General features: G+C 38.0%; 5 protein-coding genes across 11 annotated transcripts in view; 3 read left to right on the plus strand and 2 right to left on the minus strand.

Moving 5' to 3' along the window:
• The first annotated feature begins 2,759 nt into the window (after positions 1 to 2,759).
• LOC121480035 (malate dehydrogenase, mitochondrial-like) lies at positions 2,760 to 4,116 on the plus strand. The gene has a single exon (XM_041736293.1). The coding sequence runs from the start codon at positions 2,904 to 2,906 to the stop codon at positions 3,918 to 3,920; it is 1,017 nt and encodes a 338-aa protein (XP_041592227.1). The 5' UTR covers positions 2,760 to 2,903; the 3' UTR covers positions 3,921 to 4,116.
• A 17,172-nt stretch (positions 4,117 to 21,288) lies between these two features.
• On the minus strand, positions 21,289 to 67,559 carry RECQL (RecQ like helicase). Of its 6 annotated transcripts, none has more exons than XM_041736287.1 (16): positions 67,472 to 67,559; positions 66,351 to 66,438; positions 60,987 to 61,034; positions 54,312 to 54,509; positions 52,860 to 53,039; positions 50,390 to 50,496; positions 43,526 to 43,724; positions 35,080 to 35,246; positions 34,148 to 34,229; positions 33,040 to 33,188; positions 32,830 to 32,947; positions 31,969 to 32,107; positions 30,107 to 30,198; positions 23,385 to 23,604; positions 22,953 to 23,082; positions 21,289 to 22,147 (listed from the first exon to the last, which is right to left on the minus strand). In XM_041736287.1, the coding sequence occupies exons 3-16, from the start codon at positions 61,000 to 61,002 to the stop codon at positions 22,004 to 22,006; spliced, it is 1,941 nt and encodes a 646-aa protein (XP_041592221.1). In that variant the 5' UTR covers positions 61,003 to 61,034; positions 66,351 to 66,438; positions 67,472 to 67,559; the 3' UTR covers positions 21,289 to 22,003. The 6 variants fall into 6 exon arrangements, with proteins under 6 accessions (XP_041592221.1, XP_041592222.1, XP_041592223.1 ...); XM_041736288.1 differs by having other exon boundaries at positions 67,468 to 67,534; XM_041736289.1 differs by lacking the exon at positions 67,472 to 67,559 and adding an exon at positions 67,033 to 67,080.
• A 151-nt stretch (positions 67,560 to 67,710) lies between these two features.
• Positions 67,711 to 81,246, plus strand: GOLT1B (golgi transport 1B). The gene is made up of 5 exons (XM_041736822.1): positions 67,711 to 67,857; positions 73,670 to 73,761; positions 75,319 to 75,497; positions 76,400 to 76,481; positions 78,810 to 81,246. The coding sequence occupies exons 1-5, from the start codon at positions 67,833 to 67,835 to the stop codon at positions 78,846 to 78,848; spliced, it is 417 nt and encodes a 138-aa protein (XP_041592756.1). The 5' UTR covers positions 67,711 to 67,832; the 3' UTR covers positions 78,849 to 81,246.
• A 5,073-nt stretch (positions 81,247 to 86,319) lies between these two features.
• SPX (spexin hormone) lies at positions 86,320 to 94,250 on the plus strand. Its single transcript, XM_041736458.1, has 6 exons — positions 86,320 to 86,325; positions 86,918 to 86,998; positions 87,193 to 87,250; positions 88,669 to 88,728; positions 89,635 to 89,718; positions 94,192 to 94,250. Exons 1-6 carry the CDS (start codon positions 86,320 to 86,322, stop codon positions 94,248 to 94,250), a joined length of 348 nt encoding a protein of 115 aa, XP_041592392.1.
• A 4,672-nt stretch (positions 94,251 to 98,922) lies between these two features.
• GYS2 (glycogen synthase 2) overlaps positions 98,923 to 144,179 on the minus strand; it is a 50,519-nt gene continuing 5,262 nt past the window's right edge. Inside the window, exons 1-16 of one of the 2 annotated variants that reach the window (XM_041736496.1) lie at positions 143,454 to 143,519; positions 139,977 to 140,158; positions 135,590 to 135,781; positions 132,894 to 133,076; positions 126,652 to 126,796; positions 124,108 to 124,225; positions 123,805 to 123,925; positions 121,377 to 121,483; positions 120,383 to 120,442; positions 119,380 to 119,458; positions 118,475 to 118,588; positions 107,731 to 107,857; positions 104,194 to 104,289; positions 103,216 to 103,379; positions 101,716 to 101,796; positions 98,923 to 99,334 (exon numbers count right to left, since the gene is read on the minus strand). In XM_041736496.1, coding sequence (XP_041592430.1) covers positions 99,113 to 99,334; positions 101,716 to 101,796; positions 103,216 to 103,379; positions 104,194 to 104,289; positions 107,731 to 107,857; positions 118,475 to 118,588; positions 119,380 to 119,458; positions 120,383 to 120,442; positions 121,377 to 121,483; positions 123,805 to 123,925; positions 124,108 to 124,225; positions 126,652 to 126,796; positions 132,894 to 133,076; positions 135,590 to 135,781; positions 139,977 to 140,060 — 1,893 coding nt within the window. In that variant the 5' untranslated portion in view covers positions 140,061 to 140,158; positions 143,454 to 143,519 and the 3' untranslated portion in view covers positions 98,923 to 99,112. Of the gene's footprint in view, positions 99,335 to 101,715; positions 101,797 to 103,215; positions 103,380 to 104,193; positions 104,290 to 107,730; positions 107,858 to 118,474; positions 118,589 to 119,379; positions 119,459 to 120,382; positions 120,443 to 121,376; positions 121,484 to 123,804; positions 123,926 to 124,107; positions 124,226 to 126,651; positions 126,797 to 132,893; positions 133,077 to 135,589; positions 135,782 to 139,976; positions 140,159 to 143,453; positions 143,520 to 144,179 lie in introns of those variants that run through there. The other variant, XM_041736495.1, reaches the window with a different exon arrangement.

Here is a 144,179-nt window from a genome sequence, read left to right on the forward strand (position 1 = left end):
AATTAAGTTGTACATACCTTTTTAAAAATATATATATATTGGTCATTAACCTGTTGCTGGATGTATGATTTGCAGATACCATCTTCCATTCAGTAGGTTGTCTTTTGTTTTGTTGATGGTTTCCTTGTCTCTGCAAAAGCTTTTTAGTTTGATGTAATTTCATTTGTTTTACCTTTAAGCTTTTTGTTTTACCTTGCCTGAGGAAAATGGTTCAAAAAATTTTACTAAGACTGGTGTCGAAAGCTGACTTCTTATGTTTTCTTCTTGGAGTTTTATGGTTCCGTGTGTTATATTCAAGTCTTTAATCCATTTTGAATTAATTTTTGTATATGGTATAAGAGAGTTGTCCAGTTTCACTTTTTTTTTTTTAAGCACGTAAGCTGTCCAATTTTCCCAACATTATTGAGGAAGAGACTTTCTTTTCCCCATTGTATGTAACTGACCATCTAAGTGTTGGCTTATATCTGGGCTCTGTCTTCCATTCCATTGCTGTGTGTGTCCATTTTTTAAAAAAAATTTTTAATAATAAATTTATTTTTTATTGGTGTTCAATTTGCCAACATACAGAATAACACCCAGTGCTCATCCCGTCAAGTGCTCCCCTCAGTGCCCGCCACCCAGTCACCCCCACCCCCCACCCGCCTCCCCTTCCACCACCCCTAGTTCGTTTCCCAGAGTTAGGAGTCTCTCTCATGTTCTCTCTCCCTTTCTGATATATCCTACCCATTTCTTCTCCCTTCCCTTCTATTCCTTTTCACTATTATTTATATTCCCCAAATGAATGAGAACATATAATATTTGTCCTTCTCCAATTGACTTATTTCACTCAGCATATTATGCTGAGTGTGTCCATTTTTTATGCCAGTACCACACCGCTTCGATTACTGCAGCTTTGTGTATGGTTTGAAATCAGGGGCATAATACCTCCAGTGTTGCTGTTCTTTCTCAAGATTGCTTTGGCTATTCAGGATCTTTTTGTTGCTTCGTACAAATTTTAGGATTCTTTGTTCCAGCTTTGTGAAAGACGCCTTTAGTATATTGATGGGGATTGCATTGACTCTGTAGTTTGCCTTTGGGTAGTGTGGACATTTAAACAATATAAAGTCTTCCAATCCATGAGCATGATAGATCTTTCCATTTACCTATATTTTCTTCAGTTTCTTTCACCAGTTAACCTCTTTGGTTAAATTTATTCCCAAGTATTTTATTCTTTTTGGTGCAATTGCAAATGAATTATTTCTTAATTTCTCTTCCCAATAGCTCGTTATTAGTGTGTAGAAACTCAACCGTATGTAAATTTTGTAGTCTGCATTTCTGCTGCATTAATTTGTTCATTCTAATAGGGTTTTTTGTTGTTGTTGTTGTTGTTGTTGTTGTTGAACATGCTCTGTTTTTAATGGTATTGTAGGGAGAAATAGAACGTGGTGGTTTTGAAGAATCAGAGTGTGATTTAAGAAGATTCTTTCAAGAAGCTTAAAGTGAGAGAGAGGTTGTAGCCAGAGGAAAATGATGAAAAAAAAAAATGGCAAGTAAGCCTCTAAATTTTGTTGAAGCTAATACTAAAATGGTTCTGTTTTCCCAGCGTGTATAGGGGTTGGGCATTTAGAAGGGGCATAATAGTGATGACAAAGCACTTAGGAAAAGTCAGGCTAAGATTCTGAATACTTACTAGTAAGGATTTGCTGTAATTTCATCCCACTGAAGGGAAATGAAAACATTATTTTAAAAGAAATAGAAGTTGGTTTAACTGGTAATTAGGAAAATATTTTATTCTCATTCTCTGCATGACAACTTTAAATTGGTGTATAAGGTAGCTCAAGTAAGTAAGGAATACTTCCTAATATAATTTTTCTTGTTCAGGAGGTCTTTGTGTTTAGTATTAACATATGATTTGTTTTATCAATATCAGAGTTAAACATAACCCACCACTACCCCCATAAATAGGAACAAGACCCAGAATAATGGAGACCTTCACATGAAAAAAAGTGAACTTATACTTTCCTAGCTGGGTTAATAACATTAATAAAAGTGCATTATTCCTGTCTCACCCCTCCTGTGGCATATATACTAACACCTAAAATTATTTGTCCTATTTTTTTCTCCCAGCCTTTTTTTTTTTTTTTTTTAAAGTAAGTTGGCAGACTCTGGAAAACTCTGTGGAGGTTCCTCAAAGAGTTAAAAACAGATCTGCCCTACGACCCAGCAATTGCACTGCTGGGGATTTACCCCAAAGATACAAATGCAGTGAAACGCCGGGACACCTGCACCCCGATGTTTCTAGCAGCAATGTCCACAATAGCCAAACTGTGGAAGGAGCCTCAGTGTCCATCGAAAGATGAATGGATAAAGAAGATGTGGTCTCTGTATACAATGGAATATTCCTCAGCCATTAGAAATGACAAATACCCACCATTTGCTTCGACATGGATGGAACTGGAGGGTATTATGCTGAGTGAAGTAAGTCAGTCGGAGAAGGACAATCATCATATGGTTTCACTCATACAGGGAATATAAAAAATAGTGAAAGGAAAAAAAGGGGAAAGGAGAGAAAATGAGCGGGAAATATCAGAGAGGGTGACAGAACATGAGAGACTCCTAACTCTGGGAAACGAACAAGGGGTGATGGAAAGGGAGGTGGGCAGGGGGTGGGGGTGACAGGGTGATGAGCACTGAGGGGGGTACTTGACGGGATGAGCACTAGGTGTTATACTATATGTTAGCAAAGTGAACTCCAATAAAAAAATATACCAATAAATAAATAAGTAAGTAAGTTGGCTGTTCACTTTCTATTAGGAGATACTCTCCTAGTAACAGCTTCTGCTATTAAAGTGGTTACAGGGTGTCACCTGCCAGCCGCCGGCTCCTGCGCCTGCTCTTCGGCTCCCTGCCCGCTCCAACCAACCATGCTCTCCGCCCTCGCCCGCCCTGCCGGCGCCGCTCTCCGCCGCAGCTTCAGCACCTCGGCCCAGAACAATGCTAAAGTAGCTGTGCTTGGGGCTTCCGGAGGAATTGGGCATCCCCTTGCGCTGCTTCTCAAGAACAGCCCCTTAGTGAGCCGCCTGACCCTCTACGATATTGCTCATACACCCGGAGTGGCCGCAGATCTGAGCCACATTGAGACCAGAGCAACCGTGAAAGGCTACCTCGGACCTGAGCAGCTGCCGGATTGCCTCAAAGGCTGCGATGTGGTGGTTATTCCAGCCGGAGTCCCAAGAAAACCAGGCATGACACGGGATGACCTGTTCAACACCAATGCCTCAATTGTGGCCACCCTGACTGCTGCCTGTGCCCAGCATTGCCCTGAGGCCATGATCTGCATCATTTCAAATCCGGTCAACTCCACCATCCCAATTGCAACGGAGGTTTTCAAGAAACACGGAGCTTATGACCCCAATAAAATCTTCGGGGTGATGACCCTGGACATTGTCAGGGCCAACACTTTCATTGCAGAACTAAAGGGTTTGGATCCCGCGCGAGTCAATGTTCCTGTCATTGGCGGTCATGCTGGAAAGACCATCATCCCCCTGATCTCTCAGTGCACTCCCAAGGTGGACCTTCCCCAGGACCAGCTGACAGCCATCACTGGGCGGATTCAGGAGGCCGGCACGGAGGTGGTGAAGACCAAAGCTGGAGCAGGCTCTGCCACCCTGTCCATGGCAAACGCTGGAGCTCGGTTTGTCTTCTCCCTTGTGGATGCAATGAATGGGAAGGAAGGAGTTGTTGAATGTTCCTTTGTTAAATCCCAGGAAGCAGACTGTGCCTATTTCTCCACACCATTACTGCTGGGGAAAAAGGGCATCGAGAAGAATCTAGGCATTGGCAAGATCTCCCCTTTTGAAGAGAAGATGATAGCAGAAGCCATCCCCGAGCTGAAGGCCTCCATCAAAAAGGGAGAGGAGTTTGTGAAGAACATGAAATGAAAGGGCAGTCAGCTAGCAATCCGTTTCCCTAATTTATGAAGGCATCATGTCCCTGCAAAGCCATCTCCTGCCCTCATGTTTCCGTTGCGTTAACCACCAGTGTCATGTTAACGTCACCGCCCCTTCCAATCGCAAGTCTGTCAATGTGTGCATCAATAAAAGCAGGCTTCCGTTTTTAAAAAAAATAAAAAAATAAAAATAAATAAAGTGGTTACAAATTTCAAGCAGGTGAGAACCTTTGTATAACTTTCTTAGTATTAATTTTTTTAAATTTCAGTAACTTGACTAGCATTTAGTGTAATTATTGTTTTTAAGTGTTTAAAATGACAAATATTCTTTTTTCCCTTTATTTTAGTTTAAATTCAATTAGCCAACATATAGTACATCATTAATTTCAGATATAGTTTTCAATAATTCATCAGTTGCATGTAACAAATATTCTTTTGATAGTCATTTTAAAATCAAAGCTCAAAGTTTACAATTATATTAAATATCAAAAGTACCTAAATGATGTTGAATTTATTCTTTTTTTTCTTTCCATCTTTTCCTCCCACTCAGAATTACCTTTTAGAAAATTTTAAATAAAGTTCTTTTGGGGAAAAATGCTACACAAATCTAACTATGGATACAAATATATATGTATATCATTATTGTAAATAGATATATGTGTGTTTGCAAATCAGAAAAGTGTTCCTCAGTCACACTTGCAGATAATTTTCAGATGTGTAATAAGCATCTAAGAACATTTTGTAATTCTGTAAATTTATATTACACACATTATAACATTACATTAGAGGTCTAAGATCATTTGGGTCATAGTATCATAGAAGAGTGATCTCTAAACAGACTTTTGTTTTTAAGTAGTCTTCATACCCGAAGCCCAAAGCGGAGCTCAAACTCGGGACCATGAAATCAAGGCCTGAGCCAAGATCAAGAGTCGGATGTTCAACCAACTGAGCTACTCAGGTGCCTCAATCTCTAAACAGTTTTGATCTGGCCCGTCATCTGTTAAAAAGTTTTGACTGAAATCCTAATATATGTATATTTATATATTTATAAACTAGACACATATACTATCATGCTATAATTATGGTTTTTTTTTTATTTATTTATGATAGTCACAGAGAGAGAGAGAGAGAGAGAGAGGCAGACATAAGCAGAGGGAGAAGCAGGCTCCATGCACCGGGAGCCCGACGTGGGACTCGATCCTGGGTCTCCAGGATCGCGCCCTGGGCCAAAGGCAGGCGCTAAACCGCTGCGCCACCCAGGGATCCCTATAATTATGAATGTTATAATGCCTATGCAAAAAAATTAAATAAGTAAATCTTTTCTTCCCATATTTCAGTGAAGAAAAGTGTCCACAGTTTTTAATACGAGTTCTCACTATATTTTCCACTTAAACACTGATGGACTTCCTTGCTCTCTTATCTTTAACCATTACCCTGCAAAGCTGCAACCACAGATCCAACTACTGCTTTCTTCAGTCCTATACCCTGTCTGTCGTGGAAGGTCCACACCTTGCAGATAGCATTTGACGTCAGCTGCCCCTTAAATACTACTTGGAAATCCTACTACACGGCCCTGGTAGTTCTCAAACCTTTTAGTCTCAAGACTCTTTTATACTCCTACAGATAACTGAGGACCCCAAAGAACTATTGTCCATGTGAGTTAAAGCCAGTGATATCTGCTATATTACATAAAAAAACTAAGAAAAATTTAAAATATTTAATTCAACTAGAATAATAAATCCAAAACATGTTAAAGAGATATAATATCCTTTTAATTAAAAAACAATTTTTCCAAAACAAGAGAAATTAAGAATGGCATATTTTACATTTTTGAAAATTTCTTTCAAAACTAAAACTGTACTAGGAGTCATTATATTCTTCACTGCCTCACACTCAGTTAAAGAAATTAAAGCCAGTAAAAAATGTTAATTTTATTAAATCCTGACTCATAATTGTACATCTTCTTAATATACTGTATGATGGAATGGGATGTAGGCATAAGCACTTGTTTTGCACACAGGAGTAGTGTTGTCTCAAGGAAAGGGAGTTGTGCATTTGTCAAGTTGCAAGTCCTCTTTTATAGACACCAACTTTACTTGAAAGAACAACTGACAAACTAAAGTAACTCATATTTGGAAAATAAAGTGAGCCTGTCACTTCAAGGAAAACAAATGACAGCATTTGTTGCCAATATGACAAAATTAGAGCTTTCTTTTTTTTTTTTTAAAGATTTTATTTATTTATTCATGAGAAACACAGAGAGAGGCAGAGACACAGGCAGAAGGAGAAGCAGCCTCCATGTGGCAAGGTGGATGTGGGACTCGATCCCAGAACCCCAGGATCACTTCTGAGCCAAAGGCAGATGCTCAGCCACTGAGCCACCCAGGCATCCCAAAATTAGAGCTTTCAAGTCAGAATTAGAATTTTGGAAAACCCATATTCTTTACTGTGAGTCTCACAGTAAGACTTCTCTGATGAGATTGTTGGTGACAATAGTGTGATTTTTTGATATTGTAGTGATTTGAAATGTGTTTACATTGGGAAGAACTCCATAACTTAGGAAACCACTATTGCCCGGTGACAAATGTGATGTTACAAGATCCATTCAAGGTGCAGGATGACCAGTGGATTTCACAGTAACAGTATGAAAAATTCTTTGATATGGTTTTCAAATTCTACATTGCAACTAATCTTTAAGAAACCACACTTGTTGAATTTTAGTGTAACAACAAAGAATATACAGTTCTCTGGAAAGGCTGCATTTCTTTGTGAGGCTGAACCATCTTCGTATACTTCAACTACATTAACATATTGCAGTAGTTTGAATGCAGAGGCAGATCTTCTGTTAAGGCCAGACATTAAAGAAATTTTCAAAAATGTAAAACATGCCATTCTTCTTAATTTCTCTTGTTTTGGAAAAATTGTTTTTTAGTTAAAAGGATATTATATCTCTTTAACATGTTTTGGATTTATTATTCTAGTTGAATTAAATATTTTAAATTTTTCTTAGTTTTTTTATGTAATATAGCAGATATCACTGGCTTTAACTCACATGGACAATAGTTCTTTGGGGTCCTCAGTTATCTGTAGGAGTATAAAAGAGTCTTGAGACTAAAAGGTTTGAGAACTACTAGGGCCATGTAGTAGGATTTCCAAGTAGTATTTAGGGGGCAGCTGACGTCAAATGCTATCTGCAAGGTGTGGTCCTTCCACGACAGACAGGATATAGGACTGAAGAAAGCAGTAGTTGGATCTGTGGTTGCAGCTTTGCAGGGTAATGGTTAAAGATAAGAGAGCAAGGAAGTAGGAGTTTGGGCAAAACATGAATTGATCTACAATGGAGCCATGGCTGCACTGGAAGAAAAGTGAGTCCAAGAGGATGCTACTGGGTGTGGACATTAAGAAGGAGTCTGAAGACCAGATCACAATAAAGTTAGCTAATGAGTGGACAGAGAAAACTGTAAGGATAAGGAAATCGACAAGCTGTGTGGTGAAAGTATGCAGAAGTAAGTAGAGTCAGCCCTCATTTTGCAGGCTAGGAGACTAAGGTGCAGTGACCTGGCTGCCCTGCCTGAGTGCTAGGACTAATACTTGAGGTCAGGTGTTAAAATGCAGAGTTAGCCCTCTTTATGCTGTATGTGGTGTGACTGGCCGACTTTCTTTTATGAACGTGAAGTAAGTAGTGTATAAAAAAAGAAGTGACAGTATTTTTATTATTTAAATTTTTTAAAAGGAAACATTTTTTAAAAACATACATTTTTACCTTTCTGATCTAATGCAGGTTTCTAAAGTATTAGAGGAGTTTGATGTTGAAGAGCAACCGAAAACCATGTTAGAAAATCACTTTCCCAACATTAAGGTTATAAAATCCGAAGTAAAGCAACTGAAGAGTAAAGAACACATAAGAGGATTTTATTTCTTAATGACTGTCCACTGTTCAATCTTTTTTTTTTTCCACTGTTCAATCTTGATGAGTTTTCGCCTGCTTTCTTTTGACCCCATCTGTACCCCCACCATGGCCAAGGGCCCTAGCATATAAAGTTTAGTAACATTGATTTGTATTATTACTGGAAAAACTTACACTTCTTGTGAGTTTATTGGGATTATATAATTAGTTTGATTTAGCATTTTAGGTTTTACATTTCACATAAGCATTAACTTTTGTATGGTGTCTACTTTCTTCTGGGCACCACATTAAGTGCTGGCTTACGACAGGAACATTACAGTGAATCTGCCCTGGGAGCTCCCAGTGTCATGGGGAATACACACATGCACACGTATGATGCTAGGGACATGCAAAGCACAGTCACTGAACTCTTACCAAAGGGCTGAAATGCGGGATTTGGGAGGCCTTCACAGAGGGAGTAATGTTTGAACAGGTTTAAAAGGTGAGTGAAGTAAGAGTTCTTAATTAGGGGCATTGTAGGAAAGAAAAGGAGGTTGCTTATTCAAAGGCTGAAAGCAAAGGAAAGGGGCATATGGAAGAGTGATGCTGTCAGAGAGACTCTGTTGGGGACAAGGAAAGGAGATGGGCAGACAAGGCCAAACAAATAGGCTGCAAAGAGCTGTTTACATCATGCCAGGAAATTCACTTATCATCAATGGAGGCAGAGTGATGATATACTGTCCTAGGAAGGCAGATCTGATAGCAGTATTAAGGATAAGGTGGGGTGAGTGGCTGGTGGCCAGCAACCAGATCAGAAGGTGGCTGAAGTGATCCAGGATGGTAGAAGGCCTGAAGTAAGACAGGGACAGTGTAATGGGAAAGAACAGCCCAGATATGAATGACATTTCCGCTATAAACTCAGCAGGACCCAGTAACCCACTGGATGTGGGAATACAGACAGCAGGCTCAGGAAAGGGTGTTGCCAGGTGATCAGCAGTATCCTCAGATGAGCCTCAGGCAAGATGGGCAGTAGAGTTGCAGTTGTTTCTCTAAAGCAGCTCTAATTCGTGAGTTCTCCCTTAGGGAGAAAACACACATATAACACATTCAAACAAGTAATTTGATGGAAAAAAAAAATAAAAAGTACTGAATTTTATGAGAAAAAATAAAAAATCTGAGTCCCAAAACCAGAATGAATCCTAATGTTTACAGTAGTATATATCCCATATAACATCTGTATCAGTTAATTTGCAAAGAGAGGTACGCTCAAATGTATACTAATAAATTGTGAGGGAATTTTTATTGGGGCATTTGAATAAATCAGAGTGCCTCCCATTACTATTTAAAGTGTCCTAAACGAGATCATGTTTGTATTCTCTTATCTATCCTTTATATTCTTTGATGAATTAGATATTATGGGTTTAATCTTCATGTCTACTTCCAAAAATTTAACAGTAGCCAATGAAAAGAGTTCTTGTGTTTGTTTTTACAGTAGCTAAGTGCAAATTACTTTTTAAATTTGGTCAACATCTCAGAACATGAGAGACTCCTAACTCTAGGAAACGAACAAGGGGTAGTGGAAGGGGAGGTGGGCGGGGGGATGGGGTGACTGGGTGACGGGCACTGAGGGGGGCACTTGACAGGATGAGCACTGGGTATTATACTATATGTTGGCAAATTGAACTCCAATAAAAATATACAAAAATAAATAAATTTGGTCAGTATCTATAACTGCTGTTTGTCGGATAAAATTCTAACCATATTATCGATAGGAAGACTTGTATAAATTTTTTATATGCATTATGCTGTGTGGAATTATTAGCTTTATGTATTTGCTACGCATTTGGAGAGTTAAATGGGTAACAAATGTCTCAGTAGTTATCAAGTGCTACAGTTAAAATTTGCCATGTTTTACAAATCAAACACAGGGGACAATGTTAACTTCTAAACCACTATAGCAAAGTCTGGCATCTCTCATACTCATATGTACTTATTACATATATGTGCTTTCTAAAGGCTGCTACTTAGATGTAGGTTTTCATTCAATATTGAGGAACAAAAACAATGGATCTCAGATATGCAGTTTTAGACTCAATGATGTCATTAAATATTGATATGAATAACTTAGCCAATAGATGCTTGGATTTAAGGTTAACACGTTTTTCACTTATATGAAAATATCTCCAAAGAGTATGTTTGCCAGTAAAGTGATTGTTATTTGTACTTAAGAATATAAATACTGTTTTTAGCACTTCTAATGTTTTTATATAATGTTCCCTTTTCTACCACACTCTACTCCCTGTTACCCATACCAGCTATTAAAGTATAATATTAGAATTACTAGATCTTCCTATAGTAACTTCTACTGAGATCAGAAAAACTCATTAAGGCCTGCCCCACATATAAAATATGATCAGAATGCTCCATTTTAAAATTTCTGAATGTTTAGTATATAGCCTGAGGTCAACATACCTTCCTAAATATCATGAAATTCCCTAAGTTTTATGCAAAATTCTGATATGAATGTACCTTTTTTCTCAGGGAAGAAAGACTTCTTGTAACCAGATTCCCAGAATGGTTCATGGACCTAAAATGATGGTTGATCACTGGACTGGAGACTGCATTCTCATGTTTACTTTGATTTGCAATCGCTGTAGCAAAGTATTGAGTGCCACCAAGAGGCAACCTTAATGTATTTTTTGCTTTTGTCTTAATGAATTTTTTATTTAAAATGAAATTGTACCTACTCATGGATAAATGTTTCTCCCCTCCCCTTCCTTGCTCTGTGTTTTTACAGTGCGTTTTAACAGGAGATGGCAGTCAGCATGTGTATAAGAAACTGTCTGTGTGCTGGAGCTAAACCAAAGTTGATATGTGAAGGAAATCCTTAGGTATTAGGAATCCGTGATACAGACAGTGCTCAGGTAACATTCTGGGGTTGGGTCATAGGAAAAGAACACGAATATTTCTTAGATTTTTCTATATTTGAATCAAAGTATCCACTATACATTAATTATTAAATTATAGAAGAGTTTGTTTTATGATCCATAAACCAGATCATAGTTATGTTATTGCCAGTTTCAGTTTAGCTTTGGTTGATAATTTTTGGTTTCTTTTTTAGTTCATGCTGCTGTTCTGTGTTTTTCCATTGTGCAATGTATCCCAGATAAAATGACTAAGCTGAAGGTTATAACTTAAATTATACATATGTTTATTATTGTACTTTGGGAATATATGATTTGCAACCTAAATAATGTAGCAATCTTTTTGCAAAAACATAAAGCATATCCCAAACTTGAACTTACCCCTTAGCAAGATTTGAGGTACAGAATCATGACAGAATCCCAGAACGGAAAAATTCATTTGGTTTATTGTTCTGCTCAGGAATAAACAGTAATAAACTATCCCAAAAAGGTGAGTCTGTGGAACCTTATACAACTTCTTCTGGTAAGGGATTTCAGGGCTTCGGGCTTCACTGACCCTTCTTTCCAAGAAGCTCTTCCTGGTTTCATAATATTCTGTCTTACAGCTCAAGCTCATTGTTGTGGTTCTGTCCCATAGGATGATCATTTTACATTTATTAATAAAAATATTTTATATTCTTAAAAACTGATAATGTTTTCTTTTAGTATATTCTTAATTAAATAAGAATTTAGAGAAAAGTAGAAAAAATCATAAATTTTAATTTATAATTGTAAACATTTCAGGATCCTTTTATCAAAGATTGAGTTCATAACTGTGTTCCAGCTAGACCCTCTAAATACAAGAGCTCGCTGACTGCTTATGATAATCCTGTGACAGTATTACTCCCACTTTACAAATACGAAACTCTGATAAATTAATTTTTTACCTATACTAAAATAGTTACTAAGTTTATCAGAAGTTCAATTTAAACTCATGTCATTTATCTCCATGTCCGGTGCTTTTAATAGATTTTAAATTATATACTGTTGTCAGTGAAAGACAAACTAAAATTATCTTCAGGGTCTTTTTCTTATAGAAGTTTTAAAAAGTCAATTTCAGTAGTTATTTATCAATTATTATAAGTTTTTGGATGAATGTAATAGCAATGGTAACTTGACATAGTAGGAAGAGGAATTTAGCTATTCATATGTCATCCTGAAAGCATTCAAAAGTGCCATAAAAATAACCAGGGCATCCCTAAGCTCGTTGTGATCTTTTTTAGGGGGCAGAAGAGGAAGGTGGTAGAGACATCAATTAGTTGTCTTATAATAAGAACATAACATTATTTTCTGATAAATGTTAGACACTATTGTGCCCTCTCCTAATAGTTTTATTTGTATTATCTTAATGCTTACAGACACTTAATGAGATCAAGTCACTTCTTGTTTCCATTTAAAGTTGCAGAACCCGAGACAACTTGCCCAATTTGCTAACTCCTAGAGCAGGGACTCTTCCTGCAAGTTTTGAGTGTTGAGTGACTCCAGGGAAAGTGCCAACTGACGAAAAGGAATAACTCTGTATGCAGGATACAAACCAGTGTCCTGTTAGTAAATTGATCTGATCAAGTAGTTGGGAATGTGATGGTCTAGACATCTTGCTCTTGCTGAAATTTGGAACTACTCTAAATGTAATGATCTAAGAGGCAAGGAAAATCAAGAGAAGCATCGCTCTGAAAGCAGCTTGGATGAAACAGCACTTGTAATATTGGGAGGGTGTGTCCTGCAGAGTGGGAAAATGAGATTTATTTTGTTCCTTCGTAAATTGGGTAAAATTCTTATATTTTAAGAATATTATCAGTGAGGCCTCTTGCTTCACATTTTTCCCACTATTTACGAAATTGTCTCCTCTTCTCTTTAACACAGGAATTTCAGAAACAGCTTACTAAAGCTAAAAGAATAATGATCATAGGGAATGGTGGCATTGCACTTGAACTGGTTAAGTATATATTTTTAAATACTATTTAAACACTGCTCTATGATTTATGTGATTGGCAAACTAGAAAACATGTTGGTATTCTGAAATTCAAAGATAAATGTAATTGTTTTTCATATATTTTCAAGGAAAATATCGACTTTGTATTTTTAGTTTTCATGGAATTCATAGTTGCAGAAATGTCATTGTAAAACATGAGTCAGGAAATATTTTGTCTCAAGGGTCATACACAGGTGACTAGATAGATGTAATCCATAGATGTGTTTGATAAGCAAGTACTATATTGAAAAACAATTTCAATATGCACACTTTTAGAGATTTCTAGTCACAGTCCCCACTACTTTTTATTTTTTATACCCATCCTGCTTCACTCATTTATATGGTTACCCATCTGGCCCATGACTCCCTGTTTCAAGATACGTGGTACTCCAGCTCTTGGTTTTTTAGAAGTTGAAACTTTGATGCAGGAGCAGCTGAGTTCTTAACTTCAGAGCTCATTGCTGAAAAACCAGAGGCTAGAATTGTACATAAAACAACCAGATACACAATTGAAGGTATAGGATCTGGTTCATTAATTCACAAATGAAATTGTTTAGTTTTATATAGAAAAAGGCTATAAAAAAAAACCACTGAGGGATCCCTGGGTGGTGCAGCGGTTTGGCACCTGCCTTTGGCCCAGGGCGCGATCCTGGAGACCGGGGATCGAATCCGACATCGGGCTCCCAGTGCATGGAGCCTGCTTCTCCCTCTGCCTGTGTCTCTGCCTCTCTCTCTCTCTCTCTCTCTGTGACTATCATAAATAAATAAATAAAATTTAAAAAAAATAAAACAAAAACCACTGAGCAAAATATTATAGCTGGGGGAGATGAAATATAGATAATATTTACTTGCATATCTTATATGACTTAGATTTTCTAGGGTTTTTATTTTTTTGCATGAAAAATATGTATAATTAAAACTGGAAATTTAGTGAATTTGCACCTTTGCAAACATGCTACAGTTGGACAGCATTTAAGTTAATTTTACAGAAAATGCAAGTGAGTTAAAAAAGAAATACAAACCTCATTTATTTTTTTAAACCAATTTTTAAAAAGTTTTTATTTATTTGTTTGAGACAGAGAGAGAGCATGAGCCAGGGGAGAGGCAAAGGGAGAAGGAGAAACAGACTCCTCGTTGCCCTGTGCTGTGCCAGGAGCCTAAAACAGGGCTCCATTCCAGGACCAGATTATGACCTGAACCAAAAGCAGACACTTAACCATCTTAGCAACCCAGGTACCCCTCAGTTTTTTATTTTATTTTATTTATTTATTTTTTATTTATTTATGAGAGAGAGAGAGAGAGAGAGAGAATGGCAGAGACGCAGGCAGAGGGAGAAGCAGGCTCCACTCAGGAGCCCGACACGGAACTCGATCCCGGGACTCCAGGATTGCACCCTGGGCCGAAGGCAGGCGCCAAACCGCTGAGCCACCCAGGGATCCCCTCAGTTTTTTATTTTAAAAGAGCTTTCTGTTTGTTTTTAACGTTTACCCTATAAAATTTTAAAAGTATTGTGTAAGTTTTGAGGGTGCTAAAAATTGACAAAATGTTAAAAGATTTGGTGGCTAATTTTTTTATTGAATTACAATTGACATACATTATATTAGTTTCAGGTATACAATAGTGATTGAATATTTTTATACAATATGATGCGGTCATCTCAGTAGGCTTGATTACCACTCTGTCACTGTGCAAACCTATTACAGTATTATTTTTAAAGATTTTATTTATTTATTCATGAGAGACAGAGAGAGGCAGAGACATAGGCAGAGGGAGAAGCAGGCTCCATGCAGGGAGCCCGATGCGGGACTTGATGCCAGGACTCTAAGATCACACCCCTAGCCAAAGGCAGAAGCCCAACCACTGAGCCCCTGTGCAAACTTATTACAGTATTGACTGTATTCCCTGTGATGCACTTTACAGCCCTGTGACTTACTTATAACTGGAAGTTCGTAAATCTTACTCATGTTCACTTGTTTTGCTTGCAGGCCAGTGGCTCCCCTATGGCAACCACCAGTTCTCTATATCGGAGCCTGTTTCTGCTGTTTTACTTACCTATTTTGTTGTTTTTAAGTATTTTTTCTAGTTTAACCTACATGTGTTTAAAACAATTTTACTGTAGTTAACATACAGTGTTATATTAGTTTCAGGTATACAATATAGTGATTCAACAATTCAGTAATTACTCAGTGCTCATCAAGATAAATATATCCTTAACCCCCTTTATTTCACCCTTCTCCCTACCCACCTCCCCTCTGGCAATCAATAGTTCTCTGAATTTAAGAGTCTAGTTTTTTGTCTCCTTGTTTTGTTCCTTAAATTCCACATGAGTAAAATCATACAGTACTTGTCTTCTCTATCTGACTTAAATTTCACATAGCATAAAAGCCTCTAGGTCATCCATGTGTGGCAATGGCAAGCTCCTACTCTTTTTTATGGCTGAGTAATATTCCTGTGTGTGTGTACACACACATATATATATATACAGCACACACACACACTACACACCACATCCTCTTTACTAATCTATGAACGGACACTTGGATTGCTTCTGTATCTTGCCTGTTATAAATAATGCTACAGTTAACATAGGGGTGAATATATCTTTTTGAATTAGTGTTTTTGTTTTCTTTGGATAAGTACTCAGTAGTGGAGTTATTGAATCATATGGTAATTCTAATTTTTTGAGGAACTACCATACTGTTTTTCACAGTGTCTGTACCAATTTGCATTCCCACCAGCAGTGCATGAGGGATCTTATTTCTCCATACTCTTGCCAACACTTGTCATTTCTTATCCTTTTTGTTCTAGCCTTTCTGACAGGTGTAAGGTAATACCTCATTGTGGTTTTGACTTCTCTGATGATTAGTGATGTTGAGAATCTTTTCATGTGTCTGTTACCATCTGTATGTCTGGGAAAATACCGGTCAGGTCCTCTCCCCATTTTTAATTTTGGTTGTTTTGTTTTGTTGTTAGTGAGTTGTATGAGTACTTTATATATTTTAGATATCAACCTTTTATCAGATCTTACCTTTCATATTAACCATGTATATAACATCCAAAAAACACATTGTTTACACTCAACTTTTGATTAAAAGATCCATTTTATATCTGTATCACAAAATATTAAAATAATTAATAAAGTGATCAAAACATATAACTCAGCATGCTGCATATACATGTATGAGAATCATAATACTGCCTAAAAGCTTGAGAACACAAGCTACTTCTTGCCTTGCAGTTTTTAGATTATTTGAATTTTGAGTGAGTTTATCTCTTTAGAAGGAAAAAAGCACAGAACAAAGCTGATGCTGGTAATATGAGCAGTACCTTGGGACCAGATTTGCATAAAGGCTTGAATCTTAAAGGTACAAAGAGGTATGTGTTCATGTACTAATTAGACATGTTTAAGATGTGGGACACCTGGGTGGCTCAGCAGTTGAGCATCTGCCTTCGGCTCAGGGTGTGATCCCGGGGTCCCAGGATTGAGTCCCACATGGGCTTCTTGTGTGGAGCCTGCTTCTTCCTCTGCCTCTCTCTCTCTCTACCTCTCATGAATAAATAAATAAAATCTTAAAAAAAAACACACATGTTTAAGATGCAGTTTTTAAATTCTTAAACCATTCATTGAAGACTGATTATAAGTAAGTCAAATAATTGTTAGGTTACTCTACTTAAAATCCAAAGCGCTAGGATAGACAGGACCAATGGCACTTGGCCCAGTTCCTTACTAAAGATAAGTGAGTACTTAGTTCATCTAAAACTGACTCTTGCCCTTTTTAATTCCTCAGGCAGAGAGATTTCCAGACCTACAGTGAATATAGCTGTCTTATCTTTTAATCTTTTCTCAAAGGTCACTTCATATGCATTATAATATTTGGTTATTGAATGAATTCTAAATAAAATACATATTTAACACCCTAATTGGATAAGCAGATGACTTGCTTTTACTCATTTATTAGATATTTGTTTTTAAATAGTTGTTAAAGGGCTGTGATATTTAAATACTTTAAGGAGCATACATGGAGTCCTTATTACTATGTATGATTTATTTTCAGGCTTGGATGGTTTGGAGGGGAGCTGGCTTCATGGCAGATCTAATTTTTGTGATAGGAATTATACAAAATCATTTCTTCCTGCACTTTCAGATCCAAAGATTAATAATATTTTTAATCTGAGAACTTAAGCAGTTTGGTTCAGTAAACATTCTCTTTTACATACTTGGCACTTTACTAAGGTTCTGGAATGTAACAGTAAGTGGGCATGGACCTGCCCTCAAGAGGTTTTTATAGTCTCCAGCAGTTTAATTTTTTAAAAACTATATTTGTAATTATCAGTGAGGCTTATATTCATATTATTATTTATATTTTTAAATCATGCCCTTGATGTTACCTGCTAATACAACTAGTTGTTCTCTTAAGCTTTGAATGGATTTCTGCTCTCTCCCTTCATGCATAGAAATTGAGAGGCTTATTTTGGAGCATCCAATGTGTTTTCATTTATATTGTAAGAATTATTTTTTCTTTATGTTTCTATAAGTGTATTGTAATTTTGGGGAGATTATGGTAACTAGTATTTCTTTTAATTTTCTCATAAGATTCGCATTGAAACTATGTGTGAAGTAAAGAAAATCTACCTTAAGGAAGAATTTAGAATTTCTAAGAAAAAGTCCTTACTTTTTCCCCAAAGACCATTATAATCAGTCACAACTGATAAAGGCAAGTAATAAAATAAGAAAAAATACAATACCACCAATTTAAAAGGAAAACTTAATCTTACTGTATTAAAAAAGTAAATTTCCATATGAAATTTAAACATAAAAAGTAAAAATGAAACCATTACTTAATATAAGTCATTTCATTTTCATTGCTTATTAGTCTTCAGTCTTGATCATTTGTATTCAGCTTTACATTTTACATGGGGCTCATGGTGCTATGACCACCACAGTTCTGTTTCTGTGAGTCAATCACAATATCGTGCAGATCAAAACAAATACAAACTAAAAAAATCCTTTATGCTCTCAGAGGTGAAGTGACTTCCCCCAAATCCAACAGATTAAAAAGCCTATAAATTTGGGATTTAGAAACAGATCTAATCCTTATTCCACACTTCTTTTGAGAACTACCACCATTTGAAGAAATACACTCAGCCAAACCAGCAAATGAGATAATCCACTGTTTCTGGATTCATTGAATTTTCCACGGGAAAAAGTAGTGTTAGAGTTTGAATATGAATAGTAGGAAAACATTGAAAAGTGAGTACTCTGTTTGGACTAAACTCTCAGTGGAGTATAATTGTTTAATATCGTTGAAGACATAATTTATAAAGTGATTATCAGTTTAAATTCACTTTGTTAGAAGTTCTTTGAATTTGAAGGAAAATGTTTAGAATGCCGTAATTGTGTAAGTATACCCAAAATAAGGAGTGTTGATTGCATAATTAAGCAAATGTGCCTTATAAAAATTAAGAGGTCCACTTTAAATTCCTCTCCTGCCTTTTTCTTTCTAGGCATTATATTCACATAATGCTAATGATAGCTGGTGGGGATTTCATTTAAAAAATAAAGTTGGGTTGGTTTGTTTCTTTTAATGAGGTATGGCCTGTATATGTGGAATTGACTATTGAAAAGATATATGGCTGTGATTTCATTGTCAGTGCTACAGGATTTATACCAAATATAGAGCCTTTTTCTCTGTGGCAACAATGTAAGGTGAAATTTTTTGTCCTGCTATGAATATTTTTCAGTAGTATGAGATTCCTGATTCTCAAGCCTAAATGTTCATTATTTTAGTGTAAAACTATCTTAAGGAAGCTGAAAACAATTTAGTTTACATTCATGTTTTGATCTGCAGTATTTCATATTGCCTACAGTCCGTAAGCAGTTAACATCCCAGCAGTAAGAATCCTCCTTAATGGGACATAATGCACAACTCATTTGTCTAAAGGTTGATGAATTCTTACAAATGATTCTTTTAAAGAAACTATCTGGTATTTTCTGCCTTTTAGCACTTGAAACTCACAAAACTGAGAAATACTGTTGTTATGAGTGGGGTGTCATATGGTTTACTGAGTGTTCTTGATGAAAGTCTAAGAATTTTTTTAGTTGGTCTGTCCTAGATATTCCCTAGAGATGCAGCAGAGATGTCTTTGCGGCTGTTTTCTACTTTCTCACTACATATCAGCATATCAAGGTGTAAAAATTTGACTTGTTCTTTTACTTTAGAACAAAAATGTCATCTCTCATTTTTCTTCCCACATATGCTTATCAGGAACATTGTTTAGTTTGATCTAGGAGAAGATGGTGGCCTGAAAGCGGATGCTCACATGCACACGTCTGTTTCTGATGTCCATGCTGTGGGTGACATCTGCACTGCATCCTGGCCGCCCAGCCCAGTCTGGCAGTAGGTGAGCCAGCATCCATGATCACGCCTTTTTATCAGATTCTGTCTGACAGTGACGGAGTTGCTAGCAGCAAGTGCAATTTCCTGGTTTTTCCCACTTTTGCTACTTTAAGTAGGAAGCTATCATTGAGTTTTTTGTGACATTTTAAAAACAGAATTTTTCCCCTTTGGTAAGTTATTCTATAGTGATTGAACTGACTTGGATGTCTTGTGATTTAAAAAGAATTATGGGCTATTACTTTGTTTTTTGTCTTCAAATACTTTGATCACTGTCCAGTGGAACTTTATGTGACGACAGAAACGTTCTGTGCTTTTGCTGTGTCCAGTCAGGTAGCCACTAGCCGCAGGTCTCTGCTGAGCACTTAAAATGTGCTGAGTGTGACTGAGGAACTGAATTTTATTTACATTTAAGTTTCAATAGCTCCATGTGTTTAGTGGCTACCAGACCGAACAGTGCAGCTTTAGATGAAAAACTGACTGTATAGATGAATGATGACCCTATGCAATTCTGAGGACCCAGTTCTGTTCCTGTGGGAATTATGACTGAAAAAACTTCCCAGAGTGAACACCGTTCCTCAGCTGAACAGCTCTGTCTGACTGGGTGGCCACTTCCTCCTGCCCTCAGTGCTGCCGGCCTCCCCATGGCAGAGCAGAAGTCCTTAAGGACAATACTCAGGCCATGACCGTAGGTGAGGTGGTCTTAGGAAGAGTAGAGACACAGGTAAATACCACAGATAAAACAGCCAGCCAACACTCGGTGAGAGACCAGCTCCATAGGTGGGGGTTTTAGTTCCTCAGATTAACTATGGAGTGTGAAGTAGCAGAAGAGCTAGATGTATTTTAAGAGGCAGCTTCAGTTCTCTGTATGTTTTTACATACAGCAGAGATAACAATCATAGGAAGAGTGCTTTCAGCCTGTTTCTAAACTACCAGCTTGTTTTCAGTTTTCTCTGCAATCATTCTCTGTCATTTCTGTGGCAATCTGTCATCAACTCTCAATTAGGAACTAGAGTTTGTAGGATTTTTAACATTTTAAACTTTGTAGGAAAATTTTATCTTTAATAGGTGTCATAATCTGCTATAAGCAATATCCAAAAAAAAAAAAACAGGTGTCTTTTGTTTGAGTGAATCTAATAGACCTTGAAACAATAAATAAGTACAATAATTAGTTTTATGTGATCCAAGACCCAAACTGGAAGGACTGAGGCTGGTATACATTAAGTAACAGTCCAGCAGTGTGATATTGCAGGCTGCCTCCACTAGCCATTCTCAAGCATTGTGCTCAGTTTGCTCTGCTCCCTTACCACACACACACTCCCTTTCACTTCATCAAACCTATCTTGTTTACACAGGAGACTGAATTAAAAGAAAAAAAAAATTATCAGGGCACCTGGGTGGCTCAGTAGGTTAAGCATCACACACTTGATATTTTTGCACATAAAAGGACATTAGTTACGTACAGGGATATAAGGAAAACTAATTGTTTAGTGTAGGTTAGCTTATTTAATTCTCTCAATAGCCATGCAATAGGTGATATACCTTTATGTTTTCAAGTGAAGGATTCAAGGTTCAGTTAATTAAATAAAAATATGTACAAGAGTTAGTATTTACTCTGGACCCCCAAGGCAAGTGTTCTGTTCTATTCCCAGATCTTTGTAGAAATACAGTAAAAATACAGTAGAGGAGAGAAATTACTAATGTTGTAAGGAAAGAATTTAAAATGAATTCCCAGCATTGGTTGCTGAAATCATTCATTGCAGTGTCATTCAAATGTTTTATTTGTGACCCTGTCCAGTGACACTTAGCTGTAAAATTTTATGAATATATTTTTGTGCTGGCCATTCTAGAATAACACAGTGTTAACTGCTTATCATGTTTCCTTTTTGGTACTCACTAGAAGAACTTTATCATCTCTGTATATAGGTTGTATTGCAGGGAAAATATAACACACAGGGCTTAGGTTCAGAACCTGGACTAATGCTGAGATGTACTGAAGGACAAAAATATGTCAAAGTCATCATGCAGAATGGGCAAATTTAATTGGTGAAACTGATTTAGAAGAAACATTTGAAAACTTAATTTTAGAGTCTTTCATCATATGGAGAAGATCTGCTAGATCCAAATACTGATTTAGACGATTATATAGTTCTTGAAATGCCTTTTTTAATCAAAATGAAGTTTCAAATAACAGAAGAAAGTCACAATAAGGCAAATGCACTGATTTAATGAAGAATACAGAAGTGATAATGATTTCAGAAGAGTGTATTAAAATATTTTTTTAAATGCAAAGATCAAATAATTTACAAATACGTTTTTCCAACACAAAACTGACCACGTATGTAAATGTTACTCCTGATTTAGCTTTGGAGCAGATTTAGCTAGGTTGTTATCTCCTTAACAACAACTTGGGTCTGATATGCCAGGATCATTCTTTGACTATGAGATGTCAACGAGGGTTAATAGCTTGTTTGCTAATATCCTTTGTATTGATACCTTAATTCCTTTTACATTTGGATTCTACAGCTGTTATGAGCTGAAATCATTTCCTTTCTGTGATAAGCCTCTGTAAAATATTCCGTAAAATAACACTGCTATCAAAAGAAAATATCCCTTGACATACCTAATTTTAAAGAGCTTGAGGTGGTTACATTAACTCTTTCTTAAATATTTTACATTAAATTTTTCCCCATTTCATACTGTAAATTTATAGAGTTCATGATCTTAAATTTTCAAGTCTTCAGTACTTCAGAGCTAAGTCCCATATGTATAAAATATCAATAAAATTATCTTAATCTTTTAACTACAAAATAATGGTGTATACATAAACTTTTCTTGGAAAATTTAGAAGCATTCATCTCATGCATCATCAATTTTTCTTTTCTTAGTCCCTGTATTCTTAGGTTGCTGAACCATATTTGCAGACTTCTGGAAGTTACCTGAATTTTTTTCTTCCCTCTTTTTATCAGCTCCTTCAGAACGACAAGTTTGAGATGATTCAATCTACAAATAAAAACAAACACTCTGGTCAAAACTCAGCTGTTCCATTTTCTCTTCTGATTAATAATCCCATTGTTCCTTCTGTATCAGCCCATTAGTTAAATGTCCAGCGGTCTGTTTTTTTTTTATATTCAGGTATCTCCTCAGATATGAGCCCTGTCCCAGAGGGGACAGAGATACAGAGACATTGTGTCCCAGAGACACAATGGTACATGGACAGCATGCTTTCACAGCCTTGGGAGTATTTAGTGTGTGGGAGTCATTGTTTTTTGTTTGTTTGTTTGTTTGTTTTTTTAAAGATTCCATTCATTCATTCATGAGAGACACAGAGAGGCAGAGACACAGGCAGAGGGAGAAGCAGGCTCCACGCAGGGAGCCCCACGTGGGACCCGATCCCGGGTCTCCAGGATCACACCCCGGGCTGAAGGCGGCACCAAACTGCTGAGCCACCAGGGCTGTCCAAGAGTCATTGTTCTTGACCTCTGCTGCACAGGCTGACATCTCAACCAGTGTTGATCACAGTCAATGTTGTGAGAGCAGAGTGCATCACAAATTAGACAATACTAACACTGATTTTTCACATTCTAAAAGGTTGAAACTCTAGTCTGTGTTAAAAGGTACACTAGTTTAAATTATTAGTTAATATCTCTACAGAAAGCAAAAGTATGCTTTTTCTCTTCCATGCCCAGATTTTAAGAAGAAAACTGCTTATCTCTTATGTTCCACTGGACCTAGCACATTACTAATTCCAGCATCCTATAAGCTTTAATGAGTTTTTTTCAGTGTATAAAAATTAATAGTCAGTTACCCTGAAACAGCTCTGCGTGGGCTTCTTCATTTGCATGGTAATAACATGTGCCTCATTGTTTAGAAGATTAGCTTTAGGTCCTATTTTCAAATATGAAATGGTAGCATAAGCTGTGAAACTGTAGTCTTCTCTGTGGAAAATAAAGGCCAATAATCAGAAAGGTTTTCAGAAACTATTTTAAAAAAACAAAATTCATTAAAAAAAAAACCATAAATGCAGTAATTTTAATACACTGATATGAAATGAAACTTGCACAAAACAACAGTATCTAGAGATTGCATTTTTTTGACATACACTGATCAGTTAGAGTTTATCAGACAAACTGTATATGGCATTTAAGAGTTTTACATGGAACTGGAAAACCACTTGTTCCATTGCAGTTATGAGAAACAGTCATCAAGACAACACCAAAAGAAATAGATTTATAGATACTTAAGATACTGCTGTAGAAGAAGGTGTGCAATAATTTTCTCTAGATCTTCACGAGGAAGTTTGGGAGGAGCAACACCTGCCACTCTCAATTTTGCTGCACCCTTTCCCATCCAAGAATCAATCAGTTTCAGTGGAGTGAGCTTTTCATTCAGGTCCTCTGCCTGCTTCAGGATCTTGACTAGATCTCTGCAGTGTGCTGTGACATTCTTTCTTTCACATGCTATAATGAGACAGGCAACTGGGATTTAGAAATTGCAACAAGGACGGGCTAATAGTAGTAGTTTAAAATGAGTCCTCAACTTCAGCCCCCTAAACTGTGTTGGTTCTGCATTAGAACTAGGCTATTCCTCAAGTCTATCACCAAAATAAGTTAAGAGTCTTTATAAGACATTATTAAATTTACAGTAAAGAAAATAAGCTGGTTACCAGAAGGCCTTTGGGTATGCTCTAGGAACCAGTGTCTGCCACATGTCTGAGAGGGACTTATAAGAGAATCGGTCTATTCATATTTCCCTGATTTGTGCTCATTGAGCAATATTCTGAAAACTGGCTTCCTTGGTACTGTGATTTATGTCTTGGTCTGATACTCCTAATTATTGATTCCAGCACCCTGATTTATATATCAGACTCTTGCTACTGTGGTCAGTATAACAGAGTATAATAAACTTATATATAAAAGTTTCTCTAGCTGGAAAGTTAAAAGTATAGTGACCTTCACCCACCAAGACATCAGAACTCTGTGAGAGAGAACTGGTTAGTCCAGTTCCTCAGACACAACACAGGATGAAAAAAGTTAAAATACACCAAAATACTGCTAAGTTAGTATCTGAGTGGTCAGCTACTATCTAGATCAAAAATGATTGACTAGTCTCCTTTGCATTAAATTTCTCTTCCCAGTGACTAGCCTTTTTTTTATAATAGCATTACTATTCAGAAGAATTTAAACTTTCCTTCACTTCTTAAAAATTTAACATGCCTATAATATAGCAACATAGGATATACACATCCACATAGCACTTTTTCTTTTATTTACCTTTGTTTTAAATCCTTGCGTTGTTAACTTTTAAATCTAGAAAATGCTATACACATCTTGCTTAATCCACTTTGGGATCTAATATTACCCCCATGTAGTCCTAGTGTATCTATTAGCCTATAAAGATTTAAAAACAATGAACTAGGGAGTGTTCCAGTCCAAGATGGTGACACAGGAAGATCCTGACCTCCCCTCCGTGGGCACACCAAATCTACACCTATTTACAGGTGGTCCCTCCTGAAGAGGAACTGAGGGCTGGCTGAACAGCTTCTGTACAACAAGATAGACACACAGAAAACAGCAGGAGAGACTGAGCCATGGTAACAAAGGGTGCCCCTACCCCCGATGCTGCAAACTGCAGAGGGGAGGATAGTAATGAGGTACCCAGAGCAGATTCGTCTACCCTGGGCCATAGAAAATCAAAGCCATGGTTAAAAGAACAACCAGAATATAAAGGGAATAGCTCTTGAACCCTAACTGGCAGGGGAGCTGAGGCAACTAGCTCTGGGTCTGAGGGTCCGGTGAGTGCCACAGTTTATGTTCCCCCACCACCTTGACAGCATAGAGGGGAGCGGGTCCAGGCACCCTAACCAGCCTACCAACACAGTGAGCCCCGTAGGCCCCCAAACCACACCAGCCCCCACTGTCCCACCAAGGCAGCCCCACCGTGGGGCACATGAGGACAGCCCCAGGTCAGTGCTCACTGCAGCTTCAGCTCTCTCACCACACTGAGGCAGGCACAAAGCCTCTCAGAACACTCCAAACCTGCACTGCTTTAGCTTCAGATGGCTTTCTAGGGCACCCCCAGCTGATGCCTTTTCTCAGCTCCATCTGCGCTACCAGGAAACCCTGGCTTATACCCACTCCAGCTGTCCTTTCAGGGCACCATCTGTGCAGAGAGCCCCGGGGCAATCCTAGCCCACACCCATATCAGGTGTAACTGTCTTTCCTGATTGCACCCTGCACAAAGCACCCAGGGACCTTCCCAGCCAGCAAGCCACCTCAGCTATGGCTGCCCCCACCAGGGCACCTTCCATGCATTCCAGAACTCCTCAGCTTACATAAATTTGGTTTTAGCCATCCTTCCAGGGTGCCCTCTGCAAAGAGCCTCAGAAATCCTCAGTCCACAACTACTTAAACTCCAGTCATCCCACCAAGACGACCCCATTGCAGGGTCCCCTGTAACTCCCAGCCTATGCCAGTCGCAGCTCCAGATAGCCAACAAAAGTCACCAGGCATATATTGTCTACATACACAGGGGACAACTACACACCAAGACCATTCCTTCAAGTTTGGGATAAATAGCAGTTCTTCCTAATTCATAGAAACAAAGTCAAGCAAAATGGGGAGACTAGGGAATATGTTCCAAATAAAAAAAAAAAAAACAAGACAAAAACCTCAGAAAAAGAACTTCATATGGCTGATGAAGAGTTTAATGATCTTAAAAATGCTTGCTGGACTGAATGAAAAAACTCTGAGAACTTCAACAAAGAACTGGGAAGTACAAAGAACCAGAGTTAAAGAATACAACAACTGAAATGAAAAATACATTAGAGGGAATCAACAATGAATGGATGGAGAAGAACACATCAGTGATCCAGAAGTTGGGATGATGTGCAGTACTCCAGCTGAACAGCAAAATAATTTTAGAAAATTAGGATAAATTGAAGGGTCTGTTAGATAACATCAAGTGAGCATACATATTATAGGGGTCCCAGAAAGACAAGAGAGAAAGGGGCAGAAAAGTTGAAGAAATAGCTGAAAACTTCCCTAACCTAGGAAAGGAAATAGACTTTCAGGTTCATGAAGCACACAGAGACCCTTAACAAGATGAACTCAAGAAGGTCCACACAACACAAAATTAAAATTTAAAAGGCTAAAGAGATAATTGTAAAAACAAGAGAGAAACAAAAAGTTACATACAAGAAAAAACTATGTAAGGCCATCAGCTGATTTTTCAGCAGACACTTAGCAGGCCAGAAGTGAGTGGCATGGCACATTCATGGTGCTGAAAGGAAAAAAACCTACAATCAAGAATACCACAAGATTATCATTTAGAATTGAGGAATGAGACAGAGTTCTCAAACAAAAGGTAAAGGAGTTCATCACCACTAAGCTGGCCTTATAAGAAATGCTAAAGGGACTTGTTTAAGTGGAAAAGAAAAAAGCCATAATTAGATATAAGGAAATTATCAATAAAAAGAGGTAAAATATGGCAATATACACATAAACCATGGGGGGAAGGGTAGTGAAAAAGAAGTTCTTTTAGAATGTGTTCAAACTTAAATGACCATCACCTAATATATACACTGCTTTATACTCAGAATGTTATATATGAACCTCATGGTAACCACAAACCCAAAACCTATAAGTCAAATAAAGGGAAAAAGTACAGTATATAGAATATAGTCAATGGTACTGTAAGAGTGTTGCATGGTGACAAATGGTACTGACACTTGTGATGGGTACAGCATAACTTACAATTGCTAAATCAATATGTTGTACATCTGACACCAATATAACGTTGTGATGAGTCAAATAAAGGCAAAGCTAAGAAATTTTTTAAAATAGGGGCTCTTGGTTGGTTTGTCAATGGAGATTCATCTACCCTGGGCCACAGAAAATAAAAGCCATGCAACTCTTGATCTCAGGATTGTGAGATCTTTGCCCACATTGGGCAAAGAGATCACTTAAAAAATTTTTTTTTTAATAAAAAGCCAAACTTTAAAAATGTGGGGGAAAAAAGTAACAACAGAAAAGCAAACATAACACCACATAAAGTCATCAATCACAAAGCAGGAGAGCAAGAAAGGAAAAGAGAACTACAAAAACAACCAGAAAACCATCAACAAAATGGCAATAAGAACACAGCTATAGGGCAGCCCAGGTGGCTTAGCAGTTTAGCACTGCCTTCAGCCCAGGGTGTGATCCTGGAGACCCGGGATCGAGTCCCACATCAGGCTCCCTGCTTGGAGCCTGCTTCTCCCTCTGCCTGTGTCTCTGCCTCTCTCTCTCTCTCTCTCTCTCTCTCTGTGTGTCTCTCATGAATAAATAAATAAAATCTTAAAAAAAAAAAAAAAAAAAGAAAACAGAGCTATAAATACTTTCTCCTCAAATTATATCAAAAAAAGAAGGAAAGCTTCCAAATACATTCCATACAGCCAGAATTATCCTGATACCAAACCGAAGACAACACACAAAGAAAGCTACAGGCCAGTATCACTTATCCACATAGATGCAAAATTCAACAAAATATTAGCAAACCACATTTAACAACACATTAAAAGGATCATTCACCAGGATGAACTGGTATTTATTCCCGGCATATATAGATGGTTCAATATTTGCAAAGCAATTAATGTGATACTCACAAGAGGATAAAAACCATGTATTATCTGAATAGATGCAAAACAAGCATTTGTTGAAATTCAACATCTGTACATGATAAAAACTCCATAAAGTAGGTTTAGAGGGAACATACTTCAACATAATAAAGCCCATACATGAAGAATCTAGAGCTAACATACTCCATGATGAGAAACCAAGAGCTTTTTCTCTAAGGTCCACGAGCAAGACAAGCCTGTCCACCTCTATTCAATATGGTACTGGAAGTCCTAACCACAAGAAAAATATACCCATCTTGTAAGGAAAAAGTTAAAATATCACTATTTGTAGGGGACATGATACTATGCATAGAAAACCTTAAACACTCCACTATAAAAAACTAGTAGAATAAATGAATTCAGTAAAGTTGCAAGATATAAAATTAATACACAGAAATTAGTTACATTTCTATACACTAATAATGAGTAGCAGAAAGATAAATTAAAAACACAATTTCCTGTACACTTGCACTAAACATAATAAAATATCCAGGAAGAAACTTATCTGAGAAGACAAAAGAAGCTGTACTCTGAAAACTATAAAACACTGTTGAAAGAAATCAAAGATTACACAAGCAAATGGAAAGACCGTCAATGCTCATGAGCTGGAAAAATACTGTAAAATGCCTACTGCATGAAGCAGTCTACAGATTCAGTGTAATGTCTATCAAAATACCAACACTTTTTCCTCACAGAACTAGAATAATCCTAAAACTTGTATGGGACCACAAAAGACCTCAAATAGCCAAAGAAATCTTGAGAAAGAACAAACGTAGATTTAAAATCACAGATTTCAAAATATACTATACTATAAAACCTGCCATAATATACTATACTATAAACCTGCCATATAAACCATAATTGATTATGGTTTTTGATATAATTTGAGGAGAAAATCTTTTCTCTATAGTATATTTGATTTTACTGAATTTACTGAAGTACAATATGGTACTTCTACAAAAATAGATACGGATCAATGGAAAAGAATAGCCCAGAAATAAGCCCACATTTATATATATGGTCAATTAATCTATGACAAAGGATGAAAGAATACAGAGAAAAAGACACTCTCTTCAATAAATGGTGTTGGGAAACCCAGACCACTTTCATCCCATATAACAAAATAAACTCAAAATGGATTAAAGACCTAAATGTAAGACCTATAAGCATAAAATGCCAGAAGAGAACATAGGCAGCAATTTTTTTGACATTGGTCATAGCAACATTTTTCTGAATATGTCTCATGCAAGGGAAACAAAAGCAAAAATAAATTACTGGGACCACAGTAAACTAAAAAGCTTTTGCACAATGAAGAAAAGACAATTTACCAAATGGGAGAAGATATTTGCAAATGTCATATCTGATAAAGGGTTAGTATCCAAGATATATGAAGAACTTCTACAACTCAACAGCAAAAAACCAGTCCTATTAAAAATGACCAGAAGACCTGAATAGACATTTTCCTAAATAAGACCTACAAATAGTCAAGAGACACATGAAAAGATGCTCACCATCACTAATCATTAGGGAAATGCAAATCAAAACCACAGTGAGAAATCACTTTGCATCTGTCAAAATGGCTAGAATCAAAAACACAAGAAACAACAAGTGTCGGTAAGGATGTGGAGAAAATGGAACACCTGTGCACTGTTGGTAGCAATACAAACCAATGTAGCCACTGTAGAAAATACTAGGGAGGTTCCTCAAAAAATTAAAAACAGAACTACCACATGATCCAGTAATTCCACTACCGAGTACCCCCAAAAACAAAAACACTAATTTGAAAAGATATATGTACCACTACGTTTATAGCCAAGACATGGCAGCATCACAAGTGTCCACTATATGCCATTGATATACACAATGCAGTATTACTCAGCCATCAAAAAGAATGAGATTTTGTCATTTGCAACAATATGAATGGACACAGAAGGCATTATTCCAAGTGAAATAAGTCAAAGACAAATACCATAGGATTTCACTTCCATGTAGAAACTAAAAAAATAAAGCAGGAACTGACCCATAAATACAGGAAACTGATGTTTGCCAGAGGGGAGGGAGGTGAAGGGATGCACAAAAAGGGGGAACGAGAGTGGGAAATAGAGGCTTAGAGTCATGGGATGAAAGGCACAGCACAGGGAATACATGGTCAATGGCACTGTAACATCATTTGCATAGTGACAGGTGGTAGCTACACTTGTAGTGGGGACAGCAGAGTGTACAGACTTAGAGAATCACTATATTGTACACCTAAAACTAATACAACATTATGTGTCAACTCTACTTCAGTTAGACAGTGAACTCACAAATGTCTTTACAACAATTATCACACATTCTGTTGCATGCTTCTGCATTCCACACTTCATCAAAATGTTGAGCTATCAATACACGGCGACACCTGTAAATACATTTAAAGATACAAATTATTAAATGACCTAATAAGTGTTAAGAGTCCCCATTTCAAAACACAGTTACAGATTATATTAGTTTCCTACTGCTGTCATAACATTACCACAAGCTTAGTGGCTTAAAACAACAGGAATTTATTATCTTACATTTCTATAGGTTAGAAGTCTGACATGGGTCTCCCTGGCTTAGAAACAAGGTGTCAGCAGGGATGGATTTCTTCTGGAGGCTCTAAGGGAGAATCTGTTTCCTTGCCTTTTCCAATTTCTAGAGCCTGCCTGAATTCCTTGGTTCATACCCCCTTTGCTCCCTCTTCAAAGCCAACGAGTATTATTCTGACCTTTCCTGCTTCCTTCCACACATAAGGACCCTTGTGATTATACTGGGCCCACCCAAACAACCCAGGGTTCTATCCCTAGTCTCTGGGGGACTATCCTTCACCTACCACATATAATTTTTTCCTTATGTACTTGAAAAAAACACTCCTTTAGAAGCCAAAACTCCTTTTGAGATGCAATATTGTGCAAATATTAAGAGAATCTTCCTGATACCAAAGCAGTTTCTTGCATTTTACCAGTTTCTTGTATTTGACTCTAAACCCCAAAATATGCTGCTTGGGAGTCTACTGAATATCTAAGAAAATTGTCATTTTCTTATTTCTTTACCTAGATTGTTGTACCACCTATAGGGAAGAAATTACATTTTCTGTCACTGTCCAATAACTGTTTATCAGTTCAGAATTTTTTAGTCCTTTTCAGGATGGGCAGTAAGAGTATAAGGATGACTAATATTAAAAAGCCATCAGGGAACTATATGGTCTAACTAAAACCACCCTAAATACAGATTTTAATTTATTTTTTAAGGAGAAACTTAACCCTGCTCTCAACTATTTCATCAACCCATCAGCTGGTGAAATGGTACATGTTACTGAGCTCAGCTCTCAAAATGCTTACCATTTTATACTGTTTCAAAATGAGTAAAGCTTATAGCTATATGCTGGTTCCAGAAGAAAAGGCTTGGACTCACTGTCAATTTATATCAAAACTTTCAATATGATAGAGGGGATTAAGAGATATAATCATATATAATCTTCCAGTTATAAAATAATGATGACCAAGGGATGTATTATACAGCAGATGGAATACAGTCCATCATATTGTAACAACTCTGTAGGGTGACAGAGGGTCACTAGACTTATTGTGACCATTTTGTAATGTATATGAATACTGACTCACTATGTTGTACATGTGAAACTAATACGGATATTGTATGTCAATTATTCTTCAAATAAAATCAGTATTTCCATATGCTTGTTTTACTTAAAAAAAAAAAAAAAAGAAAGAAAAAAAAAACTCCAGGGCAGCCCGGGTGGCTCAGTGGTTTAGCGCCGCCTTCAGCCCAGGGCCTGATCCTGGAGACCCGGGATCGAGTCCCACGTCGGGCTCCCTGCATGGAGCCTGCTTCTCCCTCTGCCTGTGTCTCTGCCTCTCTTTCTCTCTCTGTCTCTCATGAATAAATAAATAAAATCTTAAAAAAAAAAAACAAAAACTCCATTAAAAAAGTTTTGGATTATCAGGGAGAGAGAGAGAGAGAATCTCTTCTTGAATTAAGGCAGATCCTGAAGGTTCAGGTACTGACATTTGCTTTTACAAGTTTATACTTGATACTCTGCCAGTAGATTTACTTACTGAGCAAGTGCTCAAAGTAATTTCATATCATGCTTATGTTTAAATGACAAGTTATAAAACAGTATGTGGCTTACTTGCTTATGTTTTGACAATATGACACCATCTCATAAAGCTTCTGTTGTCCCACGTTTTCCATCACCACCATTGAACTTATTCTGAATATATCTCCAAAGCCATAATACAAAATACAGTCCGCTTTCATGTCATCTCGACCTGTAGTGTGAGAAATCTTGAGATTGCAAAATTACTTGAAAATTTGAAAATATGCAAAAAAATGTAAAATCAGCTCACAATGCTTCATTGTTTACATATATCAAATCTAAAAATTTCAGAGATTTGAAAGTTAATTTGTATCAGCTGCCCTCAAATTCTAAGAAAAAAATGACTGAACAGATTTATGATCAGCTTTTAAGTTAAAAAATACGTGCTATATAATCCAGTTACTGAAGTTATAAATTTGAAACCACTAATTAAAAATCCAGAAGGCAAAGATGGACATCAAATTATCTTAGCAGGGCAGCCCTGGTGGCGCAGCGGTTTAGCGCCTCCTGCAGCCCAGGGCGTGATCCTGGGGACCCTGGATCGATTCCCAAGTCAGGCTCCCTGCGTGAAGCCTGCTTCTCCCTCTGCCTGTGTCTCTGCCCCTCTGTCTCTATGAATAAATAAAAAATCTTTAAAAAAAAAATTATCTTAGCAAACATAGGAACAATTTCCAACACTCCCATACAAGTAAGATAGGCACTTAAGAACATAAGTATAAATAAGTATAAAACTGCAAAAAAAATAAAAATTTTAAAACCTGCAAAAATTATTTCATTGTCTAATATACTAGCTAATAAAGAAGATTAAAAATACAGAATTATTAAACAGCATATATAGTATGTTTTCTGGAAAAGCTTTGTTAAAAGTTACTTCTGGATAGTAGTTGTACATACCTGCACGTCCACTCTCTTGGTAATAATTTTCAATAGATTTACTCATTGAATGATGGATAATAAACCTCACATCTGGTTTGTCAATTCCCATACCAAATGCAACCGTGGCCACTACTACCTAAAATTTGTTTTAACATTTTTTGTTAGTTAAATCAAGTTAAAAATATTTTTAAATGTTAATTAGGCTTCTACTGAAGATATATACTTAACCTGAATTTCATTGGCTGACCATCTTCGATGAACCCTGGTCTTATCTTCTGGTTCCATATTGGCATGGTATGCACCTGCCTGAATTCCCAGTTTCTGTAAACTAACTGTAACTTGCTCGGAGTCTTTCTGAGAAAAGCAATATATGATTCCTGTAGTAAAATATGTTCAGTTGTTAGATATATATAATTTTTAACATACATTCAAGATGCTGATTAATATAATGCACAGGAAAAAAAATTTAGAAAAAAATTCCAAGGTCCAGAACACATATGCCTTTCCGGTATAATTCAAGATTTGATCAGCAGCTTGCTCTAAAGGACAAATAAGCCCTGGGCCACCGATTTTGGTTCCCATTACACCTCTCTTTCCTCTCAAATATGATGTAAAAGGTTTCATGTGCAAGTGACTTTGGGGACCATCGCACTGAACAAAGTTGTTCTTTGTTTGTGTTTGCACTGAACAAAGTTAAACAAGTTTCTCTACTTGCAGGGCTGGCCAGAACTTCTCATGTGCCAACTGATATACCCTGTGAAGCTCAAGAAGGGAAAAACAGCTGCAGCCTTTCTCAAATTTGACCCTGGAGCTCCTTTCACCCAGGGCACCATTAATATCTTCTGAAAATCTGTAGAACAGCTTTGAAATGCTTTTACACAAACTCTGTGCTTCAGTAACTCCTGTCTATGCATAAATTCTGGAGCATGGATACAAATACTCTCCACCTACAGTTAACTCATTCAATATATACTATTTATTCCTTACTGTATCCTTTTCTATAAAGGACTATGTATTACATCTCTTCAGAAAATCACTGCTTAACCTTCTATCCTATACACAGTGGATACTTACTAAATATGTGCTGTTGATACTTAGCATTATGTGTTAGGTCCACTATTTAAAGCAATTAGGTGCTGGAGTCTTATAATCTGTCCCATGAGCAAATGACACATCCAATTTCTAAGATCACCAAGCAAACTAATTCTTTCCTAACATTTTCAAGTATCTTCTAACATGCATTAATATTTCTGGCAGCTCATCATTCACTAGATCAATGTAATATTAATTACTTTTTTAAAGTTCTGTCTTCAAAGTTGGTTTGTTTTTGCATTACCTGATTGCCCTTTGTATCTCCCATTAATGAGCTTTACAATATCCTCGATAACATCTTCAGTGTTGGAGGGCTTCTGCCGAATCTAAGAAAAAGCTAACTTAGTACAAAGTAAATTAATGAGCCTCATCCACGTGGCCATTTGCTTAACAACTTTCAGGGTGCTGTGCTTTTATGGGCACAATGCTTATCTCTTACTCATATTCACCTCCCCTGACCTTGCCACCACCCAGACTCTTCTTGATCCTTGGTTTTGAATTTACTAGGAATGAGGAGGCACAGAAGCAGCAAATAACCTGTAAAGATGGAGACCTTTTTTATTTTCTGGTGTTTATTTTTTTTTTATGTAGGCTCCATGCCCAGTATGGAAGCCCAATGTAGGGCTTGATCTCATAACCTGAAGTTAAGACCTAAGCTGAGATCAAGAGTTGCATGCTTAACTAACTGAGCCACCCAGGCATCCCTGTTTCTGATGCTACTTTCATAAAAACATAAACCATGGCATAAATAACTTCAGTGAAAACTCCAAAAAATATTAAGTCTATTCTTTTAAAAGTTTCGAAAGAAAAAAAAAAAAAGCTGTTAACCTATATAATCTAAATTAGCAAATCTTTAATGGCTTATTAATATTATTTTATGATTAACTTCAGTGGAGATGTCATTAGGGTCCTTGGTATCAATCTATGCTTCCCCTCCATCCCTGTACAAGAATGTGCATCAATTTCACAAGTCAATGTCTTTTATTTAATCCAGCAGAGGATTATGCAGCAACAGAGACACATGGAGAAAGCATTACTCAAGGATCTGCTTATAATCACCTCCTGATTTTAAAAACTTTTAAATAGAGTTAACTGTTACGTAAATAAACATAATGTAGAGGAAACCTCTGCTGTAATCCTTCATGAAAGTAATAAATTGACATAAAAGTTACATACCTCATAATAAAGATTTGGCCGATTAAAAGAAGCCGTGAAAGTAAAACACTTTTCCACACACAGTATTTTCTGGGCATCCTTCAGTACATGGCTTGTTGCGGTTGCAGTCAGCCCCATTAGGGCTGTGTTAGGGAACTGCCGCTTCAAGATACCAAGTGCCTTGTAATCTGGAAAAGAAAAAACATCAAGTTGGCCCACTTTCTATCCTTAAGGAGAAAATGACATCTTACCATTACAGTTAAACAATGGTTGCTGGATTTCATTTCTCCAGCTTGCAACTGCTAATCTGTAGTTGGTGCCTGGCCTTTCTGAGTAGGCAGGAGTTAGGCTACTTTTAACTGGTTCTTCAGAAGCACTGCTCTTGCCCGCAGGTGAACTGAACTCCCTGTTGGAGAGAGGAAACACCAAAACATTTCCAGTAAGCTGTGCACTGGTCTGCAACCTCTGACTGGGGGATTCAAGAGTGGAAGTGGCCATAGCATGTGAACCTTACAACTAACAAGAGAGAAGAGAGGCCATCAGCCAAACCCCTTCTACTATCACTATCCTCCAAGTGTGGCAAATTCAGACCAGAAAACTTTTGCTGAGGCACTGGTCTTTATACAACTTATTTCCGGGAAACCATTCTGGGCTCATACTTGTCATAAACATTTCAATCACTAGATGAGTTGTCCTGACGTACCTGAAGTTCTTGAACAACGTGGAAAGGGACTGTGGTCAAAACTGCTAAATGCAAAGCTAGAGAACTACCAGGAAAACAGAGAAGGTGGCGTTGAGGAAGTCGTGAAGGTTTCGAGGAGGTAACATCTAAGTTGGGTCTTGAAGGACAAGCAGAAGCCCACTAGGCAGGGTAGAAGAGAACACCAGGCACCGACACAGCACATACATATGCTGCAAATACACTGGCATGAAATCACCTGGCAGTCAGATAACAGCAGGCAGTTCTGTCCGGCTAACTCAAAGGGGGTCCAGCTGGTGCACCTACTGTCAACTTCAGTAAGTGGGTAAACCATGTTTCCTGTATGGCTCCAAGTGCACATGGCCCAAAAGAAGACCATGTGCAAGGTGTGGCAGGTAGAAGTGAAGTAGCCGCCATTACTCTCTGGGGATCTTTCCGGGCAGATAGGATGAGGGACACATGCGCAGGTGCCCAGGCAGTTCTAGCTTGTCCTAGTTTTTTTCCACTTTCCCTTCAGCTCTTCCTCCCAGCTGTAGGCCGTGCCCACCAACAGGCCCCACCAGATGCTTAGCAGTAGACCTACGGTGCTCACAGCTACTAGGAGGAGAGAGCTTACCAGAGCCCTCTCAAGAGCTTCCCCTGTGTGGCTCCCTCTGGCACCAGACAGGCTCCTTAGACACCACTACAAGCTCCAGTTGGTCATCCCACACCAGTGCTTCAGGAAATCAGGGACTTTCTCTGATTGTCCATCCTTCACTTCCCCAGCTCCTCATACCACTGTACTGGGTTTGCTTCCTAACAGAAATCCCTGATGACCTGGTGTTCACAGTAGCTCTGCTTCCCCACCTGCACCTCGAATGATAGCACCACAGAAATACAGCAGAGCAAAGAAAGGCAGGCTTAAGTAAGACTGGGAACAACCGTCAGTTGGTTGAAGGAGCTAAGCCTCTGTCCTATAGGAAATGAGTCACCATGTTATTTTTATAGCACACAAGGGATATAGATAGACTCGTCTTTTGGTGGCAGCACAAGGTATGGGCTCGAAGAGGGAAAAAGACTAAAGAAAGGGAAAACAGTTCAAAGATGGCAGGAGCCAACTAGAAACCCAGTAAGAACAGGAAACAAGGCATGACAATGAGGACAGAACAGAAAGAAAACACTGAGGAGAAACCCAAGAACTAGAGCCCTGTAAGTCCTGGTGACTACTGGGATTTGGCCCCGGGGGAGGGAGAGTGGGGAGTATCGAGGGGAGGGGAGAGAGGGATCCAAGATTCATCCATTCCTGCCAAGCATTTCTCCAGGCACTGAAGACTATGTGGTGAACAAAACAAGGATGTTATGCAAATGGAAGTACAATTCAAGCAAAGAAACCAGACAAAACAAAGAGTAAATCAATAAGTACGTTATTATCAGAGGGTGAGAAGGGCTCATAGTGGTAAGCCTAGTGTAGTAGGAATGTAAAGAGGGAGGAAGAAGAATAGGAAATCAGGTAGAGACAAACAGAAGAGAGATCATATGTACCGTCTTATGGACCCCAGTTAAGAATATGGAATTTATTCTAAGTACAAAGAGGATCTGGTGGGTAGTTTAGGAAGGGAAGTCCCAGGGTTTGATTTGTATGTAGAAAGGATCACTTTGGTTGCTGTGTGAGGAATAAACTGTAGAAGAGTAAGTCTGGAATCAGGCTAGTTGGGGAGCCACTGTAGTGGGCCAATGGAAAGGAGCCTAGCTGGATCTAAGAGACAGCAATACAGACAAAGTAGACAAACTTGAGATTCAGTTTAGCAGTAGAGCTGACAGGACTTGGCGATGGCCTGGATCTGCAGAGGTAAGATAAACCAAGGATGATGTGCCATTATTACATTACAGTTATTAGCTGAGAGAACTCCATCCTTCTCTATCCCGCTCTGTGGTGCTGGAGCGGGGAATCCGTACACTCCATTTCTGTTTTGTGAGCTGGCCCTATAAGGACAGAGTACGAGGCTAGGGGAGGAAGACGGGTCTCAATCCTTCCTTTCTGCTTCCTGTGGACTTGCTTGTATTCTCAAGAAGTCACCCCAGAAGGCTTCTTCATCCCTATACAAGCACTGTGTCTTCATAGGAGCAGATGAATACAGATGGCAGTTTTTCCAAACTTTGGAGAACCCACTTCGTCACAGGTCCACCCACCTCGGCCTTCACTAGGAGACATCAGAAGCATGGGGCTGTGCCTCCTCAGAGGATGGAGTTTCAGCTCCACAAAAACTTTCTTCTCAAGCTTATTACTTCCAAACTTTTCTTCCTGTTCAGGAACAAGACAAGGATGCCCACTCTCACTACTGTTGTTTAACATACTAGTAGAAGTCCTAGCCAGGTTAATTAGGCAAGAAAAAGAAATAAAAGGCATCCAACTTGAAACAAAATAAGTAAAACTGTCACTATTTACAGATGACATGAAATTATACACAGAAAAATCTTGATTCCACCAAAAACCGATTAGAACTAAAATTCACAAAAGTTACAGAACACAAAATCTACATACAAAAATCAGCTGTGTTTCTATATACTAATACCAAAAGAAATTACAAAAACGATTCTGTTCACAATTACATCAAGAAGAATAAAATGCCAAGGGATAAATTTAACCAAGGAAGTAAAATATGCACTTGACAACTCTAAGACCCTGATAAAAGAAACTGAAGATAACACAGATTAATGGAAAGATATTCTGTGTCTATGAAATGGAAGACTTAGCACTATTAAAATGTCCATATACCCAGAGCAATCTACAGATTCAAAGCAATCCCTATCAGGAGTCCAAAGGCATTTCCACAGAACTAGAAACAACTATACTAAAATTTGTACGGAACAACAAAAGGCCCCCAATAGCCAAAGCAATCCTGAGAAATAAGAAAAAAGATGGAGGCATCAAACTTCATTTCAAACCATATCACAAAGCTAGAGTAATCAAAACGGTATAGTGTTAGTATAAAAATGGAAACATGGATCAGTAAAACAAAATATAGAATCCAGGGATCCCTGGGTGGCGCAGCGGTTTGGCGCCTGCCTTTGGCCCAGGGCACGATCCTGGAGATCCGGGATCGAATCCCACGTCAGGCTCCCAGTGCATGGAGCCTGCTTCTCCCTCTGCCTGTGTCTCTGCCTCTCCCTCTCACTGTGTTCCTATCATAAATAAATAAAAAATTTAAAAAAAAATATAGAGAATCCAGAAACAAATCCACACATATATCGTCAATTAATTTATGACAAAGGCATCAAGAATATACAATGGAGGGATCCCTGGGTGGCGCAGCGGTTTGGCGCCTGCCTTTGGCCCAGGGCGCAATCCTGGAGACCCGGGATCAAATCCCACATCGGGCTCCCGGTGCCTGGAGCCTGCTTCTCCCTCTGCCTGTGTCTCTGCCTCTCTCTCTCTCTCTCTCTCTCTCTCTCTATCATAGATAAATAAAAATTAAAAAAAAAAAAAAAAAGAATATACAATGGAGAATCGGCAGTCTCTTCAATAAATGGTGTTGGGAAAACTAGATAGACACATGCAAAAGAATGAAACTAGAACCTTATACCATATACAAATCAACTCAAAATGGATTAAAGTCTTGAACATAATAATGCCTGGAACCATAACACTACCTGAAGAAAACATAGGGGATAAGCTCCCAACACTGATCTTTACAACAATTTACCGGATTTGACATCAAAAGAAAAGGCAACAAAAGCAAAACTGTGTAAGTGGTACTGCATAAAACTATAAAACGCTTCTATACGGCAAAGGAAACAAACCATCAATATAATGAAAAGGCAACCTATGGACTAAGAGAAAATATTTGCAACTATCTGATACAAGGTTAACATAAAAACTATACAAAGAACTCATCCAACTCAATAGTAAAAACAAAACAAAACAAAACAAATAGCCAACAGGTACCTGAAAAGGTTTCCCACATCACTTATCATGAGTAAAACGCAAATCAAAACCACAGTGAAACATCACCTCACACATTGTTAGGATAGCCATCCTCAAAAATACAAGAAATAACAAGTGTGGGAGAAAAAAGAACCCAGGTGAACTACTGGTAGCAATGTAAATTTGTGTAGCCACGGCGAAATGGTATGGAAGTGCCGGACAGCCAAGAATAAGCCCTGGCTTCCGGGAGAGGATGGGGGCAGGCCCTCTCCCTGGAGCTCAGTGGGGATCAGGTACAAAGGAACAAATAAATAAATAAATAGAATCCAACATGCTCCCAGAGGCCTAAGGGCTTAAGGGCTAAGGGCCTAAGGGCTATGACCTAGGGGCACCTAGGTCGCTTAGTTGGTTAAGCATCCAACTCTTATTTCTGCTCAGATCATGATCTCAGAGTCATGAGATGGAGCCCCATATGGGCTCTGAGCTCATCGGGGAGTCTGCATCTCTCCTTCTCTCTGTGCCCCTCCCTCCACTCTGGCTAGAGCATGTTCTCTCTAAAATAAATTAAAAATCTTTAAAAAAGAGAAAAAACAAACAAACAATATAGAGGTTCCTCAAAAATTAAAAAATAAAACTACCATATGACCCAACAATTCCACTCCTGGGTATTTATCCAAAGAAACAAAACCACTATCTTGAAAAGATAGCTATGCCTGGGGGTGCCTGGATGGCTTATTGGTTAGGTATCTGGCCTTTGGCTCAGGTTATGATCCCAGGATCCTGAGATCAAGCCTCACATTGAGCCCCCCATCTCTGATTCTGCTTTTCCTTCTCCCTTTCCCTCTCCCTTTCCCTCTGTGTACTCTCTCTCTCAAATAAACAATTAAATCTTAAAAAAAAAAAAAAAAAAAAAAAAGGTACGACCATAGTGAATACCTATTCAGTGCTTAACATTTAAAAAAAGAAAAAGGTATCTACTCCTCTATGTTCACTGGAGCATTCTGCATAACAGCCAAGGCATGGAAACAACCTAAGCATGCACTGATGCATGGTTAAAGAAAATATGGTACGTATATATACATACACCCACAATGGAATATTATTTGGCCTTAAAAAAATAAGGAAATTCTGCTATTGGCAACAACATGGATGAAACTTGAGAGCATAATGCTAAGTGATATAAGTCAGATAGAGAAAGATAACCACTATATGATCTCACTTATATGTGGAATCTTTAAAAAGAAAAAACAACCCAAAATACTGAAAACACACTGGTGGTTGCCAGAGGTGAGGCACAGAGGTGGGCAAAATGGGTGAAAGGAGTCAAAAGGTACAAACTTCTAGTTACACTATTTTATATAACTAAGAGTAATACAAGGTTGTATGTCAATTACAGCCCTATTAAACATTTTTTTAAATGGGTACAGATTTCCAATAAACTAAATCTGTAGTTGAAGAGCAAGAGAACTAGATATAGAACCACTGATGACGACTAGCAGCTAATTTACAGAGGCAATGCAAGTTATGCTAACACACAAGCGACAGTTCTCATCCTAAGTGATCAACTACTAAGGCTAGAAATATAGGGCAAGGGTGAGAAACTGGATATTTTCAGTAGCTACCAGGCAACAACTCTTTGGAATAGTCTATTTTTTTTTATTTATTTTTTTTTATTTTATGATAGTCACAGAGAGAGAGAGAGAGAGAGAGAGAGGCAGAGACATAGGCAGAGGGAGAAGCAGGCTCCATGCACTGGGAGCCTGATGTGGGATTCGATCCTGGGTCTCCAGGATCGCGCCCTGGGCCAAAGGCAGGCGCCAAACCGCTGCGCCACCCAGGGATCCCTGGAATAGTCTAAATAACATGGTGGGGTCTCTAGTAAAAAAGACAGTATATATCCTGCCTAAATAACATGGTGGGGTCTCTAGTAAAAAAGACAGTATATATCCTGCCTAAGACATGTAAATCAAAATTTTAAAAAATACCTAATGCCCCCAAATAATTCTGAAAGTAGAAAACTGTGTCTTCAGGCCATGAGTCCACCATGCCTGAAGTAGTGTAAGAAAAGACGAAAACAGATTAGAACCATGGGGAACACTTAGGGTGGCAGCAAAGGAAGGAGAACAAGGCAGAGAGAATGGAAAGGAAACACATGAAAAGCCTCCATCACAGAAACCCAGGGAGGAACAAGTGGCCAAGAGAGAGATAAATGCAGGAAATGCTCCTCCTGCTCCAGAAAGTGGGAAAAGGAATGCAGATGAACCCCCTGGATTAAGCCCATGGGGAGATAGATAGGAGACCAAGGTCACCTCTGAGCAGAGTGGTGAAGGCAGAAGGGACTCAGTGAATTCAGAAAGGAAGGAAGGTGAGAAACAGATGGTAAGTTTAGAGGATGAGGTGAAAGGAAGAACAGAAACAGGACAACACCATAAAGGGGTGAGAAAGGTCTATTCTCAAAAGGCCTATTTCAGTTTCTCTCTTTGTTTTAGGGAATCGTAAAATTCAGGAGGTGAGCCTGTGTGCTTCAGTTGGTTGAGGGTCTGACTCTTGATTTTGGCTCAAGACATGATCTCAAGGTTTTGAGACAGAGCCCAGTGATGTGATCCGGGCTCAGGGTAGTTTGCTTCTCCCTCTCCTTCCACTCCTCCCCCTACTCGCTCACTCAATCTCTCTCTCAAATTAAATAAATAAATAAAAACTTAAAAAAAAAAAGATGCAGGAGTGAAGACTTTGACAGAGTGAGATCTTAAGCAGGCAGGAAAGGATGAAGTGGGAGGAGTCATGGTAACACTTATAATAAATGGTCTCTTTTGTCTTACGAAGAAAAAACAAGTCACTAATGTTTGGAAGGGGAAAGAGGGCAACATCCAGACCTGCTGGCACCTATTTTCTGGGAACTGAGAGGCATCTGCAAGTAGGAGTTAGGACCTAATGAGAAGTGAGAAGTTAAAGGCATGAAAAGCTTGCTGGGAGGAATGCTAACAGGAGACAAATCAGGAACAAGTCGAAGGACAGCAGTCTGATGGCAGCTGACCTGAGGTGTAAATTAATGCAGCTGTAAAAATTCTTCCCACCAGTGTTTAATACTGAAACAGCAGGAATGGGGGAATAGAGGCCTGGAAGAGTCCAGAAGCACAGTCTGGCACAGGGCCTGAGGCAGGTAAAATGCCAGACAATCCAGGAGAAACAGAAGTGGCAAGAGCAGAGTCTGAAAGGAGGCTAGAGTGACTGTCAGGTAATGTCTCAAACCCTGCTCAAATGCAATGAGGGATTAGAGGGGACCCCAGGGGACCATCTGCATGTGAAAGCAGGTTCAGAAAGAAATGAGGTTGAAAATCATGAACAGGATTGCTTAAAGCTTAAGGTTGTTTTGCACAGAACAAGTCTGAGTGATCTGCTTCCAGCTATGACTGCAGGATTAGGTTGGAGGATTACAGAACTAGGTTCCTAAAATACCTGCCCCAGTCCCCCACACTGTAACCCCAAGGTGGTAGTTGGGTATTGACCAGGAAGTGGAGGCTGGAGACTGAATGATGACTAAAGAAGACAACTCTGAAGCAGATACAAATTCCTCACTGAATGTAAGGGAGAACCTGGTGTCAGGAAATCTTTACGGCTAAATGTGGAAGCTAATCATGTTGCTGAGAAACATGCATTTCAAGGGATAATGGCAATAAGACTAAGCACTCCTGTGAGAGAAGTAAAGAGATTAAAGACTCAGCCTCTCCATTTTCCTTATAAGGCAAGAGAAAATGAGCAACAGCTAGCTGATGAAATAATTTTAACAGAAGCAGGGATTTCCATCATGTGAGTAAGAAAACAGTCTCTAGCATCAAGGAGTATTCTAGATACATCACACATACCGGGTCTGAAATCATGTCCCCAGTGGCTACAACAGTGAACTTCATCCACAGCAATCCGGGTAAATCTCCTTGCTTCATAGGCTTTCTCTAGTCTTGACATGAACATTTTGCTCTTTGCGATTTTCTCTGGAGTCACATAAATTAGCTTTAGCTTGGAGTTCTTATTTATCATTTCAGCATGAACCCATTTCACATGCTCCTATTGAAAGCAAAAACAGACACAATGATGGAACTAAGCTGGCAGACTGGATACTAAGTGGTAAATGAAGAGGCACTTACTCAAAGCAACAGCCTTGGACTGTTTTAGCAGATGCTGAGTTCATTAAAACTGAGCCCATGTCCCAGTACTAAACTTCAGGGCAGTTGTAAATAGCATTTTATTTGTTTACTTGTATTCAAATGTTGATAAAAGAATAATCTCATTTGACAAAAAACAAAAAATAAAAGTGAAAACACCTGGGGCACCTGGGTGGCTCAGTCAGTTGGGTGTCTGACTCTTGATTTGGAGTCAGGTCGCAATCTCAGGATCATGGGATCGAGTCCTATGTCAGCTCTGCACTCAGTGCCAAGTCTGCTTATCCCTCTGTCTGCTCCCTCCCCACACCCAGTCAATCCCTGTTTCTCTCTCAAATAAATAAAATCTTTAAAACGAAATATCCCTGACTCTCCAGAACCTTCCAGTTCTGTAAATGGAAAAAGCAAGATTAAAGAAAAAAAATTGTACTCACATCCTATGAACTACTAGTAAAAGCAAATGAAAACTGGACTTGACCTTGACTTATCCTCTTTTCTTTCCAGTTTTTCAAACAGCAGTGATATGGCATGAATCTTTAATTATCTGCAACTTCTAGCTACTGTCATTACTATTACTTTCTTTTTCAGGGTTACGGAAATATAATAGAAAAAAGCAATGTTCTCCATGTTCATTCTGTTGAAGGAAAAAACAATTTGGACATGAGAGTTTAAATAAAACAGAAATAGATGGAGGAAACTAAAGGAACCTAGCTACCTGGAGATATGGCTGACACCAGGTCTGGGAGGAAATATGCAAGATGAGCAAGGAGTAACTTCTCATAAAGCAAGCTAGGAGTCAAAAACTATGCGGTGAAGAAAAAAGATTAAGAGGTGCTTACTGCCCAAAGACAGGACTATTTTGGCAAAATAAAGAATAACAGATTAAGATCTATCAAATATGTTAAATGTCCATAAGTTTATGATACTTAAAAAAAAAGACCTTATTGATCACCTTTAGAGAATGGTAAAGGGAAAGAATTTTTAATATGGTGGTAGACAATACGTAAATGAACAAGCATGGTTGTGTCCCAATAAAACTTTATGGACACTGAAATCTAAATTTCATATAATTTTCACACTTCACAAAGCATTCTTTTTCTGATTTTTTTAAACCATTCAAATATATAAAAACTGAGGAGCACCTGGGTGGCTCAGTCAATTGAGTGTCCAACTCTTGGTTTCAGCCCAGGTCATGATCTCAGGATTGTGGAATCAAGCCCTGCATCAGGCTCCCCACTCAGCAAGGAGTTTGCTTCCCATTCCCTCCCCTCCTCCACCTCACATGCGTGTTCTAAAATAAATAAATCTTTAAAAAAAAAAAATATATATATATATGTATACACACACACACACACACACACACGGACACACAAATACACACACACACACACATATATACACACACAAACCAAGCAACGAAGACTAGAAAGGAACAGAGACCACCACCAGAAACACCAACTTGACAGATAACACAATGACACTAAGTTCATATCTTTTAATAATTACTCTGAGTGTAAATAGACTAAATGCTCCAATCAAGACACAGGGTACCAGAATGGATAAAAAAGTAAGACCCACTGAAATGCTGCCTACACGAGACTCATTTTAGAACTAAAGGCACCTGACTATTTAAAGTGAGGGGCAGGAGGGACCCGGGTGGATCAGCGGTCAAGCGCCTGCCTTTGGCTCAGGGCATGATCCTGGAGTCCCGGGATCGAGTCCCACAACAGGCTTCCTGCAATAGAGCCTGCTTCTCCCTCTGCCTGTGTTGTGTCTCTGTCTCTCTCTCTCTGTGTCTCTCACGAATAAATAAAATCTTTAAAAAAAATAAAATACGGGATCCCTGGGTGGCGCAGCGGTTTGGCGCCTGCCTTTGGCCCAGGGCGCGATCCTGGAGACCCGGGATCGAATCCCACGTCGGGCTCCCGGTGCATGGAGCCTGCTTCTCCCTCCGCCTGTGTCTCTGCCTCTCTCTCTCTCCCTCTATGACTATCATAAATAAATAAAAAAATTAAAAAAAAAATAAATAAATAAAAAAAAAATAAAAAAATAAAATACAATAAAAATAAAGTGAGGGGCTGGAGAACCATCTAACATACTAACGGACATCAAAAGAAAGCCGGAGTAGCCATACATATATCAGACAAAGTAGATTTTAAACCAAAAATTGTAACAAGAGATGAAGAAGGACACTAATATCATAATTAAGGATTCTATTCATCAAGAAGATCTAATAATTGTAGATATTTATGGCCCCAACTTGGGAGCACCCAAATGTATGAATCAGTTAATAATAAACATAAAGAAATCCATTGATAATAATATTAGAGGACATTAACACCCCACTTATAGATGATCTAAGCAGAAAATCAACAAGGACACAATGGCTCTGAATGACACACTGGACCAGATGGCTTTAACAGATATATTCAGAACTCTTCATTCTAAAGCAGCAAAATACATTCTTCTTTAGTGCACATGAACATTCTCCAGAATAGACCACATACTGGCTCACAAATCAGCCCTCAACAATTACAAAAAGACTGAGATCATACCATGCAGATTTTCAGATCATAGCATTATGAAACTTGAAGTTAACCACAAGAAAAAATTTGCAAAGACCACAAATACACAGAGATTAAAGAACATCCTACTAAAGAATAAATGGTTTAACCAGGAAATTAAAGAAGAAATCAAAAAGTACGTGGCGGCAGGGACACCTGGGTGGCTTAGTGGTTGAGTGTCTGTCTTTGGCTCAGGTCATGATCCCAGGGTCCTGGCATGGATGGAACTCCACATCAGGCTTCCTGCAGGAAGCCTGCTTCTCCCTCTGCCTAGGTCTCTGCCTCCCTCATGAATAAGTAAATAAAATCTTAAAAAAAAAAAAAAAAAAAAACACATGGAGGCAAATGAAAGTGAAAACTTGATGAATACTAGAACAGTTTAATGAAACTAAGAGCTAGTTCTTTGAAACAATAAATAAAATTGATAAACCTCTAGCCAGACTTGTAAAAACAAAAGAGAAAGGACCCAAAAAATAAAATCATGAATGAAAGAGAAGAGATCACAACCAACATCACAGAAATACAAATAATTTTAAGAGAATTTATGAAAAATTATAGGCCAACAAACTAGGCAATCTGGAAGAAACGGACAAATTCCTAGAAACATACAAACTATGAAAACTGAAACAGGAAGAAATAGAAAATTTGAACAGACCCATAACCAACAAAGAAATTAAATCAGTAATCAAATATCTCCCAATAAACAAAAGTCCAAGGACAGATGGCTTCTCAAGGGAATTCTACCAGACATTTAAAGAAAAGTTAGTAACTATTCTTCTCAAATTATTCCAAAAAATAGAAATGGAAGGAAAACTTCCAGACTCATTCTACAAGGCCAGCATGACCTTGATTCCAAAACCAAAGACCACCCCCCCCAACTAAAAAGAAGAATTACAAATATCCCTGATGAATATGGATGCAAAAATTCTCAACAAGAAATTAGAAAATCAAATCCAACAGTGGATTAAAAGAATTATTCATCATGATCAAGTGGGATTTATTCCTGGGCTGCAGGAGTGTTAATACTTGCAAATCAATGTGATACTCCATTAATAAAAGAAAGGATAAGAACCATATGATCCTCTCAAGATGCAGAAAAAACATCTGCCAAAATATAGCATCCATTCTTAATAAAAAACCTGAACAAAGTAGGCATAGATGGAACATACCTCACTATTATAAAGGCCATATATGAAAGACATACAACTAATATCATACTCAATAAGGAAAACCTGAGAGCTTATCCCTCTATGGTCAGGATCAAGATAGGGATGTCCACTCTCAGTATTATTCTTTAAGTACAGTAAGGGAAGTCCTAGCTTCAGTAATCAGACAACAAAGAAGAAATAAAGGCATCCAAATTGGAAAGGAAGAAGTCAAATTTTCACTATGTACAAGCGACAGGATACTCTTTGTAGGAAACCCAAGACTCCACCAAAAAATTGCTAGACTATATGAATTCAGCAAAGTTGCAGGATACAAAAGCAATGTACAAAAATCTGTTCCATTTCCATACACCAACAATGAAACAGCAGAAAAAGAAATCAAGGAATCAATCTCATTTACAATTGCACCAAAACCCATAAGATATCTAAGAATAAACCTAACCAAAGAGGTAAAGAATCTGTACTCTGAAAACTATGTAAGACTTACGAAAAAAATTGAAGAGGACACAAAGAAATGGGAAAAACTTTCCATGCTCTTGACTGTTCTTGGAGGAACATTGTTAAAATGTCTATACTATTCAAAGCAATCTACACATTTAATGCAATCCATACCAAAATACCACCAGCATTTTTCCCAGAGCTAGAACAAATAATCTTAAAATTTGTATGGAACCACAAAAAAAACCTGAATAACCAAGTCAACCCTGAAAAAGAAAACCAAAGCTAGAGGCATCACAATTCCAGATTTCAAGCTATATTACAGAGCTGTAGTTAAGACAGTATGGTACTGGCACAAAAAAAGACATATAGATAAATGAAATAAAACAAAAAAAACAGAAATGGACCCACAGCTCAATGGTCAACTAATCTTCAACAAAGCAGAAAAGAATACCCAATGGAGAAAAGAGTCTCTTCAACAAATGAAATTAAGAAAACTGTACAGTAAAGAATGAAACTGGACCACTTCTTTACACCATACACAAATTCAAAACGGATGAAGGACCTAAATGTGAGACAGGGAACCATCAAAATCCTAGAGGAGAACACAGGCAGCAATCAACTAAAGCAACTTTTTACTTCTTACTAGGCATGTCACCACAGGCAAGGGAAACAAAAGGAAAAATGAACTATTGGGACTTCCTCAAGATAAAAAGCTTCTGCACAGCAAAGGAAACAATCAACAAAACTAAAAGGCAGCCTACAGAATGGGATATGATATTTGCAAGTGATATATCTGATAAAGGGTTAGTATCTAAAATTTATAAAGAACCTACCAAGCTCAACACCCAAAAATCCAGTTAGGAAGTAGTCAGTTGACATAAACAGACATTTTTCCAAAGAAGACATCCAGATGGCTAACAGACACATGGAAAGATACTCAACGTCACTCACCATCAGGGAAATACAAATCAAAATCACAATGAGATATCACCCCCATCTGTCAGAATGGCTAAAATTAACAACACAAGCAACAATTATGTATTGGCAAGGATGTGGAGAAAGGGGAGCCTTCTTACACTGTTGGTGAGAATGCAAGCTGGTGCAGCTACTTTGGAAAAATGGTTTGAAGATTCCTCAAAAAGTTAAAAATAGAACTAGCCAACATTTGAGCAATTGTACTACTAGGTATTTACCCAAAGGATATAAAAATATAGATTCAAAGGAGTACATACACACTGTTTATAGCAGCACTATCAACAATAGCCAAACTATGGAAAGAGCCCAAATGTCTATCAACTGATGAATGGATAAAGAAGATGTGTGTGTGTGTGTGTGTGTGTGTGTACATAGATAATGGAATATTACTCAGCCATCAAAAAGAATGAAATCTTGCCATTTGCAAGGATGTAGATGAAGCCACAGGGTATTATACTAAGTGAAATAAGTCAGAGAAAGACAAATACCGTATGATTTCACTCATATATGGAATTTAAGAAACAAAACAGGTAACTGGGTGGCTCAGTCAGTTGAACATCTGACTCTTGGTTTCTAGTCAGGTCATGATCTCAGGGTTGTGGGATTGAGTCCCGCATCAAGCTCTGCACTCAGCAGGGAATCTGTTTGAGCCTTCTCTCTCTCCCTCTCTTTCCCCCCTGCCTCTCCTGCTGCTTGTGCACACTCACTCTCTCTCTAAAACAAACAAATCTTTAAAAAATAAAAAGTAACAAAATAGATGAACATATGGAGGGGGAGAAAATGGGAAACAAACCATAAGAGACTCTTTTTTTTTTTTTTTTTTTTTTTCTTAATTTTTATTTATTTATGATAGTCACAGAGAGAGAGAGAGGCAGAGACACAGGCGGAGGGAGAAGCAGGCTCCATACACCGGGAGCCTGAGCAGGCTCCATGCACCGGGAGCCCGATATGGGATTCGATCCCGGGTCTCCAGGATCGCGCCCTGGGCCAAAGGCAGGCGCCAAACCGCTGCGCCACCCAGGGATCCCACCATAAGAGACTCTTAATCAAAGAGAACAAACTGAAGGCTGATGGAGAGAGGTAGGTGGGGCATGGGCTAGGTGAGGGCTATAAGAAGGCATTTGTTATGGTGAGGACTGGGTGTTATATATATAAGTGACGAACCACTGAATTCTACTCCTAAAACCAGTATTGCACTCTATGTTAACTAACTACAATTTAAATAGACACATACACACTATTTTTAGTTCACAGACCTTATAAAAATAGGCAGTGGGCTAGAACTGGCCCATCAACCATAGTTTGCAACTCCAGATATGGTTATCAGTTTATAATTTTATAACCAATTCAATTGTAACCAAGGCTCCTACTGGAGTGAAGAGTTTAAATTAAAAAAAAAAAAAAAAAAAGCCACAGAAGCATACCTTAGAACTAGAAGCATTTAACATGGTAGCTGAAATTCCTAATTGTTTTAAAACCATTAACTGGTCTTCCATAAGAGAGATCAATGGGCAAATCACAAGAGTAAAACCTAAAAGAGAAAGTATCTACTTTAAATTTTATACACCTCCAGAATAAGTTTTGACCACTCACCTGAGGGCATCACAACATCGATATACTACCAATTTTTCATCCTCATTAATAAAAGAGATATTCTAAATAAATGCTCATTAGCCAAATAAGCAAATATTAGACAGAAATCTCTTTCCTTATTCAATACTATAAAAGTAAAAATAGATACCATTCTGAATTTTTACTTATTTTAACAATCAGTATTAATCATCTTAGCAAAATAATATAAATCAAGACAAATACTGCCCAGTTATATCAGGAGAAAGTTATTCCAAAGTTTTCCAAAGAAAATATAGCAACCTGTATAATTACATATGATAGTTACATGAGTATTGCTCCACTTACTGAGCCAGATTAATATATGCTGAGCAGAAATCAGTTAATAGTACACTGAACGAAATGCTGACAATACAGCCCGTTTCTCTTATTACTAAAATCGTGCACAGTTCTAAGAGTTATTCTACATTATTAGAATCACTGACTTTGTCTCTGGAGTTTGTCCCTTAAAATAACCTGAGACAGAGCAGACCAATTAAAAAACACACTCAGGTTCAGCATTTATCAGGGTTTTATCATCTCAAATAGTCTCTCTGCTATATTTTCACATTCTCCTCAGTGGTACCTTCTCACTACATTTAAACATGGGCAAGTCTCTCTTATCTTTGAAACACCCTGGACAGCTAACTGAGGGCCCCTCTCCCTTTTCCTTCATACAATTCTTTCTAAAGAATGTTCCATTCATTAGTTCCATTTCATCAACTCATCTTCCCTCTCTATCCATTCCCATAGAAGTTCATTCTCCAAACGTACCCTATTTCGGTGAACAACTTCACCATGTGTCCCAGCCTAGAATTTGGACATCATTCTAGACTATCCCTTCTCCTACCACCCTACCTCCCCACACTCCCACCCTGTGTCCAATGAATACCAACTCCTACTGAATCTACCTCCTAATTGTTTCTAGAATTCCTCTTCTTCTAAAGCACAATTCTGACCAGTCTCTTACCTGTATAAAACCCTTCAATGGTTTCCCACTCATCTAAGGAAGTTTTTATACTATCTTTCAAGATTCTTTCCACAAGTCCTCCCCTCCGACTGCCTGCCACACTGAAATTCTTCCAGGTTACTGAAGACTCCCTATCATGCATGTTCTTACTTTTGGGCTCTCAGAAATACTGCTCCCCTGCATGAATACTCTTCCTTACTCCCCTGTCCTATCTTTGCCTTCTTACCCTTCAGCTATTAGCTCAAATGCCACTTCCACAGGACAGCTTTCTCTGACAGCCCCAGGCCAGACCTTTGCACTGACTTAATTCCCTATTAAAATCTTTATCACAGGGCAGCCTGGGTGGCTCAGCAGTTTGGCGCTGCCTTCGGCCAAGGGTGTGATCCTGGAGACCAGCGATCGAGTCCCACTTTGGGCTCCCTGCATGGACCCTGCTTCTCCCTCTGCCTATGTCCCTGCCCCTCTCTTTCTCTCTTTCTGTCTCTGTGTGTCTCTCACAAATAAATAAATAAATAAAATCTTAAAAAAAAAATCTTTATCACAAAACCTTTATTGCAAATGCTTGCAATTACTTATATTCTCTAGACTGGGGTCAATATAACAAAGGACTAGCTGCTTGTTTTGGGTAAATCAAGTTTTAATGGAACACAGGCACATCCATTAGCTTGCATGTTGTCTATGGCCACATTTGCCCTACAGTGACAGTTCAGCAGCTGCCCAGAGAGAGACCTTACAGATCATACCTATCCCATTTACTGACTGCTCTGTTAAGGGAAAGTCTACTGAGCCCTGCTCCATACCCTTATTAGTCCCCAAACAACAGCATCAGTATCACCTGGGACCCTATTAGCTGTGCAAGACCTTGGGTCTCACACAAACTCAGAATCTGCATGTTAATTACATCACCAGCGATTCTTACACACACTACAGTTTGAGAAAGCACTGCTTTACACCAGGAGCTCTGTGAAAACTAGGACCTTGCCCGTTCTGCTTACTACTCTTAGTTACAGTGCCTAACACCACCACTGATGCTCGATAAAGATCTGGGACTAGAATCCAGGTCTGTGAATTTCTTATCTAGTACTTTATCTCCTACATGTTTTTCAACTTATGTTTTAAGAACCAGATAAAAGAACTAATTCCGTTCAGTCTTTAACATTCCTTCTTTAAGTAAATCCTTTAAAATTTCTATTAACATAAAGATAAAATAAAAATGCATTTGATTTTTACATAGGTATGCTTAAAGATGATTTTTTTAAAGAATTAAAAGAGATATATCATTTCTTCAATTTAAAGGAATCTTTACTAATACCTACCATCCGAACATAATGCTGGTAACTGATAGCATAAGCTCTTTCCACCTCCTGTAGGCATAACAAGAAATACATCCTTCCCAGACATTGTTACATTAATAGTTTCAAGCTGAAGCAGTCTGAACCTCTGCAGTTTAAACATATTTTGCAGAACATCTTTAACTTTACCAGACCAGGGAAAATCTAGACAGAAGAAAAAAAAGTTAAATATATTAGAACTATTTAGGATTATAAACAAGATACAAATATGAATAGCTGCTTTAATATTAGAGAAAAACAGATAAGAATTTATATAAGACTTGTAATACTATTAACAATTTAACTTTTATACTAACAATTTTATGATTAGTTTTACTCACAAAGCTAAGCAAAAACAAACTGGTATGTGATAAGAAACAGTACATCAGGGCAGCCCTGGTGGCTCAGCGGTTTAGCGCCGCCTTCAGCCCAGGGTGGGATCCTGGAGACCCGGGATTGAGTCCCATGTCAGGCTCCCTGCATGGAGTCTGCTTCTCCCTCTGCCTGTGTCTCTGCTTCTCTCTCTATGTCTCTCATGAATAAATAAATAAAATCTTTAAAAAAAAAAATAAGAAAAGAAAAGAAACAGTACATCAGAAAAAATGAAAACATTTTCCATTAACCTACACTGAAAAAGGTGCTTGATTGGTATGCAAAAAAGTCTGAATGTTGATCAAGGAATTCATAATATCATAAAAATCTTAAATACCAAGTTAATGGTTATGTAGAATTTTTTTATATAAATATCTTGTTAAAAACAAATATGTGGGAAGCAAGGCTCATTAAAGCACTGCCATTTGAGAGTCATAGTATTCCATTATAACATGATAGCCAGTGATGTACATGATGGTTGGCAAGATCTTGACTCAAGAAAGTTGTGTTCACTAGGGCAGGAAAATGAAGTAGACTTTGGCAAGAATTTTGAATATATTCTTTTTTTCTTAATGGTTTAATTTTTTTCTAGTTAAAATTCAAAAAATTTAGTTTCTGAATTTAAAAATCTTTCTCTAAGCACTGATTGATGCTAGAACCAAATCTGGAAAAATAATGAAGTCTGAATAGTAAAAAGCTTCATTCAAAATGAACATGGAGGGCAGCCTGGGTGGCTCAGCGGTTTAGCGCCACCTTCAGCCCAGAGCATGATCCTGGAGACCCAGGATCAAGTCTCACATGGGGTTCCCTGCATGGAGCCTGCTTCTCCCTCTGCCTGTGTCTCTGCCGCCTCTCTGTCTCTGTGTGTATCTCATGAATAAAAAAATAAATAAAGTCTTCAAAAACAAATTAACATGGATAAAGAATGGTTTGCCTATTGGTTTCCCATGCTACTCAAAGAGCAGCCAGTTTCCCCTCTGGAAAGCACTGATCCAGGAACAATGACTGAACTCCTACGTAAAGAAATAAACAGAAATAAAACTAGCAAAGAAAAACAGAGTAAACCTTCTTTATTCCAAGCAGCAGGTGAAGAATCCGATTCACTGCTTTCCCCAGCGTCAGAAGCTTCTAAGTGCTGCTTTATTCGGTTTGTTAGGATGTTCTTTTTCTGAATAAGCTCTTGTTGCCTTTCCAGAAGTTCCTGAATTTGAATGTCTACTGCATGTAGCTCATTGGTTATAGAATCCAGTTCTTCAGTTAGAGCTACAAGGAAGGAAAAAAAAAAAAGATACAATAACTAAACAATTAGTTTTAAGTTTCCCTATTGACTTTTGGATATTCTTCACTATCCAAATTATAGACAAATTTACAGTAGGAGACCAAGGTAGTTAAGAGCATGTGTGTTGGGAGTCACACAGACCTGAGTTAAATCTTAAGTCACTGTCTCAACTCAAGCTAAGTCCTTAACTGAGCCTCAATTTCCCCACCTGTAAAGGGGATAATACCCAGCTTTCTTAGTATTGTTTTAAAGAATTAAGCCAAATAATACATGGGAAGTTCTTAACATAGTACCCGACATATAGTTATGCATCTAATAAATGATCATTATTACCTTTATTGTGTTGTAGGAGTTGGACCAACAATCTCCTAAGTGATTTAAGCAACCAGACTTTAAAACAAAAGGGAAGTATTTTAAAGTAATTCCCTAACTACTTAGATATTATTTCACAAAAACACTCATATTTGGGTTCATATGTTGGCACGAGGAGGAGCTGATGACTATAACAAGCTGATGTAACAATAAAAAGAGAACTTGAACTGACATTATAATCCAATCAAAACTAATTTATAAAGCAGTCTTAATGTAGGAGTCTAAGCAATCCTTTATTAAGGCCAAAATGAGATTCCCTTTGATACCACAACAATAAAAACCAAAACGTTTTAAAGATGTCCTTGGTGTTTGCTAAAACATCAGCTTGCATTAATCTAGCCTTAATGCCTGAAATTTTCATAAGATGAAATCTCACGGTTATGATTTAAAATAGGATGCTATGGTGGCTTTGTATTATACCAACTACCAAAATTTTCTTCCCTCATGATTCTGGGTTACAATTGCCCACAAATGAACTCTGGTTTCAGACTTGGAGGTGGACATGAAACAGCAGCCAGCTTTACATTCAGATGGTTGGCATAAGATCAGGTGCTGTTGGGCTCATTCACCTTCTTGACATGGGCAGATGCCAGTTCCTCCATCTCCTGCTGAATCTCTCAGGGGTAGCAGGTTAGCCTACAGTTTCTTCTAACTTCCCCCAAATCGTTGGCCACGTTCTTATACAATTTTCTATGGCAAGTGCACCAGCTCTTCTGAAGGGCACCAGCATCCTGGATGTCAGAGCCTTGTAGGCAATGACTCGCAAACACAAGGCCAAATGAGACACAGACAGGTCTCAGCTCATCTTTACCCTCCCACACTCCATCTCCATCTTCCTGTCCCTGCTGCTGGCACTGCTGACTTCAGGACCAGTAATGGACTGCTTAACCAGGTACCGTGATCATATAGGAACTAATCCCTAAAAAAAGTCCCTTAAATCACTCATGATTCAGCTTCTCTGAGTGAACCCTAACCAACACCAAATGCTATTCCAGAAGAAAAGAAACTTAAAGGTAGGTTGGCTAAATTGCTTCTATGTCACCTAGAATAGTCTCTGATTTAAAGATTTACAGATATTAATGACCCTTGTCTGCTGTGGTAAAAGGGACAGTGGTATTCCATGGCATGCAGTAGACAAAGTTATTTAAAATATAACCTAGACACCAGTAAGTAAGTATCTGGAGAGGGAGAGTCTCTGGGTGACCGAGCATCTGCTGTCACAGAATATTTTTGTGAGAATAATGGGGTTGATTGGCTGCTTCTAAATATGCTGAAGAACCTGACAGAAATGCAGGATCTGCATAAAGAAGGAACTTCCAGTCTCTAATGATTATCCTAAAAGAATCCCTTATATCCTATAGCTACAGGGTCAAGACTACTGAATACCAACATTCTGCAGGTGGCTGAATTCCAATGCAAATTGAATTTCCAGCCTTGCACAGACTCTTACATCAAAGTTAGCGCATGGATAAGGAAGAGGTGAGACTCTGCAATTGGGAAGGGAACATCTAGGCAGATTCCAACAAAGCAGGCTGGGGGCCTGAAACCAGCCTCCTGTCTGATTGCCTGTGATGGTCTTTCCTGAGGCAGCTGCTTTGCAAGGGTTTGCTATTCCCAATAAGAATCTGCCCTGTCACCTCTCGGTATTTCAAGACCTAAGAAGTCCTAAAGAATGAGATACAAATGTAATGCACAAAAAGACATGAAACACACCAAGAGTTGTACTTTCCAACATATATAAACATTCTTCATCTTATCAAGCTTCACTTTACTGCATTTTGCAGATATTAAGCTTTTTAAGAAACTGTAAGTTTGTGGCAACCTGTGTTGAGCTAGTCTACAAGCACCATTTTTCTACCAGTTTGCTCACTCCATGTCTCTATGTCACATTTTGGTAATTCTTGCAATATTTGAAACTTTTTCATTATTATTACATTTGTTATGGTAATGTGGGATCAGTGCTTTTTGATACTACTATTGTAATTGCTTTGGGGAACCACAAACTACACCCATATAGGACAGTAAACTTAATAAAAGGGGTACATGTTGTGATTGTTCCACCGATCAGCCATTCCCGTCTCTCTCTCTCTCTATGGTCCTATTCCCTTAGACACATCTATATTGAAATTAAGCCAGTTAAGTTACTCCACAATGGCCTCTAACTGTTCAAGTGAAGAGTTGCCTGTCTCTCACTTTAAATAAAAAAACTAGAAGTGATTAAGCTTAGTGAGGAAGGCACGTCAAAAGCCAAGAGAGGCTGAAAGTCAGCTAGATGAGTTGTGAATGCAAAGAAAAAGTTCTGGAAGGAAATTAAAAGTGCTACTTTAGTGAACACATGAACACATGTAAAGTAGAAAGCAAAACAGCCTTAATGCTGACATGGAGAGAGATTTAATAGTCTGGATAGAAGATCAAATAAAAAAAAAAAAGAAGATCAAATCAACCACAATATTCCCCTAATTAAACCAAAGCCTAATCCAGAGCAAGGCCCTAACTCTCTTCAATTCTATGAAGGCTCAGAAAGGTGAGAGAGAAATGGGCAAAAGAAAGTATGAAGCTAGCAGAGGTCGGTTCATGAGGTTTAATTTCCATACACAAAAGTATAAAGTAAAGGAACACCTGGGTGGTCCAGTCTGTTAAGCGGCTACCTTGAGCTCAGCAGGGAACCTGCTTCTCCCTAGCCTTCTTTCCCTCCCCAACCCCACCCCTGCTTGTGCAATCTCTCTCAAATAAATTAAAAAAAAAAAAAAAGTATAAGATAAAGCAGCAAGTGTTGATGTGTAAGATGCACCGAGTTATCCAGACAATTTAGCCAAAATAGTTAATGAAGGAGGCTTATAATAACAGATTTTTTCACTGTAGACAAAATAGCATTCTATTAGAAGAAGATGCCAGGTTGGACTTTCATAGTTAAAGACAAGTCAATGCCTGGTTTCAAGCTTAAAAAAACAGGCTGACTCTTGGTAGGATCTAAAGCAGCTGGTGACTTTAAGTTGAGGCCAATTCTCATTTATAATTCCAAAAACTGCAGAGGCAAAAATTATGCTAAATCTACTCTGCCTGTGTTCTATAAACCTGGATGATAGCACATATGTTTATAACATGGGTTACTGAGTACTTCAAGCGCACTGTTGAGCCCTAATGTTCAGAAAAAAACAAATGAGGAAGTAAAGCTTCCAAATATATTCTACAAGGCTGGTATTATCCTCATATCAATGATATGAAATCCCAAATTTCAAGATATGTAACTGTAGTAATCAAAACAGTATGCTATTGTCACAAAAAAAGACACACAGAATAATAGAACAGACAAGACACACTAGAAATAAACCCACACTTACATGGTTGATTAATCTATGACAATGCAGGTAGGAAAATACAATGCAGAAAAGACAGTCTCTTCCATAAATGGTGTTCAAAACACTGCATGGCTACATGCAAATGAATGAAACTGGACTACTTTCATACACAATACACAAAAACAAACTCAAATGGATTAAAGACCTAAATGTAAGACCTGATACCATAAAACTCCCAGAGGAAAACAGAGACAGTAATCTCTTTAGACACTGCCCTTAGCAACATATCTAAGGATATGTCTTCTCTGGCAAGGAAAATAAATGCAAATCTAAAATACTGGGACTATATCAAAAGAAAATGCTTTTGCACAGCAAAGGAAACCATCAATAAAACAAAATAGCAACCTAGTAAATAACAGAAGTTATGTGCAAAACATAAGGAATATCTGATACAGAATTAATACCCAAAATAAAGAACTTACAAAACTCAACACCAAAATAAACCAAATAGTCCAATAAAAAAACAGAATACCTGACCAGATATCTTCCCAAAGAAGATGGAGATAGCAAAAAGACACATGAAAAGATGTTCAGCATGACTAATCATCAGGGAAATGCAAATCAAAACCACAATGGGATATCACCTCACACCAATCCAAATGACTAGTATCAAAAACAAAGAAATAACAAGTGTTGACAAGGATGTGGAGAAAAAAATCCTTCATGCTGTGGTGGGAATGTAATTTGGTACAGTTACTGTGAAAAATAGTATGGAGTTTTCTCAAAAAATTAATTAAAATTAAAAATAGAAATGCCATATCATCTAGTGCTGAGTATTTACCCAAAGAAAATGAAAATACGAATTCAAAAAGATATATTTTGTTGCAGCGTTATTTAAAATAGTCAAGATATAGAAGCAATCCAAGTGTTCAATGCCTGACAAATGGATGAAGAGTGGTGTGTGTATACACATACACACACACACACACACACACACACAATGGAATATTACTCAGCCATAAAAAAATGAGATTTTGCTAATTGAAACAAGATGGATGGACCTAAGAGGTAGGAGGCTAAATAAAATAAGTCAGAGAATGACAAATGCCATATGACTTCACTTACACATGGAATGTTAAAAACAAACAAGACACTTGGGTGCTCAGTTGGTTAAGTGTCTGCCTTTGGCTCAGGTCTTGATCTTGGGGTCTTGGGATTAAGCCCCATGTCAGGTTCCCTGCTCAGCAGGAAGTCACTTCTCCTTCTCCCTCTACCCCTCCTTTGTGTGCATCTGTGTGTGTGCGTGTGTGCTTTCTCTCTCATTCTCAAATAAAACCTTTAAACAAATAAAAACCTTTTGTTTTTTTTAAAGATTTTATTTATTAATTCATGAGAGACACAGAGAGGCAAGGACAAAGGCAGAGGGAGAAGCAGGCTCCCTATGAGGATCCAAGAACTCCAGGATCACTCCCTGAGTTGAAGGCATATGCTCAACCACTGAGCCACCCAGGCATACCAAACAAAAACCTCTTAAATACATAGAATAAACTAGCAGTTGCCAGAAGAAGGAAGGCAGAAAGAATGGTAAAATAAGTTAAGGGGATTAAGAGGTACAAACTTCTAGTTATAAAATAAATCAGTCACAGAGTTGAAAAGTACAACACTCGAATATAGTCAATATTATAATTACATTGCAGAGTGACAATGACTACACTTAAACCATGGTAAGCATTGATTAATGGATAGAATTGGGGAATATGTTGCACTCCAGAAAGTAATATGACATATACTAATTGTACTTCATTAAAAAAATAATAAAAGCTCTTTGAAAACTAAAATATTTGTTGAAAAATCATTCATTGAGATATTATCTACAGTATTAATTTGAGCAGTGGGATTCGAAGTGATATATATTTTCTACTTTATGATTTCTTAGGTTCCTATAATTCCCTCAAAAAGCATGTCATCCCTTGGAACCCTTAGCATTGTTGGTGGGAATGTAAAATGGAACAGTCAGTATGGAAAATAGTATGGCAGTTCCTGAAAAATTAAAGACAGAAAAACCATGTGATTTCACCAATTCTACTTCTAGGTATATACCCAAAAGAACTGAAAACAGACTCAAACACATTTGTACTCCAATGTTCATAGAAGCATTATTCACAATTGCCACAGATGAAACAACCCAGATGTCCACTGACAAATTGATAAACAAAAGGAGATATATACAACGTAATATTATTTAGCTTTAAAAAGAAAAACGTTACAAAATCCTAGCTCAAAGACATTACACTAAGGGAAATAAGCCAGACACAAAAGGACAAATATTTTATGAGTCCACTGACATGAGGTACCCTGAGTATTCAAATTCATTCAGACAGAATATGAATAGTTACCAACCAGCAACTGGTAGGAAGGAAGGAAGGGGGCGTTAATGTACAATCGGCACAGAATTTTGGTCTGGAATGATGAAAAAGTTCTGGAGACGGATATTGGTGATGGTTACACAATAATGTAAATTGTGGGCATTGAACTGTATAAAGAGTACATTTTGACAGGTATGTTTTACTACAATAAGAAAAAACCCACCACACATCATTTCAATAATCAGAACTTTTAAAACAAATCTTTTTATAATTTATGTTTCTTTATTTTTACTAAGACTTTCCTGTTAGAGCAGTTAAAGGTTCACAGCAAAACTGAAAGTACAGAGAAAAACATTTTTTTTCAAAGAACATGCAATTAGAAATAAAACAGAATGTACTATAAAATGTAATCACTTTCACTAACCTGAAATGGATGCCATTTTAAAACTGAATTGGAGATCCAAACTTCTTTCTAAAAATGAAAGAAAAATCATAGCAATATTTCTTAAACCATACTATATTGATAATGTCTCACCAACAATAATATGTCACTACTGAGCATGAAAAATGTTAAAAAGTAAATTATATATTGTAGTGACTCATACTTTTTTGTGTGTAATGCACTAGTGTGGAGCCTAACACAGGACTTGAACTCATGACCCAGAAATCAAACCCTGAGCTGAAACTGAGTTGGACTGGGTACTCAACCAACTGAGCTACCTAGGCACCTCTTATAATAGAGGTGACTTTAAAATAAGGATTACATTAATTTTTATGGAGAATTCTCTAGATTACAGAGAAATGTACAAAAATCACATGGGATCACTCATATCAATAACACTTGAACATCACATACAAAGTGATTAGCAAAAAAGAGTAAAGCGTTGAGGCTAAACAGTGTTCGCACTAAATTACTGTAAAATCTTAGCAAAGTTAAACAACCTGTTCCTCTTAGCCTCTTTCCTTATCTGTAAAATTGGGTTATTAAACCTATCTTATCAATACAGATTCAAATATCCCAGATTAGGCTAAATCCATCCATATAAATACTCAGTCATTCAACATTTTATTGAATACTTGCTTAAAGAGTTACAATTTAGGTTCAAAAAAGGAGCTGGTATCCTAAGAAGGGATCAGATTTCAGGAGAGAACAGGAAAAGGTCAGAGGCGGGGGAAACACAAAACAATTAAAATTAAAGAACTTTAAATACCTCTGAATGACTAAAAATTCTTTTAAAAATATTTTATTTATTCATGAGAGACAGAGGCAGAGACACAGGCAGAGGGAGAAGCAGGCTCCATGCAGGGAGCCCGACGTGGGACTCCATCCCAGGTCTCCAAGATCACACCCTGGGCCAAAGGCAGGCACTCTACCGCTGAGCCACCCACCCTGAGCCACCCACCGGGGCTGCCCTGAATGGCTAAAATTTAAGAGTACATATGGGCAAGTGGGAGGAGAGGAGGCTTGAAGGCAGGAACTTCTCACTATGTAAGCTGCTTTATAAACAATATACCTCTGAATTTCCTTCCATGTTTTGGTTTGAATGCTCCTGGTTTACAAACTGTCTTTTTGGTGTGTGCACAGTAAACTTTTACTAATTACTACTTCAATATTTCTAAACTATTGACAGTTTATGGTGTAAAAATGGGATCCAAAGAAGCCACCACCCCACCATCCCCCTCAACTGAGGCCTCTATGGTGATAGAACTGAGTCCACTGCTTCCTCACAGACCCTAGAGTCTGAAGGTCTTTCTTATAGCTGAGCTCCAGTCTCTCCATTTTGAGCTGACTTTAATTTGCACAATACTTTGTTTGTTGAAGCTTCTTAGTAAATTACCCTATTCTGTTTCCCTTTGGTTTGGAAAAGCTTTTGAAAAACAGGGTTCCTCATAGTTAAGAACTCTTAGGGAATCTAAGGGCAAAGATGGGTTCCACTTGGTTTATGGACCAGGATTTTGTGCCTTTTTGGAAAATGGGTGAACTTCTGGAACTGCAGTCGCCACTGTAGGGCAACTCTAATTTAGAGAAGTGGATCCTGACAAGAGAGAATTTCAAACCTCTCAGTGACCATGGACTGCATTCTTTGATCGATAAACAGAAGCTTCTAAAAGACAAAATGACTGCAAAAATAGCTTTAAAAGATCCTTACATCATTCAAACAAACAAAAAGAACTTAGGAAAAAAAGAAACCTTTGTTATCAGAGTAGTAATCTCAACTTAGTCCCACAATTTGGATTCAACTGTTCTTTTATAAACTAGTGAGTTTTGCATTATAATGGCTATCAGCTCTTGACTAAATTTTTTTAAACAAAAGCTATAAGATCTGTTTTGCATCTGTCTGCATGTTTATGTACGTCTAAGCATGCATATTGTTGATGTGTGATATTTTTCTAATTCCAGATGGTAATGCCAAAACTAATGTGTAAGAAGCTCTATTTAATTGGTTTAAAGAAAAATAAGCACTTGTAAATTAAGTATTCTTGAAACCCTCAGAAACATAAGAACTAACCCAAATGTTTTTCGAGTTCACAAGACCTAACTTTTGAAAAGTAAAACCTAGTTTAAGTTTGTTGGCTTAATAAAAGCAAGTATGTGGGGATGCCTGGGTGGCTCAGCGGTTTAGCGCGTGCCTTTGGCCCAGGGTGCGATCCTGGAGTCCCAGGATCAAGTCCTGAGTCGGGCTCCTGGCATGGAGCCTGCTTCTCCCTCTCCCTGTGTCTCTGCCTCTCTCTCTCTCTCTCTCTCTCTCTCTCTATCATGAATGAATAAATAATCTTTAAAAAAAAATAAAATAAAATAAAAGCAAGTATGTCTTCACAATCCCTCAACAAGAAAAATAACCTGAGATGGTTAGCTGTTTAATGTTTAATTTAAGCATAATTTTTAAAAACAGATAATTTAAATACACGTAAATAACAGAAAAGTTTGTATCAAGTTAAACTAAATAATGAATACTTAAATCATTTCCAAATGAGATAATATACTGAATCATTAAATACTAAACAAGTTTATCCACTTTGGGCTTTTTTTTCTGTACAGTATTATAGTATCACTAATACTTTATTTAAGGAAACTAACTTTATTTAAGCTTATACTGAAATAAAACTATACATTACTACCAAAAATGGGGAAAAGAAGTAATCTGTCACTTACTAGAAGTAAAATATAACCACACCTGTAACTGTAATAAACATAGACCAATGATATTTCTGCCTGCTGGAGTTTGGAGCTTGGGGATTGATCATTTTGTTAAAATGAATTATTAGCAGGCATAAGAGAATTACTAAAGACCTACAACCTCAACTAATAATTTTTCCCTGAAGCTAATAAGGATTAAAAGAAAGTTAAAAAGGAAATAATCACTGCCATGTGATTCCTAGCAAAACTCTCTGAATAAATTCACACTATGGCAACTATCCTTTTATTTATGAGAAATCACTAAATTCTATTGGCACCTGCCAACATTTTTTACCCTACTCTGGCTTGCTCAAACCACCTTAAGAGTTCATTCAGGCTTTAGTAGCCTAGGATTCATCACAACAACCCTAACTTTTGACTCTTTAATTTTTAGAGACAAAAGATACTTGGATCTATCAATAACTATGTCCTTTGCCAATTAAAAACTATACTGTTAAAAAATGTATGTTTCTAAAAAGGTTTTATAATTGTGTATTTATAAATTTGCCAGTCCACAATTGCTTACTTCTTGGCTTTTACTATAAATATTAAAAGAGTTAAGAATTCTAATGAATATATGTAATTAAAGATACTAGAAATAATAAGGATGAAGAAACAGCGTATGAAAAGTAGTTAAAACAGAACATGTTTTTTGGACAAGGAAAGATATGAAGAAGACGGGCTTTTGTTGTTGTTTTGGTAAGGGAAGAAGGAAAGGAATTTTGCCCAAAAGTAAAATGATTATTCCAGAATGGGAAAGGAAAATGATGAAATAAAAACTAGATGGATATGAAAAGTTGTAGAAGGCTTATGGAAAAGGAATCAAGAAAGGAATTTTATGTGTGGTCTAGCTAAGACTGAAATGGAGTTAAGTTTTTGCAAAACTGTTCCTACAAAAGTGCTTCATCTCCAAAGAGATTAATGGAAAAGACTGGCAAGTACAGGTTTCTGCTAACTTTAAGGTCATCAGACTGAATGGGGCAAGAATTTCTGAAAGTTTAGTGGGAAACAGATTCATAAAAACCTACTTTTGTAATCAAAGGTTGAAACATTTTTTTTCTCCCTACCTGATCTCGCCAGAATTTAAAAACTCTTATTAAATAATCTTATTTTTCATGACAGTATATGTATTTACATAAGCTCGATCTGATCTCCTTGTGATAGGGCACGATTAGACAAGTCCTTAGCTTGGCTGCTTAGCCAAAAGAGCCTTGAAAAGTTCAATCTAAGATTTTTATTTTTTGATTCTTTATGAAAAGTTCTAGCAGAGTGGATTTAAAAGAGCCTGTATGGGATCCCTGGGTGGCGCAGCGATTTGGCGCCTGCCTTTGGCCCAGGGCACAATCCTGGAGACCCGGGATCGAATCCCACGTCGGGCTCCCAGTGCATGGAGCCTGCTTCTCCCTCTGCCTATGTCTCTGCCTCTCTCTCTCTCTCTGTGTGACTATCATAAATAAATAAAAATTAAAAAAAAAAAAAAACTTTAAAAAAATAAAAAAAATAAAAAAATAAAAGAGCCTGTATGATCACTATTTTTGCTGCACTTATATAAATAATCAGTCCAAATTTATTGAAACTGGACTCAATTTGCGAACAAATTAGTCTTGATAGAAACTTGATAGATAACTGTCGTTATCTTGATAGAAATGGGATGATTATAGAGAAAAACTATATGTCCACATCTTTGTGGACATCAGATCCTACTGCTGTTAATTTCTTTAAAGTTTTATTTTCTACTTATACACTGGACTGGATCCTGAATACTTCTAGAACTCTCCAAACTAACATTTACAATTTTGTCTTCTGATTTGGAATCACTATGAAAATAAAACTGCCCTTTTCCTAAAGTCATGCAAACTAAAGCTAGACAACTGGATATAAACTTCAGGGAAACCACCAAGAGCTCATGTAAGAACAATGTGCCTGTTGCTGTGTGGTCACCCAGCAAGATAACCAGAGACATCCAAACTGCAAACCAGGAAAAATCTATCAGATTGTTACTCTTGCCCTCACTCCATCTGAAGATAATTTGAATCCAACATCTAGAAATTTTCTCAACTGGCTTCTCTCCAAACTCAAGACACTGCATTTAGAATTTTCTTGAACTATTATCTTTTTTCTTTTGTTTTCATTGAAATATGTCTCACTAAATATCTGACAGCTCACAGCATAGAGAGGCCGAATTTAGGTGGAAGTTCACCTGTAGCACTGCCTCTTTATTTTTTTTTTTAAAGATTTTATTTATTCATGAGAGACACAGAGAGAGAGGCAGAGACACAGGCAGAGGGAGAAGCAGGCTCCCTGCAGGGAGCCTGACATGGGACTCCATCCCAGGTCCCCAGGATCACACACTGGGCTGAAGGCAGCGCTAAACTGCTGAGCCACTGAGGCTGCCCAGCACTGCCTCTTAAAATAAAACATCCTCACCTTCATCCAGTCCCAAGTCATCATGAAGATGTAACTGTTAATACATTGTCTTATGCCTATGTAAATACCTTTTAAAAAACTGAAACCCAGTTAATTTATTTGGTTGGTTAAATGTTGGCACAAGGGAATCTCCTCTGGGAATTTTTCAATCTTTGGCTATTGTCCTCCTTAAATCATATTTACCTCTCTAATATGCTGCACACTCTCAAGGGTTTTGAAGGTCTGTCAGCAGCCACTCACAGGCCAAACGGTATCCATCAGGATCAGACAACTGGATAGAATCAACAATAACCACATGAATGATGAAGATGATGAACAGCCTCAGCCTGATGACTCAACTAATGGCCAGCCTGAGCCTGATGACTCAACTAATGGCAACAGCAAAAATGTGATTCTTCAGCCAGAGTACATCAACAGTGGAAACTCAAAATACTATACTGGTTGATCAGAACAACCAAAAAGGGAAGAACTGTTAAAAAAAAAAAAAATTTTTTTTTTTAAAAAAGGAGACCAGCCTTGAAAATTCCGAGCAGACAAAACCGGTTTAGTCAAAGCTCAATAGAGCTTATTTGGTGAAACTAACTTGACCTAGATAATTTCCTGTCTATGCCTCCAGAAATCGTAAGCAAAACTTAAAACTGTTTCCCAAGGTTTATATGAGGTAACCCCACTAACCAAGTCCCTATCACTTAAGAAAAAGTTAATACTCTAATCACTCTGAAGAAGAAACAGTCACTGACTTCTTAACTGTATTAAGTCGCTTTGTAACAATATACGCCCGGAGCCTCATTCCCTTCGTGGGCTCCTGGTTTCACAGTCGTCTCTCCGGTGGGTGCACAGTAAACTGCTACTTTCAAGTTGCTACCTGAGTGGTTCCCTGGTTTTCCTTCTGCTCTTTCTGGACCTCCGACAGCACACCCCCGTCTGCCCACCACCTGCGTTCAGGAAACAACGGCAATCTAAGAACACCCCCACTATGCTGATGCGTCTCCCGAAGGTGGCTGCCAATACGCAGACTGGAAACCAAGCTCCCACGGGGAAGAGGATGGGGTAGGCAGCCCAACGTGCCCCCGGAGGCCCCCGCTCCACGGAGATGGGCGAGGATGCACGCCCGTTTCCCCCCTGCGGAAGTGATCCGCGATAGCCCGGCCTCACCCTCGGGACGGAAAAGGGAGGAAAAAATAGCCCTTTCAGAGCAGATTTACCCCAAAACCCCTCCCCAGAGGGTTAAAGGAACCCACGCCCCCACCGCAGCCGCCCGCTCTCCGACCTCAGAGCGCCGGCCCCTCAGGACCACTACCTACGGTCTCCAGCCGCTCGGCAATGAAAACTTCCCGCCACCAGGCTTTCCTCTGTCTCCAGCCGCGAGCATCCGCCCTTCCGGCGAGGTGCCCTCAACCAATTGCAAGTAACAGCCTTCTCTGATTGGTGAAGGGGCGTGGCCACCAGGTGCGTCACCGAACAAGACTAGCGGTGATTGGTCTGTGTCGGGGGCGGGCTTAGCCAATGGGAAGCAGCCTTGAAGCGCGGGTGGGGGGTGGCTGCGTGTTTCCGGAAGACGTGGCGGCTCTCCCCGGGGCTGTTTCCCGGCTTCTTTCCTCCCGACTTTGCTTCACGCCCTGGACGCCCCGCGGTGCTGTGGCCGCTGCCCTCCCTACTGCAGCCATGATCTCCTTAACAGACACCCAGAGTAAGCGCTCGCCCCCGGGGTCCCCGCCTGGAGCCTCGCACAGCCGTTGCTCGAGCCCGTCTCGGCCGCCCGCCCGCCCCTCGGTCCGGGTCAATGAATGAAGCTCGGCGTCGGGGGCGGCGGCCTGCTGGACTGAGCTGGGGACGCGGGACCGGGAGGGCTGCCTGGCGGGGGCGGGAGCTGGGTTTGCCGTGGCTGGCCTGGCCTGGGGGGAGGGGGAAGCCTTCGCTGAGTGTCGGTCCTGCCCCGGGGTCTCGCCGCTCTCGCTGCCGGGGAGGTGGGCGCTTTGTTCCCGCAGATGGCCGCGAGAGAAAGTTGGGTGCGCGGTGCGCGGGGCTCACTCTTGGGGACGTTTGTGCGCATCACAGACTCGGGGTCCTCCACAAGTCACTGGCCGCTTGTTTGGGAGATGGTATTTTAAATGTCATCTATTTTAGGTGTTGGGTTTGTGTGTGTGTGTGTGTTTTAATATGCTTACACTTAAATATTTTGAATATTTTGCCTTTTACCACCTCTGGAAACAACTTTCCAAAAATTCCTTGAAACGACTTCACTTTTCTACGCCTCACCTTTCCACGGTAGTAATAATCAGTGAAACGATTGCTTTCCTTCATGTTGTGTATTGTGCTCTGTGGCTTTTCGTTATTTTAGCATCTCTTTGTGCCTTAGATAGAGTTCCCTAGGCGTATCTTACGTCTAAGGTTAGCATTGCTGTTTCCTTTTATTTCATTATAACACTCCTACTTTTCTACCCTATTGTCAGCTTTTATCATTTTCTTATTTACATATCTGCCCAACCGTGTGGGTCCTATCTTTTAATGGTCATGATAGGTTTTTTTTCGTCTCACTTTACTTTATCTGCCATGGTCTTAATTTTTTATTCTGCTTAGCTTTGATTTTCAAGATTTTAAGAACTAAACAGTCTATTAAAGTGGAGTCTTAAGGTTTGGATTGAAGTCATGGATGACTTGAACTTGACAGAGCCTCTAAGGTCTCCTATATATATATATATATATATATATATATATATATACACTCCCTCCCCAATCAGGCTCTTCATTCTGTGGTTGGATAGGTCTGCACCTTGGAGCCACCTGCACTGAGCGAGGAACTGTACCCATTTTGTCTGTTGGCCTCACCTGTTTTGATCAGAAGATACGTAAAGTCCCTGGGTGGCGCAGCGGTTTGGCGCCTGCCTTTGACCCAGGGCGCGATCCTGGAGACCCGGGATCGAATCCCACGTCGGGCTCCCGGTGCATGGAGCCTGCTTCTCCCCCTGCCTATGTCTCTGCCTCTCTCTCTCTCTCTCTCTCTCTCTCTGTATGACTATCATAAATAAAATAAAATAAAATTAAAAGATACATAAAGTCTTTTTTTTTACTGTTATAATAGAAACTAGCAATTGTATAAAGACATTTCTTTTGATTTTACCAAGTGCTTTCATATAAATCATTACACTGAATTTTTATAAGAGTCTGATAAGGCAGGGAGAAGTATATCTCTTTTATAAATTAAAAGAGGCTCAAAAGAAATTCAACGTATGGTCGTAAGGAAAGTGACAGAAAAAGGCTTTATCCCAGGTCTGCTGGCTCAGAAACCTTTGTGTTCACTGTACCCTTCCAGCATTGAAGAAAACTAGATATAAACTTTATTTGAGATTTGTCTTAGCAAGGATAGATAACAACAGTAGATATTTATCCTATAAAGTTATGCATTGATTTTTTTTGAGGGATTGTGTAGTATATTGAGTCCATTGTCTTTGTGATAGTGTTCTGTTCCTCTTGACTGAAACCCAAACTTTAAATTGTCCAAGAAAATAAGAATTGTATACCCAAATTGCTAGAACTTATTTCTAATTCTGCTAATTAGAGAAAGCACTTAGTCTCTGCACAGCTTTTCTAACTGTAAAATATTATTTTTCTTTCTATCTGAGTCTGATTATTACATAGATTAAAAATACGAACTTTTTATTTATGCTTTGCAAAGAGATTCTCTTCTATTGAAGACTTCTTATAGAGAAAAGCACCTGATTTACATTCTTCCAAAATCCAGAACAAAGGGATTGGGTTGAAATATGGGCAAATTACAGAGCATTCTCCTTCATTAAATTGATGAAGAAGATGAAATTATATTCTTTATTATTTGCCAAATGTTTTAGGTAGGACAATGGATTGGAACACAAAACGATTAGTGAACCAAAGCTCTTTGGATTTCAAATGGTGTTTGTGTGTGTGTTTAACTGCAGAAATTGGCCATCATTCAAGTGATTTGCCAAGATTATTCTGGTATTCTGATTCTGGGAGAGGGTGACTGAGCACCGAACAGAATAAAAAGCAATTCATGATTGTTTTAAGGGGTTCTATAATAGCACTCTCCCCACCCCTCTCCATAAAAACACAAGATTTATTCAGAGGAACAGAGTAGGATAGTTCCCATGCTGCCTCTAGATCTTTACTTCATTATGTCACATTGCCTGAAATTCTCCCATGATCTTCAGTTGAGTTGTTCGATTTGGTTGATATTCAGTTGAGTTCCTTACTATGAAATTTTCTATTTTTTAAAAGGCATAGAAGGAAAGAGAAAGCTAATATTAAAATTTTCAAATAAGGGATCCCTGAGTGGCTCAGCGGTTTAGCGCCTGCCTTTGGCCCAGTGTGCGATCCCGGAGTTCCGGGATGGAGTCCCACATCGGGCTCCCGGCATGGAGCCTGCTTCTCCCTCCTCCTGTGTCTCTGCCTCTCTCGCTGTCTCTCTCTATGCCTATCATAAATCAATCAATCAATCTTCAAAAAAATTTCAAATAAGATATAAAAATGCTAACAGTGATTGCTGTTAGATTAAGCATCTTTCCTTATAAAATTTTCAGTGTTTTTTTATTTCAGACAAATTTATTAAATTGCTTTTATCTGATTATTAATTCTTTAAAGAAAAAAACCACATATGTAGGCAAGAGGAATGCAGTTTTGATAGTTGCACAGCAAAAGATAAATTTATTTTACTAAGTATGATTCTGGTGGTGAACAGGCAGCTCGGTGTAGGGTTTTATTAACCAGAGGGCTAATGAATGTGTAGGCACTGGGAAGATGGGAATTCAGGATGTGAGGAAGGGCACAGTGAGGCCAGTTAGAAACTTTTGGTCCGTTTAAGCCGGGAAATACTTGGCAACATCATGCCAGTACCAGTTCTGGCAAATATGTAATAGGCAAATATCTCCTCCTGGGCTACACTGGGTGAAATAGTACCAATATTTTGGTGCCCATGCTACAGTTGTAAGCTGTGGAGTCCAAAACTGAGTTTGAATTCTAGCCTGACTCCACACAACCACCACTTTCCTGCCCAACAGCCTACCTTACTACCCCCTGCTACACACACACACACACACACACACACACACACCACACACGTATACATTTGATTCTATAAGCAAGGATAAGTTATGAAACTCTGAGTCCATGAAACGTAGGGCTGGTACCATTTTCACCTCACAGTTTTGTTAAAGGAATTATAACATATTTGTATAAATATTGCAGTGGATGGGAAACCATATCCAGATATTGTCTCTTTTCACTGCGGTTGATTTTTAATACTTCTACTAATTCCTACTTAGTTGTTAGATGACAAACCAATCCTGTTAAACTTGAGTCACCCAAACATGCTTCCCCTAGAAGTTCCGTATGCTTTAGTGCCCTTGAGTTTTATTTAATTAAATATAGTTAACCTGAAAAAAAATTCTGTGGGAAACAGTGTGATGTAATAATAGTTAAGCACAGGGACTGAGTTAAATGCTTAACCAGAAGTGTGATTCTAGACAGTCATTTCTCTAAACCTCAAGTTGCTCCATCTCTAAAATGTTGTAGTCACACCTACCTTGCAATCGTGTCAGGAGGATTAAGTTACATAAGGCATGTAAAGTACCTCATAATGGGTAATTCATGGCAAATTAACAGTACATAGTAGGTATACTTCAATATAATTTCCTTTTGATGAACAAAGATCTCAAAATGTTGGAGGTGCCGGGGTGGCTCAGTTGGTTAAGCATCTGACTCTTGATTTCGGCTCAGGTCATGATCTCAGGGTCATGAGATCAGCCCTGAGTTGGGCTCCCCCCTCAGTGCAGAACCTGTTTGCAATTCTTTGCCTCTCCCTCTGCCCCTCTCCCACTCCTTCTAAAGTAAATAAATGAAATCTTGGGGAAAAAAAAAAAAAGATTTATATGTAATCATTAGGATGATTTATGAAAAGGTAGAAATTAGTCATATTCAAATAACTCAACTGCCAGTGACTAAATCCTAACTACTAAATTGTTAAAAGATGGAATTTTAATTGTTCCTTTGTCCATATTTTCCTCTAGGAAATTATATCTGACAGCTAAACAGTTATTTGATCAATTGTCTTAAGGGATTGAAGCATGAAAGCATTAGCCATTTTCATAGGTTTTTGTGTTTGTGGAATAAACTCATCAGTATATTTATAAACCAGTACCTGAATTCTTTTAGACTAACTTTGGGGAAAAAAAGGTAGTTGGAATAGAAAGCAGTAGTTAACTATAAATTGAGGAGGTGGGGGATGTAGAGAAAGGTATATGATAGAAGTTTTCAACTCATCAGAACATTTTCCAGGGCTTAAAAATTTTTTGAATAGCTATGACCTAGATTTTGGCTTTCTGGAGCCAATGCCAAAAAGTTAAGTAACAGACCAGAAATCATTAATAGTGTATTTAAAATAGGGTTTCCAAAAATATGATTTCTGCTGTTTCATTATTTCATGTGGATAGTCTGTGTCTAGGTAAAATAATGATTGGTAAGTATTTCCTGAGAGCAAAACTAAAATGACCAAGGGGGTGACTTTGTGGCTTATGCTTTTAGGATTAACAGAAAAGGACAACTGTAATCTTAGAAAGTTAAGAATCCTCAGGCTAAAAAGATAAGACCAAGAGAATGTAAAGGTAATAAAATTACTAGTGTTTTATATAAGGATGAACATAAACTTAAGTGCTTACACTTTTTTTTACCACCGTACACTCAGTATGTAGAAGAGATTCTGGCATCTAGGAGTTGATCAACAATTTTTTGTATTTGAATGAAAAGAGTAAAACCTCAGAATATTAATATTCAGTAGAACTGTTCTTTGAAACTTTTGGAGAGTGGATTTTAGGACTTAATACACTAAATGCATTAATGGGTTCATGGTTTAGATAATTTATAGAAGATAAATCCATACCATCAAGAAGTTAAAAGTAATGCCTAACCTCCTGAAAATTAACTTATGAGGAGACACTGATGTGATTCTCAAAATATTGCCATTGTGAGAAGCAGTATATCATGGAGTAGAGTATATTGTGCCGACCTACGATAGCATTACCACTGAGTTAAAGAAGGAATTAATTTTAAGAAGGGAAAGGAGTAACTGTAGATATTGTGCATATAAATAATAGTCATTGAATATGAAAGGACATAAATAGTAAAAGAAAACCCTTATACTTACGTCTGATGCCAGTGGAGTTCTTGGGAGGGAAAAAATATATAATCAAAGGTTTAGAATCCTGATTATCTTTCCTACGTATGTTTATGAGAAGTGCTGTCTTTCATACAAGGATTAGAAATGTCCATTTATATTTTAAATTTTGGAGTTGTTTGCTGATGTTAATTTGTTATAGAGCTTAATGAATGTCATAAAGTTAACCTGCAATGTGGAGGACCTATTTTCTTATATCCACCAAAAGAAAAACTGAAAATTTGTCTTACTTAGTTTACGGGGATCTTAATGTAACTTTTGTTTTTCTCTACTCTGAACTATATAACTTATATTGCAGAAATTGGAATGGGATTAACAGGATTTGGAGTGTTTTTCCTGTTCTTTGGAATGATTCTCTTTTTTGACAAAGCACTACTGGCCATTGGAAATGTGAGTTTTTCAATATATATTTTAAGTAAATCCATAAGGAAACTGTAATTAAAATGAATAATTGCCTGCTATTAAATTTGAGGGAAGTAATTCACTGTTACTCAGGTATTACCTTCTCTGTTTACATCAGAAATAAGGCTCTTGGGTGGCTCAGTCAGTTAAGCATCTTCCTTCTACTTAGGTCATGATACCAGGGTCCTGGGATCAAGCCCCACATTCATCCAGGCTCCCTGCCCAGCGGGGAGCCTGCTTCTCCCTCTGCCTGCTGATCCCCCTGCTTGTGCACTCTCTCTCTCTCTCTGTCAAATAAATAAAATTTTAAAAAAGAAAACTATTTAAGCAAAAGGTAAGCATTTAGAGATTTTTGAATGACTCTTCTGTTGAGTGTTGGTTATGTAATATCAACGGATTAAATCAAGGCTGCCTCTAGATAGGAGTTCAAAATAGGTGACTTGGTAGCCCCCAAATTTCTTAATATGTTTGACTTAAAACATATGACTTGAAACATTTGGTTCAGTAGTATAAAACAAACAGATCCTTAAAACCCATTTAAACCTTTTAATATATCTGTATATTAACAGCCGACTTGCCAAGAAAGGTGTGTGTGTTGTGTATTTGGAATGTGCTTTGTTGTCCATTGTGAAGATTGTACAAGAGTTCTAGAGATAAATCATAACCTTTTTAAGAAGACAACAAAGTTAATGAATAATATTAAATATCTTTGAAGTGTATATTACCATAGGGCTTTTAATTGGAAATTAGAATATATAAAGGATAACTAATCAAATTTGTATTTTAATTAATAATATAAGGAGTACTGCTATTTGAGCCTATGAACCTTAACCATTAGGCTCAGTTAGTACTTGGTTAAAATTTTCATTCAAGGTAGTTACAAAAAAAGGCAAGTATTAGGAATAAAACCTGGGGGAAAATAAGCTTTTAAGAGATCACCATTTCTTGCTCACTCTCTGGGAACATACAAAATATATGTATATTTGAGAATATACAACTTTATTTTTATTTCTGCTGCTACCACATATTCTGGGATTAGTAAGACTAGAATCCTTTTCCTGGCTTTACATAGTTTCTCCTATCAGCTTGGCCATGTCAGTATTTTTCCCATCCATAGGCACTCCTGTAGCCTGTGGTGAAGTGTGCAGAACCAGGAGTACCTCCAGGTGGCATATTTTATCACCAGCCTTCCTCTTTTTCCCAAACACTCATCTGCATAACTAAAGCCATCTCCATTTAGCTTGCCTGGGAGAACCATTGCATATGTACATGCCCATTGATAACATCTGATCTTTCTTTGGTTCTCTTTTTCTCCATTTAATCAAAAAAGAAGAGGACTGAGAAGAGTGGAATCCAACTTCAACTTTCACATGCTTAACCCACTCCTTGATTCTACCTCTTGGCGTGCATCCTCAGTTCCACAAGCCAGTTGCCCACACTAAGAGCCAGATGTGCTGCTTTTTATATTTAGCTTTGACCTTGCTTTTCAGAGTTATACAGTATGGTTAACTACTTTTTCTACCTCCCTTTTTCTTTCTCTTCTAGGTTTTATTTGTGGCTGGTTTGGCTTTTGTCATTGGTTTAGAAAGAACATTCAGATTCTTCTTCCAAAAACATAAAATGAAAGCTACAGGATTTTTCCTGGGTGGAGTATTTGTAGTCCTTATTGGTTGGCCTTTGATAGGCATGATCTTTGAAATTTATGGATTTTTTCTCTTGTTCAGGTAAGGCAATTATTTCCTTTTACTTTTTCTCCTTTAATAAACCAGTATGTCAAATAATTATTACAAAAACCCAGATATTTGCATTGGCATGGGTACAAAGACCATAATTTTCTCAAATGGATTTTTGTTTCCATTGAATCTTTTATTGAGTCTTACTAGATAATTCAGTCAGCTACAAAAATGTTTATTAAACCTAGATATTTGCCAATAGAATATATATTATCTTATAATTTCAACGCAATAAAATTCATTTTATTGGGGTTTCAAGGCACTGTCTTTCTGTTAAGGCACTTTGCTATTTTTATCAGCTAAACAATGATACATACATACTACATACATGCATACAGCATTTTAATACATCGCACCTGATACTGCATAATTACTGCCACTTGGTGACAATTCGTTTAGTACATATTTAATACTGAATACACTGTGGTAGATTTTGATCAGTTAACATTTACAAATGCTAGTTGCCAAGTGAATAAACAGTAGTCTATGTGAGAAAATACCTTTAAATAATGTTGGTTTAATTATTTATTCAAGAAATGTATATCCTTTGTCTTCTATCTGCCAAACACCATTTTCTTCACAGGAGAATGAATTAGTGTCAAATATACTTTAGAGAATCTCTCACTTCTGATATGAGAAAGAGACAAAAAGATACCACCAGGATATAGTAGTAATGCGTGATAAGTGTATAAGCAAAATACTATAGGAGTATAATTAAGAAAGAGATCAAATTCAGGGAGAGGTAAGAAACATTACCGCTAAAGGTAACATTTGAAATGTGAAGTCTCTAAGACATTTAAAATTTTAACTGGATCCTTTCTTTTTACTTGGTTAGCTGTTGATTTTGATAATAAAGAATCTTTAAGTTCTGAGAACCTTTTTCCTTCTTCCAGGGGCTTCTTTCCTGTGGTCATTGGCTTTATTAGAAGAGTGCCAGTCCTTGGATCCCTCTTGAATTTACCTGGAATTAGATCAGTAAGTTATCATGTATTAGAAATAAAATTTTTAAACCATCAATATCAAGAATAATATTCTTTGATGCTTTCTACTCCTAGAAATACAAGTAATTGATACCTAATTAATAATAAGTTTTTTATTATGATATAAATTGTCACGTCACCATAGATCATGGTTACCATGAATACCAGAGAAAATCATCATTGCTAACCATAAAAAAAACCTGAAATTGATTTCCCTACATCCATTTTTAATACTATCAGTTTTTTTATTTTAAATGTAATTCAGATTGGTATGCTATGCTACCCTTTTTTTTGAGAGTTCAAGGCACTTTTCAATTAACTTTTACATGATTTCTAATTTTAGAAGCTATTATGTAAAAAGGACATCATTATTTCTAATAAATATTTTCTTTCTTAGACTGTGTCACCAAATACCATGCATTAAGACAATTAAATCAAGCACTATTATACTGGAAGTCAGATGATAAAATTCTGTTCCCAGCTCTCTACAGTTTGAAAGATCTCATCAAATCTGTTCCTCCAAATTGGGCCATCAACTTTCTAAAGTTGTTTACAGATGTTTGTAGATGTTTCTAGAGTGTTTCTAGAGAGAGAATCCATAGCATTTACTGGATTATCAGCTAAAGGATGGCTTACCCACTGAAGAATGAATAGGTTTTGCTGTAAGACAAAATCTCATTTCCAACCTCAAGTCGATTTTAGAGTAAGAATTTTACAGCCTAGGGGCACTTGGGTGGCTCAAGCCAGTTAAACATCTGCTTTCAGCTTTTGCATTTCCCAAGTTCCTAGGATGGAGCCTCATGGTGCTCTCCCTGCTCAACGGGGAGCCTGCTTCTCCCTCTCCTTCTTCCCCTCTCTGCCCCACTCATTCTCTCTCTCTCTCTCAAATAAAATCTTAAAAAAAAAAAAAAAAAAATACAGCCTAGGTAACAACCTAGATGTTTGAAGTTACCTTTGGAGAGAGATTGTTGTGCTTTCTCTCCACTTATATTTACCTTAAAATCCTAATGAATCCATGGTACTTTCTTTTTTTCTTTTTTCTTTTTTTTTAAGATTTTTTTATTTATTCAAGAGAGACCGAGAAAGAAGAGAGAAGGAGGCAGAGGCAGGGAGAAGCAGGCTCCCCATGGAGCAGGGAATCTGATGTGGGGCTCAATCCCAGGACCCTGGGATCACGACCTGAGCCAAAGGCAGCCACTTAACCTACTGAGCCACCACCTAGGTATCCCTCCATGGTACTTTCAAAGCAACTTTTAGTTTCATGTGCCAATCACCTATTTATAAGAAGATAAAATGTTGGAATGTGGGCTGATAGGGGGTATGTCCTGATTTCATTTGCATTAATCTCCAAACTCATACTGTATAGTCAATTTTGTTTTTACTTAATGGCTTTTGAATTCACCGAAACTTCGTTATACAGTTATAGTCATTATTCACGTCCTTAATTTAAGGATTGTTCGGTATTTGCATATATAGACACTCTATGCTGTAAATTATGTTTCCTTTTATTATTACTTCATGGTTCAGTAAAAATGTGAATAGTGAAATGAAAGGAAGAGTTAAGTGATTGCTAGATATTGATAGTATTATGACCACTTGGGTTACATAACTTTTAATATCTCCACTAATTATTTTGTTTCAATATTCGCATCACCATCTGGAATGCTGAAGAAGGCCCAGTTGCTTTACATTTGGGGTGCAGTAGCCAAAGTAAATAACCACTTAAATTAATGTGTGTTAAAATTTATATTCAGGAGCTATAAATTTATGCTTGCCTCATTACATCTATTTTTAATGTCATTACCACTTGCAGTCTGAAGCCCAGATTACACATTTAAAGTATTTTTAGTCAATAGCTGTTGTTAATTATTGAACTTAATGGAGTTAAATCTGTTTGTTCAAAGACTACATAGGCCCAGAAGAGATCCTCAGTAATGGTCAGTTGAAATGCCTTATTGGGTTCATTAATGCATGAATGGCTGACATCTCAGCTTTTCATTTTTTAATTTTTTGTTAAGCTAGCAGTGTTAATTTCATTTTATCCAAATTTTTTATTCATTGTGTTGTATTTCTCGTGTTGTACCCTTAAAGTCATATGCATAACATGTCATGCAAAAACTACCTTAGAAAAGAAAATTTTTTAATACACATTTATGTGTCAGGAGATGGTGGTGAGTAGTATTGGATTAATAACCATTGTCAGTCATGCCTTAAATTTCCACAAATCTTATGAAGCTGGGTTTTTTAATCAACATTTAAAATGTTGATATGTTTTTATAATGCTGTGGGTTTTCTTTTAATTATCTGTTTTTTCTTCTTGCAGTTTGTAGATAAAGTTGGAGAAAGCAACAATATGGTATAACAACGAATGAATTGAAGACTCATTTAAAATATTGTATTATTTATAAAATCCTTTGAAGAATATTCAGCACAAAATTAAATTACATGAAATAGCTTGTAATGTTCTTTACAGAAGTTTAAAACGTATAGTCTACAAAGTACCAATAGCAGTTAACAAAGAGGCAATGAGAACAGGCTTCTAATCAAGTGATCTAAGAAGTCAGCAAGCAAACTAAAGGAGGTGAATCTATGTTACAATACTTATTGAAACTCTTGAAGGCAATTTTTATTGTTTATCCACAATGTGTGAAACAGCCATCCTTGGAGAACTCTGCTGCCTGTTTCTTTTCTTCTTATATTGGAGGTGCGGGAGCACTGTAGGCATTTGCTTTTTAGAAATATCCACTGGAATGGTAAAAGTATTTCCAGTTGCGCTGTGTCTCTGAAAGTGATGCATGAGTTAGATTGGATTATGTCATTTTAATGTATTAAAACCAAGGAAAACCCAGTTTTGATGTATGAATCACTTTTTTTTTTTTTGTAAATGTATGGTAAAAATAAAACATTTGTGGTTCTTCTGATTCTTAATATTTTAAAGCCAGATGAAAATCTGAACTAGATATTCACTGTCAGAATACGCAGAGGTCATTCTTTATAACTAAACACTCCGGAACTACTTCTACTTCCTGAGAGTCTGACTTAATTATCTGTATCCTTCGTTACATGTAAGCATCTAACAAAAACCATGAAGTAGTCTGTTACGTGCCTTGTTTCATTGGATAGTCTTTTCTTTAAGATACCAAACGATGCAAACCAAATGGATTTTTCTGTTGTGGTGTAGTTTTTCTTTCTTTTTTGTTTTATTGTTTTTATTTTAGTAGTGATTTTATCATTTTACTTTTCATAAATTAACTATTGATAATGTTTACTTTAAGATGTAACATGTTAAAAGGTTAAACTTATATTTGGTAAGAGCTTTTCATGTAAAGTGGAGTTTCCCTTTATTTTTAGCTTTTTCCTAACAAAAATCAATATGCATGTTGAATGCTTCATAAGATCACTCTTCATCTTGAATTCATGGAGAAAATACCTGAATTTCACATGCTAAAGTTAGTTTATTATAATTAAATGAGCTATAGTTTCTTAAAAATATGACACTAAAAAAATGTGTTGTTTTTTTTCTACCATGGATGCTTGACTGACAGTGGCCATTTTTTCATTAGTAGTTTTCCGACATGGCAGCTTTTCTGGTAGATGTAAGAACACATTTCAACAACCATAGTACTATTTGTTTTACCACTAATGATTGCACTATTTACTTTTTTAACAGTTGCAAAGCTTTTTAATGCACAAAATCATAACTGAAATTTGTGATTTTTATTTACAAACATGTCTACAAAATATATCACAGCTTATGTTATTTTAGTTAAATCTCGATGCACAGAAAACTCCCATCCTTGCTTGTCTAAAGAAGGAAAGACTTGGTATATAGTTTAATGGTTCAGTCTTGTGGATTACTGTCTTTTGGTACTGGCATTTGACTTATGACATAATCTGTGAAACTAGATGATATTGACAAAATGAGACTCCTACCTCAATAGTTCATGGAATAATAAGAGACCTAGTGTTGTGTCTAATGTTCTTCAAAAAAGTAATATCCTCATTTGGAGAGTGTCAAATATATACATATTTTGGGGATCGACTTATACAAGTTGCCCTGTAGGACTCTTATACATATTTTTGACTGATCCATATTATTTTCAGTGGCTAGATAATTCTATCTTTTTAGAACAAGAACAATATCTGCTAATGTAAGGAACATCTGTATTATTTAACTCCTTTGTAGACATGAATTTCTACCAAATGTTCTTTGCACTGTAACAGATCTCTTTTTCAAAATCTTACTTCAGAAGTATTATTAGAAGTTGGTGTAAAGGATTTGATAATCTCCCAGTCCTTAGTAAGATTGAGAGGCTGGAGCAGTTTTCAAAGAGTCCACAAGTTAATTTCAAATGTGAGTTGGGGACTGCTTGGCAGCATTGTATATTTCTTACTCAGAACCACTGATGAGGCTCTATTTTTAAATATATTAGTCTTCTGACAGAAAGCACTGTACATTATATTGTTTCTTCCTTTCCAAAATTAGCCTTCTCTCTTTGTGACAAAAATGTACTTTGATTATTGCTATAAAGATGGAAGAAAAGGTCTAATACTACTTAGCCTTAAGTGTACCTGGCGTTGTTCAAATGTATTTTCTGTAACAGAAACATACTTGCAATGTTTTTCATTTCCCCTTATAAATTGTAATTCCTGGAATATTGCTGCTTCAAAAAGTCTCACAGTCAGAGTATATGACCTAACAATTGAATATTGTAAATACACTTGTCTTACCTCTCAATAAAAGGGTACTTTTCTATTAATTGGTGGTTGTCTTAGCTCGGGCTGCTATAACAAAATTCTGTAGGCTGGGTGGGTTAAACAGATCTTTATTTTTCACAGTTGTAGATGCTGGGAAGTCCAAAAGAATCTGAGGATAAATTCAGTTATTGTTGAGGATGCTCTTTGTGGCTTGCAGATGACTGCCTTCTTGCTGTGTCCTCATATGGCAGAGAGCTTTAGTCTCTTCATCTTCTAAGGACACTAAGCACATCATGGGGAGGTTCATCTTCATAACCTCATCTAAACTGAATTGCTTCCCCAAAATCCCACCTCCAAATACCCTCATATTGATGGTTAGGGTTTCAACATACTAATTTGGGGAGAATATATGTTCAGTCCTTAACAGTGGTCAAATGTATATTTATGATGGAATTCTAAAAACTAGCATTGCATAATAACTCACCTCGTTTTTTTTAAATTAGCCTTATATGCAGTTTTCCTTTTTTTCATAAAATAGTCATCACATTTTCCATTTCCAAATTGTTTAAATGTAATCATAAATAGAAATGGACGCCAGGTTAAAAAAAAAAAAAGTGGACAGTGAATTTAGAAATAGTGGAGGAATGTTTCTTTTTTTCTCAAAATGGAAAGAATAATCCAATATTGAAATCTTTGTGGCAAAACTACTTCAATGTTTTGATTATAAATTTTGGTAATGTTAAAAATCACTGGCCGTGTCTACCACTTAAAGTACCTAGTAAGTACCTATTGAATCTAGTACTTGAACTGCAAGCAGGTCTTGACTATTGCCTGGTGAACCAAAAATCTTAAATCTGTTTAACAGACCTCTTTCTGACCTTGTCCTCTGTGCTGAAAGTTTCCCACCTTTACCCTTCTGCTACCTGTACCCCATGTAAGAGGTAGGATACAAAAGTAGAGTGCCTGGCACACTTTTCCACCACCTACTAGCTCTCAAGACCTAATCAAGAATAGTTCACTTCTATCATGTCTTTCTTGATCTGCTATAGCAAAATAGCTGGTCCATCCTTGTCCTCTCATAGAACTTTTCACTTGTCTGTATTATTTGGTTACAGAAAAGAGATTCTCGAGGTTCTAAGTCTTAAGTAAAAGGAAGACAGTAGACACAGCAATGAATGTGGAGTTTAATTTTTGGATAGCAGGACTTCTCTGTGCCCCTGAATCTGACTGGTAGCCTTCTGAGGAAGTTACTTCTGTTCGTGAGCCTGCTGGTCTATGGGACAGACCAGCCGGGCATAGAATTAAGCCAAAGTAGAATATTGAACCAATTGAGCTCATTCATATTATACCAAAATCCTTCATTCTGTCATCAAAGAAGTAATTTGCAGTTTTTATTATCATAATAGCCATATTATCCATGTAACTTTACCCAAGATAGGAACTGTTTTCTATATGAACAGAATACTAAAAAAAAAAAAAAAAAAACAATACTCACTAATCTCGGTAAATTTACAACTTGAACAGTGGCCATTATTCTATAAGTGGACCTGGGCATGCTCCAGTCAACTGGAAGAATTCAGATAAAGTCAGTGATATAGGCAAAATGTTCCCCCATTGACTATACGCCTTTAAAAAGGGTTTATCTTAATTTGTCCAGTGCCCATTACCTGGTCATAATGTCAGCAGAACAAAATTCAGTGGTCTTATCTGTCAAGGCTTTTATCAAGTAACTTTTCTTAGCCCACATCTAAGTTGGACCTGTAAAAGCCCTGACGTTGTGATTTAACAAAATCGTATTAGGAGGCAATGCCATTTTAGACAAATGCATTCTAGCACATTGCTTTTGATAAGACTACAATATTGATAATCTGTCAAAACCATTCTCCTCACTGCTGCATATTATACTGAATATGGCAGTTTTGATGGAAAGCATCTACTTGTGAATTCATTACTGAAACTTTTATAAACAAACTACATCATATGTTTATCCTTAAAGTTGTAAATTCAGAACACAGTGACTTTTATCGGTGACTCATTTTCCTGTCCCTCTTTCTAAAATGTTTCTGACTTTTTGGTACTGAGAGGGGGAAATCGGCATTTTGCTTGTTTGTTAGGTGACCTAGCAATTGGGTTTCACTTACAAGTTCCTTTGAGACAAACACATGTATAATTTTATTTCTTTTATTGTCCTTTTCTTTGGAAGTTGCTGTAATCCCGTGAAATTAAATCCTAAAATCGTGAAGTCTGACATTTAAAAAATACTAGATTTTATCCAGTTTTGGTGTTAATCTATTAGTCCTTGGTTTTTAATCTTTCCCCTCTCCTAAGATTGTTGGAAACACTACAGTAACAGCTTTGGCTCCTTCTGGCTTGATTTATGCCTTAAAGGGAGTAAAGTTTCTACCTACAGACTACTTTTCTCATTTACTAACCAAACTTCAGTGTTCATGTCTTCACAGGCTGGTAAATCTAAATATCAAGTGCTCAAATCCCAATCTCTCTTACACAAGTATTTGCAGATATCAAGTTTATCTGTTCTCTCCCCATACTCCTTGCTATTTCTATGGCTAGCCATTCTCCCAGCCACACAGACTCCAAAGTTTCATTTTTATCACTAATATCCTCTAAATCTTTACTATTCGAAATATCCTAGGATCAGTAGAGTAATATCTATCAGCATCACCTGGGAGTTTATTAGAAATGCAGAATTTCAGTGGCTCGGTCAGTTGAGTGTCTACCTTAGGCTCAGGTCATGATCCCAGCATCCTGGGATGGAGCGTCCCCACCCCCACCCCTGCCGCTCAGCGGGGAGCCTGCTTCTCCCTCTCCTTCTGCCCCTCCTACCTGTTCATGCTCTCTCTCAAATAAATAAAATCTTTAAATAGAAAAAAAAATGCAGAATTTCAGACCTCATCCCACTTGTACTAAGTCGGAATCTACAACATTCCCAGGTGATTCACATACTTATTAATTCCTGAGGAACTACTAACTTTTAGAGGAAAGGGATTATCTTTCTTATTTACAATAGCTTAGCATATGGTGAGTATTCAGGTCCTTGTTCAGTATCTGCCTATACATGTAACTGTTTCACCTGGATATCGACATTCTTTGCATCCTTTCCCTGTCACATTCTACACATTTCTTCTTGCAGTTACCTTCTTTTTAGCATCATTAATGTCTCCTCCTGATCATCTCCGTCAGCATATGTGTTATGCAAATGGTTTGTTGTCATTAGGGGAAACCAACAAACCTGATTTTAGCAGGACACTGCAGGTGGTATCACCATCCCGGAATCTGACTGCAGCACTGTAGGCAGTATTGCCCCCACAAATTTAGGCTTACCACAACCACTGCTGCACCAGAAAATGTTTCTCCTGATTCCAACTTCATCCAAGCTCCCAATTTCCCATCTGAGGCAGCGTGTCTGATTGGGGAAGCCTGTTTCATATGCCCACATCCTACCTGTGAGGGTTGCTGGCAAAGTAAGTGTTTGGCATTTTCCCCTTGTACAATGAAGGAAGCCTCTGCCTCCCACAGAGATTCGTAATTCCATAATTCATAATTTAAGGAATTTTAGGAATTCCTTAAAAATGAAAGGGTTCAGATATTACCAAAAGGCAAAAAAATAATACGCTTCCACTACTCTCAAATATCTCATCTTTAAAAAAAAAAAACAAAAAAACAAAAAACAAAAACTTCATTTTCCTTTCCTCCTTTTAGTGAAATGTAGTGAGGCTAACTTAAAAATGCTGCCTGAACTCATCCTTATTTCCTTATATTCTATTTCACTAACAACACACTCCAATCTAGCTTATGCCCTTAAAAACCTTCATATTTCCAAATCCAGTGCACACTTCCTGGTGCTCATCTGACATGACCTCTCAACAGTGTTGGATATTCTGTTGGCTTCCATGGTCTTGTGGCCTCTGAGAATTTATCTTTTTTTTTTGTTTGTTTGTTTGTTTTCTGATGGCTTCACCTCAACTTGCTTTCCTGGCTCTCCCTCTGCTCATCTCTAGATGTTTGTTTTCAAAGCTCTTCCCTCTCATCTGTCCTTAACTCCATTCACTTTCTAAGAGTTCTTGTTCAATCCCAATCATTTTCCTGCCTTAAAATTCTTACAATTCTTAATTCTTAAACTTGACCATTTCTGCCTTTAGAAAAAATTCTGTAGGCTGGTGGCCTCTTTGCCGAACTCTGCAGAGTTTTACGTAGCCAACTGCCTACTTCACACTTAAGCTTAATGTATGCTTCAATTTTAATATTCAAATTTAATTCACCTCTCTTAACTGTCTCCTATGAACACTCTAATTTCAGTAAATGGCTTTATCATACCCAGTGTTTAAGCCAGAAACCCAAGACTCATCCTTGATTTATTTTTCTTGGACTCTCGCATCCCATTTATCCACAGGTTCTATATTTTCTAACTCCAACACACACCCCATTTTCAAATTACCTCATTTACCTGTTTATTAATTTACAATATTTCTCCTCTGACTAGAAAATAAGCTTGAACATAGGAGAGACCATGTCTTTTTAATGCATGGCTGTGTCTCTTGAACTAAAAGGAAAAATGTCTGATAAGTAATAAGCATTCAATAAGTGTTTATTAAATAACTGAATGGATACATAAGTGAAGGAGTGGTGTCAAATTCCATCAAGATTCCCTAACCTTTTTATTTTTACCCAAAGGATTCATCTTTAGTCATCAGTGATAGCTTGATAGCTAGCTACACAAGACAAGTTTGCTTACTTGATTCATTTACTTTTGATTCAGCCTGGGCTTGTTAATAATTTTTTCTGCTACTAATAATAAATACGGGAAGCTAGTGGCAAAAGCAAAAGCAATGATGCTGATATATTCAGAATATCTCCTCACCGATGTGGTCAGTATCTAAATAAATGATGTCCACTCATCAATCATTTATTTACTTCCTGCAAACAAACCTCCCTGGAAAAATTGTCAGGTCCTCTCAATCTTGAATATTGACAAGAATTCCCTATTGACTCCCTAACTCTACTGAAGATCAGGAGGGGTCCCTGACACTAAGATTTAAAAGCTCCACTCTCAGAGCAAGATTAGAAAACTGACAGGTAAAGTTACAGTTATCGCAGGTTCTGGAAAGGAGCCGAACATGAAGGTAAGTAAAAGTTTTATTTACTGGAGACTTTTAAGCTATTTGTAAAAAGCTTTATAACTTTTTACCTATTTTATCTCTAGTAAGTATTTTATAGGCTAAAGGATATTTAAACAACATGTCTTAAAATATCAATCATTTGATTTTGCTACCAAAAAAAAAAATCACTCATTTGGGTGAAGTAATGAAAATAACATATTTCTAAATTTTTTTAAAGATTATCTGTCTATTCATGATAGACACACAGAGAGAGGCAGAGACATAAGCAGAGGTAGAAGCAGTCTCCCTGCAGGGAGTCCCGTGAAGGGACTGAATCCGAGGGCCCCAGGACCCTGGGATCAAGTCCTGAGTCAAAGGCAAGGCTCAACCACTGAGCCACACAAGCTTCCCTCTAAATGTTTTTTTTTTTTTTTTTTTTTAAAGAATTCTTTTGTAAGTTAAGTAGAAGGTAGACTGGGAATTCCCCTCTCCTCCACATACTGAGTATTATTAAAACAGAGCACATGGAAAAGTAAGAGGTTTGTAATTGTCCAGGTGTCACAAAGTATGAGATGCTATAGGCACAGAAATTACTTTCTTTGATCTTTTCTTGTAGGGACTCAGAAGTCTGGTGGCAACAACCTTGGCTCTTTTTCTAGTGTTTTCTTTCTTAGGAAGTTCCAGCAGTGCGCCACAGGTAAGCAAACGCAAAACCTGGGGCTCCTAGGTGTTCTTTCTTTTCCTTCCTTCCATCCTTCCGTCCTTCCTTCCTTCCTTTTTTTCTTTTTCTTTCTCTCTCTCTTCTCCCTCCTTCTCTTCCTTTCTTTTTTCTAACAGAAGACTGAGCTACAATGTCTTACTAACTGCTTTTCTCTTCTCCCTGGGTTGTAGCGACTCTTTGAGAGAAGGAACTGGACTCCTCAATCTATGCTCTATCTAAAGGGCGCACGTAAGTTCCAAATACTTTGCTCTTCCGACAGCAATAAAGGAAGATCCTTAGGGGTGCATGAATCCATGGGATAGGTGTGTGGGGAGAGAATAACATGGATTTTGTTCCCTTAAATAATCGAAGCCATCCTGGTATTGATAAAAATATAAAAAAGAAAGAAAGAAAGGAAAGAAAGAAAGAAAGAAAGAAAGAAAGAAAGAAAGAAAGAAAGGAAAGAAAGAAAGAAAGAAGAAAGAAAGAAAGAAAGAAAGAAAGAAAGAAAGAAAGAAAGAAAGAAAAGAAAGAAAGAAAGAAGAAAGAAAGAAAAAGAGGGGGAGAGCAGGGGGTGTGGCAGTGGAAAAGAAAGACTGATTATTAGAACCTCTCCATCCCGAACTGGGCGTTGCTGGCTCTTGCCGCACAGGAAGACTCGAGTGGCCTGGGAAACACCGCATGGACCCTTGAACCCGACCACTGATCATTTGCCGCGGGCCGGCAGGGCGCCGGCAGGGCGAGAGCGGGGCGCGGGCAGGGCGCGGGCAGGGCAGGAGCGGGGCGTGGGCAGGGCGCGGGCAGACGGGTGCAGGGTGCAGCAGGTGCGGGCAGGGCAGGAGCGGGGCGCGGGCAGGGCGCGGGCAGGGCAGGAGCGGGGCGCGGGCAGGGCGCGGGCAGGGCGCGGGCAGGGCGCGGGCAGGGCGCGGGCCGACGGGTGCAGGGTGCAGCAGGTGCGGGCAGGGCGCGGGCAGGGCGCGGGCAGACGCGTGCAGGGTGCAGCAGGTGCGGGCAGGGCAGGAGCGGGGCGCGGGCAGGGCGCGGGCAGACGCGTGCAGGGTGCAGCAGGCGCGGGCAGGGCGCGGGCCGACGGGTGCAGGGTGCAGCAGGTGCGGGCAGGGCGCGGGCAGGGCGCGGGCAGACGCGTGCAGGGTGCAGCAGGTGCGGGCAGGGCAGGAGCGGGGCGCGGGCAGGGCGCGGGCAGACGCGTGCAGGGTGCAGCAGGCGCGGGCAGGGCGCGGGCCGACGGGTGCAGGGTGCAGCAGGTGCGGGCAGGGCAGGAGGGGGCGCGGGCAGGGCGCGGGCAGGGCAGGAGCCGGGCGCGGGCAGGGCGCGGGCCGACGGGTGCAGGGTGCAGCAGGTGCGGGCAGGGCGCCGGCAGGGCGCGGGCAGACGGGTGCAGGGTGCAGCAGGTGCGGGCAGGGCCGGAGCGGGGCGCGGGCAGGGACCGGGACCCGGACAGGCAGGCGCGGGGCAGGGCGCAGGCAGGGCGCCTGATCCAGCCCCGGGCTGCACGCCGAGCTCCAGAAAACTGGCAGTGCAGCGCGGACCCTGGCCGCCGCTGCCGCCCCCGTCCGTCGCGCCTTGGGGACTCCCGGCGCTGAGCCCAGTTTAACCCCGATGTGGAGCACCCGGAGGGCGCTGAGCCCCACGTCTCGCCTTTGCAGAGGGGCGCCGCTTCATCTCGGACCAGAGCCGGAAGAAGGACCCCTCCGACCGGCCGCCGGGTGAGTGAGCGAGGGAGGAGGCTTGGGGTCCGCGGCGACTCACCGCGGACCCCCGGGCAGGCCGCGCTCGGGCAGGGACGTGGCTCCGGAGCCGCATCGGGGAAGCCGCGGTGCCCCGCTCTGTGGGCGGCAGAGGCTGGAACTGAGGCTCCCGAAGCCGAATCCGGTCTCGGCTGCTCGGCGGCCCTCTGGTCCCGGGGGAGCTACCCGAGCCGGGCCGGGCCGGGCCGGGCCTGGGGGTTCACCTTCCAGGAGGAAAGGAGTGGGAGCGAGAATGGTGCAACTGCCTCTAAAATGTACCTCCCCTTTTATGGCAAGACCTTTAACGATTTCCTTTTAAATGTTTTTGTTGTTATTAGTACTTTACCTGGAAACTTCAAATGTACGCCCCTATTACATTACTAGAAGGGGCGCTAAAGCAGTTCAAAACCAGAAATAGTTAATAGGTAGGGGCCATTAAGAATAGGGCCAGAGACTTATTTGCCTTACTCATGTAAGAATGTAGATTATTATTTCAAATAGCTTTGGACAGAAGGAGAGAAGTAGCTCATGCTCCCAGGACTCTCCATTACATCTAAATATTTCTCCCCAAACAGTCCATTTTATGCTCTGAAGGGTGAAATTATTCAGAGTAATTTACCTTAATCCATCCTCCTTTCATGAAATTCTCTATAGTATATAAATTCTCTTCCATACCTGTAATAACACAACATAACCAATTGTAAGTAACATCCCAGAGAAGTGTAAAATGTTCCAATTCATAAAAATTAATCTTCTGTGTAAAGGGTGGGGGGTGATTTGCTAAGGGATTAAGTCTCTTTCAGAAGGTTTTTCAATGTATAGCATATCCAAATAGGAATATTTAAATGCTAACAGAATCTGTGTGTACTTTTTTTTTTTCTCCAGAAAAGCGAAGCCCAAATCCCCAACTACTAACTCTTCCAGAGGCAGCAGCTCTGCTCTTGACTTCCTTGCAGAAACCACAAGAAGGTACAACTATAGTGACCTCTTTCAGCTGCAGGACAGCTAGCTTTAATTACTTTTGGGATTCTGTGTTGAATACAACAAAGTTGCCTTTATTCAGATTTTTTAATATAATTAACAGCTGCTCCCAGCTCCAGAAACTCAGCCGTGTTTATTATATAAACATTAGTACATTACTCATTAAAGGAATCCCCGGGAACATAAAAACATTTCCTTGAGGACACTGGGGGATTTCATATTAATTTCATAATCCAGAGCCTACCCTAACCTTATTTCACTTACAACCAAATGAAATTGCTGAAAATGAACTATTTTATATTTGCATATAGCAATATCATATGGTTCATCCCAGTAGATATGGGCCAGTTCTGATTCGAAGCCTGTGAAATTTTCATTACATTATACAACTTCTTCTATACAAAGATTAGGTGTATCTTCAATTAGAGACACTCTGCCCATGTAGCACTGAAACCACTAGTTGCATTAAGGCATCTTGGTAATAGATAAGCCAGAGCTTTGGAGTATATAACAGGCTGGGTTCAAATCCTGGTTCTGCTGCTCTACCAGCTGGATAACCCTGAGTCTTAGTATCATTTCTGGTAAAATGGAATAATTATACACATGTGTAGGATTGCTATGAGAGCCAATTGAAACAAGATACATAATTTTAATTACTATTAACAATAGAGATCATCAAAGCATAATAAACAGACCTAGAATTTTCCCTCTCAAAAATTGAAATGATGCCATCTTGTGACATTATTTAAATGTTTAAATACTTGGAAGATTTATAGTGAGTAGTCTGATGTTCAAAGCACAAGCTTCTGGCCTAGTGTTCCGACACTTTTGCTAATAGAGAAGACATATATATCCTCTGGGCCTAGTATTAGATGGACCATGCGGGGAAAAGAAGAAAGGAAGGGTACTTTCTGGCTTCAGGCTTATGGTTTTCTTGTAAAAAAAAAAAAAAGTACTGATGAGAAGGAAATGCAAGAGAGTGGGATTGGGAGCCTTCTGAACTCAGAACAAGGACTGAGTGGGTGGGTAGAGGGGATTATAATACATAACTCAGCACATATGCACTTATGCCTACTAGGTGCCAGCTATTGCGGCAGGCAGAAAAGAAAGCAGATTAAGGGTAAGCAGGAATGAGAACAACCATTGCAGCAAAAAAAATAGGGTGAGAGGCACCTGGGTGGCTCAGTTGGTTGTCTGTCTTCGGCTCAGGTCATGATTTCAGAATCCTGGAATCAGCACCCACCCCAAGGGGTCTCCGTCCTCAGTATGGAGTCTGCTTCTCCCTCTGTCCCTCTCCTGCACCCGCATTTGTGCTCATATGTGCTCTCTCTCTCTCTCTCTTAAATAAATAAATAAATAAATAAATAAATAAATAAATAAATAAATAAATAAATTTACTTTTTTTGAAAAGTAGAATAGCAGAACGCAGGTGGAGTGGTTATATCAGGGCTAGGATGATGATTATCTGCTACTATGACTACTACCTGGAGCTAATAGTTGTTGAGGGCTTACCATAATGCAGGGGGGCCAGCACGTGATATAGATTAATACATTTAACCATCATAGTGACCCAGGGAAGTAAGCATATCATTATCCACACTTGCCAGGTGAAATGGAGGCACAGAAAGATTAAGTAGCTTGCGCACTCTTCTACAGCAGGTACTTACTGGAACTGGGATAAAGAACAAAGGTAATTTACTCTTTGAGAATCAGTAAAATGCCCTCTGGATTCAGAGTATAGTGATGATTCAGTGAAGAAGGCTGAATGTGATTATGGCCCAGAGAGTAACAATAAGAACTGTAACAATTGGAACAATACAGGAAGGCCTACTATGTGCCAGATGTGAATGAGAATCTTTCTGGCTCAGAAAATTGAACCTTTATGAGGTGTATTTACTTTCCTAAGGTTACGCAGTTAGTAAGAAGCTATGTTGGGATTTTAACTCACATCTCGTCGGTGTGACTCTACAGCACTCTCCATTATGCCAGGCCAGCCACCAACTGCATTGTCTCCAAGAAGACAGATCGCAGAGGGGAATCAGGGAGAAGCCAAGGAATGTGAATAGAAACTGCAGGATTGCAGAGATGAGGAGCAGCCAGTCAGTGGGAATGGATGGGGAAGCTCCACTCTAAGGAATACTGGAAAGAAGAATAAATAACATGGGATAACTATTCACTGAGGAGATGAAAGGGAATCCAGAGTCAAGCCCATTTTGAAATGGTGATGCTGGCGATGAATGAACATTTCCATGGGTATAATTAAGGTTCAGTCTGAGATGACAGAGATGGTCCAGTGAGTAAAAGTGTGTAGGTCAGTGGTTCTCAACTATCCATCTATGAACTGGCTCCATAGAATTAACTGGAGAGCTTCCTCAAAATACTAATTTCTCAGCCTTAGACCCACCAGAGATTCTGACTCTTGAAAACTTGAATGAGGCCTCAGAATCTGTATCCTTGAGAAGTTCCCCCAAATGATTCTGATGATTGGGCAGATTTGGGAACAACTGGAAATGCAGAACCAGTTAATAAAGGCTGAGCCATGAAAATGGAAATCTCTTTAAGGCCTGTTACAGCTGAGGCCTTAAAGGAAAGGGCAGATCATAAAGGATTTGCCTCATAGAATACCTAGAGATTAAGGGAAAAGGAGGAAGGTCGTATCAGTGAAGGGACATTTCAAGGAGAAGGCAGGAATGTTAAGAGAAGAACCCGAATAATAGCATATCCAGAAATCAAGGGTGGAAAGTTTCAAGAAATGAGTGATGAAAGCATCACATGTAGAGTAATGGTTAGTGAGAGAAGACATCAACCAGAAAGGAAGATCGTGTTGGCTAGGTGGGGTCATTGAACAGCAGGCCACAAGATTTCTGCTCAGCCCCTGCTCAGTGACACTACTTGCTACTGTCCTGCCACTTGTGAAACCTTCTTGAGAGGGAATTTGGGACAAGAAGAAAGCAAGTACTAGCTAGCATGGCTCTCAGAACTCTTGCAATGAAAAGGTGAGAAATAGTTGGATAATGGGTAGAGGATGCTACCTCCAAAGTGATCTTTTCTAAAATCAACATTTGGCGCACTTACTATTTGCTGAAATTAGTAGGAGGAGACTGCTGGTAAAAATGGATCAAAAGAGAAGTTTTAGATTTGTTTGCTGGGAAGATGCATGGAGTCAGAAAAAAAAAAAAAAGAGCTAGAATGGAAAGAGGGAAGGTAATTTTAAGGAGGGGAAGAAGGATCTTCATTCCAAACCTTAGGTAAGACTTTGGAAAACAAATGTTGCATTGGATGTTAACTGACTAAAATTTAAATTAAAAAAAAAAAGAAAAAAAAAACTTTAGAGAAGGGTGGATGATTAAAGGTCCCAACCTCAAGTCTTTCTTGGAAAAGAAATGTATTTTTTTTGCTCACTGATGTTTCCAGAGTATCTTGTTTCTGGTGATGAAATAAGGAAACACAATCTACTTGCTTAAATTGATGGGAAGTTTTGAATTTCCATAAGATATGTTAATCACTAGCCACCTTTAATATTTCTATTCTAAAGTACCTAAGTATTATTTGATAGGCTCTTATTTTATAAGGTGAGTTATTTTAGCTCACGATATACAAGAATGCCCTTTTTTTAAAAAAAAAAAGATTTTATTTCTTTATTCATGGGAGACACAGAGAGAGGCAGAGACAGACAGAGGAAGAAGCAGGCTCCCTGTGTGGAGCCTGATGCAGGACTGAATCCCAGGACCCCAGGATCATGACCTGAGCCTAAGGCAGATGTTCAACCACTGAGCCCTCAGGTGCCCCAAGGATGCCCTTCTTACTGAATTTTTTGTTTTTTTGTTTTTTCCTTCTCTTTAAAGAGCAGCTGTTCCTGAGACTGTTACTCTGGCAACTTCTTCTCCCTGCCCTATGGTAGGTTTTAGTTTTTCCACCCATTGTTACAGTCTCAGGTAACTGCTGTCATCTGACTCCTTAGCTACCCTGCCCGGGAAGTGATACCTCATGCTCTAAAATTTGGCAATTTCATCCGGCCAACAAGTGTCCCTTCTCTTTGTCTCATTTCCTCCCCAGGCCTAGTCTAGCTCAGTAAATAAGCAGAATATGTGCAAAAGTGCAAATAAGACACACTGTTAACAGGAAGTTACCAGAGACAATCGAATGGTTCTAATGGTGGGTATTTAAGACATGAGGCAAGACACATAGCCTTTTCAGATTGCTACCAAACATAGCACATTGCAGTTTCATTCATTTTGGAGGAAGTCTGATGTGAAATGTGAGTTCTGTTATGTGTCTTGAGCTGAGGAGGAAGGAACCCAATCAATCAAAACACATTTTTTTTTCGGATTCTCAGTAGCAAAGGGCAGGGGTTACCAGAATTTAGGAAACTAATTGTTTATTTCTTGAGGACCTCTTCATCTTATCTCTTCCCCTTTTAAAACACAGGGAAATGTGTTTATGTATTTTTTTTTCTTACAGCTAGAGAAGAAAACTTTGATCAAACCAGTGTCCTAGAAGACAGTCTACTAAACTGGTGAAAATAAACCAGATTATAGTCCAATACAGTTCCATTCTCGTTGAAAACATGAACCATGTAAATAAAGACCTTGAACCCTTTTACTCCAGTCATAATGGTGGGAATATGAATAACCAGTTTTATTCTTCCCAGAAGCAAAGGTAATGTAGGGTTCTTAGCTGAGAACATCATTGCTTCTGGTCCTGTTTAGGTCACCTTGTGTCTTACTCCCATTCATAATTATAAAGCCGGAGACTCTTGAGAGCGTGCTTTCTATTTATTACAACAAATATCCATCTTGCTCTAGTGGGTCTTAGTCATTGACTTTTTCATTCCCTTATCCTTTGCATTGTCTTGTACTCAGCTGCAAATCTCCCTCTCCTTTTCTGCCTTTTGTCCAACTCCGTGGTGGGTGAGGTGGGGAGCATGGCAGGATGGGAAAGAGCAGAGCGTGTTCTCTTAGTGGTTCATCTTGGAGACTAAGTTGTTAGGAAGAGAAGAGGGATGGAGGTGACTGGGAAGAAGCCCTGAATAAGAACCCTTCAGTGTAGCTGCTGAAAGGGGAGAAAAGGGAATCTGTGAGGCTGGTAGAGGGTCCCACAGTGGGGAACTCCCATTTGCGCTCTTTGGGGATCACCCTGAATTCAGGAAGTTACTGGGAAATAAGCCGGAGACACACTCCACTCCTGTGTATATTGTACAAAAGGAATAAACCGGTTTTTCAGAGATGACTCATGTTCCTCAGCTAAGTAGACTCTGCTTACTCTAATTAACTAAAGCTCTAGGCTGTATTTTACATTAAAATGTTATATAAAGGCACCCCGATAACATCAGTGTACAGTGATATGCCTAATCTGCTTCTCCTCAAAACTTTGAAAACTGTCTGAAAAAATACATATGCACAAACACACAGACACATCCACAGCGAGCATAATAACCTATTTATTTGGAATTACAATATGATCAACATGTTAATTTTTTTCACCTAATTAGTTGAGAGTTGTTATTGATAAATGTCATAGTGGAAAGTATTGTTAATTCTTACTGTCATCAGTATATAGTCATTATTCAGAAGCTAAAGGATTTCTTTATGTGAATGTACCTGTACCTTGGAATTACAATTTCACTGTGTTATGAAATTAAAACCCTGCTTATAAGATTTGTCTGTATCTTGTATCATAATTGAATAATGAAACTATATTCAAGTAATTGTTACATTTATCTCTTCCAAAAAATATGTTAGCATTAAAAAATTATGTGGTATCGTAATAGGCATCTGTGATTTGTTATGATTTGACTTTAAGTGGATTTTCTAGATAATACCTATGTCCAGTTTATTGAGATTTTGCTCATCGATATAGGTGTGTACATACGGGCTATTTAAATATTATGCTTACTCCAAGACTATTTTAAAACCCCAACATGTGAAATAATTCTTCCCACTACTAAATAGAAAAATCTCAAGCATTTCACACTTGAAATTTAAAAAGTTTTCAAAAACTTTCTAAATAAGCAACAATTATTAAAACAATACAGTATCACATTAGAATACAATTCATATGATATATAGTACCAAGTATTGTATACGTGCTTGAATTCCTTGAATATTGTTCTGCTGTACAGATGTGCCTCATTAACATGGTATTTGCATACAAGCCCCAATGCCCAGCTGCTATAACATTCTATGTCTCTTGGAATATCTATGCAATTCTCTTTATTTCTAGCTTTTTCAAAATTGAAATGGACAAAGGATGTTCACATTTGTACGGCTTGTGTTTTAAAACTGGGTGGGCGCCTGGGTGGCTCAGTGGGTTGGGCATCTGCCTGCGGCTCAGGTCATGATCCCAGGGTCCTTTGATTGAGCCCCAGGTCCTGCTTTCTGCTCAGCGGCGAGCCAGCTTCTCCCTCTCCCTCTGCCTGCCCCGTGTGAAGCTGGCAGTTGTACCCCCCCATGTGACTTCACAAAAGTGTATCCTCACCCTTTAGGCCTCCCCAGTCCCTCTCCTGAGTCCTCCTTGTGCCCTGGGAAACAATTAGCAGAGCACTTGCAACATTTGATATTTTCATCAGTATATGTAAAACCAGCTCTGCTCACCCTAATTCTTAACATGGAAGGAAGAGGGTGGTTCAATGCATTAAAAAAGTCTTCTGTCAGCTGGTCAAGCACACATTGACTATTTTCTATAGTTCCTTACTCCAGCTTATGAATACATACACTTTAAAAACATCAATTTTTCTGTACCTCTACTCCCAGGGAGACCATTCATTTGTGCAGCTACTGTATATAAGGCGCTGTGCTAGGAACAGAGTCTTCTACTAACAATCCTGTCTGTTGCTCCTCACCTGGCTTTGTCAGTCTTGGGGAGAGGACAAACAAATGACTGGAGGAAGGGGATGGAATCCAGGGACAGCAGCTCTCTGAATAGAGGAGCGAGTGCAGGGTAGAACTAGGTGGCTCAAAACCAGGAGTTTGCAAGTCTGTGAATTTCCACAAGCTCTATCATTTGTACTCATTTCTAATTAGAGAACTGTTCTTCCATTTTTTTTTTTAAAAAGCACTTGAATTTTAAAGTTTTATATTAAGAAGCTATTTTACTGGGGCTCCTGGCTAGCTTAGTCAGAAGAACGTGAGAATCTTGATCTTGGGATCATGAGTTTGAGCTCCACATTTGGTGTAGAGATTTCTCAGATAAATATATATTTTTAAAGAAGCCATTTTACTGAGGAAACCTCATGCTTTCAATAACAGTGGACTAGCGAGTTACCAACCACGGATATCATTTGAATATACACATTATGCCACTTTACTAGGAATATACTTTTATGGTTATTGTAACATTAAACCTCTTTTTATCATAAGATTTTTCTGACACTTCAGCAAATGAGTGTTTATATTGTAATACAAATCCCTCTCATATTTTCTGATTTCCTGTGCAGACATTCCCAAACTGCTCTGTAGACATTGGGTTAATTGGCATCAACAGGCATTTTTCAAGGATTAGGTTTTAGGTAATTTATTTCTCTTTTTCCTGAACCTCTAAATGAAGTGAGTTTGCAACCATCTTCCATTGTGACCTGATTTGTGGCTTATATCCACCTTCATCTACTTTTTCTTAACAATGGGGCAGACAGTAGGAGAGCTGTATTACAGTTTTCCACTAGGGCAGCCCCAGTGGCCCAGAGGTTTAGCACTACCTTCGGCCTGCAGGTGTGATCCTGGAGACCCGAGATCAAGTCCCACGTTGAGCTCCCTGCGTGGAACCTGCTTCTCTCTCTGCCTGTGTCTATGCCTCACTCTCTCTCTCTCTCTCTCTCTCTCTCTCTCTGTGCGTCTCTCATAAATAAATAAAACCTAAAAAAAATTTTTTTCCCACTAATTTGAACCATCTCACACATGGCCTATTATTCTTCCCTTGTTGCCATCAACAATCCAGCACTGAGCAGGCTAAAACTTACTTACTTTCTTTTTCTTTCTTTCTTTCTTTCTTTCTTTCTTTCTTTCTTTCTTTCTTTCTTCTTCTTTCTTTCTTCTTTCTCATTGCTAAGTAATCTCCACACCCAACATGGGGCTCAAACTTACAACCCTGAGATGGAGAGTCACATGCTCCACCAACTGAGCCAGCCAGGCTCCCCAGACTAAAACTTGTTTAAAACTTCTCCAGATAAAAAAAAAAAAAAAAAAAGAAAAGAAGAAGAAGAAGAAGAAGAAGAAGAAGAAGAAAAAAAAAAAAAAAAAAAACCTCTGCAGATCCAGGTCAATTGATATGCCAAACAACCTATTCATTGTGATCTAAGTGTAATAATACTTAAGTTGTGGAAATAATAGTCCAAGAGTGAAGGTGGGGTTTGTGGATTGTTTCTTTTTTTTACCTATATAGATTTCATTACATTTAAAGCATAAATATGTTAAACTACAATCATTCAACAGTGTCTCTAAGCACATCATGGATGTGTTAGAGACATTGCCCTTATTATAATTAAGTAGACTCTATATTTTCTTTTTTTAATTTTTTAAAAGATAGCTGTAAATGTTATCCTTTATAAGGCACTATTTCATAGCAGGTATTTTATACTGTTTGTCTTATTTAAATGTCTAAACAAGTGAAAACAAGACATCAAAGAAAACTTAATTGATATTTTGATCTTGATATTAAATATCGATATATTAATTTATTTGGATTTTAAAAAACTGAAGACTGACCAAGTTTTCCTTCCAAACAGCTTTCCTTTTAAAGAATAGAAAAATTGTTACAGTCAGATGGTATAGTGCAGGTGGTAACATCTTCCCATCATTAAGTTGAGAAGTGACCTTGTAAATATGAATTACTATGTATCAGGATCTGGATTTAAGACAGCTTTTTTCTTATGGATTTTTTATTGTGTTCAGAGCTAGATAGAAATTTATGGCTCTGAGTCATGTGAAGCATGAAAATAGTCACTAAAGTTCGAGTTATTTAAAATATGGGCTCAGTTCAGGATTCCTTTTGGGGAAAATAGGAGACTTGTTTGGTAGATACGGCAGTTGTATAAATACTAACCACAGGATTATGGTGATGCTAATTTCAAAATGTACACTAGCAAATGAAAATTCTTATTGCTTAAATTAACCATTTTAAAAATACTTCTAGTCTTCCTCCTTTAATGAACACTCCTCCTCGTGCCTAAATTTACTGGGAATAAATGAATAGGGAAAAGAAAATAACTTGAATTTTATTAGAAATTACCAAATTGCCATTCACTTCATCTTCTCCCCTTCATAGGCAGAGAATAAATCCCGTTGTAACATTGAGAAGAAGAGAATTAAATGTGTAGCACTTTCTTTTCTTTAAATAATCACTCTTCCTCTGTTCTTACTACATGAGCTCTGTTCGACCAGCATGGAATTCAGTTCTTGTATTCTCCATGCAGCTTCTTCTTCCCACGAGGAACACGGCCCAGAGAAAATGGTGACTTGATATTTAACCGATCCCTTTCAGCCTCCTCTTCCTCATTGTATCGCTCATCCTCTTCTTCATCTTCCACATCACTGCTCTGAGGACTAGAGACCTGAGACCCTGAAGGGGAAGGTGGAACTGAGGAAGGCCTGGGGTATTTAAATCCTTCGGTCTGCCAAAGACAAAAATAAGTCACAAACTTGTAACAACTTCTTGATTTTTCAATGATGTAAACACTTTGCATATGCATTTAATATAAAACATAGTTGGATATTTTTTGTGGTCTGTTCAAGGGCTATTATTATCTTTGATTCCTCTTGACTCTGGTGCCACCAAACTCAAGAGATTCATTAAATAAATAGCTTTCTTTCATTATACACTGAAATACTCCAGGTGCTATCTATCTATCTATTAAATATAATTATATATATACTATTTATATATAATCTTATTTAATCCTTGTAACAACACCAATAAATTTGTTTTTCCCATTTATAGAAGAAAATTGAGGGTTAGAGACGCCAGATAACTTGACCAAGGTCATGCAGCATGTAAGTGGTAGAGCAAAGATTTGTACCAGTGCTGTGATCACTCCCTAGTCTTTAACATCAATCATCGTGTTACACTGCTGATATTGTCTGTCCCAATGCCATTTTGCAGATTTGCTGAACAAAATCGCAGAACATGGGCATCCTGGACATGCCATGGACAGCCACCACTAGAAAGAAATTCAGAAGCCAGGTCACTTAGCTGACCCTGAAATTCCACCAGTTACTTTAATTTCAGTTAATGAGCAAATATCACTAGGTTTAATCAAATTTCTCTTCTACCTAAGATTCACTGAGATAACTCATTTGGTAAATGAGCACTAAGCACAACTATGGGTCAGCCACTCTAATGCCACTGAAGAAACAAAGAAGAAAAACATGATTCTTGCCCTTTGAGAGAGCCCATGTTTGACTAGGGAGGACAGCTGTACAAAATAGTTACAGCACTTGTCATTCTGTATTTCAACTCTTTTGTACATTATTATCATGTGATACCTATACATCATTTCAAGGTTCAGATATTTCACCAGAAAGCAATTTAAGACAAAGAAAAGAAGGGAAAAGGAGCTGGTTCATGCACTTAGGACCTGGCTCAGAGTAGGAGCTCAGTACTTATTAATTGAATAAGTTGAATAAATGGATGAATATAGCTGAATTATCAAGTTGAACGACTGCCTCTAAACAAGCAAAGCAATTAATTCTGTTAAAATCCTGAACATGAAGTTGGAGTTTGTATTTTGAAAGGTTTCCAAAACCCTGTCACCTTCTACATGAGCAAATTTTACCTTGGGTTAACTTCTGAGATGTTTCCCTTGACACTTGATAAAGATGGAATACCATTACATTATTATTAGGCAAAATCGATTGTGGTAAAAGAGACTCTTGATTGAGAAATTACATCTGAACTTAGAGATTTATAAGTTATTGATGAAGATCTAGCTTTGGGGAATCCCTGAATTTGATGACTCTTGTGCTTGCATATATTCCTTGTGGAGTCCACAGAAGCTTAACTGTAGAAATTTACATGGGATATTGGTTCCTGTGGGGCACAAAACTATTAAGCTAAAATAGATCTCATACCTAATTATATGGGTCTCCCCTTTTTGCATCTAAACTTTTGCCTGGTGGGCAGCAGGGCAAAGAAGTGTGGCTTTTGGACTGCCATGTATGTAGACTGCTATGAGGACTAATCCCACTGAAAAGAAATGCCTGAGGCTGGCCTACTTCAAGCCATTCTTCCTATCTTATATCCTATGTGAATGTGATGACAAATAATCTATGCTCATCTCATGAATATAAATATCTAAGAGAGCTTCAGAAGAAGACTCCCTGGTGGGCACTGCTGACTGGTCCATAAATACTCTTCTAGTTCAATTCATCCCATGGTTCCTGAATTAACTCTATGTGACTCTTGCCAAGTAGCCACCCGATATTTCCCTGGATAGCAAATTCACCTGCTGTTAAAGCAAGCCAGTTAGTTCACTTTTCAATAACTCCAGAAAGAATTGGTGTCTAACACAGCGGTTTTAAGCACTAAGGCAGGGAGAGTTTCAGTGTGGAAGTACTTCTCTAATGACATGAATTAGCTGATGGCCTGCTCATCCTCTGCATAAGGCTAACTCTAAATTGAGGGCTTTGAATTCATCTGATTTGTCAATTCCTCTATTCTTTGCTTTATGGCAACATTATGAAAAAATAGTTTGCGTCCTTAACTACTTCTAAATTAAAAGGTATTGGCAGGACTTGTGATACATAAAAAAATTAGCTTTCTTCCTTTCTTTTTTTTTAAAGATTTTATTTATCAATTCATGAAAGACACACAGAGAGAAAGGCAGAGACATAGGCAGAGGGAGAAGTAGACTCCCTGTGGGGAGCCTGATGAGGAACTTGATCCCAAGACCCCAGGATCACGACCTGAGCCAAAGGCACACACTCAACCACTGAGCCACCCAGGTGCCCCAAAATTTAGCTTTCAAAAGAAATACACAATACATAAAATGCTTACCGTTGGTGGTGATGGAGCCTCCATATGGAATTCATCTGGAAAAGCTCTGCTTAGTGTCAGGTGCCTGGCATGCTGATAATACTGTGATAGGAAACCCAATTCACAGGTTAAAAAAATTATATAACTTAAGAACGAAGTTATTATATAAAATCTTCTCCTCCAAGTTATAAAACAATAGTTTTAAAATGACAGAACCTAGTAACCCAAAATCCCTAAATTTAAGAATCAGAAAAAAATGAGAGTTTACAGTTTTATTATTTTCCAATGAATAAGGAAAGAAATGCTACAAAAAGTTGGAGGGAAAAGCCTTACTGAAAACTCTGAATCGAGTGCTGAGGGGACTGAAAATATTGGCTTCATGCTACAGAGAAGCAGCATGACACAGGGCAGAGGTGGGGCCTGAAAAATCACACAAACTGTACCTAAGTCCTGTTTGAGACCTTAGATAAGAAACAAAATTTCTTTCTTTTTTAAGATTTTATTTATTTACTCATAAGAGACACAGAGAGAGGCAGAGATATAGGCAAAGGGAGAAGCAGGCTCTCTATAAGGAGAGCCTGATGCAGGACTTGATCCCAGGACCCCAGGATCACGACCTGAGCCAAAGGAAGATGCTCAACCACTGAGCCACTCAGGCGCCCAAGAAACAAAACTTCTAAAAGCCTTATCATTCTGCTTTCACTGTAAAACATAGACAGTACAATTAATCACCCAGGTTTTGAGGAGCAGTGGCATTAGTGTGTGGAGAAACTCGGCAAAAGGCAGCATCTATCATGTGTCAGAGAGGGTTTAGTGGTATTTGAGCACATACGTGATGTCAAGACAAAATCAATTTATTTTTTATTAAATCATCCAGTGCTATAATATATGTCATCTGGGTATTTACAAACCTATGGCATAATTGAAAGGAGAGAAAAAAAATAATTGAAAGGAGATATTTCCTGTACTTATCATTTGAAAAAGATTATTATTCCCGCTCCTATTGTACTTAAGGAATATGGTCACATTATCGGGTAGAGTCAAACAAAATAAATATGTTTCTTTAGATGTTTTCCTCTTACTCATGAACCAATATATGAAATATGTCAAGTTAAATGCTGACAATAAAATAACTAGTAAGATTACAGCTAGATCCCGATAGATTTGCTGTTATAAACTCAAACTAATAAATATGTAGGTGTGGGGTTAGGATTTTGCAAGCTCATATTAAGTAAAAAAAAGTACATGAAAACATCACTTGAGATTTTAACAATTATGATACTGAATTGACTTTGCAGCTGATGACTAGAATCTATATTTTTATAGTCCAGTGGGATTTTCTTTTTCTTTTGCTTTATTTTTAAGTAGGCTCCACAGATCCCAAGGCAGGGCTTAAACTCATGACCCCAAGATCAACCTGAGCTGAGACCAACCATCAGATGCCCAACCATCTGAGCCACCCAGGTGCCCCAGTCTAGTGGGATTTTCAAAGTGGTTCTCTTGATCCCGAACTTAACTTACTCTGCCCAAATATCTCCAATCCAGAAGATCGGAGAGCCTCTCAGTTCGGTTTCTCTGAATAATTCTTTGGCGGCGTGACTGTTTGCAAAATCCATACAGAAACTGAGTCAGCTGATTGCAGGAATCATCTGGAGAGCGGAACCGCCTGTCAACAATGTAAATACCTGAGCAGCACAAAAACCAAAGCCCAGGTCAACATAGGGTTAACCTTAGAATGTTTCTTTTCCCATTCCTTAGGTTCCATCATAGACCACCCACACAGGCATTACCCACTCCCTGACTCCCCTATTGCCTCTGTCATCTTTTCCCTTCCATGGCTGTCTTTCTTCTGTGATCTCCTTCTAATGTTTTACAACTGTCACCAACACAAAGCCAACACAATGAATCTTGTTGAAAAAAACTTGGCAGTAGAGGGATACCCTGGGTCAGTGATTTTCCCTGGGACTGCTCACTACCAAATCTCTGGGGTGAAAGCTGGGAATCAATGATTTTCAGGATCCCAGGCCCACCACACAGCTGCAGCTGAGAACCACAGCTCTAGACTGAGAGAAAAGAACCGTGACAAGGAGGCCAAAGAAGACCAGGAAATCGGCATATATAGGCCAACAATCCATCCCATCTTGTTTTTCTTGCTGCTAGGCAACACGGACACAGAGAGGGTAGGGTTGTAGGCAAATTCTTCTGCAGTCTTAAACAATTTAAGTGAATTTTGCTACCTTGGCACAGGCCTTTAAAATAATGATGCTGACCAGCCTACGTACTCTAAGGTCACAGTTATTGGAACATCAATATATTTAATATTAATAGAATTTTTAGCTTTTCTATGAAATACATAGTTAAATCTACTTTTAATAAAATAAGCAGTGCAAACATTACTTTAATCATCAGGATAGCTTTAGGGTTAGGCTCAGTAAAGACTCTGTGCTTTGTTTGGTTAGAGGTCACTTCTTGAGTTGGGCGAATGATGAAAAACCTCACCGTAAGCAGTAGGATCAGCCACATGCTCCTGCATGAAACAGCCAAAGCCGGAAAGGTTGGTTGTCACACTGGGGATACCCATCACAGTGCATTCAGCTGCCAGGGGAAAAGAGACAAAGACTTGGCTTTAGGCCAGCTCCTGTATCCTCTTATGCCAGCCTAGTAATAGCGATGTTTATTATGTACCAGGCACAGTATGAAGTCCTTTACATGTATTAACTCATTTAATCTTGTCAACAATCATGTGAAGTGTCATTATCCCCATCTTACAAATGAAGAAATTGAAGCACAGAGAGTTTAAATAATTTGCCCAGTATCACAAAGCCAGAGAATGGTGTAGATTTGGGACTTAAAGCCTGGTGCCCAGTTCCAGGGCTCCTGTTTGATACTGCTACTCTATACCACCTCTTTCATTCCAGCTGGTTTTTCTTTGTGCTCCATTCTAAGCTGTGTCTCTACGTATGTGACGAGTTTGTGGGTGTTGGACATGAGCAACTCCTCCCATCAGATTAGTTTCCCTTGCCACAAATCCCTCCACTTCTCTAATTGTCCATTGTACTCATACCCTCTTCAGTCTTCACTCACCCTCTAGTCAACACCTGTTTTAATACAATATTTTTATAAAATAGTGGATAGTTTTTAAAAAAAGAAGTATACCTCTCACAAGGATATCTGCATTTTTAACAAGGAATTTATATTTGATTATGGAATTAATCTTGGTTGACTAACTCTGGAAAACAGTGTGGAGGTTCCTCAAAAAGTTAAAAATAGAGCTACCCTATGGCCCAGAAATAGCACTGCTGGTTATTTACTCCAAAGATACAGATGTAGTGAATTGCTGGGACACCTGAGCTCCAATGTTCATAGCAGCAATGTCCACAATAGCCAAACTGAGGAAGGAGCCACGATGTCCTTCAACAGATGAATGGATAAAGAAGATATATATCGGAATATTAATCAGCTATTAGAAACAACGAATACCCACCATTTGCTTCGATGTGGATGGAACTGGAGGGTATTATGCTGAGTGAAGTAAGTCAATCAGAGAAGGACAATCATCATGTGGTTTCACTCATACAGGGAATATAAGAAATAATGAAAGGGATTATACGGGAAAGGAGGGGATATAAGTGGGAAAAATTAGAGAGGGAGACAAACCATGAGAGACTCAACTCTGGGAAATGAACAAAGAGTTGTGGAAGGGGAGGTGTTGGGGGGAGGGTTAGGGTAACTTAGTGACAGGCACTGAGGAGGGCACTTGATGGGACGAGCACTGGGTGTTATACTATATTTTGGAAAATCGAACTTCAATAAAAACAAATGAAAAAAATCTTGGTTAGCTAATGGGGATGGGCCAAAAAAAAAAAAAAAAAGACTTCCCCACTAATCAAGAAGTACTGCAATTTAAACAGTAACTTTTTCTTCTGCTCTGCAAGTATTGCTTGGTGGTCAATCTCTAGAGAGATGTGGTTTCCTAATTTTTGGAGAGGGTAGTGGAGGAGAAAATGGGACAGGGATTCTCGACCCATCTGAGAATCTAATGAAAACCTGAAGCTCTTCCCCAGAAAAATTATTATACATATATGTATAAAGAATCTTGCCTACAATTCCACGGAAGTTCACAGAACCTTATTTTTATCAAATACTCATTAACAGACATGTAATGAAATGCTAAATACCCATAATCTCTGCAAATGTTCAGTGAATGATTTTTATGGAATAAGTACTTCTATTCATTGGATTTTGTAAAAAAAAAAAAAAGCAGACTTAAATGAATACTTTCTGGAGTATGTTAAACTTAGTATCAAATAAGTTATTCTTTAAAAAGTTAGAATTATCTAATATACCAATAACAAATTTATACCACCAGAGGTCTTGTTATTTCTGTAACTACAGGTTTGGTGAGGAGTGGCCAACTTCCTGTGGTTAATTCAAAACAGAGAATGACTCACTCTCAAACTTCTTTTTCCATCTACTTACCTTTTATAACACTTTTGCTGGTCTTTATCTTAAAACGCTAGATGTATCTCCTTATCATTTTGAGTTAAGTCTATCTTTGTCCTATAAAAATGACGTTTGGTGGAAAATCTGCTGTAAATTATAGAACATTCTCTTTCCCCAACATAATTGATTCCCCACATCCCTCAGTCACTCAGGCTTTGGTTTTGTGCTTCTCTATTTTTGAAACTTCCTTGATAATAAGTTATGTTACTTACTAGAAATAATAGGAACAAAAGTCAATAACAAAATGCTAAGTTCATCAGTGAAATGGGTACATTTTATGTATCTTAAAAGAAAGATACTCTATTATAAACAATTTAAGATAATATGTAGGTATTTCATAAGGAAAAAGACACCATCATTATAAGTATCATAACTGATACCCGTAACAATTTTTAGGACTACAAAAGAGATAGTTGGAAGAGTTAGTTCAACAGTTTTTCTTATGTCATGTTTTAAGAGGAGATAATCCTTTATTTTTTTTCCCCAAAAGTTTTAGTATTTTTATAGCTGCTGGCAAATTATACTTGGTGGAACATAGAATGATAGAATAGGACCTTTATGTCAAAAGATGCAGAGATTTCATGTTGCTCCCTATGTAAAGATCCTATTTCTATAGAATTTAAAATTCTATATTGAAATTCTGGGCTCAAAATATAAAGATTAGAAAAATTCTTCCTCTTCTTTAATTCAACCATGATCTCCCTAACATTGACTGCTGCCACCCCTTAGCTGGGCAATGATGACATTGAAATCAGAAAGCAAAATTTATTAATTATGCATACAAAATTTTCTGAACCTTTTCTTTTAACATTATAAATGAAATTATATTTAAACAAAAAGGAAAATCTCTGACTACTAACATGAGTTGGAAAAGTCAGTATTATATTCTTTCCATTGGCATTTCTTTGTATTATTTGTTTCCTTTTTCATTAGCCATTTAAGTACAAATACAAATTGATTGCTCTTGATACTAATGACAACAGTGCTATTAGGAGACAAAAAAGAAAAATAGGTAGTGCATTTGAGAATTGACCATTCAGGAGAAAAAAAAAAGGCAGATGAAGAGGTGGAGGATCTGAATGGAATGATGTCACTGGTCATAATACCTACCACCGAACTGGCATGTAAAAGCACCTCTTTCTTGAATGACAAGGGTGTGAGGAAGGCTTTTCATTGTATACCGTCTTATACTATATGTTTCTTTAACTAAGTGAATGTGCTACCTATTAAAAATTAAATGCATCCATTAATTCAAAAGGAAACATTTCCAAAATAATTTCGAAAGAACACTTTTGCAGGACATCATTTCTCATATTAAACCTGCTTGCACGCAATCTGTCCTTAATATTACTAGTTGGGCCTGGTAGAGATGACTCAATAACACGTAATGTTTACAACACATTCTTTTTCTTTGTAATACAATCATCTAACCTTAGTGGAAATTACGTATCAGCTTTGAATATTATATCCAGGTGCATAAAATAATAGATTAATAAAATTTTAAATATTCCGCAATCTATATGTGCCACATACCTGGAGTATAACCCCACGGTTCATAGTATGATGGAAATACTCCAAGATGACAACCTCGGACAAACTCTTCATAATCCATGGGTAATAATGGGCTGGTGGAAGATAGAAATTCTGGGTGCAAAATCACCTAAAAAAGGAAAATTCTAATGAGAAAAAAAAAAAGAAAATAAATCAAAGCCAAAAATCTCCTAGAGTTCGGTATTTGATACTGTAGAATCCGTGTGTTCTAGATTCAGGGAGAGAAGAGAAAAAAGAAAAAGAAATAAGCTTGGGTGCTTTTTCCTCTCTTTCCATTCTGTGTAAGTATTCACTCTGTGAACTTTCTCTCATGTTCCAAGGCCTAGATCAGAGGAAAGGTAGTTAATATGCCCATTTTTGTTCCCATGCTAAACTACATCCTTCAACCCAAATAGTTTTGACAATAAAGGTATTTTTTATAAAGATTTTATTTTTAGGTAATCTCTACATTCAACATGGGTCTCACACTTACCATCCTGATATCAAGGATCACATGCTCTACCAACTGAGCCAACTGGGCATCACAACAGTAAGGGTTTTATTTTGCTTCCTAATGGTGGACTGCTGTCTTATTTCTCAATTTGCTCCTACCCGGAGCAGGAAAGAGGGGAGCTAGGTAGAGCCCGCCCTCCATTGCCTCCGACACAAGTTAGCCCAGGGAAATGGATCTAAGGGACAGAGATGTACTACGAATCTCATCTAGATTGGATCAGACTAGAAGTCTTCACCCTTCACTTTTGAACCTGGAAGTAATCACCTCCTCTCTTACCAGCCTCTCTCACCTGGAGGTAATCGCCTCCTAACCTAGCTCCTTGCTTCTATTCTACCAAAGTCTCTACTCAATACAATTAGCGTGAACCTTTAAAAATACCAGCCACTCCTCTGCTCAAGATCTTTCAGTGGGTTCCCATTTTACTCATAGTAAAAGCCAAAGGATTTACCATGACTTTTAAGCAGTGGTGTTCTGGTAAATGTTTAAGAATGGAAAGCCAAATTTAAGTATATATTGGTACAAAAATTTACAATACATTTTATTGATATAAAGAATGTGTACCATAAAATTTCCAAATATTAAAAAATGTATGCAAAAAACCTACACACAAAAAAACTTGCACACAGACATTTGCATCAGTTTTATTCATAATTGATAAAACTCGGAAGCAATCAAGATAACCTCTAACAGGTGAGTAAATAAATAAACTGTCCAGACAATGGAATATTATTCAATGCTATAAAGAAATGAGCTATCAAGCCATGAAAAGACATGGAAAAAAATTAAATGTACATTGCCAAGTGAAATAGGTCAATCTGAAAGGCCACATATTGTATGATTCCAACTATATGGTATTCTGGAAAAGGCAGAACTATGGAGACATTAAAAAGATCAGTGTTCAGATAGGGGCAGGGATGAAGAAGTAGAGCATGGAAGAATTTTAACGGAGTGAAACTATTCTGTATGATTTTGTAATGATGGATCCATATCATTACACATCTATCAAAGTCAAAGAAGGTAAAACACGAAGAGTATAACTTAATGTAACTATGAATCCTGGTGGATAATAATGTGTCAATGTAGGTTCATGAACTGTAACAAATATACATTGTGGTGTGATATATGGATAGTGGAAGAGGCTGTATATGTGTGACAGTGGGGATTTGTGGGAACTCTCTGTACTTTCTGCTCAACTTTGGTATGAACCTAAAACTTCTCTAAAGAAGAGAGTCTATTAAAATATATGTAATGTACGCCTTATTATAAATTCTTGATAGTTAACTGTTCCCGAATGCTTTTGTTGACTTTTGCTAAATAAAATCTTGTATTCAGAACCAATTTCTGGTTTCACCCGAGAACCGAATGTAATTATGATGTGAGGGTTGACCCATTCAGAGATATATGTCAGAACTTCATCAGTGACATGAGTGGCTTCTTTCCTGAGTTGGATATTAGCTTTTGAATCCTGGAAAAATATTTCCTCAAATTTTCGTGCCACTCACAATTTTGTGTATTGACTCTAGACACAATCCTTTGAAGGTTAAATCTGCATTGTTAATATTTCTCCATTGCCTTCTTAAGTCTAGACAATTGATAAAAAAAAATAATTGCCTAGTTTCACTCTCTAGATACTCCCACTATGGCTACTTTCAAGCTACCAACATGATGTCACTGAACTGGAAATGGGAAAGGCAGTAGCACACCATTATAGAATACTTCCACCATGTGGGTAAAATAACTTCAAATGTATGGATAATTGTAAAATGTAGTAAACGATGAGGATGTGATGAGTTTTGAGCATTACTTTTCATTTTAATATGATTGATTCATATTTTTAAGTAGGTATAATTTTTTAAAAATAGCTACTTTAAAAACTGGCTCACAAATTTCTGAAAATGTAGTGATTGGCTCTCGTGTGCTGGTATGAACCTGTACTGAGACTCCACTCCCTGTAATGTTATGCAAAGGTAGAGATGAGAATGAAAGAGAAAGAATGGTTATGTTGGAAGGCTGTGACTAGAACAGCTACTTAACTGGTCACCTGGAGGAAAAAAATTCTGCTTTTCTCCTATTTATTAAAGTTTTTCTTGAACCATTATTAGGTAATTTGTCAGCCTCCCCCCATAGTTAAGTAGTTATTAAAAATAAAATCTGATTTAAAAGCATTGGGATTATATATACATGTATATGATATATAATATATATACTATATATAACATATAGTACTTATATTGTATACATATACCTCATATACCTCATATACATCATATACATGCATAATGTATAATATATATCATATATTTATATGATATATATTATGAGTACTACATATTATAATATACACATATAAATATATCTTATTTATATTGTATATATACATAATATACATACAAACATACATAATATATAATATAATCAAAGAATAAGTGTCTATTTTTCGAAAGAGATTACTTTGTGCTTTTGTTGTTATTGTTTTAGGATTTTATTTATTTATTTGAGAGAGAGGGAGAGAGAACATAGAGGGAGAGGGAGAACAGACTCCCCACTAAGGAGGTAGCATGATGTAGGGCTCTATCCGAAGACCCTGGGATCATGACCTGAGCCAAAGGGAGATGCTTAACCAACTGAGCTACCCAGGCATCCCCAAAGATATTACTTTGAAGAAAAGCCCTAATTTGGATATATAACAACAATGATAACAGTTGGATGATATTTTAATATATTAAAAATAACGTTCTCACATATTACTTCATTTAACTCTACCAACATTGTAACATTCTCATTTCTCTAATTTTAGAAATAATTTATAAACATTATAAATAAGTTGTATCTCAGGAGATCCACAAATGGGAGCTAGGTTAAACTTAAGAAATAAAATGATAAAATATCCAAAACTAGTACCTAAGAATGGTAGTTCATTCAAACACAAGATTCATAGATCTTGGATACTAGCCCTTTATCTGATACGTCATTTGCAAATATCTTCTCCCATTCTGTAGGTTGTCTTTTAGCTTTGTTGACTGCTTCTTTTGTTGTGCAAAAGCTTCTTATCTTGATGAAGTCCCAATAGTTCATTTTTGCTTTTGTTTCTTTTGCCTTCGTGGATGTATCTTGCAAGAAGTTACTGTAGCCAAGTTCAAAAAGGGTGTTGCCTGTGTTCTCCTCTAGGATTTTGATGGACTCTTGTCTCACATTTAGATCTTTCATCCATTTTGAGTTTATCTTTGTGTGTGGTGCAAGAGAGTGGTCTAGTTTCATTTTTCTGCATGTGAATGTCCAATTTTCCCAGCACCATTTATTGAAGAGACTGTCTTTTTCCAGTGGATAGTCTTTCCTCCTTTGTCGAATATTAGTTGACCATAAAGTTGAGGGTCCACTTCTGAATTCTCTATTGTGTTTCATTGATCCATGTGTCTGTTTTTGTGCCAGTACCACACTGTCTTGATGACCACAGCTTTGTAGTACAACCTGAAATCTGGCATTGTGATGCCCCCAGCTATGGTTTTCTTTTTTAAAATTCCCCTGGCTATTTGGGGTCTTTTCTGACTTCACATAAATCTTAAGATTATTTGTTCCAACTCTCTGAAGAAAGTCCATGGTATTTTGATAGGGATTGCATTAAACGTGTAAATTGCCCTGAGTAACATTGACATTTTCACAATATTAATTCTGCCAATCCATGAGCATGGAATATTTTTCCATCTCTTTGTGTCTTCCTCAATTTCTTTCAGAAGTGTTCTATAGTTTTTAGGGTATAGATCCTTTACCTCTTTGGTTAGGTTTATTCCTAGGTGTCTTATGCTTTTGGGTGCAATTGTGAATGGGATTGACTCCTTAATTTCTTTTTCTTCAGTCTCATTGTTAGTATATAGAAATGCCACTGACTTCTGGACATTGATTTTTTATCCTGCCGGCGGGTGGGGGTGATTGGGTGACAGGCACTGAGGGGGGCACTTGATGGGATGAGCACTGGATGTTATTCTATATGTTGGCAAATTGAACACCAATAAAAAATAAATTAAAAAAAAACACAAGATTCACAAATTACAAAGTTAAAATAAATCAAATAGGGCAGCCCGGGTGGCTCAGCGGTTTAGCGCCGCCTTCAGCCCAGGGCCTGATCCTGGAGACCTGGGATGGAGTCCCATATCAGGCTCCCTGCATGGAGCCTGCTTCTCCCTCTGCCTGTGTCTCTGCGTCTCTCTCTGTCCTCTCATGAATAAATAAAATCTTTAAAATAAATAAATAAATAAATAAATAAATAAATAAATAAATAAAAAAAATAGTTTCCTCCATAAAATATGATTTGAGTTCCTATCATGGGCAAAGTACTGCATGAGGAAAAGAGACAAAGACACAGATACTGTGTTAGGCAATCATCAAATCCACAGCCCATAGTAGTGGCAAGTATCAGCAAACAGGGATTCAAAACTCATTGTGCCTACTTCGGCATTTCCAAGCCTGGGAAAATTTGTACTCTCCAAAGCCCATTTTTGGCACATGAAAATACCATGGCTCATTTGTTTTTGTTTCCAGCCAAGCAGAATGACAGCATAACTAAAATACGGAAGCAGCTGCTCTGGGCCCTGGACAGCGATTACAGAGGCCTAGGGTGGAGGAGATGTTAGAGGTCATCCCAAGGCTATGGGGAGGATTAAATGAGATCCTGTGTACCAGAGCCCCCAACAGAGCACCTGGCTCACAGCAGGCCCCAGATCAGTAGGGAAAAAACAAATAAAAGCCAAAATGTAGTCTAATTACATTTATCCTGTGAGGCTATCAAGATCCCAGGAAGTTAATTTACTTTCACAGAGTGCTGGCACAGGATCAGGACCTGGAATCTGCACTGTAGGTTTTTCTCACTATGCACACTGCTGAGGCAGAATTGATGGTAAATTCAAGCTCAAAATTATTTGCAATGTTTCCTGAATCAAATAAATAGAGAATTTGTCAATCCACTCTGAGATTCATATAAATAACTTGTCAGGGGATCCCTGGGTGGCGCAATGGTTTGGCGCCTGCCTTTGGCCCAGGGCGCGATCCTGGAGACCTGGGGTCGAATCCCACATAGGGCTCCCGGTGCATGGAGCCTGCTTCTCTCTCTGCCTCTCTCTCTCTCTCTCTCTCTCTCTCTCTCTCTCTGTGACTATCATAAATAAATAAAAAAATTAAAAAAAAAAAAGAACTTGTCAATCCACTCTGAGAGAACGAATCCATAGAGTTCTGTAAATATGCAATGTAAATATGTAAATTTTATTTAAGAGAGAGAGATCACACAAGTGGGAGGGAGGGAAAGGGGGAAAGGGCGAAGCAGACTCCCCGCTGAGCAGAGAGCCCAATGCAGGGCTCCATCCCAGAACCCCAGGATCATGACCTGAGCTGAAAGCGGTCGGTTAACTGACTGAGGTACCCAGGTGCCCCTGCAGGAGCTATTCTTTTATTTTTTGTGTGTTTGTGATAATAACCAATGAAAATCTCAAAATATTCATGAGTTTGTCCATATAAACATGATTTGTATGAGACAAACTTCCTTCTCCATTCACTCTACAGAAGCCATGTGTTTTTATATCTCTGTGCCTTTTTATCCACTTCTCCTGCCTACTCTCTCTACATGATGAACTGTTATCTTAATGATAAACCTCCACTTGTCAGTCAAGATCTAGCTAATGTGTCAACACTTTTATAAAATATTATCAAGTCTCTAGGCAGAGATAAATCCTTCATTTTCTACTCTCATCAAACTCTGTTTACACCTCTCTTCTAAAAGTTATAGAGTACTCATTGTATGTGCCGGCCTAAGTACAGATAAAAGGTAACATATATTATGTGCCACATACCATGTCCCCATGGTCTGCACTAACTGCAGGATCTATTATTTATTTAAGCCTCACCACAATGCTGGGAGTGGGGGCCTATTTTACCACTATTTTACAGACGAGAAGGCTGAGGTAGATTAAGTCAATCTGCAAACTGATTAAGTGTCAGAGATCAAAAGCCAGACAAAGAATCTTGATTGACAGCCTCAACTGCCTCCCCTCTGGAGCAGCTACAGCAGCTGCCCTAGCCTATGGACCTGGCAGAGATGGATACTGTGCTAACTCATTTCTGCATAACCAGTGACTCTTTTAATGGGCAACGGTTGTTTGGAAAATCTCTACTCCTACTAATATGAATCCCTATTAAAATTATTGCATTCAATTGCTCATAGAATAAGGCACCCATCTGCCTATCAACCTGAAACTGGTAGGTGAATGAAACACATGAAAGTAAAACATAAAGGAAAAGTTCAGACACAGGGAAATGATAAATGTGGTAATGTTAATATATTCAAAATAAGTCAACAGTAAACCACAACACACACACACACACACACACACACACACACACACGGACATCTTTTGTATTAAGAAAGGAAGTACTGGAAAATAATTCTGAATTTGTGTTAGCTATAGATTGTACTGTTGAAAACTTTTTTTTTTCTTTTTGGTGGGCACAGAGGTACACATGCCTCTGTGTGTGTGTGTGTGTGTGTGTGTGTGTGTGTGTGTGTGTGTGTGTTTCCTTCCCCTAACTGACCAGCCACGTTAGTAGTCTGCTTTTTCTCTTTATGAGTCACTACACAGTGCTGCTGCGTGTGTATATTTTTCATCTATTTGTTAATTTTTATTAATTCTAGTTTTTGTTAATGATATTTGACTTTCCTTTTGGAAAATAAAGGTTGAGAGGTGTTTAGAACTGGGTTGCAGTCTGTGGGCCTTCCCTCGTCATCTTTCCTCGCCTCTTTCCACGGTGTTTGACTACTTCTCCCTGCCTGCTTTTGTTTTCAATCTCTATCCTTCACAGGCATTTTTGCTGATTAAGTGTTTTCACATCTAATCCTGTCTTGGTGTCTGCTTCTCAGAGGATGAAAACTGAGAAAATTTATTTTTTTTAAATATTGTATTTATTCATGAAAGACACAGAGAGAGAGGCAGAGAGGCAGAGACACAAGCAGAGGGAGAAGCAGGCTCCATGTGGGGAGCCCGAGGCAGGATCCCAGGTCTCCAGGATCATGCCCTGGGCCGAAGGCGGCACTAAACCACTGAGCCACCGGGACTGCCCCAAAACTGAGAAAATTTATATGAAACACATTCACTGCCTCAAAAACTCACAGTCTCACCGGAGGGATAGACATACATATTTTAAAAATGCAAATAATCTGGAGCGATGATTCCTATATTTGCAGTAGATATAAAGCATCTTGAGAATGCAGATAAGAAAGCAATTGTTCTGCTTGGAGTAGATGGATGCATGTTATGGACCAACACAAGGAGGAGATGACTTCTAGGTCAGATCTCAAAGGAGCTGTTAGAATGGCTGAGATAAGGCACTTCAGAAAGGGAGAGTAACACCAGCAAAGACACAGAGGGATGAAGTATTTAACATACTTAGGAAATAATGTACTTGTCCATTCCTGAGAAATTGCTTCACTGTTACCATACTTTAAAACACAAACAAGGGATCCCTGGGTGGCGCAGCGGTTTGGCGCCTGCCTTTGGCCCAGGGCGCGATCCTGGAGACTCGGGATCGAATCCCACATCAGGCTCCCGGTGCATGGAGCCTGCTTCTCCCTCTGCCTATGTCTCTGCCTCTCTCTCTCTCTCACTGTGTGCCTATCATAAATAAATAAAAATAAAAATAAAAAAAATAAAACACAAACAAACAAAAAACACATAGATCAGCAAAGCCTACTTTGTTTACAGCTCCCAATTTCAAGGGACCTTCCAGGCTCAATCTTCCCAAGAGCAAAGAAAGCATGAACCACAGGTATGGCTCCATGCCCCCTGTTCCATCTATATTTATTGTACAGATTACATGCCAGACACCAGACAAGTCCTCAGGGAAGAGCTGCAGATTTAAATACAAGTGTGACATGCAAAGTTCTGTAAAACAAAAAGCTACAAGAAAATAATAGGCTTTCTTTCCACCACTATTTCCTTTCCAAGAGAAAAAAAATTGAGAAGGACTGGTCTAAACTACATGAGAATGAGGTCAAGTTAGTGCTGATACACTCTGACATGAGGTAAGTGTCTGCAGATCCAATCATGCTGAAAAATGTAAGGATGGAGCACTCTTGGGAGATACATCTCTGGATTTCCAAGGAAAAATTTGTAGCCTATTGCCTATTATTGGATGTGTGCTAGCGGTAAAAATTTTGAAAATGCAGAAATACAAATGAGTAAATAAAAGTCACCCATAATTCTATGACACAGGGAAATATACACACATATGTGTGTGTCTATGTACACATGCATGCGTGTGTGGAGAATATATTTTAAATGGATGGGATAGCATGGCATGGGACATCTTGTAAACAGCTTGTATCATTTAATTCTGAACTATGAGCTGCTGCTATCTACTACCATGAAAATTTTCCTGCCTTGATTTCTGAGATATTTTTCTCTTCTAATTCTCGCTCCTTTTTTTCTCGACTTTTCCTCCTCTAATCTCCTCTTCAATCTTAAGGTATTCTTGGGTCAACACTTTTCTCTGCTCATTCAGCCTGGTCTTCCAGCATGGCAGGTATCCCCTGCTGCCTCTGCACTGATATAGCTCCCTTCATGATTGCCCTATGTTTTCTTTTTTTTTAATATTTTATTTATTTATTCATGAAAGACAGAGAGAGGCAGAGACACAGGCAGAGGGAGAAGCAGGCTCCATGCGTGGAGCCCGATGTGGGACTCGTTCCTGGGACTCCAAGATCATGCCCTGGGCCGAAGGCAGGAGTTAAACTGCTGAGCCACCCAGGGATCCCTGCCCTATGTTTTCTTTTTTTTTGTTTTTTTGTTTTTTTTTGTTTTCTAAGTACCCATGAAACATCTCAACTTGAGTAGCTCACACATAACTCAAACTCAATCTACAAACACCAAAGTCAATTCATGATGCAGTCTTCAATCCAACTTCTGATAAAATCATTCCTTAGTTTTTAGAAAGTGTTGACTAAATACAGAAGCCAGGAGGCTATGATCCTTGCCTTCTCCCTCTTTTTCCCCTCCCAATGAGCATTGGTCACTAAGTTTGATCTTTTCTATATGTAACCACCTCTCCCATTATTCCATCCTCTCCAACACTTCTGACATGGCCTTTGTAAGGGCCCCTTATCATCTCTCACATTCCTGTAACAGGAGGTCCATAGCTTGTCTCCCTCTACCACATGCATTCACAGCTATATCAAGGAGTGAATGAAAGGTGAGGGATGAATTTACAAGTAGACTATTCCAAGAAATTTTGCAGAGAAGAATAGAAAATACCAAAACATTTTTCAAAATCAAGAGAAGACCAGGTTAAGGCAAAGTTTGTTTGCTTTTTAATGCGAGAAAATTTAAGAAATATTTGTAGACAGCAAGGGAAGGAGCTAGTAAACCTGCTGTATAAGGGAGGGTTAAAAAGGTAAGTTTCCCAAGAACGTCAGAGGGAATGAGATCCCAGAGCAATCCTCAGAACCTAAGTGAAAAGAAGTAAGAATAGGCCAAAATCTTTATGTGAGGGTCACTGAAGGTTTATAACTCATTGAATTCTCAGGTCAACTGCTAAAGGTGAAAGAAAGAAGAAAAAGTGGGACCTTTGAAAAGATTGGTAAACTCTTTTGAAAATGTGATCTGGAATACTGGTGAATGGAATTGAGTAGAGATAAGCAACTGTCTGTTCACATGTCCCCTTTTATGTCCCACACCTAGCACTGTGCCTGGAACCCAGTACACCCTCAGGACACATCACAGAGGCTAAGCTCCACAGTGGCAGAAACCAGGTCTTATCCACACAGTTCACACTGTGCTTAATCATTTACAAACTCAAGCATCAAAACAATGAATTGGCCTGTAGAAAATTCTATAAAAATATCATTAGCCATATTCTCTGAAACTGGAGGCTTCTCATAGTATTGAACTTATCAGGAAGAAAGAAGAAAATTCATATTCATCTCAGAGATTCACTAATTAAAGTAATTCTTAGAATATATTCATATCATTAAAAATTAGGCAATTTCCCTATTTTTACCGGCAATATTGTACAATGTTGAGAATGATACAAAAACAATCATTATACTTTAATTACCCAAGACAGGAAACAGAATTAATTTTTTTTTAGAAATATCATTTGATAGGTGTCAAAACAAACCCAGGAAGCTTCTAATAAGCTCTGAAGAAGTATATTCTATATCCTTCTGAAGTGCCCTCTGTAAACAATTAGTTCTACCTTGACTCTGTCTGAGCGGCTGTTGAAAAGTCCAATCCGTCTAATGGTGCTGAGGATGGGATCAGTGGAGTCATCAATCATGTTGTGAGTGGTCACTGGAGGCAAAGACTGTCGCTGAAGTCATAGAGGAAAGAAAATGTCAGTGGTGAAAAGAATTAATAAGTGTGACTAACGTCAACAATAGGTCATTGGCAACATGTCAACCAGTCTTTATGCCTTCCATCCTGTGGGATGACACTAATGATGATGACTAAGTTTTGCGTGGGTTCCAGAGAAGGATAATAGGTTGAAGAACTTTCTTCAGATATTGTGAACACATGATACTTTTGTTTCTCACCTGCAGCCACTATAAGAAAGGCCTACACTTCTTGACTACTTTTAGGACTTGTTTGGAATGAATGTGTCCTGAAATCTTAAGATGAACTCCTCTCCTGGATCCTTCTAGCAAGGCTGTCCTCTGACGGTGCCTGCTGCCTCACTGTTATGACAAGCTGTCGGCACATGCCTATCTTGCATTTTTGCAATGTCCGCTCAACCGAGAGATATTCACCTTTTCTCTATCATGACTCAAAATGCCAAGCTTTTTTCTATATGTAGAAAATTTTAGGGACAATTTTGTTGCCATTGCAATATACACAGTTTTTCAAAAAGATATATTTATTTCTTTCTAAAAATAGAAATTTTTAAAGTGGATACAAGATAAGTTCCATGACATTTTTTAAAGGAGCCTTGAGAAGCACTCATAAAAGAAAATAAAGCAAAGTTATCATTTAGGTGAATGCATAAGAATGACTTCTCTAGTTCTCAGGTTTGTACATTTTCCAAACTGGCTCATTCCAGTAAATTAAAATATTGATCTAAATAGATTTGAACAACCTTGGGAAGGAATGGGCACTCTTTGTTACCTGAGTTGAAAAGATGGCTCTTTTCATAATTGTTACATCATCTCGATCCAGAATATTGTTCATGTCAGGAATTTCTCCTCTGTGGGGAAAACAATGTTCATCATAAAATAAAAATAACTGGCACTAATTTAATGCCACCTATGTGTCAGACAGCGTTCTAAACACTTTAAAAATAATTATAAAGCAAACATGATTTCCTGATGAAGCTCATAGACAAATTCCTAAAACATGAAGAAGTTTGATTAAAAAACAATTTCAATAGCATCAAAGAAAATTAAAATTCATTTTTAAAGTATTAATGTTAATCACCAGGAGGAGAATATCACTATATTTTGCCTACTCTTGAGTACTATGTTCTAAAGTGGACATAACTATCTATGTTTATGTGACATAAAGGTCTTTAAGTGACATAACTGGTAAAAGGAAATGATGCATGCCTGCCATCGTCAGTCAGGAGACAGCAGAGCTTTCTCTTCATATTATAACATAATCCATATATTTTATGTATAATCATTATTTTATAATACATTTTAGTTTGATTTGATTAGATTTTATACATCTATATTTCATTTATTTTATTACATATTTAAATGTTTATTATTCATTAAGTAAATATAGGTTAATTAACATTATTTAATGTTACTAAATATTTTAATTTAATATATAAGTAAGTGTATTTAATATATAAAGTCAACATATATTTTGACTTAAAAAACTCACGAAATCTTCCTCAGTTTCGCATTGATATATTAACCCTTAATGAGAGTTCCATTGAATTAGAACCTATTTGCACAGGTGAATATGTTCTCATTTGTACAACCTATCTTAAGAATTTGTCAGATGAAGGATAAAACAAGATCTGTTCACATGATATAATACATATTCAAAGGCTACTCATTCCTTTACATCTGGATTAAAAGAAATACATTATAGCGTTTAAGTTGTTAAATTTGAATAGGGAAACCCTATAATATTTGAAGTGTTAAGTACTCCCAGCACCTACCTTAACAATGCATCATAGAGTTTCTTTCCAAATTTTTCCTTTACAGAATGTGCAATGTCCCTGTATGAATTGAAAGATTTTTAATTTAAATAGGGTCCCAATTCAAAATCTTTGTTTGCCATGGCCATGCTGATGTTTTGTCACTATATTCTTTGAAATTACAGGCCTCTTTTGTAGAACCTCCTCTACTGTGTTTCCTAGTTGCCAGTTTAGCTTGAGTTAAAATCTCCAGAGCTGAGGCACCAGAACACCCTGAGCAGCCCACAGAGCTTGACATTTTTTGACTTGATGAAATTAGGGCAAATGTGGACAGCAGGGCGGGGGAATGGATGGAAGTATAGGTGTAACAAGATGGGTAATTCATTGATAATTGTAGAATCTGGGCTATGAGCATGTAGGGAGTCATTATACAAATCTCTTTATTGTGGAATTCACATTAAAAAATTTTAATGTGAATTTCACATTAAAATTTTCACATTAAAAAAATTCTTTTCACAATAAAATTTTTTAAAATTCAACCCATCGTTAAAGATTGCTGCAGAGGCTTTATCCGTCCATGGTGGCTCATTCCAAAGTTTTTATAGTAACAGTTTGATAGGCACTACATAATATGACATAGTAGCCTATAAGAAGAGAAACAAGTAGCATTTGTGCTATAATAATCTTTACTTATTTTTTTTTTTACTTATTCGTTTGTGAAAGAGAGAGAGAAAGCAGGAACGGGGAGTAGATCAGAGGGAGAGGGAGAAGCAGACCGTCTGCTAAGAAGGATGTCAGACGTGGGGCTCAATTCCAGAACCCCAGGATCATGAGCTGAGCTGAAGGCAGACACTTAAGTGTCTTGTGCTATAATCATTGTAAGGCTGTCCAGCACTCCTTGTGCTATAATCATCGCAAGGAATAAAACAGTCAAGGAGATATATCAGAAATTATGCATGTCAAAAAAATCTCTTTACACTTATTGCTTGAGAACATTCACAAAACGTGAGATTACCATAGCTGTTTCCGCACTGCCTGGCCTTTCAGTGTTTCCACGTTGAAATTATTTGTCTTGGCAGGCATAATGAAAAATACCACTACCGTGACGTCACTTTTATGCATCTAATGAGGGATTAGGAAACATAACACGTCAACTACCAAAGATAAAAGAAAACGTCAACAGATAGACTTTAAACTTTAAAAAGTATATAGTGTTTTAAATTATCTTTAGATAAAAGGAATACTTATTTATGATTTACAGAGACATTAAACCCACCTTCCTGAAGCTTACTCAGAAATTTAAATCTGGCTTTCAGTCGAGAACTGCTGGTTAACAATTTGAAAATTCAAACATAAAATATTTTCATTAAGCAGCTAAAATATATAACAATGGCTAGTGATATCATAGTGCTTTTCTGTGGTTAAAAAAAGTCACATCAATCTGAGCTGTCTTTAAAATTTCATATTGGAAAATTAATGGGAGTTTGGCTTTGTTTCATTCTATTTTTTTTCTAGTTTTTATTCACTTTGATTTGCACAAAAAGAGTATTTACACTTTCCTGTTACATGTCTTATCATAATGCTACATTTTGGTTTTTTAGTCTTAAAGTCCAGGAACAAGCAAAGGAAAATGTGCTCAGCACTTCTGGTGTGGCAGGCACTGTGCTAGATGCTTTAAATGCATAACTTAACTCCATTCTCACAATAACTGTGCACAATAGACGGCTCTCTTTTCATCTTACTAACTGAAAGAGAGGCATGATGGTATCAATTGTCTAAGTTCCTACAACAGATTATTGGTAAAGTTGGGATTAAAACTGGTGTTTTTTGATTCTATACTCTGTTTGCTTTCCCCTTTCCCTAGCATGTCTCAGAAGGAAATGATACATCCAGTCGTGAGAATGGAAGCATAAACTTACTAAAAACCATGAACATATGAATGTTCATGTAGTCTGGAAATTACTATCTCCAAAGTGTGGGCACCACAAACTCTGTGGCCCCTTCAAGAGTCTATTAATTACGTTCTATTTTTAAAAATCTATGGAAGTCATAGAATAGGAAACTCTTCAAGAGAAGCCAATGTTCTATGAAAGAATAAATGTACTATATGAAAGAGAATACTTTCTTTTAATTTCTCCAAGTATTGTAATTATCTTTGATGTCTAGAATAGCAACTGGCTTTTTTTTCATATTTAAAAATAAAGTGACTATTTAATAAATGTATAGATAAATTGATTAATCATGTCCCTAAACATGATATATGTTTGACATAACTTTGAGTCCATCTATAAAGCTTGTTGAATAGATACATACCAGGAAATAATGGAATTAGATTATTCTAGCCTATTCTAGAATAATCTATGTGGTCTTCAGTCCTATTTTAGAATTGGATTTTTATTAATGTATTATTTCCTTATTAAGTGGTATCAGTGAATCTTTTAGTATACTTGGTACGATATCTGCTCTAAGGCAAAAATAAATTTATGTCCAAGAAAAAATATTAACTGGAGAAGAGTATGAGCTCAGGAAAGTTTAAATTGTCTTGGTATCTCAGTAAGATTGAAATTCTACACTGGTCTCCTGTAGCTTATTGTTATTTATTCTATATCTACATGATAGGATTAGAATATAAGCCAATAATTTTAATCACTAGCTATTACATGGTACCATTTTGTATAGCTGCTTCTATTGGCACAGGTTTTACTGCTGGCTTAATTGGGAAGCTATATTAAGTCCCACCTTCCTGAGCAAAAACTGAATCTGCATGAAAGTAGGAACCTCCTTTCCCCTCCTTGTTTCCATGTGGTGGGATATCTCCTGGTTTCATAGTTGAAGGCTCTTAATCTTAGGGAGGGGGTATGGCTGGTGAGTAGGGAGAGGAATAGTTTGTGTATGGCTGCCCTGATGTACGGAGAGAAATTGTTTGGTTGCCAGCTGTATGGCACAGGTTCCTCTGAAGGCCTTCTTTGGTTGAGGGAGGACAGCAATATGGTGAGATAGCTAGGTCTAATAGTAAGGTTCAATATCCGGAAGCCTATTGGTGCCATATACCAAGCCACATCTTCCATTCAAGTTTTTATCAGTTTTAAAAACATCAAATTTTGTTCTCCATTTGCTTGACTTTTTCATATTTATCTTTCAACTGGTTAACTCTTGGGACAGGGGAAGGAATGTCATAATGTCATATTAAAATATATCACAATAATCTTGTGGTTCTCTCTTTAAAATATCTGATAACATAGGCAGATAAACAAATGAACAACGTGGTGATCCCAACCTGTAAATTGAAAGACTAGAGCCATTTTTAAAATAAGGTTGACATTGTAAGTATTTACAACCACATATCTCTTGGAAAGTTCTTAAGAAGCCAGAAAGTTCTTTACTTTCCACAGAAGAAAGTCCTCCTATAAAAGTATCGTGTGGCATTACTAAGGCATTCTTACCCTCAGCAGAAAATTAAGCCTGGATAAGGCTTCTAGGAAGATGTCAGCACCTTTGTTTGAAAACTCATATCTCCCAGCAATGAAAAGGAACAAAGTCTTTTCAAGATCAAAGTCCAGATGACTAAAACAAAACAAAACAGTTTCAAATGAAATAAGGCAACAGCAACAAAATGTACAAATGAATTCTGTTAAAGTTCAAAGAGAGCTGGGAAAGACAAACATTTACTATAACAGTCTTGTTTTCTCTATGCCATAGGTCCCCAAAACACACGCTATTTCTTTTTTAAATAAAGAAGAGCATACCCATAGAAATGACCTCGAACAAAATCTTGGATCCTGGCCTTGTACATGGCATGTAGATTTTGAAACTCATGTACTGCCGAAAATTTCTTAACACTCAAGCCATTTGGAGTAACTACATCTGGAAAAGCAAAAATAATATCATGGCAAAAATCTTTTGAGAGAGGGTATCATTGTAGAAAAATAGTTTGTTTAGATACATAAAATTAGATGTCTCTTAACACTTCTAGTTTCTATCATTGAACCAAAAATTCATAAAACATCACAATAAATTATTGAAATAGGAAATTAGGAGTGAGTGACCAAAATAACATTAACTAGTACAATGAAACATCTAATTAAAAGCACTAATAATGATCATTATAGTTTTCATTTATTGATGTCTTATTATTGCTCTTAATACTCTAAACACTTTACAGTGTAACTCATTTAATCCCTGCAAGAACCAATGGAGCAGGTGTTCTTATCTGCATTTCCATAGGCACAGAGCTGTTAAGGTATCCGTCCAAGAACACAAGTGTCAGAAGTAGAATCCATGTAGTCTCCCTCCACTGTTGTGTCTTTAACCATGCTGTACACTAAACTACCTCTTAGCATTTTATTTTGACCAAAAGTGTGGGAAATGCTCTGTTCACTTGGAAAATTGGAAAGTCACGCCTTTCTTTCTAATTCCCAGAAGAGCTTACTCAAGTAGGAGGACATGTTTGGCTTTCAAGAATAATTATTAGTTTGTGACAAGAAAGATAGAGACTCTTCAGAGTACAAGATGGGAACTACCTAGTGACTTGAATACATGGGCTGCTGCATTTAGTAGCAGGAAAAACAAATTAAAAATTTTTAAAAAGCCATATTAAAAAAACCCGTAACACATGGCAATGGGCATTTTTGCAAAGGAGATTTGAGCTAGAATTATAAATATGCTATTGTTTTGAAGGATATTTTACAGTTAACAAGCTATCTTTTGAAATGATTCCACAAAATCAACCCAGACTTCTTGGTCAATTTTCTTAAAAAGAAGAACAAACTGCCAGTTCTTCTGCTTTTTTACTAAGTAATTGGACAAATTCTATACTCCACAGCAGAGTCAATTTTAGGTTGTCAAGGTTTCTAGTGAAAGCCCTCATGTGAATAATTCCTATAGTCTTATCAGGATAGTAAACGATCCCCTTTTATAATGTATTTCATGTATTTCTCTTTCCGTAACATTATATAGTGCTTAGTTTGTGCTAGATGCTAGTGTAATTGATAAATATTAATTTAATTTGTATAAATCTATATGAAGTAAGTTATTTTGCTATCCCAATTTTACAAGTGAAGAACTGATCTATAGAGAGGTTAAGCTATTTGCACAAGATCAAGAAACTACAAAGTAACAGAGATAGGATTTAAAACCAAGGCTACTTGGGGGCACCTGGTTGGCTTAGTCAGTTAAGCATCTGATTCTTGATTTTGGTTCAGGTCATGATCTCAGGGTCATATGATCCAGCCTAGCATCCGGCTCTGTGCTGAATGTGGAGTCTGCTTGAGACTCTCTCTCTCCCTCTGCCCCTCCCTCCGTACTCTCACTTTCTAAAATAAATAAATAAATCTATAAAATAAAATGAAACCAAAAAATTTAAGACTTTAGTTATTTGAGAGAGAGAGAGAGAGAGAAGGAGAATGTGCATACACATGCACGAATGAAGGAGGGACAGGCAGAGAGGGAGAGAAAGAAACTCTCAAGCAGATTCCCAGCTGAGCGTGGAGTCCTATCCAGGCTCCATCTCACAACCCTGAGACGGTGAGCTGAGCTAAAATCAAAACTCTTTGTCTTAACCAACCGAACCCCCAGGCGCCCCTAATTAGGCTTTTTGCATCCCATGGAACATAAAAGAAAACTGGACACTGCCAAAAGTTTCAGAGCTGACATTTTTATTCTACAAGTGTGCATACATACTGACCCATCTGTTTAGACTCCCTCCTGTGGGAGCATTCTGATTGGCCAGTTTAGGCTGGGTATCTACCTCTAGACCAATAAGCTGTGACCAAGTGATAGAATCACATTCTATGAACATGCCTCTCAGCATTGTAACCTCTGGATAGGTCTGGGGATAGCTCTCAGAAAAGCTTTCAAGGTCACGGGGGAAGTAAAACAATAAGTTTCTACTAAATAGGATCAATGATGCAATGTCACAAGATGTAGGACTGGAATATTCTCACACAAATTTTTGATATTTTTTTGTAATTTTGTTTCCTTAAAATAGAAAAGTTAACTTGCTTTACACACAGCAGGTCACTGTGACAACCCTCGAGCATAAGCCCATTTCTAGCATAACCCATTTATTCAACAAGCACAGACGGAACACTACTATATTCTGGATATAACTCAGTATTGGTTTTACAACAGAGCTGACATTGAGAATTAAAATATGTGCAAAGATTTGGGTGGTAGCAGTGGATGCCATTTTTCCTCTATTAGATGATACTTTTTTGTTTCAAACAAAAGTTTTAGACTCCAATGTCATTTAGGACTGAAAGGTGGGTGATGAATTCAGAGATAATAATTACCAGGCTTCCTCTTTAGCATATGTTCTGCTTCTATTGCAGTTATTTCAGATACTGTGGTGAATACATGAGCACAATGGACAGAGGCCCGCTCCATGCAATACCGGTGGTAAATCTGCCTTTCCCCAGCCTCTTTGTCTATGTTAAACTGTTAAAAAAAAGAGAGAGAGAGGGAGAGAGAGAGAAGAGAAAAGGAAAGAAAAAAAAGAAAAGAAAAAGAAAAGAAAAAAAGGAAAGGAAAAGAAAAGAAAAGGAAGAAAAAGCAAAAACACATATACATTTGATATACATTTGCTCATACAATCAATCCTTGACAAACATGAGGGTTAGGGGCAGGGACCCCTGGTGTAGTCAGAAATCCCCATTTAACTTTTGACTTCACCCTAGCACTTAACTACTAATAACCTACAGTTTACAGGAAGCCTTACCAATGATAAAAACAGTTGATTAACACATATTTTGTATGTTATGTGCATTACATACTATATTTTTACAATAAAGTAATCTGGAGAACAGAAAATGTTAGTAAGTAAATCATAAGGAAGAGACAACACATTTACAGTACTATAATATATTTATTGAAAGAATCCATGTATAAATGGACCCGCACAGTTCAAACCTGTGTTGTTCAAGGATCAACTATACTGATCCTTCTACACAAGTGAAACAAAATCATATATTATCCATATTGTTTTTCCTCAATTCTGTGTAAAGTTTTATAACCACAAAAAAGTAATAACTTTTTTATTAAACCTATTACTAAATGCACAGTTATGCATGATTTAAGAAGTATTATTCACTTCACCTCTGCTTCTAAACTGCTATTTAATCCCTTAAGTAAATAGTTTTACTTTGCTATAATTACATAGAATTCTTAATTTTTTGGTATTTTAATATTTACTTACCTTACATCTTACAAATATTGAGCTAATTCCTTTCCCCAAGGTCCTTATCTTATTTTTCCAATAAACAAAGAAACAAAGGTGACATTAAGGTCTATATTGAAAATAAGGATAATTATTATCACTTTAATTGGCTGGTGTGTTAGATTGTGCAATCATCCACAAGATATCCTGGGTATCTTAACTTAAATTAAAAAAAAAAACTTCAGAAACCAATAAGCCAAGCACCAAACAATTAATTAAATAGTTGGCAACAGTTGTGGGCTTTTGCCATATTGCTTAGCTGAACATTATGTCTCACATAGCTGCAGATGCAACTAGCAGTGTTTAAGAGAGAAAAGTGTATAAGGTTACTCGCATTATATTAGCAGGGTGCATTTTTTGTTAGAAGCTCAACACTGTGGATCAGGCTCTCTTCTAAGCATGTATCATATTTAATCCTTATAAACCAACGGTGGTTTGTATTTTGTCTTCATTTTATGCAGGGGAAAATTGAAGCTTGTAAAGGTTAGGAAACCTGCCCAAGATCACATTCCTATTAAGTGTCTTAGCAGAGCCCTGAACTGATACCAAATCAGGCTGACTCCAAGCTTGTGCACTCTTGTGCTTTTCTATCCTTTAGACTCCAGTTCAACCAACAAGTCAGTCCCAACGATTACTGCACCATATACTGAAATAGACTGAAAAAAAAAAACTGAAAAAGACTCATTATATGATTCTAGAGATTACAACAAAGAAATTCGTAGAGCATTCTTTCTTAACTGTAATATTGTAATGTTTCTGTGAAAATGTTTGAAACATGGCTCTCTATGGCATCCATAGATCAGCTGAAGTTATCCTAAGAGCTCTATTTGACTGGTCTCATTTATTCAACCAAATCTCTCATTCAACCAACATTTGTTGAGTAATTTATTGTTTCTGTGGCCTTCAAAGAGCTTATAGATTAGTGAGAAAACAGGTTAAAATTAAGTAGAAATGAGTAAGTGCCTGAGGAAAGCATAGGATCAGAGTGGGACTGATTCACACTGGCTGAGAATAGAGAAATGTATCTCTTACTATGCAAGTGTTCATATCGTCAGTATCACCTTCAGAATTTAAGACTTTCAAGGGCAAGGACCATAACTTATTAATCTTTGTACCTCCAAGTTGATTGGATGAATAAAATGGCATTTGGACCGAGACATGAAAGTTTAATTTGAGGAAGGTTATTTTGGATTGAAAAATTAGCTGCCCTAAAGAACACATATATTAAGTCAAATAGCATGTGTAGGAAATAGCATCTGATATGACTGCAGCAGTGGTATAAGAGAAGATGATAGACAAGGCTAGAAAGTTGGCCTTTGTCCTATGTACAATGAAAAGGACCGAAAGGGTTCATTTAATCATATGGTAAAGACAGCTTATGCATAGGAAAGATAACTCTGGAAAAATTATGAAATGTTTTATGCTTAGAAAAGTGCCTGGTACATGGAAAGTGCTCAATACCTTTAGCTATTGTTACTATGATTATTGTTGGTTTTATTGTAGAGAGTAATAAGATTTCACATATGGGACAGCGTTTAACATCTAGACATTTAGAGATAAGAAAATAGGATTTCTAAATGAGTAAACCAAGTGTTCAAATATTTAAGGGAGGGACAGCAAAGGCCTGGTGAACCTGCGAAAGGTCTCAATGAAGACAGGCATGTGCCTTTTCCTGGTCCCATGGTCCCCTTACCATGCAGGCCTATGGTATGCATGGCCACACCTGTGGTTTACGGCAACTCTAGGTGTTTATACATGTTGTCCACTTTTCCACATGCATATGGTAGTCTGTTAAAATCTGTCCTGGGGGGGGCACTTGGGTGGCTCAGTTGGTCAAGTGCCTCCCTTCAGATCAAGTCATGATTGCAGAGTTCTGGGATTGAGCCCAGAACTCTCTCTCTCCCTCTGGTCCTCCCCCCCTCCTTCGTGCATGCTGTCTCTCTCTCAAAATGAATAAGTAAAATCTTTAAAAGATTAACTATAAAATCTCTGTCCGGTAATTCCAATATCTAACATATCTGGCCCTGGTTATTTTGACAATGAATCTCACTTTCCTACATTTTCATGTATCTCATTACTTTTTGTTAAATTCAGGAAAGTGTGTATAAAAGAACAAAAAATGAGGAAAAGTACATATTAGTCAGTAAAGCAACATCCAATGACAATGGAGGATAACTCTATGATTAAGGTGATGAGCTCAAAATTTGGTCAGATGGAAAAGTTAAAATCCATCAAGCGATTGTCTACGATTTTCTTTCACAGTTTTTTATCCCAGACAGCACTGTCCTTACATTTGCATCCAAGAAATCCTAATGCCATCAAGAAAAGAGGCCACATCAGAAGAAAATTATTGGTCTTTTTTTTTTAAAGCAGTAGCTATATCACCTTTATTTTTTTTTTAAGATTTTATATATTTATTCATGAGAGACACAGAGAGAAAGAGAGTCAGAGACATAGCCAGAGGGGGAAGCAGGCTCCATGCAAGAAGCCCGATGTAGGACTCAATCTTGGGACTCCAGGATCATGCCCTGGGCCGAAGGCAGGTGCTCAACCACTGAGTCACCCAGGCATTCCTATCGCCTTTATTGTTGAGGGGAAAACTAGTCAATGGCTGGACCCATAAGAATGAATTTGGAAATATCTTCTTGGAGAGGTGACGGGGTGGCTCAACCAGTTAAGCCTTCGACTCTTGGTTTTGGCTCAGGTCATGATCTCCAAGTCATGGGATCAAGCCCTGTGGAGCCCCAGGTGGAGCCTCAAGTGAAGTCCTGCTTTGAGCCCCTGATAGGGCTCCACCCTCAGCAGAGACCCTGCTTCCTCCTTGCCCTCTCACTCTCACTCACCTCCCCGCATCTCAAATAAATAAATAAATAAATAAATCTTTTAAAAACATATCTTCTTGGAGAGTTTCAGAATATTCATACACTGGCTGAAAATGATTAAATTGCTATTTAATTTATTTATTTATTTTTAAGATTTTATTTATTTATTCATGAGAGACACACACACAGAGAGAGAGAGAGGCAGAGACACAGGCAGAGGGAGAAGCAGGCTCCATGAAGGAAGCCTGATGTGGGACTCGATCGTGGGACTCCAGGATCACACTCTGGGCCAAAGGCAGGTGCCAAACCGCTGAGCCACCCAGGGATCCCCAAGTTGCTATTTTCATTAACAAATTTAACTACAAACTTAAACCAACATCAAAATCCTGTGAATTGACTTTTAACAGAGCATGTTTTCATGTTGCAATTAGTTTTTGAGTAAAATAATTCTACTCTTTCTCTTTTTATACAAGTTAGGTACTTTCATTCTTGTTCCTATCTCTCCCCCATATTTACTTGCCTGAGCCAAAGCTTACTGCAACTGATTCTGGGACTTGCATCAAAGACTAAATTATGACTCATTTCTTATGTTGAATGTTTAAAAAGTTTTCATGCATATATATAATATACACATAATTATATTATATATTATATATTTAATTTATTATATAACATCCAAATTCTAAACCTACTGTGAGCATGGGGTGAGGAGGATCTGTAGGAAATGATTATGGGGGCCTTTTCTATGAAAAATAATTATGAGTTTAACTCAAAATCACCTGGGTGGCTCAGTGGTTGAACATCTGCCTTTGGCTCAGGTTGTAATTCTGGGGTCTGGGATCAAGTCCCACATCAGGCTCCTTGTGGGGAGCCTGCTTCTCCCTCTGCCTATGTCTTGGCCTTTCTCTCTCTCTGTCTCTCATGAATAAATAAATAAATTATTTTTAAAAAAAACAAATCTAGTTCCTAATTACTTGCGATCTCCTAGTCACTCTGCTGGACAGGATATTTTACTAGAATGATGGGTTGGGGCTGACTCAGCTCACACATTTCAACCAGTGAAGAGCCTTAAGATGAGAAGATACATCATATTTGAAGATAAAATGGTATAAATACTAACCTTTTGTCCAAGGGATAATATTGTAATATGTAACTACACACTATAATCATTTGTTACTTAAAAACAACCAATATTATCTAATGAATTTTATTAGTTGTTTTTATTAATTGTTACTATATAATGGTCTTAGATGTTCTGAAGTAAAATATTTGATACGTCTCTCCAATATTTTGTCTTTCACAAAAATCAAAGTCTATTCTTTTCTAGGAAACAAGATCGCTGAGCTTATCAAAGATCAGTGGCTTGACCTTATTAGTGTATCATTATCATATACTGTCAGGAAATTTCCCTGATTTGACTTTCTGATGACTTTATTTTAAATGTACAACTTATGTTTACAATTTGACCTTTAGGTTAGACTGACCTTTTCATAGGAAAGCTCTCTTTAGGACCACATATTGCTTTGCAAATGTTAAAGTTTGTCAGAAAGAGCTTTCCTACACTCAAAACATCTCTGGGGTAGTAGAAAAGCTTTCCATTACCATTAACTAAGTGTTCATGTATTACAAACACACACACACACACACACACACACACACACACACACACATATATTCTGTTTCATAGAATTTTAGAACTTTTTTAAACCACAGAAATCTTTAGAAATCAACTTTCCAACTTCCTAATTTTCCTGACAGTAAACAGAACCCAAAAATGCTAAGTTCATTTGATTGGCAGTATAGATACCAAGTCTATAAAACCCTGATTTTCTGGTATTCAAATGCTTTGTTGATATCACTGACATGGTGATATAAAAGGTATAATTTTATTAATCTGACTTAGCTGTCAGCAAATAAAAGAAAATGTCAAAACACAATGACCTTGGTCATAAAGTTGGGCAGTCTTTTAAGATAAGGAAACCCAATTATTTGGTCACCAAGGACCCTGTTTTAAAGAACTGTCTTACTCAACCCACACACCAACTCCACCTATACATCACAGGGTTACAGGAGAAATCTGACCATCTGTTCACTTGAAAGAGAGAGGAAGACCCAGAGTTGTACGCCTAGAACACTGGGTCTAGCTGCCACTCTGAGCTGTGTGTGGATCCAGCACCCTCACAGTGTTTCCTTAGCTTCATACACAGGAGTCCAACCCACTTACACCTGCTGTGCCTCTTTGGATCTTGGCTTCACTGTTCCAAAGTAGATACACATCCAGCCTGTCACCACTACGCTCTACTGCACTCTGACGATTAAACTGCATCAACTCTCTGTCACCTCCAGGGAGGCTTTGTCATGAATGTTGATTCATTAAAAGGGCATTTCTGCCATCTGGTTGGCAGATGGAAATGTAAAGATCAATACTTCTCATCCCTCAGGTCCAAGGATCAGAAAGAAAGGTGGTTGGGTGGGAGAAGGAGGGAGGACTTTTTACCTTATCCAGATGGTTGTAGAAATCAATGTTTGCTGCACAGAGATACCTCCCAAGCAGTGTGGCATGAGTGGTAAATATTGTAGCAATGGGAAGTTTCCGAGCTCGAGAAAGGATCAGCCCAGTTCCTGCCTGCCATTCATGGAATTGGGCAATGACATGTTTCCCATCTGCATGATCTGTCACCTACATCAGAAAAGAAACATTTAGAAGAGTTGTTGGTAAAGCTTGATCTTGACCATGGCCCACAGCATAAGGAAAGTTATCGTGCCCATAAATTTTTGCAAAATTTAAAGAGAGCTAAGCAAGAAGTATGCAGATTTAGCCAGCAGAATTGTTTTATAGGATTTAGCTGCATGTTCAAAAAGCCCACATATTTTTGTGGCATAATCCTCCCTTTCGGTAATGAAGCAGATTTATTTTTGTAAGTACAGAGGGGCCTAAGAGAACAAATGCACAGTAGGCACTCAATAAATAAATATTCGTTGAATGGATGAATGGATAATAGCAATAATATCCTTGAAGATAACACTGAGCAGCCGAATCACTGGGCACTACCTACTTACGAACTTCTTTTGAAATAAACAATAAATGACTTCATGCTTTAAGTCAGTCTTATTTGGATTCTCTGTTCTTTGAAGCCAAAAGCACTTTAATATACTATTTTAAGAAAATGGAAATGGGTAGAAGAAAGTTAATGATTTGCTTAGAGGCAAATCCTATTTTAGTAACACGCCGAGGACCCAGGTCTAATCCCAGTCTAGTTCTAAAACTAGACGGGGCATCAGTTTCCTTGCCTCAAAGTTTCCTGGTTTAACCCTTACAGAAATTTATTTTATTTTATTTTATTTTTAACAGGCATCAAATGTCTGAGTTTTGAATTTTTTTTTATTATTATTTATTTATGATAGTCACAGAGAGAGAGAGAGAGAGGCAGAGACACAGGCAGAGGGAGAAGCAGGCTCCATGCACTGGGAGCCCGACGTGGGATTCGATCCCGGGTCTCCAGGATCGCGCCCTGGGCCAAAGGCAGGAGCCGAGCCGCTGCGCCACCCAGGGATCCCCCCTTACAGAAATTTAATATTTGCATTTCACTACCTTTATGACTGCCTGTTTCCTCAATGAGGGAGTAGAACTGATAATGCAAAAGATGCACATTCAGGGAGACTGAGCAGAGAATTGGGAAATGGAGAGTTCACCCAAGAAGGCAGTTCTCGCACTGAGAGGACATTGGTGTCACTTGGAAGGCTGGTCAAGCACAGTATCTGAGTCCCATTGCCAGATGATCTAATTCTGGGCTGGGGACAGGAGTTTGCATGTCTTTTAAGTTTGCAGCCAATGCTGCTGGTGGTGGCCTATGGAAATACTCTGTGAAAACCACTGACTTAGGCTGGACCTTTGTAGTTTAAAATACCTGCTCTTGAAAAAGTTCCTTACAGTAATTAACAGTTGCACAGATCAGTGGTAGCCGAGAGATGACAGCAAAAATAAGGCTTGCCCAAGTGCCTTAGATTTTTGTCAATGTCTTTATTTGCCATTTGAATAAAAAAAAAATTCTGTTTCTGTAATAGCTTTACTTCAGAGAACATTGGGGCTTTCACTTTCTTGCTTCTCTCTTCTCTAGATTCCTTTAGCAGAAAGGATGAGAACAGACACACACACACATACAAGCACACGCATGAACATATACATGCACGCACACATGCACACACAGGCTGGCCTCAGCCCTGGGGTGGTGGCTCAGGGAGGCAGTTTGCAGAAGAAAAATTGGTTCCACCAACCAATGCTAAAACAAGACTGCTTATTGCCATTAAGCCAGATCTTGTTAGCACCCTCACCCTGTTCTCCTATTCTGTTACCAAAACAAGGTAATGTTACTGCCCCTTCACCTTTCCCTTCACCTCAAGGCAGCCTTTTGTGACTATTGAATATGGCTTCATCAGCAAGAAAGGGTGGTCAAGGGGACACACTGCCAACATACAGTTCTGTGATTTATCCTTAGACTATATCCTCACTTTGCTAAGGATGCTCTTCCCTCACCATCTGATTTTTAAGTTAGGCATAATCATTTTGAGGTAATGCAAGAAATGCAAAGAAATCTTTCTGCCATGCTTTGAGAACTTGAGAGCGCAGGCTTGGTTCATTTCACAAGAATTGGTACCTAAAGCTCTTGGGACTTGGGCAGACTTGGGGAGGTTTGTTTTTTGGGGGGGATATTTCATTGCTAACAGATCCTTCACAACTAAGGAGATCACTTCAACCCTTAGAAAATGATGAAAATATCCAAAAGCCACAGCAGTAGCACAAGTACCCATGCATAAACAACACCAAATATTTCAAGCTATTTTTTACTCCCATAAGTCTAGAATTCATGTGCATAGTGCATGATGTATACTGTTTTTTGCTTGTATATATATTACTTTCTATGTATCAGGCAATATAATGGGTTGTTTTATACACACCATTCTATTTAAATCTGACATGTGGTACATGCTAATAAGCACAATTATTAACCTGTTCTAAAGGCTAGTATTTAGTTAGAGGAAGGCTGAATATTTCCTCAGATTCTTTTGAAATGTATTAGGACAATCATAATGACATCATCTTATTTAGCTTAATCTAAAAATCACAGGATCATTGCTGGGCACGGAGCACAATTATGCTTCTCCTCTATTGTATGTCTATACAATAAACTGTACCTCTTTTAAGAACCAGGCAGTTAAAGATCCAAATATTAGCATATCGTTGGCTTCTCGGTCATGATAAGGGATGCCGACACTGCATGCTTCCCAGAGGTCACCCTTCCACCTGTCCAGGTTCCAAGCCGAATAGCCTATGTCAAATAGCACCACGTAAGGACTCCCTTCTATCAGCCATCTTCCAAAGTGCACCTGCCATATTAAAGAACATACAGCTTTGCAGTTATACCAGGGAGAAAAAGGTATTTGTGCTTAGAGTAGATAAACTTTATTTAGAACTCAACAGCAGACAGTGCAAACTATACAGGGAACTGTAGTGGTAACACAAAGCATCTGATATTTGAGCCTGAAGATAGAACGGGCTTGCATCCATTCATCTAAACTTCCAAATTCTTATCTTTCATTAAATTTGGTCATTTTAAAGATGAAGTATCTAGATCTCTGTAATCTCTGCTCTTCTCTTTCTCCTGTGACCTTGAGCTCATGGTTTTAAGATTTAATATCATGGTCTATGTTTTTATGATAGAGTACTAAGGTGAACTACTATGTATCTTCAACTTGCAGTTGGATATAATGTCTACAATGTTACTTATTTTACTTTATACTAGAAAAATCTGCTAGAAATATCTGTTTCTATAATATTCCATGCTAGAAAAATCTGTTTCTATAAACAAACGTAAATGATTCTCTCATTCCTCCTACAAAAAAAAAAAAATGACATAAAGTGTTTCCCAACATGGTTGCTGCCAGGTGTCCTAACTAAATATATTGCCCAAGATAACTGTATCTCTTTAATCTAGCAGCTCAAAGTCTAATCCTGTTTTATTTTCAAATTGAATTTTTATTCCTATTTTATCTTGTGCAAGTTTTAATGTATTGGCTATTTCACTTTTTTTCTAATCGTAATTATATAATCACTTGTATATATAAGTTTTAACTTTCTTTTTGGCCTCTATTTTTTCTGAATGTGTAATTTACTCATTCTTTTGTCTTAACTTTTATTCTATGTTTATTCTCCTATTACATGGTATGCATCTCCATAAATCACTTCAAACCCTTGGAAGCTGGCAAAAGCTAAGAGCCCTTCATTGGGTATCCAGGCCTCTTTAGTAAACTGGACGTGTCCACATTGCTTAGTCATTGACCCTGTGACTTCTGAATCCGGGGAGCTTACAAGCCCATTTGATCGAGTCCCACATCCAGCTCCCTGCGTGGAGCCTGCTTCTCTCTCTGCCTGTGTCTCTGCCTCTGTGTGTGTGTGTGTGTGTGTGTCTCTCATGAATGAATAAATAAAATCTTAAAAAAAAAGTTTTAGAACCTTGAGACTTGTCACACCATCATGACTTTCATCTCCCTCTTCTTTCATGAGAGCTTCAAATGTAAGCCCCTTCCAAAGACTCATTCTTTCATCCTGATAGTACAACATGCATCCCTCTCTTACTTTTCTATGTTCTCTACACTACACTCACTATAATTTATTTTCCTGGTGTTCTCTGGGACCTCAAGTTCCCTTTATTTAAATCTTCTGCATCTTAAACTTTGCATATACCATCTTAAACTTTGCATATTTGTAGATCCTGCTACTCATATAGACATCTCAATGAAGGCTCCTTATTTTTTCACCCCCAGAAACTATATTCCTGGGATGAGTATGAAGGAAGTTTGGATCTTTTAAAATCACACTGAAACTTATTTGTGTATAAAGACATTTTTGGAACTTGGTAGTATATTTGGATACTACCTTTCCTTATTCTACTAATCATCTGGCTACCTTTCCACCTTTTTTGGGACAACTTCAGAATCCAGGTTTTTATCCCACACACTTATGTCATACTTTTCTGACTTTATTGACTTCAAAAAACTTCATGCCCATGACATTCCAGCTACCCATGTTCATGGCTGCATTGTTATCCTTGTCAAAACCAAACTGTTCCTCCCCTGAAATATTCAATCTTAGAATTCTATTCCTTATGAAGAGAAATCTCACAGAGGAAGACATGGACATGGCCAACATGCACATGAGAAAATGCTCTGCATCACTTGCCATCAGGGAAATACAAATCAAAACCACAATGAGATACCACCTCACACCAGTGAGAATGGGGAAAATTAACAAGGCAGGAAACAACAAATGTTGGAGAGGATGCGGAGAAAAGGGAACCCTCCTGCACTGTTGGTGGGAATGTGAACTGGTGCAGCCACTCTGGAAAACTGTGTGGAGGTTCCTCAAAGAGTTAAAAATAGACCTGCCCTATGACCCAGCAATTGCACTGTTGGGGATTTACCCCAAAGATTCAGATGCAATGAAACGTTGGGACACCTGCACCCCGATGTTTCTATCAGCAATGGCCACAATAGCCAAACTGTGGAAGGAGCCTCGGTGTCCATCGAAAGATGAATGGATAAAGAAGATGTGGTTTATGTATACAATGGAATATTACTGAGCCATTAGAAACGACAAATACCCACCATTTGCTTCAACGTGGATGGAACTGGAGGGTATTATGCTGAGTGAAGTAAGTCAGTCGGAGAAGGACAAACAGTGTATGTTCTCATTCATTTGGGGAATATAAATAATAGTGAAAGGGAATATAAAGGAAGGGAAAAGAAAGGTTGGGAAATATCAGGAAGGGAGACAGAACATAAAGACTCCTAACTCGGGGAAGCGAACTAGGGGTGGTGGAAGGGGAGGAGGGCGGGTGTTGGAGGGGAATGGGTGACGGGCACTGAGGTGGACACTTGACGGGATGAGCACTGGGTGTTTTTCTGTATGTTGGTAAATTGAACACCAATAAAAATTAATTAAAAAAAATTCTATTCCTTGATCACAACGTCAATACCCCACTTCTCTTACTCTGTTTCCCCGAGGGTATATACTATTTCCTTTTTCTCTTCAAGATCTCCAGTTCCTATCTCTTCATTTTTCCCTACATCATCTCCTCCTTTCTGGGTCTGCTTACTTTCCTATCCATTTCAGACACACTGGCCATCAATTCAATCATTAATTCAGTCAATCACATAGTCACCTCCAGGACTGATGCCACCTAGCCCTGTTTTCTGTTTGAGTGACAGGTGGAAGAAAAATCCTCTCAGTAGTGCTTTAGATTGTGTTCCTTCTCCACTTCTCAATGATCTTTCTCTCTTTGTCCATTTCTTTTGAACTTTTGACTTCTTCCTATCTGCTGGGTATTTCCTTTTGGCATCTAAATGCGATCAGATCTCACATTTAATGAAACACTAATTCTCAAAACAATATCACTCCCAAACTGCTTAATTATCCTTTTTCTTCATAGAAAAATATCATTGCCACAACTTCTATATCTTTTTCCTAATTGTTCACTCATTCCTAAACCTACTGCAATCTGACTTAACCCTCTTCTCCCTAGAGGCTGTATTTAGCAAGATTGCCATGAGTAACCTGAATATTGCTAAACTCAATTGGCTTTAGTTAAATCCTTCATTGACTTAATCCCTCCTTTATACTTGAAACTATCTCTTCCCTTGTTTTGACCTATAACTATTGTGATGGCAACAGATTACCACAGACCTAGTGGTTTAAAACAACACAGATTTATGATCTTTCAGGTTTCGGAGTCAATAATCTGAATGGGTCTTTTGGGTTAAAATCAACATACTGGCAGAGTCACAGTCCATCTGTAGTCCTTTGGGGAATCTGTTTCTGGCCTTTTCCAGCTTCTAAAGATTACCTGCATTCCTTGGTTTGTGGCCTCTTCCTCCACCTTCAAAGCTCATCAGGCCAACTTCTGCTTCCATTGGCACATCTTCTTTTTGATTCTAACTCACCTGCCTCTCTTTTATAAAGACCCCTGTGATTACACTGGGCCCACCTAGATAATCCAGAATAATCTCTCCACCATGTGATTCAAATCTACAAAATTTTTTTGTTATATAAGGTAACATATGCACAGGTTCTGAGGATTAGGACTTGCCCATTCTTGATTCTGCATGACTATGTTTCTACTTTCGCAACCTCTGAGTTTTTTATTTTAATGTAGATGTTCTAACATGTTGACATTCCTGAAGGTTTGGCTCAATACATTTGCTCTTAATCAATAAACTTCCACTGAATGCTGTTATCAATACCCATAATGTCAACTAAAATTTAAAGACAAATGACTTTCCCCAAAACATTTCTATCCTCTACCTTCTGCTGAACTCCAAACCTGTTATCCTATTAGACATTTCTTGATGGTTTTCACAAGGTGCCTCAAGTCTACAAAGAAGTTCATTACCTTTCTCACAAACCTGCTCCTTTTCCCTAGGTAGATAAATAATCTTCCATTGTGAGTTCATGTAAATGGTGCTCTATTCTTCCGTAACAGTGTCCTAGGTCTTGCTGAGTGGAGTGTCAATCAGTAGCCCTTACCTGGCAGCCATGTTTATTCATTGTGTCCACTGCTCTTCTAACAGCATCATTTATAGGTTCACACTGTTCCACCTGAGTTTTCATATTATGCTCAAAATATGGGCCAATCAGAAAATAATTGTCTCCCCATTCATCTGCTGTGGTTTTGGCCTTTGTCTGAATCACAGTATAGATGCCACCAACTGTTAAAAAGAAAAGGTTCCATTTATCATTCAGGTTAGTATTTCATTTTAAGTGATGAGGCATGGAAATTCGTTCTCATTTTTAAGTTAGCATTTAGGATTTATCAAGCACAAGGGTTTATTTAACTTTATAAAATAAATCTTTTTAAAGATTTTATTTATTTTTTCATCGGAGACATACAGAGAGAGGCAGAGACATAGGCAGAGGGAGAAGCAGGCTCCCTGTGGGGACCCTGATGTGGGACTCGATCCCACGACCCCAGGATCATGACCTGAGCCAAAGGCAGATGCTTAACTGACTAAGCCACCCAGGCACTCCTCTAAAAGAAGCTGTTTAAAGGACACACAATAGTAACTATTTGGTTTAATTCATGCATATTTTAAAGCCTTTTCTGGGTGCATATCATAGAGCAGCAGGTTGACAGCAGCCGAGAAATACAAACATTTCAAGGCAATCTGACAAGATGACTGTAGTAAAGCAGAACTTGGCCTGAAGGTCTATCTACACTGAAGTGTCAAAGTTGCCTCCAAAAGCCATTGTCAAGACACACACTCAGCAACTGTAGTCACCTTTTATTCCTTCTCCTACACTGCTCCAAGAGGGGGTTGGGGTACGTTCAAGTAATAGCCACTGTTGAAATTATGAATAAGTCTTTCAAGCTAAAGAGCCACTTACCCTGGAAGGTACCCAACAAGGTACCTTTTGACAAGAGAAAAGAGGTGATAGCATTTAATAGGGGAATACTTGGCCCAACCCTCATGTCAAGCCCAGTGACTCACATACAAATTTTCATGTGGTCTTTCATTTTTCCCCCTCTGGCATTGCTCCCATGACTTTTGAAACACAGAGCTAGGGGCGCCTGGGTGGCTCAGTCAGTTAGATGTCTCCCTTTGGCTTGGAATGTGATCCCTGAGTCCTGGGATCGAGCCCCATGTTGGGCTCCCTGCTCAATGGGGAGCCTTCATCTCCTTCTCCCTCTGCTGCTCCCTCTGCTTGTGCTTCCTCTCTCTCTCTCTCTGTAAAATAAATAAATAAATTCTTAAAAAAAATAAAATACTGAGCCAAAAAATACGTATACTCTAGAAAAACATGGATACTCTGGATTCAGCATGTCTACATCTAGAAAATCATTCAGGGAAATAAGAATGCCAAAAGATATGTGTATTAGGATATTTATGGAAGCATTTTCATACTGAAAAATTTGGAACAACTTAAATTGAACTAGTTAACTCAATCTGTCTAAGGCTCCATTAGCTCATCTGTTTAGCGGAAATAAAATATTACTTAGTTTAGGGGCAAAAGGCAGGTTGTAGCAGCAGTATCACAGACTAGGGCTCATTGAAAAGGTGGTATTTGAGTAAGTATTTAAAAGGGTGAATAAATGAGGCAAGCAGCTATCATGGGGAAGAACTTTTTAGGCAAAGAGTAGAGTTAGAGCCACGACCCTAAGTTGAAAGCATAGCATGCAAGTGGAGAGTAATAGGCATTTAAAAGGAAAGGTTTAAAAAAAAAAAAAAAAAAAAAAAAAAGGAAAGGTTTGAGAGGCCACAGCTAGGCAGGAGGACCAAGGAGAAGAAGACTTCAGTGAACTTAGGGAGGATATCTTGTACTGGCTCTAAGCAACTATCTTGTGTGAGAATATGAAAATGGTCTGAATCAATTTCTTGAGCAATTCTCAGTTCATGGGCAATAGGTGAGAAAACAACTCAAGAAATGCTGTGTGAAATTCCAGAGCCAACATATCCTGGCACCAATCTTTAATTACGTTTCCTAGAGTGATTTTATTACTTGTGTATTTAAAAAAAAAAAAAAAAAAAGGTTCCCCTTTTTACTATGAGTTTTCATAAGTTATTTCAATTCATCAGGATATAAAGGTCGATAGCAATTGCATCTCTTACATTGTTTCAGTAATTTAGACTTTAAATAGTCATACCAATAATCACAATCTATGGCCAAAAGCTAGAATTTGCCATCTGCAAATTTTTTGTTAAGCCCAAACCACTCAAAATATACTTTGTGATAAATTGCTATTTAAGAGATAAGCCACAAAATGCAAATGTTGGCACTATTATATAAGTAACAAGATTCATTAATTCATAAAATGGTAGAGCTAATATAACTCACAAAATGTAATTATTACATGCAAACAATTTTAACATGAGCCTACATAAACTTACTGTCTTTAAGAACTTCATGTCTAAGAAAAGACTTTGTGATTATGGAAAATTTAAAGAAACTTAAAACTATCACTTGAACAAAGAATGATAAGAACATTCAATCACAACTCAGATGGCAGGTGATGAGAGTGGCATGGGACATGTGAAGATGATTTGTAAACCCTGCAAGCAGAGGCTTCTAGACTAGACCAGGACAAACGTGACTCACTTACGCAATCAATAATGAATCTGAGGCTACATAAATTGATGCCAGCATCAAGTATGCCTAAATATTTCTCCAAATTCCAGAAAATTTTATGAACTGTCAAAACCATTTGTTGAGGAAAACAAATTTAGAGAAATAATTTGCAAGAACAATCAAAAGATTTTTCTTTAAAGTATATGAGTCACATCTTGGCAACATATTTAAATATATATAAGCTTTATTCATACTTACTATCCATGCAAAGGCAAAATTTTCAAATAATTTCTTCTGTAGACTTATTTCCTTCACCTTTATCTTATCAGGGGGTTATGTTACCAGATTCTGATGGCACATATTTATATTGCCTGATTCACATTTCTATTCTTAAAACTCTTTTATTTGCAACTATGTATCTTGCCCAGAGATCTTAGGACATCCTTGTTTGTTAAACTATGTGTTTCAAATTCAAATACACTTGAGTAAATGCAAACACATTTTTATTTGCTGAAGGACAAAAAGGAGAAGAGAAATTTTTTACTCAAAAAAAAGAATGATTAGACGTGGAAATTGAAATGCAAAGTTAAACACTGTTGGTTAATTTGCTTCTTCTTTTTCCCATTTGAGGCCTTCAAACTTGATAGAGATAGTCCCCAGCTAGCCTTAGAGTGTTCATAAATACTATGGATACATTCTTTCAGTCTATCAGGAATAAAAACATAAAATTTTTAAAAAGATTCAATCCTACATTGGTTGAGGCCTAATGGTAAATGAATCATTCCCCCCTAGACTCCTCCATGTACAGACTTTTTGGGAGGAGATCATCTTACCACTATTTCATATGCAAGCTCCATTTTACGTTCTTTCTGTCCTCCCCATATTTGTATGCCAACTACTTGCCCTCAGCGTTTAACTTTGTCTGGATACCAAACTTACCCCAATCTCCTCTCCTGGCATGCTAATCATAGGTAAAGTGGCATAGAAATAGGGTCATTCCTATTTTCAAATTTGGAGTATAAGCCAGAGGTTCCCCAACACATATTTTTTAATGAATTATTGTTTTACCAGTGTAGGTCATTGAATTTGGACTTGCCCTTCACTTTCAAACATGTACTTTGTATCTTATTGATCTATATTTTCCTGCAACAGCATGGGAGCTATCTTTAGTGTGAGGGCAAAGTATCAGGCCTTTCATAAGAAAGAAAGATGAGGTCCCATGGCATATGCCATGGAGATAGCAAAAACCCCAAGTTTTCATCTAGAAACACTGCTGATATTGCTAAAATTAGGATTCCAAAGCAATATGGAAAGTGGATACCAGCTAAAATAAGGCTATACACACACACACATACACACATATATACATATATACTCGTGCACACACATACATATAATATATTATAATACATATAATATATTGTGTATTATTCTAAATATATATTATGTATAGCAAGGATATACAGTTGACCCTTGAACAATGTGGTGGTTAGGGGTGCCAACACCGCATGCAGTCCAAAATCCACATACAAGTTTTGAATCCTCAAAAACTTCACTTCTAATAGCCTACTATTGACCCGAAACCTTACTGATAACAGAAACAACACATATTTGTATGCTATATGTATTTTATACTGTATTCTTACAATAAAATAAGCTAGGAAA

The sequence above is a fragment of the Vulpes lagopus genome, chromosome 21 (assembly GCF_018345385.1).
Source record: "Vulpes lagopus strain Blue_001 chromosome 21, ASM1834538v1, whole genome shotgun sequence".
NCBI lineage: Eukaryota > Metazoa > Chordata > Mammalia > Carnivora > Canidae > Vulpes > Vulpes lagopus.

Excerpts from the sequence above, each read along its gene's own strand:
- LOC121480035 (XM_041736293.1), top strand. The coding sequence starts at position 2,904 with ATGCTCTCCGCCCTCGCCCGCCCTGCCGGCGCCGCTCTCCGCCGCAGC.
- RECQL (XM_041736287.1), bottom strand. Across the intron at positions 50,497-52,859 it reads ACCAGCATTATGTTCGGATG|GTTTTACTCTTGTGATTTGC; the intron begins GTAGGTATTAGT and ends TTTCTCTTTTAG. Across the intron at positions 34,230-35,079 it reads GGCCAAATCTTTATTATGAG|ATTCGGCAGAAGCCCTCCAA; the intron begins GTATGTAACTTT and ends GCTTTTTCTTAG.
- GOLT1B (XM_041736822.1), top strand. The coding sequence starts at position 67,833 with ATGATCTCCTTAACAGACACCCAGA. Across the intron at positions 73,762-75,318 it reads CACTACTGGCCATTGGAAAT|GTTTTATTTGTGGCTGGTTT; the intron begins GTGAGTTTTTCA and ends TTTCTCTTCTAG. Across the intron at positions 76,482-78,809 it reads ATTTACCTGGAATTAGATCA|TTTGTAGATAAAGTTGGAGA; the intron begins GTAAGTTATCAT and ends TTCTTCTTGCAG.
- SPX (XM_041736458.1), top strand. Across the intron at positions 86,999-87,192 it reads GTTCCAGCAGTGCGCCACAG|CGACTCTTTGAGAGAAGGAA; the intron begins GTAAGCAAACGC and ends CCTGGGTTGTAG. Across the intron at positions 88,729-89,634 it reads CCCCTCCGACCGGCCGCCGG|AAAAGCGAAGCCCAAATCCC; the intron begins GTGAGTGAGCGA and ends TTTTTTCTCCAG.